General features: G+C 39.7%; 1 protein-coding gene across 4 annotated transcripts; it reads right to left on the bottom strand.

Annotated features, from left to right (window-relative positions):
- Positions 1 to 31,168: 31,168 nt before the first annotated feature.
- Positions 31,169 to 143,926, bottom strand: Chrdl1 (chordin like 1). Of its 4 annotated transcripts, none has more exons than XM_075957475.1 (12): positions 143,641 to 143,864; positions 139,863 to 140,011; positions 115,984 to 116,096; positions 113,544 to 113,637; positions 72,720 to 72,862; positions 70,732 to 70,825; positions 54,719 to 54,786; positions 49,751 to 49,919; positions 46,522 to 46,731; positions 40,788 to 40,955; positions 38,732 to 38,821; positions 31,169 to 35,669 (listed from the first exon to the last, which is right to left on the bottom strand). In XM_075957475.1, exons 1-12 carry the CDS (start codon positions 143,790 to 143,792, stop codon positions 35,539 to 35,541), a joined length of 1,581 nt encoding a protein of 526 aa, XP_075813590.1. In that variant the 5' UTR covers positions 143,793 to 143,864; the 3' UTR covers positions 31,169 to 35,538. The 4 variants fall into 4 exon arrangements, with proteins under 4 accessions (XP_075813590.1, XP_075813593.1, XP_075813591.1 ...); XM_075957478.1 differs by having other exon boundaries at positions 33,279 to 35,669; positions 72,720 to 72,865; positions 143,641 to 143,926; XM_075957476.1 differs by having other exon boundaries at positions 35,415 to 35,669; positions 46,537 to 46,731; positions 72,720 to 72,865.
- Between the last annotated feature and the right edge of the window lie 253 nt (positions 143,927 to 144,179).

The following is a 144,179-nucleotide window of genomic DNA, read 5'->3' as shown; positions in this document are numbered from 1 at the left end:
GGAGATGCACAAGCATAGTGAAAAACAGAAAATCGTGGATAATATTCCAAGAAAAAAAAGTCCACGTTAATAGCCAAACTGTCACTTTTTTTGATGACTTATAATATGAGCTCTCCTTCCATTGCAAGCTCCTTCCACAGCTTTACAAAAGTAAACTCCTTGAGAACACCTTGGAAAACCAGGGACTGGCTAGCTGATCAGCCCTTTTGCCATTTACCTGCAAGGTAGCTTGACTTTCACCACATTAGGTGGAGGTCTCTTGTTGTATATGGCATTTGATATAACGATAATTGCAACCTGAGTCTAAGTGACTACTTGAATTTCACTCCATCACTGTTGGATAAAGATCCACTAAGAAAGACAGGGAAAGTCTGTGGCCAAGAACATATTTTTATTTGACATTTAGGGACTAAGAGGATCAAGAAAAGATAAACTCCATTTTGACAGTCCAGATTTTCCTGGTTTCATTCTTTTGGTTTGAGTAAAATTTTAAAAGAAATCTTCGTCCAGCCAGAATAAGATATGAATTTTGAAGACCATTTGGTATTTTAGATGCGAAGAGAAGAGTTTGTCTTATTGCATGTGCCACTTTTCTATGGAGTATGACTTCCATAAGCATGGCTCAAGGATATCAGCAAAAATAGTAATGTTCAACTTCACAGGTTTGACAGTCTAATGTTCCTTAAAGTGTTTTGAAACAGTGTAAAGGTTAAGTGAGTCTAAAAAACCATCAATGGGAAAATGAATTTGAAAAGTGAGGTACCTTTTTAGACTGGAAGGCTTTGAAGTACAGGTATGGTCCAATTCACAAACATATTTAATATTTTATTATTTATACAAAGGGTAAGAACATGTCAAACAACACTGTATAATGTTCAGGGGTACATAAATAAGGGAAAAGAATTCAAAAGGATTTGACTGTACTTATTTTTTATTTATTAAGCTAGAGAGCACATAAATGTGTAATATATTTTTCTCTGTATATTTTCAACGTATCTAACATTTCTCATAAATTAAAATCACATCAAATTTATTCAGTAGGACAGCCTATAACGAATAATCTTGGTTGTCAGGCTGATGGCATTTAGAATTGCCATGGAAACAAACCTCTGGGTGTGTCTGTAAGGAAGTTAGAGTGTACATGTATCACACAATTTAGTTGCTATGCAAGGTCTATGCTTTCGTGGGCAGTGCATCTCAGAGTTAAGCCGCTTCCTATATCCTTACTACAAACAGTTCTCTGCAGTTATTCTAGAGTTCTAACAATTCAGTTTTTCTCCATGGGTTTTTTTTTTTTTTTGGATTATTCGAGACAGGGTTTCTCCGTAGCCTTTTGGTTCCTGTCCTGGAACTAGCTCTTGTAGACCAGGCTGGCCTCGAACTCACAGAGATCCGCCTGCCTCTGCCTCCCAAGTGCTGGGATTAAAGGCGTCCGCCACCACCGCCCGGCCAGTTTTTCTCCATGAACCATCCAATGTTCCATGCATTGTTTTCCTGTGCCTCCAGATCAAGGCAAATGTAAAGACATGACCTACCCAACCCTGATGCCTTTCTCCTCCTCTCAAATTTGCTTCTCTATCTACCATTACAATCTTTGATGTCAATCATTTGATTCTGCTAATTCCTTAGGTAAGAAGTCTCAAAATTATTCTTACCCTCTAGTTTTCTAAGTTAAATTTTTTAAGATTTATTTTTATTCTTAATTGTGTATGGGAAAGTACACATATGTCAGATATCCCCAATGTGGAGTTACAGGTTGCTCTGAATCACCATGAAGGTGCTGGAAATTGAGTTCAAGTCCTCTGTAGTGCATGATTTTTTTTGTTTGTTTTCTTTTTCAAGATAGGGTTTCTCTGTGTAGCTCTGGCAGTCCTGAAACTTATTTTGTAGACCAGGCTGACCTTAAACTCATAGAAATCCGCCTTCCTCTGCTTCCCGAGTTAGATGAAAGGGGTGTGCTACCACCACCCAGTGCTGAGCTATCTCTCCAGCCCCTAATTTAAATCTTAATTACAGCAGCTGGGCGTGGTGGCAAAGAGCTTTATTCCCAGCACTCAGGAGGCAGAGGCAGGTGGATCTCTGTGAGTTCAAAGTCAGCCTGGAACAGAGTGAGTTCCAGGACAGTCTCCAAAGCCACACAGAGAAACCCTGTCTTAATAAATAAACAAAAAAACTTAATTATAAATTGAGAAATTATAGCTATGTATGTATATGATCAAATAACATTGTTATTTAGCAATACAATGTGAAGTAAACCAAATTAATTGAAATGCACACCTCTTCAAATACTTTCATAGTGAAAACATTTGCTTTCTTCATGATTTTGAAAAGCAAAACCTATTATTTACTTCATCCACAAAGCTGTGCTGTACAATGTCTCAAAAGGAAAATTAATCCTTATTCATCTTGTCTAATTGAGATTTTTTAACCCTTTAAATATTATCTAATATCCAAAATATAAAAGCAAACTAACTGTCCAGCCAACAGACAAATGGATAAAGAAACTACAGTGTATATAAGAATATTCTCTTATCCATAAAAGGATGAAGTTCTGCTGTCTGTGACAATGTGGATAGAACTGGAGATTTTTATTCTAAGTGAAATTAAACAGATACAGAAAGACAAATCTTGCATGTTCTTGTATGTGAAATCTAAATTCAATCTCATAGTAACAAGAGGCTGAGAGGATGGAGGAAGGGTAGGGAAAGGAGGGCTGATCAAAAAGACAAGGTTAGACATGAATACAAAGGTTTAGTGCTCTGTTGACTTTGGACTTATTTTTAACATTATATACAGTCAACATATTAATATGGCAGTTTGGGTATCAGAATTCTATCACTGCACATCTCTGTACGATGAATTCCCTGGCACAAACAATCACACTGTCATGCTTAGATTACCAGAACTCCCTCCTGCACTTCTGTTTCCATGCTTCTCCAAGTAGCAGCAAGAATATATACATAACAGTAATAATTGAAGAAGAAGAGGTCACAAGATTACGAAGGATCTGGGACATGAGAGGAGTCAGGAAGGAGAAAGTGTCTAATAGAAATGATGTAAATAAAGTATTCACGTATGAAACTCTCAAAAAGTAAATATTTAAAAACCTAAATGCCACTATGTAAGCCTGTAGATAAACCTTCCAATAGCTTTCTACCTCACTCCTAATAAATATCAAACCCTCAGTTTCTTAGGCACTATGTGATGTGGTCCTCTTCAAGGTCAACTCCTTCTTCCTCACTCCATCCATTATATCATTTCTACCACACAGCTCTCTGGTAGTTGTTTACCATGAGTTTCTGTATCATGTCATCTCCCTTCTGACTGAAACCCACTTCTCATGACTGACTGATTGCGTGACCGCTTCCCTTCATATTGTCAGCTCTGTGCTAAAATATCACTATTCGTGTGACCTCTCCCATGACCTACAGACACATCATAAGCCCTTCCACTTAGATTTGAAATTCTCCAGGAATAGACACTGATGTAGTTACTAGGCTTTTTCACAACATAACTGCTTGCTCTACAGGCTTTTAAATGGAACAGTCAAAAAAAATTCCAAGATTTTAGCATTCAGGGCCTAAGTGCTAGTGTTTTCTGACATTGAATATCACGGCTCAAACTTCATCATTGATTTTCCTTTGCTTCTGCAGTGGTCAGCTTTCTCCTAGAGGGGCTCTGTCTTTCTACTTTTCTACTCTCCTTCAATTAATCAGCAAGGTTTGGGTTCGGTGGATTTACTTGGTACATTTTACCTTGGTCAGAGCAGCAGGCAGAGCTCCTTTATTTATTTTTTCTTGATTCCATATAAGCACAATGCATCTAGTGAGCTGACTAAAAACAGCTCGCTGTGGTGGTAGTGGCGGTGATGGCAGCATGGGCCGCTCATTATGTTCAGCAAACCCTCTCCCCTGAAACTCTATCTTTCAGGCCGGGACTTCCCTTCCGTGAAAGGAGCCATCTATCTTTTGTTCACCACAAGCCAGTTGGTTGAGGTAAAATAATCTGTGTCAGCTCGAAGTTGAGGCCAGTGCTGAGGGATGGAGCAGGCTTAAAATAACTCCACGAGGCCATAAACTCTTAATGATTCAATCCTTCAGCAGCCTTGGGCTGCTGGAGTAAATCCAGCTCAAAGCCCCTTCTCTCTGGTTGCCAATTCCATGGAGACAGTGGTCTCTTTGTTCTTCTTATCAGCCAGAGTAATTATGGTACAGTAAGTGGGTTTTTCACCAGTTCTTTTCTTTAAAAGGCTCCTAGGAGAATGAGTAGGCACAAAGAGTCTGCCTGCTCATTTCTCTCTTAGAGCTGGCCTTATCCTTTGGACATGGTCTATTTTGAATACAGACTATGTTCATAAGATGTCCCACAGGCACTGAGTCCCCTTGACTCCCTCTGAGGTTGTCTTAGTTTCCTTTTTCTTTTCTGTTGCTGGAGTGAGAATTTATTCTTCTTCCCAGCTCAATGGTTTAGTCTACCATAGCCAGGAAGTCAGGATAGTAGAAGCGTGAGGAAGCTGGTCACATTGCACCCACATTTACGAAGCACAAAGTGCATGAATGCAGGTTGCTGCTCAATTCCCCTTTTCCACCTGCACTGCCTAGGATCCCAGCCAGGGATTGATGCCATCTGTTGTTGCCGGGTCTTCCCAGCTCAATTAGTGTAATTAAGATAATCCCTCACAGACATGCCCAGGGGCCCATCTCCTTGGTGATTCTAGAGTCCATTAAATTAACAATTAGGACTAATGGAGGTCTTCTTATGACAAACTCATCACCTTCATTTGCTGTGGAGATTGTTAGGGAAACTCTTTCATGTCTTAGAACCTTGGGTACTTGGAAGTACATCAAATTAACATTTTGGCCATTCTTCTGATTTCAGATTAGAAAATGTTTAGATGAGTAACAATTTCTGTTATTCAGCATTATTAAGAAGTATGATAAAAATGTTATATATATTTATGAGGTGTCATAACAAAATCCATTTATCCATGCAATTAATATAAACTAATAAAATAGTAACAAAATATTATGATAGTGATTGTATAAGCTGTTCTAGCTCTGTGTTGAGAATTAAAGTTTCTCCAAGAACAACATTTGAAACCCATTAGAAATGTTTGAAGGTTCACTGCCGAAGTCCATATAAGGTAAACTTCAAGCACATACACATTTCAATAAAAGGTTTGAACAATTACCTCTGCTGCATAACAATCATTTAACAGAGTCAAAGAGCCCTGGGCACTTCTTTATGTATATTTTTACTTTAGTGAAGATTTGGAACATAGTTTTCATGGCAACATTTTCTTTGAATTTTTCATTCATAGATTCAGTCAATGAATATTTATTGAACTGCATGTCAGGAATTTTGCTAAGTAGTAAGTATTCAATGATGCATACAAAAGACTCGATTCTTTAACTGTGCTATTTGCTAAGCAACATAGATGTTCATCAAGCATACCCAAATTATAAATTTACTGTAGTGAAAAGTGAAAGAGAGGTGTGGAGAAAGTAATTTTTGTGGGCAGACAGAGGCCCTCGGGTAGGCCCCACTACAGTGAGCAAGTATGTAGTAGAGAGATGGGAGAGAAAGAGAGGTGCAGAAATTCGTGTGCTATAAGAAGAGGTGAAACTGGAGACACAGGGGTGATGAGGGGCAACCTGATGTAGGTTGCCATCAGAAGCCATGGTGATGTCTGACTTGTGCTTCCACCAAGAGCCATGTCTGGGTCCATTGCCTTACCACTTGGGTCTGTCTTGATGTCTGTAGTCATGTTACTACCAAAGGCTGTGCTGATGCCCATGGTCTTGGGCTCCTGCCTTAAGCCGTGTTGATTTCATAGGGCTGAGCTGAACTGGTCCCATCCCTCCCTGGCTGCTGCAAGCTGGAAAGCTGGCCCCCATTCTCAGAGCTGGCCCTGACCCTCAACTGTGGAAGAGCCTGATGGCATGGGCACTGGAGAGTTGGAGGCCTGAGAAACTCATCTGCCACCCAGGCCCAGAAACAGTGCTTTGAGTTGACCTATCCCAACATCTACTCCATCTATGACCTGCTGGAGAGTGTGTGATGGGGCCACCCTGTGGATTGACCCATAGTTGCAGGATCCCCATGACTCATGGCATTAGCAGGATATCTGAGAGGAGTCTTGGTAAGGTCTAGTACTGATGGTGTAGCAGAAGGCAGAGACCTTGAACCAGACCAATGACTTATTGCAATTAACATTACAAGTAAAGTGGATTGGGCAAAGGGATACACTATGTGATACATGACAGCTCCCAACACCACTAAGATGATCACTGGAGAGGTTGGAAAGAGTGGAGCAGAATGGTTCATGCACAGTAGAACTAAAGACGTGATGGGTGTGAGAGAAGGCTGTGGTGGATAGAGGAGCCGGTCATCCAGAGGGGCCCGTGAGATGCTATTTATTTACTTATATTTTTTAGTCTTTGAAATTTTAATTTTATTCTGTGGGTACAAGGGTAAAGGGCAAATATGGAAATACTGAGAAATGAGTGGGTTTTGGATGCATGTTGTGAAATTCCCAAAAATCGAGAAAAAATTACTTTAAAAACTGGAGTATATAGAAACTAACCTTTTAGTTAGGTTAGGAAATCTAAATTTCTGTAATGATATTTAAGTTTTAAAGGAATGATTTCTCTATATTTTGTTTAAATCCTTTCCAAATGTATCCGTAGCAGCAGAAGAGTGTCTTTAAAAATGTGATTCTAAAAATCTCCATGTTCAAGGCTTAGTAATATAATTATTACCTATGCAAAGAAAGCATAAAGATCATTAAAATGAAGCTTCATAAAGACAAGAGTGGTGCTGAATAATGCAATGATATGTTCTTAAAGGATTTATAGCCTCACATTTTAAGTTATCTCATTGCATTTTGGAATAGCTTGAATTTTCATGAGAGTTTATGACTTTACGTCTCACAGGAATCTTCCATACTCTATGTTGAAATGTAATAAAATCAAGTCTTCTCATTTTCAAACACATGACATTTCAAATAATTAAGATAACTCCTTATTTATACCCCTTATTTTTGTAAAATATGAATAAAATATTCTTGTAAAGTCTATAAAAAGAAAATAATTCTTACCAGGAAGTGGTTGGACATGTTTTTAATCCCAGCATTCAGGAGGCAGAGGCAGGAGGATCTCTGTGAGTTCAAGTCCAGCCTCGTCTACAGAGTGAGGTCCAGAATATCCAAGGCTACACAAAAAACCTTGTCTTGAAAAACCAAAACTAAAACAAAATAACAACATAAAGAACAAAACAAAAAAACACAAGAAAAACCAGAACAAAGCAAAAATAAAAAAGAAAGGATTTCTTTTGATGAATTTTAAAAGTTATGCAGATGTTACCGTGAGAGAATAGAAAGAGGGGGGCTTGTGACAGCAGGAAGAATGGCAAGCCCAAGATACTAGGTAAAGATCCTGTCTGGAGTCTATGGGACTAATAGAGCCTTAGATGAGGCTGGAGAGACATAGGACTGTGAAGGGGTCTATAATAAATTCTGTAGTAATCCTCTGGTATATGTATCTAAAAAATGAAATGCCTTTTTTGCTTATTGTAATCTAAAGCACATTAGAGGTATACCAAATAATCCTACAGGTCAGGAAGTTATAGAAAGGTCAAATCATACTATAAAGTATATGCTGAACAAACAGAAAGGGATGGAAAATCCCCCAGAAATAGATTGCATAATGCTTTATTAACCTTGAATTTTCTTAACACTAATGAGAAAGGAACAACAGCAGCAGAGAGACATTGGATAATGCAAAAAACTTTTGAATTAAATCAACCAGTATATTTCAAGGATATGTTGACCTAACAATGGAAACCAGGAGATGTACTATGTTGGGGAAGGGGTTTTGCTCTTGTTTCCACAGGAGAAGAAAAATTATGGATACCATCAAAATTAATAAAGATTCACTTTGAAAAGGAGAAACCTATTGGAAAGGAGAAATGACAGCTTATTCACAATGGTGATAACCATACAGGTGGTAAGAAAAGCGTATAGGGTGGGGGCAGGGTTCTGTTTTGTCTTTGCAGGACAACCCTCATCTTCAAAAAGTTCAAGAGACCCTGGATGTTTGAATGCTGACAAAAGAAAAAATAACTATCCACTAAGGAGCATCTAGAAAACAGAATACGGTTTATGAATCCAGGTATGGGTTACACTCAAATTTACACACACACACACACACACACACACACACACACACACACACACACACACATTCAGAGGTTCTATCTCATATTGGAACCATCTGGTATGGGACAGAAGAAAGACTTTAGGAAAAATTTTACTTTATCCATGCCTTTTTTGTCTATATCATATTCTTCATTGAATGTATGTTAGTTTATATGAATGTTTAAGTTTTTCATGATGAACACAGATTTTCCTACAGATCCATTTCCTGCAGTAATCTTTGAAGTTTCCAGGAAGAAGATGGGGCCCCACAGCAACAACTCTACCTAGTTGAGATGACATCGTGATGCAGACAGCACTACTATAAGACCGCTTCTCTTTTACCTCCACCTTTTAGGATTTGAACCAGAGTATTGAATTGTATTTGACTATAGGCTGGAGTTATATTAACTCAAACGCTGTGGTGAAGGCATAAGAACAGACACACAAAGAAGTGGAGTATATTAGAGAACCTGGAAATAAGCCTTTGCAAAGATGACTAAAATTGCTTTAACAAGGATACTTAGGATCATTCATTGGGAGAAAAGATAGTTTTTTTTTCAGGAAATAGTCCTGGGAAAACTAGATGTCCTCATGCAAAGAATGAAGACAAATCCTTACTCTAAAGCACAATTAAAATAAACTTAAAATAGATCAGGGATAAACTATACAATTCTCAGAAGAAACCATAAAGGAAAAATCTCATGATTTTGGACTTGCCAAAGATATTTAGATATAACACCAAAATTACAATTAGCAAAAGATAATATGGAATTCATGAACAAACTTGAAACTTGTATATCAAAGGATCTATCAACAGAATAAGAAAGCAAATGACTGAAAGAGAGAAAGTATTTTCAAATCATATAGCTTAAAAATGGCTAGTGATGAGACTATATAAAGAACTGTAATTCAATCAAAGTGATCACTGATAAACCTGTCACAAATTGTACAGCTGTCTTGGAAAAGAGTGAATCCTTAAAAGAGTTACACATAGAATTTTCAAGTGAATAAAATCCATACCTTCTAGATAGACAAAGAATTGAAAGTTGAGACTTGAACAGATATTCATACCTTGCTTTTCCTAGGGATCGTCAGGGTTTGCCATGGGGAAGTAGGGGGTTATTATTTGGTGGGATGAATATTTATTTCAGTTTGTGGCAATAAAAATGATCTGAATATGTGGATAGAGGTGATAATCACACAGAAATACACTTGCACTTAATGCCACTGAACTTAAATACCCCTTAACTCAAATAGTTAAAATGGTACATAATATACTGTACACAATTTGCTACAATAAAAAAATCTTTAAAAAAATACTTTCTGTCTGCAAAAATCTTTCCCAGCCTGCCACATTTGCATTGGCCTCATCCTAATTTCCCACTGCCTTAGATTAAGCAACTTCCAACCAATTCTCTCAGCCTCTGCCCCAGTCAGCTAAATCACCATGACACTGAGCCAGTGGAAGGAATTCCTTTGTAGGAACAAATTTCCCAGAGATTGGAATGTTGCAGTGATGTCACCAAGAATCTGAGTGGAGTGATCTCCCTGCCAGCCGAGTAATTCCTGAATGTTCCTTGGAAAATCTCCCTTCCTCTTCACATCCGTGTCTCTGCCCGTGAAACCAGTCAGTGCTAGTAGCGTTTCCCTCCTGTACAGCCTGTTACATTTCACACACTGTCTCCTCATATAAACTTTTACATCTCACATGCTCAACAATATTTTATTTTGTCATTCCATTTTACAGATGAGGAAAGTAAGGTTCCACTTTACAAAGTAACTTGGCCAAGTTTTTATAAGCACTAAGTGATATGATAGAGCTGTTTTTTTAAACCTAGATCTCTGAGATCTGTTCTCGGCTATCTTGGGTACAGATGGAAATCTATATATTCAAATCCTTGCTCATTAAGCCTTTTCTTAACTGACTTCTTGTGTTACCCATCTTTGTCTTTCTAAATGACACCGGCCTTCTGTTCAGAGTAGAAACCTTGGGGTTATCATGATGCCTTGTTCTCCCTCAATCTTCATACCTAATCTCTTCCCATGTGTATGAAATAGAGCTTCTAAGATTTAAAATAGTGTCCACTCTCCATCCCTACTGCTACTCCCAGGCCAATCCAACATCCCTTTTCATGTAGACCCTGCAGTAATTTCCCAAGTGATCTCCTGGCCCCTTTAAGGTCCATTTTCATAGGATATCCTGAAAAACTTTCTATAATCAACTCTGACTATGCTTCATCTGAGGTTTTCAATCACTTGTGTAACCAGCAGGGACGTTTTATAAAAGAAGTTATTTTAAATAAGCAAGTGTGTGCACATGTGTGTGTGTTACATAAATACAGCAGTGTTCTCATTTGAAGTGATGTTCTGAGGCATTCATCCTTGAGTGTCTGTTTTTCACATTCCATGAGGGACCAGGGGGTCTGCAGAACACAGGCTAAAGAAAGAAAACACAGCAGCGCAGCAGCAGCAACAGCAGCAACAACCCACTAATCCTACTTGATAAAGCCTTTATGCATGACCAAGGAAAGTAGTGATCATGAAGCTCTGACTGATCTGCCTCCCCAAACCCAATTTCTCAGTTATTCTTCAGCTCCTTTTCTTTTCTTCAGTACTTGGGATTTGCTAGGTTATGCTGTAACAACAAACAAAAATCATCGTAGTATAAAATAACAATTTGTGTTTTGCTTACGACCTTGTCTATTCCTAGCCAGAAAGCTCTACTATCATGCCTGCATTCTGGTAAAAAAAAAAAAAAGAGTAATGGGGACTTCACTCTTTGAAGCATTGCTTCCGACCATGTCAGAAAGAATCAAAGAATACTGACTCATGTGTCACGCTCTGGAAAAAGTGCTCACACTGGAGATGGAAGGCATTATTTCTGCTCACAATCCATTTGCCATTCTTTTATATAAAAGATATCAGAAAATGCTACTATCTTAACAGGTTAAAATTAAAAGATGCCAAAATGGTCCAAAACACTAATGACGATGACACCTTTTTACTCTCATTTTAAGTCACAGTGAATTTCCTGCTTTTTGGAAGATGTATGTTGATATTATGCTGCCAATCACCTTCAGTCTTTGTGACAAACTGCTATTTGGTCAAACAATATGCTTGTTAGGAAACTGCTCCCCATCTCCTGGATTCTTACCTTCTATTGTACACTCCAGCATGGTATGGCTCTAGTCACAGCATAAATCTTGTCACGTCTCTTAATATAATTATTTATAGCATGGGCCTCTTTAGCCCAAGTTTGTAAGTTGTTCTCCAAGGACTGTATCTTCACTGTCTAGAATATTTTCTGACTCCTTTTAAAATTTTATTTAAATGATACTTTTATATTTATTTTACATATCAACCGCAGTTTCTCCTCCCTACTCTCCTCCCATTCCCCGCTCCCCCAACTTTCTATCTACCCCTCGTTTTCCACTCCTCCTCTGTCTCCATTCAGAAAGGGGAAGGCCTCCCATGGTGCATCAAGTTGAGGCAGGAAAGTTTCTCATTAAAGTGAGGACAGTTTGGAGGTTTATACAGTTTGCATGTTTTGGCACACCCGCATGCCTAGACCAAAGATGATGGTGATAAGGCCTGGTCCTCTGTGTGGGCTAAGAGAGTTATGTAAAATATGTAGAAATGGAGAAGAAACATTTAAAGCCTCCTCTTAGTTGCGAACCAATTCTGTGTAGCACGAATTCTAATTGTTTTTAATAAAAACCTGGAATCAAATATTGGGGGTGAAGGCTGAGAGATCAGAGAAGCAGAGCAGTCAGCCACTAGACAGACCTTTTATCTCTACCAAATCCTCAGACAAAGGAGCGATTCTGTCCTCAGATTGCTTCCTCAGACTGTGTTCTCTGACTGATTGCTTCTGGCTGCACCTGAGACTGCATCCTCAGACTGCAATGAATTCCTGTCTCCTCCTGCCTTATATTCTTTTCTCCACCCAGCCTTATTAATCCTGTCTCCACTTCCCTAGTGCTGTGATTAAAGGTGTGTGATCCCAAGTGCTGGGATCACCATTGTGTGAGCTCTGTTTCTTTTTTAGACAGATTCAATCTCATGTAGCCCAGGGTGGCCTTGATCTAGCAGAGATCTCTCTGCCTCTGCCTCCCTAGTCCTGGGATTAAAGGTTTGTGCCACTACTGCCTGGCCTCTAGTGGCTTAGCTCTGCACTTTGGTTGTCAGGCAAACTTTATTTGTTAAAACACAATCAAAGTAACACTACAGTTCTGTCCTATGTACTACCTTGAGTTTCCTACGTGGGGTCAGGGAAGATCAGATGGTGACTGAGGCAGTTTTATGCCATAGAAAGTAGACTTCTTTATCAAGCTCAGTTAATGAGTTCCTAGCAGCAGAATGATCTGGGCAGTAGAATTGAAACTCATACTCTAAACCAGTGGTTCTCAACCTTCCGAATGCTGCGACCCTTTAATACAGTTCCTCATTGTTATGGAGACTCCCAGCCACAAAATCATTTTGTTCCTACTTTATAACCATAATTTTGATATTGTTATGAATTGTAATGAAAATATGTGATATACAGGCTATCTGATATGTGACCAGTGTGGGAGTCAAGACCCACAGGTTGAGAACCACTGCTTTAAACTTGGTATCAAAATTTGTTTTCATTTTAGACCCTGAACAACTCTGATGGTGACCAGTTTTAGCTAGAGATGAGTGTATAACTCAAGGCATCTGCTTGAATATTTCACTAGTACTTTCCTGGAATTTTAGTAATGAAGATCTCACTTCAAGAGTACAGTTTGAAAAAAGAAAAGCAAAATTTATAAAGATATGCTTAAACTCACTTATTAACTAGAACAATATATGCTTAAGCATATCACATAGGCAAAGCTTAATAAGCGGATAGTGTCAAGTGTTGTCGAGGATATGGGACGTTAATACATATATGTTCTGTATAGAGTTGACTGCTTCGGTGATTCCAAAGGAAAACTTACTTCTCCATTTACACAATGACTATTTATTGAACAAGCCATTCAGTAAGCTCTGTTTTAGGTGCTTGGGATATAAAGAGTGAACAAAACAGATAAAACTCCCTGCTGATGCAGCTTACATGGGACTAAAGAAGACAGGATAAACACGAGGCAATAACTATAATAAATTCAATGTACATTTTATCAGTTAGAAAAACAGAGCAGAGAAAGTAAAGCAGAAAATTAGGGTTTGAAATATTGGGAGGGGTTTAAAAATTGAATGAGCAAGAAAAGTCCCACTGTGTTTAGGGTAACATAATTGACTTTAATCACATGTATGTTTGTATGTATGTGTGTATGTATGTATATCACCTGATATAGGTATGAGTAATTTGCATTGGTGTGGATTTTAAGGTCAATTTTGTTATATGTATATGTATTTCTGATATTGATTAAGGTATTGTGATTGTGTAGTTCTTTTAAAATGTAATGTATAATAGGAAATAGAGGTTGCTAATGGATAATCATCAATGATAGTAAAGCTTGTAGTCATGCTAGTTAGATTTTCTAGATATATAGAGATATATTTCAGTTAGATAGGCATTATTCATATCTTTCAAAGACTGCAGAATGTGGCATTTAATGTTTTAATAACTAAGGACTTTTCATGACAATGAAACACGTCTGCTCCTGGCAGCACCAGTCTACTTCGAGAGGAAGATGGGCATCAAAGAGGATCCTTATGGAGTTTGATAGCCATTTGGGCAAGAAACTGCTCTTGCCTGGACTGTTGCATAAACTGGACAAAGAGAACCCACAGAGAGAGGACTGCTGAACTTGCCTAAAGGTGAGATGGTCTTTCGGGGTTCCTGACTCATGAAAGAGTCTGCGAGACATTCTGCAGGACACAGCAGAAAATGACTAAACTGTCTTTGGAATTTCCTGCTTGATGAAAATGTCTGCTGGATACTTTGGGCCTGAAGGCTGAAGATGGATGCCCCAACGGTACAAAAGAACTTTGGGTGACTGTCCAGGCAGCGAGATGTCTCTGTCATTTCTAGAGTTTGGGACTTCTTGTTTACTTAGGTAGTATTATATCCTTCTGGAGTCTTTGATGGAGTTGAAGAATGAATAGATAGTTATAGTTTTCCTTAGTTATGATAAAAGATAAATAGATATAAATATTGTAACTGTAATTCTTGCTTGATAACTGTTTTGCTATATGTAATTTTGCTATGTTAAAGTTAAAGCCTTCCTTTTTTTTTGTTTAAACAGAAAAAGGGGAAGTGATGTGGGAGTGTCATATATCAATCTGTTGATTTCATTGGTTAATCAATAAAGAAACTGCTTGGTCCTCATAGGTTAAAATATAGGTGGGAGGAGTAAACAGAACAGAATTCTGGGAGAAAGAAGCTGAGTCAGGAGTCGCCATGATTTTCCCACTCCAGAGAGACGCAGGTTAAGATCATTCCTGGTAAGCCAGCTCGTGGGCTACAGCAGATTATTAGAAATGGGCTAGTCCAGGTGCGAGAGCTAGCCTAGAAGAGGCTAGATAGAAATGGGCCAAGTGGTGTTTAAAAGAATACAGTTTCCGTGTAATTATTTTGGGTAAAGCTAGCCATGCGGGCGGCGGGGTGCTGGGGACGCAGCCCCGCCACACCTATTTCAACATCCACCTACCCCCAGAATACCAAAATAAGACATATATGAAAATATTTATGGACATGCTATTTATGGTGGTAGAAAATACAGAATTCCAATGGAAATCCTTGCCTGAAATGTTGAATAGGTAATATGTGGTAGATGAATGCAGTATCTAGACATAACAAATTAAATATAAGCATATCATTATATACTAATGCAAACATAAATATGAATGAACAGACCAAGAAACAGAAAGAGACATGTATGTTATTCACGTAGATTAAGAATCCATCCACATGCTCACCTTCCTAGACCTGGATGGAGGGGGGAGGATCTTGGACTGCCCACAGGGCAGGGAACCCTAACTGCTCTTTGGATTGGAGAGGGAGGGGTAGGGGAGTGGGCGTGGGGAGTGGGGGGAGGGGGAGGGAAAAGGGAGGCAGGGAGGAGGCGGAAATTTTTAATGAAAAAAATTTAATAATAAAATAAAAAATCCATCCACAAAAAACAACAAATACAATTTTAAAGAAGCACATTAAAATACACAGTAAGTAGATTCGGAAGACTGTATTGATGGGAAGAGGGAGACTAATGGGTGTAGACCGCCTTGGGTGGGTTATTTAGTCTAGGGGTTGTAACCTACCCTGCAGTCAGTTATTCCAGGGTCACGGAGAGGCACTATCTGGAAGATAATGGGCTAAGAGAGACGAAGGAGGCCAAGCGGGGGTTCCTGTCAAAGCCTCCGTTTATTAGAGACAGGGCTACAGCTTATATAGGATGAGGAGTTTGGCTTGGGATGGGGGCGGGGGCATGGAATCTTGCCGCGTGGTCCATGGTCACGTAGGCCAGGAGTTCACAGGTTGACACACCTAGTTCTCGAGATAGTTTGGAATGTGAGGTAGGTTCCGCTAACAGATAGCAATCTATTAACAGCTAATTGGGTGTGAGGTAGGCTCTGTCAATAGAACGATTGTCAATACAATTGGGGGGTGGGGTTCTCTGCAGGCTCCCCAGGGCGATGGTTCCTGTAATAATTTTAGGAGGAAATGGCTCCTGACAAATGGGAATGGATTATAGACTGAAAAAAATAAGTTGCATACACGAGATGTTAGAAAATGTATATTTCCACAAATTTACAATTAAGTGTCTTTAACATAGTCCAACAATGTAGACTTATCTAATCTGGGCTTTAGTTTCCTCAGCTACAGTAAGTGAATAGCATACATAGTCCAGTGACACCCCAAGTCCATCTTTGGGGTCCTGACATGAATTTAACATATAAGTGAATAACAAGAGGTACATTTAATTAAACAGTCCTGGTCATGGTATGGTTCACCTGTCATTAACTTACTACTGACACTAGCCTGTCTCACGGTCCTCCCTATAGGCTTTGCACAGTTGGTCAACTCCTTTCCCAGGAAGACAAATGATTCTTCTGGCTGGCAGAAAAGCCCCATCCTTTGCCTTGGTCAGCATGAGACTCTTGTGGAAATTCTAATCCCTTGGATCTATTGTGTCAATAGATCAACAGCCAGAAGGGAGATGCACAAGTTGGAAGAAGTACCTCTGTTTAGAATACCTTTGCTCCTAACAGGGTAGTGCCGATTAGACAGAACTGCATGGAGTAGACATTTCCTGTTTGCCTTTCCCTCAGGCGTTTCCACTTTATCTCTTCCCAGGAATCCTGACTCTTCTGGGGAAGACAGCTAATCCTGTGATCCATAGACTGATGGGCCCCGCATATGAAAATGAACCAGGCACTCATGTCATTCTTTGGATGAGGTTATTAACTTAAAGTGGCCATATGACTCAAGCTGTTCCACTGGATTCAGTCTCAAAACTGGTTTGGAAGGCTGGAGGAAAAAAAAAAACCTTTTTTCTCTCTCTCTTTTTTTTAAATGTAAGTGAGAATGGTATTGTAGCCTTGAAAGGAGCAGTTAAATGTGCATTTGTGGAAAGAGTGAGAGTCTACCTAAGAATGCAGCCCTCGTCAAGGAAGTGAAGCTGAAGCTGACAAGTACAAAAGAGAGACAGAGGTTGGGGAAGAAGAATAAAACTTAAGTCTCCTCAGTATGAGATGTATGATAATATTGCTTGTTAAATTCTTGGGTGTGTGGCAAGGATGGCAAATGTTGAATTATATACTAACTGATGCATTGTTAATTTTTACTTTGTCTCATACAAATCAGTAGACACCACTTAAAATTATAGAAGCCAGCCAGCAAAATGGGTGAGACTTGAGGGTGGATTGGTAGACATCTCTACATGGAATGGAAACATCCCTCAGAAAGCGCCTTGAAATGGATTGTTCAAGGTTTTCAGCAGTTTCATTCTGCAAACGCTGCCAGCTGCTGCTACTTTGAAAAAGGAAAAAAGATATCCGCTTTCATACATTTTTTCCCCCTGATCTGTAGTTGACAAGAGAAAGAACCCTGGAAATAAAATCATTGCAGGTGGCTGATGATTACGATCCATTCGCCACATGTGATGAAATAGAGACCTTGGTTTGTAAAGAATGCCCCTCCAGAGGATCGTGGGTTTCAAAACTGAACACCATGAGGAAGCCCAGGGAGCCTCAGCCCACGGTGTCCTCTTCTCAGCACAGTTCTCTCAATTCCCAAGGCTGAGTCTGCGGAGCGAATGCTTTTGACATGATACAGCAGCCAGAATCTTAACAAAGAGAGTTACATTCATCATCGAAACTGCTGCTTCTCTTCAGTGGCCTTTCCTTCTGCACAGAAGAGTTTAGCACCCCCAAATATTCTTTGAACAGTGTATGAAGGCTTCCCCATATATGAGGCAGTCTGGCAGGAGGAGAATAGGCCTTCAGAAGAGATTTTTGCTACAAATATCACCAGCCTTGTCCTTGACACCTATATGGGTTATCTCCATACTTAGCAGGCATAATGAGGAATACAGAAGTTTGAGACTTAGGCCATGCCCTTGCTAAACAGAGTGCTAAGTTAGCAAGACAGGAAGCAAGCTGTCATTCATTATGGTCCTTGTCAAAATATGTATTTTGCCTAATACATTCCTTACTATCATTAGCTTGAATATCACTTTCTTAGGGATGTCGTCCCTGGTCAAATTCTTACAAAATAAACATTCCAGGCACCATATCAATCAATCAAGCACTGACCATTGTTTCATTTTACATTTGCTTGTGTTTATTATATTACATGTTATATTATTATTAAATTAACTTTTCCCATTCTGAGTTTATTGAAGGAATAGATGGTCTAAGTATTTAGTAGTAACCATCTATTTTTACTATGTCAAGCAATCTCTCATTTGCAAATACTAATTCAAGTGTTTCTAATAGGCACTCTATATAATATGATTGTTACACACATGGAGGAATTTGAGGCTAGAAGGGAAAAAGACTGAGCCAGAACTCAAACTCAGAGGATCTTGTTTCAGCATCCATTCTCTCAACCTTTGTGCTATGTGCTTTAACCTACCATTTTATTTCATCCCAAGTACCTAGCACAGTTTCTCACATGTATGCATTCCAGCAAACATTTAGTCACTGAATCAGTGGTTCAACCCCTTTATAACAGCCTAAAAATAACCTTACAATCACGTATGGGCTGCTAACTCCATTTCATCAACCTTATTTCAGATGTTACTGTAGTTCTAGCTTCCCAGGTATTTTTCTTTCTTGAATCAAAATCTGTTTCTTCTTTTTTAATTTTTAAATTTATTTTAGAGATCATAATACAATTACAAAATTTCTTTCTTCCCTTTTCTCCCTCCAAACACTCCTATATACCCCTCCTTGGCTCTTTCAAATTCACGAATACCCTTTTCATTGTTATTGCACACATATTTGTATATGTATATACATATATGTTCCTAACTACAACTTTCTTGGTCTATATAATGTACATTGTAAATATGATTTTAGAGCTGACCTCTTGGCAATGGACAGTCCATTGTTGTTCTCTTTTTTTCCTGAGGAAGACCACCACTCCCACTCCAAATTTTTCTTGATTGTTGATGGGTTTTTTGAAAAGGGAAGATGACACAAAATTGGATGGATAGGGAAGGGGGAATAAATTTGGAATGATGTGGGTGATGGGCTAATATGATAAAAATACATTGGGCAAAATGTTTCAAAGGAGTAATACAAATTGTAAGAAATGATTGTCAGAATACATAAAAAAAACCTAGAAGTTATCTATATAAACTATACCTGTCTTAGTCAATGTTCCATTGCTGTGAAGAGACACCATAACCATGTCAACTCTTATAAAGAAAAGTATTTAACTGGGGGTTTGTTTACAGTTTCAGAGGTTTAAACCATTATCATCATGGTGGGAAGCATGGCAGTGTGCAGGCAGACATGTGCTGAAGAGGTAGTCAAGAGTTCTATAGCTGGGTCTTCAGACAAACAAGTAAAGAGAGAGCCACTGGGCTTGCCTTGAGCATTTGAAACTTCAAAGTCCATCCCCTAGTGACACAATTTCTCCAACAAGGCCACATCTAATCCAACAAGCCACATCTCCTAATAGGGTCACTCCCTGGTGACCAAGCCTATGGGGGGCATTCATATTCAAAGCACCACATTACCTATATAAAATCCACTTTAAACATAAAGACACAGAAATTGTAAAAAGTAAAAGAATGAAAACTTATATGCTATGAGAATGCTGATCAAAAACAGTTGGAATAACTATATTGCTATAAGCTGGAATCATGTTAGAACAAGAAATAATATCAGAGTTACTGAAATATTCTATATTTATAAACAGATCAATTCTCTATAAAAGTACAATTTTAAACATGCATACATTAAACAAGAGATGTAAAAACTTAGGTGAAATTGATGTTAAAATAAAAACAAATAGCTAAGTTTACAATTATTATTGAGACGTTAATATTCATTTGTCAATGACTAATGGGACAAGAATATAAGAAATTTATGCTAAATATAGAAGATCAGAACAACATGAATAAGGTGACTTAAGCACTATTTCTGAAACACTTTACTCAAACAAAAGGAAAACACACACTCTTTCCAAGCTTGTGCGTAACATATCAATATAGTATATATTCTGAGCCACAAAACCACCTTTACGTAACTTAAAATAATAGGAATGGTTAGCCAGTTATGTTGATGCATTCCTGTAGTTCCATGTCTCAAGAGTCTGAGTTGGAAAGATCTTAAGTTCTGGACCATCCTGAGTTATATAGCAAGATTATGTCTCAAAGCATACACACATGCTTACAAACACACACACACTCATAAAGAAGTAGCATTCATGTAAAGAACTTAACAGAATCAAAACGGTTAATTACAAAAAGACATTAAGCATATCCAAATATTCACTAACAAAAGTATACATTTTTACATAATCTATAGATCAGAGAGTCAAGTATCCAGGAATGTTGAAAAAATATTTTGCACTGAGTGAAGGTTAAAAATAGAACACAGCACACCTGGGGAATGCAATTTAAGCAACATTTAAAAGGTATGTTTTTCTCCTACTTTGTATGGTTTTAATTTTTTCTAAGTAACACGTTGATGTTGCATACCATGCAATATTCAAAAAATGGACTCATGATTTTTATTTTTACTTTAGTTATGCATTAATTGATTGCTAATATAATAATTGTATAAATGATAGGGCTTAACTGTGACATTACCACGCATATGTGTATTGTGCATTGGTTATCTCTACCCTTTCTTTTTTTCTCTCCTCTTTTCTATGGTTTCCTTCTCTTCTAAAGGGAAATTCATAATATTTAACACATATATTCAAAATAAAACCTCAAATTATTATTCTAAGAATCTACTTTGAGAAACATGGGGAAAAACTAATTGAAGTCAAAGTAAGGGGGAATATAAAATAATAAAGACTAAAATTAATAGAAGTAAAACCAGAAGTGTAAAACAAAATCAGTGAAGCACAAAGCTAGTTCTTAGAAAAGATCAATATAACTGACAAACCTCTGGTTTATTGGATCTATACAGAAAAAAGAATGATACAAATCATCCAATGTCAGCAGGCAATCGGGAGCTATTATTATAGACTCTACACATAGGAAAAAGAAAGTAAAAGAATACCACAAGTAACTCCATGCCCACGATTTCACAACTTGATTAGTTTTACATGTACTATGCCAATCAATTATATGCTTCAAAGTAGTTAGGAAAATGTATTAGAAAGAAGGACACTACAGAAGTAGTTATAATGAAGAATTCTACTCTTTATACATCACTGAAGAACTGTAAACTTGATAAGTAGATTTCTGGACATATAAGCAATATACAATATATAATAAACATATAACACAGTACTTATATACATGCACACAAGGTTTATTTATTTGTTTATTTTGTATGTGTATGAGCATTGTATCTGTATGTATATCTGCAAACTACATGCATACAGTGTCTTCTAAGTTCAGAAGAGGACATCAGATTCCCTGAGACTGGAGTTACAGATGGCTGTGAGCCTCTCTGTGGGTTCTTAGAATCAAACCTGGGTCCTCTGGAAGAGCAGCCAGTGCTCTTAACCACTGCCATGTCTCCAGCCATGGCCTAATATTTTGTGTTGGTGAAAGTAGTGTGATATTTTTATGATTAATGTTAGAAATGGATTCTTGTTTTAAAATTACAGGTAGTCAATATAAGATTAGTGAAAGCAAATGGACTACTACTACATTTGTGACAGTAAGGCATAAGAACTAATTGAGATCTTTACCTTGAACTCAGTAGGGTGAAAAGAGTGGGTTTATCCTGAAAGGGTCCCATTTTCCAACAAGATTTGCGACTTCACAACAAAAAGACATGTGCCAGTGATATCTTTCATAATATGTACTGAGAGTAATTTTCAAAGGTAGAAATCTAAGGCTTTAAGAAGTCATAAAATATGTTTCATGACAGCCTACTTTGCTAATAAGTAAAAAAAAATTCTGCCTTAAAGGCAGAATTTTCTTTAAGACCCTTTCTTACGGTAATCCAGTAGGGAGAGTAAAGCAGAGGAGTGGGACCCCTCTACCTCTAATTCCTTTGCCAGCTATCATTATTTACTAAACAATAGTTTTATATTATCAAACAGCTTTAGGTTTGAATTTGAATCCCCTTGGTATTATGCTAAACGTTTTGCGGCCCATCAATTCATCATTCTTCAAAGCAATGTCAGGAGGCAGGAACAAAGAATACCATATAACAAGGCTCACACAGTAAGATGAAATGGCCTACCCATTTCACACAGCAAGGACAGGGACTCAGGCAGTCTGATTTCAGAACTGGAGTTTTAATCACTCTGTTCATCCTGGATACTGTGCTCACCACTGTTTTGTTTTAGACTTTGCAATAAACACATGACATCATTAGGAAGCAGTGGTCTGTGGATCTGGGGAAAGTCTGAAGTTACAGGTTCCGGATACTGGGAACCTAACATGACAACTGTATTGAGCTTGATGCAACTGATGACATTCTTTCAAAGCAATTTTATTGTGTTAAAATTCATGCGCCATAAAATTCACCCCATAAAATGTATAATTAAGTAGGTTTTACCATTTGTTACAGATGAGAAACTTTGATGAGTATCCTATTGCTTGGCAATGGCTGCTAACAAAAGTCACACATCATAAGTATCCTACACTATTTCTGAGTGGCACACATAAGCATTTTGGGAGGATTCCCAAAACATGTGTATCTCTCCATTTTTCTTTTCTTAGCTCCTACTAGCTCTACCCAGACCTCCTACAAAAAAATGCACCTATGAGGTACATGCCAGGGGCTCTAGATGACCTTGCTCTCAAAGAAGTATCTTTAGCACAAAACTCTCAAAGAGATGAAACTCATTGTTTCAGTCATTTCTTGATAATGGTTCTTAATGCAGAGCCACAGCTCTCTGGGCAAATCAGAGAGTTACCATAAACAATCTGAAAATCTGCCTCTGAATAAAGTGGTGCTTTGACTTTGAATAAACATATTCCACATATATAGTTACTAAAATTTCTCAAAAATACATGGGTGCTGCTATGACAAATAAATCATAAACCTTCTAAACAGAGACTAGAAGTACAGTTACTGTTGGGAGATAATCAGAGGAAATTTTGATTTCTATAAGAAAACATGTGAATAGAAGACATTAAATTAAAAAAAATCCAGGATATGAACTTCTCATTTTGTAAATCATCAGCTTATCAGGAGTCATCAACATATTTGGTTGAGTGAACTAATTTTATTCAGGGTAAGGCATTAATTCCATCCTAAAATCAGTGGGATCCGAAGTGTCCTCACATTGTCTACTGTGGATGTTAAAGTTCTTGTTTGCAGTACTATACAATCATGGAGACACTGATTATTTTGCATTTATGATATTTGAACTTCCATGTATGGATTATTGTTTGATTGATTCCACCTCAAATATATAACACCTCGATATGTACATAGAATGTGTTTATTCAAGTCAAACCACAAGTGTTTTCTAGCTTTCACCAGTGTCAGAAAATTCTCAAAGGGAAGCAAAGGGGTACTGAAATACAGGGATGGGGGAAAAAGGGCATGAGGAGGGACTATCAGAGAGTCAGGACAAAAGCATGCCGAATTTGTTGAGAGAATAAAGAGAAAGAAATGTCTGCGAAAACCTTTAGCAGACTGGCATGATTTCATTTGGAGGGTTTCCCTTCTTAAGTTCCCCTTCTATTCTTTCAGAGAAGCTCCCACTCTTATACTCGCTTACATACCCTCCTTATCTTATCCTCCAAGAGTCCCATTTTTGATCCAAAGCAATCCAATCAATCCACATTGTCTGCGTTTTCCTGGAGGAGTGCCTTTTCCAAAGTTGCCAAAAAGTCTCAATATTCTCAGAACTTTTACTTAGTTTCTGAAACTTCAGGGCACCCCATAGACAGTAGTTCTTACTTCAAGTGCAAAGCGACTTTGTTGCTTTTCCCTGAAATCCCTTCTCCTTCTGTATTACATTGTATCAGAGCCCTCTAAAGCCTGTAAATCTTGCTTCAGACATCCCCCTGACTGAGGCATAGGGCTAATATCTTTTACTTTCTGATCCCACCTCGTGTGATTATGCCTTTGTTTCAGATTTGGGAGACCAATCATACTCAGACTGGGTCATCACTAGCTACAGCAAAGTGACATTTGAGGAAATAATCAGCCAGTCCTTGTACAAGCGAGCTTTCAGTTGCTTGACAACCAGCTGATGGCCTTGATTCTTCCTTCAGCCCGGTATGACCTCAAGACCATAAGTGGCTACTTTCCTCCGAACTGTAAGAGGCCATATCCTAAGAGGTCATTTCAAAAGAGGTACTCCAGACAGTTGATTTTGTTAGAATTGGAGAGAAAAGGTTCCTGAAAAACAGGTTAAAAACTTTCTTTTTCTCCAACCTCTGTCTGACTGCCACCTAGTGGCATATGGGGGTGGGGGAGGAAGGGCTCCAACTAGGTGCAGCCAATAAATAGGTGCATCAGAGTACTACTCAGCAGTAAAAAACAATGACTTCTTGAACTTTGCATGCAAACGGATGGAAATAGAAAACACTATCCTGAGTGAGGAAAGCCAGACCCAAAAAGAGGAACATGGGATGTACTCACTCATATTTGGTAATTCGTGATCCTAGAGAAGCTAAATAAGAAGGTGAACCCAAAGACAAACATATAGGCATCCTCCTGGATATTAACCTTCATCAGGTGATGAAAGGAGACAGAGACAGAGACCCACATTGGAGCACCGGACTGAAATCCCTAGGTCCAAATCAGGAGCAGAAGGAGAGAGAGCATGAGCAAGGAACTCAGGACTGCGAGGGGTGCACCCACACACTGAGACAATGGGGATGTTCTATCGGGAACTCACAAAGGCCAGCTGGCCTGGGTCTGAAAAAGCATGGGAGAAAACCGGACTCGCTGAACATAGCGGACAATGAGGACTACTGAGAACTCAAGAACAATGGCAATGGGTTTTGATCCTACTGCACATACTGGCTTTGTGGGAGCCTAGGCAGTTTGGATGCTCAACTTACTAGACCTGGATGGAGGTGGGGGGTCCTTGGACTTCCCACAGGGCAGGGAACCCTGATTGCTTTTTGGGCTGACGAGGGAAGGAGAGGTGATTGGGGGAGGGGGAGGGAAATGGGAGGCGGTGGCGGGGAGGATGTAGAAATCTTTAATAAATAAATTAATTAATTAATTTAAAAAATTCCAAAACCATATAGAAACCAGCCTAAATCAATTAGACTTTTTATCATTACCAACAATTTTAGATAAAACAATGACAAAATGCTTCTCACTTTGGTACACCATTGCCCCCAACTGATATCCAAAGGATTCTCTCTTTAAGATTTGTTATCTTTAAGCCTAACATTTATATAACAGTTCAAATTTTTTCCCATGTATGTTTTTCCAACAAATGTTTCTGTACAGGCTTGATTCCTGCAATGTGGCAGTGTTCAGAGATTTGGTCTTTCTGAGGTGAGCAGATCATGAAGGCTCTGAGTTCATGGACAGATCGATCCAATAATGGACTGATATATTAGTGAGTTTGGAGGAAGGACTTCTATGAAGTGGAAAGTTTGCCACACTATGTCCTTCCACAGTGATGTAATGCCTTGCACTCAGACATAAAAGCAACAAGGCCAAGCAAGCAAGAATGAGACCTCTGAAACCAGGAGCCGATATAAAACATCACCCCTTAAAGATTTCTTCTCTCAGATATTTTTCATAGGGATGGCAAGTATCTTAATTACTTTTCTATTGTTGTGATAAAATGCCGTGACTAAGGCAACTTATAGAAAAGCATTCAATTGGGCTTACCAGAGAGTTAGAATTGTGACAGTGGAGCAGAAGCACAGAAGCAATGACTGAGACTTACATCTCAAATCCCAAGCAAGAAAAAGGACTTTCTTAAAATGGCTTGAGTCTTTTGGAACCCTAAAGCTTGTCCCCAACGATGTACCTCCTCCAACAAGGCCACACCTTCTCACCCTTCCCACACATGAGTCCATGGCAATCATTCTCACTTAAACCTTACAGAAAGCTATGCCCCCATCCCATCAAAACTTCCCTGTGCTGTTTCTATCTCCTTAGGCCTTTGCTCTTTATTTTCCTTGGTGTAATTTCTTTCTAGGGATTGTTGATAGTGTGAATGGGGGTTTCCATACTAGTGGCACCTGCATTGTAACAGGAGTCATTTGAAGAATCAGTGTTTTAGTTCAATAGCTACTCAACCCCTTTAAAGGAGCAGTCTTGTCAAACAAAATAAAATGTGAAACTCCAACTTCCAAACTTTAAGTCTCACCTTTAATGCCATTCCTTTGGAAAAAAAAAAGTCATGCTCCTCCACGATAAATATAAATCTCTATTATCTTCCATTGTCATAAGGTCCTAGACTTATTCTTTTGCATTTCCTTTCACATTGCAATTGCTTCTTCAGTGTCTTGTTTTCCGTGGTAGGAAGACTATTGTAGTATGATCTGCGGGCTGCATTCCTGCCGCCCTGCTCCCAGCCGCCTGGCTAGCTTATGCCCTGATATAACAATACACAAACTGTATTCAGTTAAACACTGCCTGGCCCATTTCTATTAATGTGTGTAGCACCGAGGTGCACTTACCGGGAAGATTCTAGCCTACGTCCATCCTGGGTCAGAGCTTCATTGCATCTGCCCCAGAGAGGAGAGCTATCAAGTCTGAGATCACTTCCTCTTCCTCCCAGCATTCTGTTCTGTTTACTCCACCCACCTAAAGGCTGGCCTATCAAATGGGCCGAGGCAGTTTCTTTATTAGCCAATGACCTTTCTCCATCAGACTACCACTTCTGTATGTTCACCATTGGAGTCCTGGTGTCTGACTCACATAGCTGATCAATGAAAAATCCCTTTTGTTGCTACAAGTCTAAAAGCAAAGGAACATTGGGCACATGTTTTCAGATCATGGATGGTTGGCCCCAGTGTTGTGGGCATTTCTGGACATCATGGTGTAGAGCAGGTGGTTGTGTATTTATTCTGAGTTAAGAAATATCAGGTTTGATCAAGGAAGACCACCTGAGAAATCTCTGGTAGAAACAGATGGCCCAGAGGTCAGAGTTCTACATCTAGAACGGATCCAAGTTGATGCCTGAGATGATCAAGGCTCACAGGATATTCCAGTCAGGAATTGATCATAATTCTAAATTTCTTTAGGTCCCCATAAGATTATCAGTGCTCTCAACCAGTAGGAAGTAGCCTGGAATACTATGCCCACATTCCCAAAATTGGACTATGGATATTTTCCTTTGTTTAAAAAAAAGAAGGGGAAATGGTGTGGGATAATTCTGTATTCTGCCAATTATGTTTAAATAAACACTGATTGGCCAGTAGCCAGGCAGGAAGTATAGGTGGGACAACCCTATAGGAAGTAGAGGCAGGTCAATGAGAACAGGAGTATTCTAGGAAGAAGGAAGCTCTTCCTGCAGTCCTGTCCAGACACCGAAAAAGCAGGATGTGACCTTGTGACTTGTCCCACTGAAAAAGGTACTGAGGCTTATAACAAAACACTGAAATGCCTGATTCAGAACTCAAAAAATCTACATGTAAGTCCCATATTTATCAGTTGTTTTGCCTGGGACCTTAGAACAAGTTATTTTTCAAAGCTAACCAGTTCTTTGACATTTGTATTTATTAACCCACACTTTATTGGCTTTTCATAGAGTTGGCTACAGGGTAAATATCATGGAGGACTTCATTTTTATAAGTTCCCTGAGGAGCTATTTTTTCCAAATGTAGAAAGAATTTCATCAGATGGACTCTACTTGGCAACTATTTGCTGAATGTCTGGAAATGATGGGCATTGGGTCCCCATCTTCTCAGAGTTCCTCAATCTAATTAGGAAGGCTGTGGCTAAGCAAATACTTCACATTTTTACATACACTGTCATGTGTTGCTGAATGATTTGAGTATATTCTGAGAAATTTGTAGTTAGGTGATTCCATGGTTGTACAAACATGGAGCATGCTGGCATAAGCTTATATAGTGTAACTTATTTCACATCTAAACTACATATGCTCCTAGACTGCATGACATTCTACTGACTACTCTAGGCAACTGGATTGTGATGGTGAACACTTCTGTATCTAAATCAATCCAAACATAGAAAATACACTCTCAAAATATGGTATTAAAGATTAAAAAATGAACTTGTCAAAGTGTTTAAAATAAATGACTGTTGAGAACACAGCAATAAATCAAATATCTGCACCAATGGCCACAAAGTTGAAGGAACACTGTGAATGGAGGGGTAGAAAGAATGAAGGATGAAGATGATGGTGGAGGAGTGCTGGGACAGGCTTTCTTCTGGCCATAACATGGCTATTTAAATCTCAAATTTACTACAGCAATGGTTATCTGCAATAGACTGGCACACAATCAAGACAAAAAGATCAGTTATTCTAATGGCCGGCACTGATTGGACTCAGTGGGTTATGGGGTAAATGGGGGAAAGAGGACACAAAATGGGAAGGGACCATGTCTAAGTCTGTCAGACTGGAATGGGAGGGAGGGTTTGGGGTGCATATGACCAAGATACATTGTGTACAGGTATGAAATTGTCAAGGAGTAAATGAGAAAACAAAATGTTCTAAAATGTGGTTCACTTGTATGGCACTTACTATGGCCAGAGCTTGGAGGTGTGGAAATTGCCCCAACTGAGACAGTCGAAGATCTTTATTTAGCTTTACACCTTTCCTAACTATTGGCTTTTTTGTAATAACTCTTAGAATACAAGCACGATGCCTTTACTCTAGAGGCGTTTTATATTTTTAACATTTATAATTCCACTTTTTAGACTATGTTTAAATATGCGAAAGAAAAAAGCATATCTAACAAATGGTGCTGGCATAACTGGATATCAACATACAGAAGAATGAAAATAGACCCATATCTATCACCATGCACAAAACTCAAGTCCAAATGAATCAAAGATCTCAACATAAAGCCTGCCACACTGAACCTTATGGAAGAGAAAGTGGGAAGTACAATTGAATGCATTGACCACTTCCTAAATATAACCCTGGAAGCACAGACAGTGAAAGAAACAATTAATAAATGGAACCTCCTGAAACTGAAAAGCTTCTGTAAAGCAAAGGAAAGGTCAACAAGAGAAAAAGACAGCTTACAGAATGAGAAAATATCTTCACCAACTCCACATCAGACTGAGGTCTGATTTCTAAAATATACAAAGAACTCAAGAAATTGGTCATCAAAAGAACAAATAATCCAATAAAAAATGGAGTACAGACCTAAACAGAGAACTCTCAACAGAGGAGTCCAAAATGGCTGAAAGACACTTAAGAAAATGTTCAACATCCCTAGTCATCAGAGAAATGCAAATCAAAACAACTCTGAGGTTTCATCTTACACCTGTAAGAATGGCCAAGATCAAAAACACTGATGACAACTTATGTTGGAGAGGTTGTGGGGAAAAGGGAACACTTCTGCATTGCTGGTGGGAATGCAAGCTGGTACAGCCCCTTTGGATGTCAGTGTGGCGATTTCTCAGAAAATTAGGAAACAACCTTCCTCAGGACCCAGCAATACCACTTTTGGGTATATATCCAAAGGATGCTCAATCATGGCACAAGGACATGTGCTCAATTGTGTTAATAGCAGCATTGTTTGCCATAGCCAGAACCTGGAAACAACCTAAATGCCCCTTGATCGAAGAATGGGTAAGGAAAAAGTGGTACATTTACACAGCAGAAAAAAATAATGACATCTTGAATTTTGCAGGAAAAAGGATGGAGCTAGAAGACATTATTTTGAGTGATGTAACCCAGACACAGAAAGACAATTATCACATGTATTCACTCATAGGTGGTTTTTAAACATAAAGCAAAGGAAACCAGCCTACAAACCACAATCCCAGAGAACCTAGACAATAATTAGCACACTAACAGAGACTTACATAGATCTAAACTACATGGGAAATAGAAAAAGACAAGAACTCCTGAGTAAATTGGGAGCATAGGGACCTTGGGGGAGGGTTTAAAGGGGAGGGGAGAGGCAGTGATGGGAGCAGAGAAAAATGTAGACCTCAATAAAAATCAATAAAAAATGCTATGATGTGGCATATGGTTTTAATGGCATATAAAAGGGAAATGCTTCCAATGTTCTTCTCACCTCTAAAATTGGGTCAACAATGGTACCTACAAGAGCTATGGGAGCGTTAAATGAACAAGCACGCATGTCGACTGATTACTCTAGTGGCTCTTCCAGGGTATGTATGTTGGTTGTTATTTCCTGTGTACATAGAGGAGGGAGCACTAACTGTGCCTGTGACAACGTCTCAAGATGAGTACTCTGGGAGTCTTGAAAGATAGATTCATTAAACAGAGGCACTAGAGATTGGCATTATAGGTTAAAGAATAGAAACACTAAAAATATGCTAAGTTCTAGTAATATAGAATAGCATCTCGTAGGATACAATTTTTAGGGAGAATGGGAAAATAGTGGGAAACTATTAGAGAAGCAATCATTGTTCCACAGAATGGAGATGAATATACTGGGCTCCAGTGGTTGGTCCACCCACTGAGACAGTGTGCCTGAGCTAATGGGAGCTCACCAAATCTTTGAATGGTATTATTTATAAAGTAATAAAAAATAAAAAAGAATAAGTATAGTCTCATGCTATGCAAAGGAGATGGAAGAACATTCTAGTAATGGAAAGAGCATATACAAAGATAAATTAAAAATGCATATGGAATGTTGGGAAACTATGTGCTGTGACTCATTCCCTAATTCTAGGAGCTCCTCTCCTATTTGGAAGTCTCAAAAATGTCTGCCTACATTTGGTAGGTTGTAGGGTAGATTCTTGAAGTCAGTTTGAAAGAGGGTTTTACAGGGAGGTAAAAACAGTACATGTGATGTGTAGGGGATTGTAGCACAGAGACTTTCACTCAGTACAGACTCTGCACATTTACAATTGAGGTCTGAAAACTGGTTTGAAAAATAGAACATAAAACACCTTTTTCCATGAAGACCTCTATGACACTCTAAGGCACAAGAAAATCCATGTTGGTGCACACAGTAACAAACACTTATGAATAATTTGTTTGCTTCAATGTAAGGTGACAAAGTAGCATCACAGGTACAAAGGAAGGGGGAGTTCTCTCTCTATATTCAAGGGAAAAAATGCAGCTGAGGAAGACAGTGAATTCTGAGTACTATCATGGTGGTGCTAACTGTGTGCACGCAGAAGTCCCACCAGCAATACAGAGCCAAAAGCAGTGATGGTTGTGAAGACATTTGTGACAGAGAGATGATGGACATTTTTTTCTAGCAATGCTATCATAGAGAAATGTTGGAGAAGAAACACTATTTCTTTGCCTTTTTAGCTCCCATGACTGTGAACCTATGAATTAAATCAATAAAATGCAATAACACTAGAAAAGGCACACAAATTTTATTAATATGTATATACACAGAAGTTCACAGAAAGAAAATGAAACTCTAAAATATGGTTAGATTCAGGGGGCTTATTTACTATCTTAATATAGGAAGGAGAGCTTGAACTTAAATGGATGATAAATTCTGGGGGGAGAGAGATTAGGAAATGAATGAGGGAGGGAGAAAGGAATGGATGCTGCAGACTACTTTAGCATGAATTTTCGTTTGATCTTGGTGTTGATTTCCTACCCTAAGGGATGACTCACTCTCTGTCCTTGAAATGGAGGAGAGGTTACCTTCCTCAAAGGAAAATCTTTGTCCAATTTTCAGGCAATTATAAGGAGAATAGAAAAAATTTTCTGTTGCTATTGATTCTTAATTGTTATTAGCTCAAAAATAATCCTTGTGACAAAATGGCAGAGTTTTGAGAAGCATATTCTGAGCTTCTTTGAGCGTCAAAGCAAAGGGCAGGAAAGATGACTTAGCTCTTCTAGCGGACCTGGGTTTGTTTCCCAACATCCACATGGAGGCCCACAATCATCTGCAACTCCAGATTCAGGATATCCGACACTTTTTCTGAATTTCGCAGGCATCAGGCATGTACATGGCATGCAGACATACATACAGGGCAAATACTCATGTGCATAAAACAAATATAAAAAAGTCCTTTTAAAAAGAATTAAAAGCAGGAAAGGTATAAAGAGGCAGAAAATGTGTGGGAGGAGGCAGGTCTTCTCTGTAAGCCCATATGAGGTAGCCCTTACTGCTTTCTGGGAGTCATGGTGGAAGGAGTAAAAGAAGTAAAAGTCCTTCAAGAGGAATTGACAGAAAAAGTCTACAAACATTGCCTACATATAGAACCACAAACTTGAAGGGCTGGTAGATATTTGGGTGTGAGTCATTATAGAAAGGGGATAATGCAAGATGAAGCCACAGAAGTCTAGTTTGACTTATTTGCATTTTCCTCAATGCAGGTAGACTGATATTTTGATTCACAGTGTCATTCTAAAAGAAAGGAAGCTGAGTGGAAGGGGTGTGAGATAATAGAGATCTGATGGAACTAGGTAGATCTTGCTAAATATGGTGTAAAAATGGTCTGCATCCAAAGCTGAATTCACTGAGGTTGTGGGTCAAGAGTTGTGAGTCCTGAGAGCAACCTGGGATATGACTTCACTGCCCTGCATGAAACAGACTAACTCCCTTATTACCCATCTTTAATCTTGTCCTTCCTACAGTCTCTCTGCCCGCTGTGCTATGATATGGACAAATAGCTCCCCTATGCAAGATGAAATGGCTTTGACCCCATTTCTTTCTGCAGATGCTATCTTCATTGTTTTTTTTCACTCCACTAGAAAGTTTCTCCAGTGAGTTCTCTTGAGCTTCTAGCCCTACTTCCTCACAGCGTCCTTCCACTTACCTCTGACAATCCCTTGCTCCAGTAACTTCAACTCTTCTCTTCTTCCATGTTATCACCATCATTACAGAGTTTCTGCCATGTCACTGAACATCTCAGCAGTGACTGACAATTTGCATTTCTCTCTTAAAATCCTCTCATATCCTGACTTCTGAATACCCGGTATTTCGCTAGCATTGAGGATTTGAGGGAATTTATTCTGGGTCAACACATAACAAAATCCTTACACTGATAACTAAAACAAGCTTTGCATAAAAGTGTTGTGAACAGCAGGTCAAAATTGAAGTCCTCTTGAAACCTAAGTAAGTGGTCCAAGAGGAAGTTAAACATCAATGGTTGCTCTAAATGCCTTTCCCACCTTGAATATCAATGGTCATCAATGCATATTCAATAGACACTAGACTAATTATTTTATATGTACTGATTACATTAAACCTTACTGCAAGATTTCAGGCAAAGGACAATGGTATCATTATCATCCCATTTTCTAATTGAGAATACTGACAAATATAGAAATCATAGAGCTAGCTTAAGAATCTAGGCAGCCTTACTGCTAAGTTGACACTGCTAGCTACTTGAGAGTAGTATAACAAGAATGCCAAGCTGACTGTGAAAACACTAGGCCCCACCCATCATCTTTTACCCAGTCAAATGACAATCTTGACTGGAGTGTCAATCATATGATTTTCCTGTCATAACCTTTTTAAATTAAAATTTTATTAATTTAAAAATCCAGAAACACAGTGACTCCATAAATAAGTACCATACCTGGGTACATGTCCTGTGAGAAAAGTGAAAGGGTAACACTGTTACGTTACTCAGACTTGTTTACATGGGCTAACTAGAAAATGGATAAAATGGTGCCTCTGGTCTTTGCTGTCCCAAGTGTTTATGATACAAATAAATACCAAAAAAAAGAACCATATCCATTCTTCCCTACTCACTACAGGCAGTTTGATCTCTCTCCGCATACCCTACACTCTACCCAACATCAAAACCCGGAGGGTTTCTACATCGAAATCCCCAGTTCCTGCTTCCCACAGCACTTTAGAAAGGTGTGTCGCTGCACCTGGAGGCAGGAGTCTATCTAGGGGAGCTCTTTAGGTGTTCCCTTGAGGCTAAGATTTCAGAGAACACCTGGGTGGGAAGGCTTTGGGGTGAATCATCGAGCAGGGGGAATCACCCCTTTCCTTCAGGATCTGGTTACAGATCTCCACACTCTGGAAATATGGTTCCCCCTCCCCTCCTCCCGAGAGGGAGGCAGCTGTGGATTGATACTTCTCCCATCACATTTTCAATGATGTTCTGCGGCTTTGTAGCCCAGGAAGCTTATGTCCCACTTATGAGGAGAATGTGTATGACCGGCTGGCAAGAAATTTGTCTCATGAAGCCCTGGCCCCAAAGCCTGGTGTCTTTTTTTGTGTGTGAAAACTGCCCCTTCTCTGCCAGGTTCCCATAAAGACCAGACCATTTGCACATTTTTTCTTATCATGTTCTCTTGCCTAGTGTGGGAAATGCAGGGTTTCTAGGTCCTCGTATTGCTTAGTACTCATTTGAGCTCATTCATGCTCCTGCAAGAGGACAGATCCAGAAGTCAGCCCTATGCTCCTTGTTAGGAATTATTTATAGTTTCTCCACAAAGAGGGTTTCTAAAGCCAAGCCTCAGAAAGCATAATTTATGCTATGGCATTCGGCTGCAAATAAACATTTCAGGAGCAGCCTTGTCAAAAATCCCAGATACAACTTATGCTTGTGGATAAGACAAGGCTAGTAGGAAGGTTTAGGAGAAAGGTCTGTGTCAGAATTCTCAGTTCCCTGAATGAACAGTAACTCTCTCTTGACAGAAGAACCAATGTTCAGAAGTTCACAAGGACTGAGTCTCTTGATAAAGTCAAATTTCAACTCCTGTAGTCAGAGAAATCAGAGAGCCCTTAAAAACAGCTTTTAGAATAATTCAAAGTAAAGTGTCTGTCTGGGTGACTATGGCCACAAGAAAATTAGCGAGCATTAGTTTATACGCTAGTTGAGTATTATAGCTGTGTAAACAACAAAAAAAAGATGGACTACTTTGTTTTTATCAGGTGTATTCTTCTACAGCTATGAATCTTCTACAGTTATGCGATGTTTGGTATGAACTTAGTTTCTGACAGTTTCACCAAGTTCTACCTTCCTAAGGGAGGTTCAGGTCAAGAAAGAGAAGTGGTATTATCCGACATAGTGAATTTGGCACTTCAAAGTGAACAAGACCCTTAACTGGCATTCTTCACCCTTAAAGTCTTGAGGGCAGTATTCTACATACATTTTGAATCTGTTTTCCTGGGTGCCAACAGCCCCAACAGTATTTAGGAGCCAGAAACAAGGGCAGCTTCATGTGCAGTCTGGGTGTCTTTTCGTACGTGCGTATATGAGATATGAGGATGATTTTTTTTCAGTATTGAAAGTAGAGCCCAAGGCTCCATGTGTTAGGTGTGTGCTCTACAACTGACTGACCTGTAGTTCCACCCACTGAATAAGTTCGTTTATTTAAAGAATGGAAGACACGTGAGCATTCGAAAGGCATTTCATACAAATGATTGCTCTATGTGACCCAACTTATACTGAGCAATTTTCTTCTCTTCCTTTCACGTGACTAACTTTCTACACAGAATCCCTAAAAGTGTTTTCTTTTAACCTTCAAATAAAAGTGATTCTCAGAGAAACTAAAGCTGCATCAGAATGCTCTATCCCTTCTCCCTCCAGAAACCATTAAAGACTCCTCTATTCTCTTTAGAGGAGATGTTTGAGGGCTGGCACACCACTGCACATAGAGGAACAAGGTATGTTGTGGCTGGCGTGGATAATTTGACTGCGTCTGACTTTGGGGTTTTAGAGCCCTGTTGACTTAAGCAAAGGAAGCCAGCAGTCCAGCTGCAGCTTGGGTTTCCTTAATTGATACTATCCAATCCTGACTGTTTTGTCTAACAGTGGCCCTTTTCAGGTCTCTCCAGGTACAAAACCTGGATCAAATCTTCCAGTTCTGTTCTGCACACCCGACTTGAACACATCTGGCTGAGCCGAGCTTCTCCTTCAGTGAAGATCTTCCACTGGTCTAAAAGGAAAACACAGAATGGTCAGGAGTGTATAAGATCAGAGCTGAAGTAATTAGGAATACAACCAATATGGTTCATTCTTTTCCACATCCTTGTAGACCCCTGAGGGTATTTAAAATATGAATGGCAGGTGGCTTCAGCACAGAAGCACCCACTCAAACACATAAATACTTTTCTGAAGGTGGAGACAGAAAACAGAACACGGAGTTTTTACTTCAATACATCACATTTGAAAGATTCTCCAAATGAGACACAATTGTTCTCCCACAAGTAAGTCTTACGTGCTTAGAAGTTTAGAAAACTTCCATTAAAGGAATTATTTGATTTTAAATGATGTGTTTGGGGAAATATATACACGTGAGTGCAGGTACCCACAGAGGTCGGCAGTATCAGGTCCTCCTGGAGCTGAAGTTCCAAGAAGTTGTGAACTACCCTGATGTGGGTACTGGGAACTGAACTCGAATCTTCTGGAAGAGTGGTATGCATTCTCAAGCACTGAACCAGTAATATTCACTCTCAACCACCGAACTCCATCACCAGGGTTTAGAATTTTTATACTGTATTCAACATTTGCAAAATATTCCACAGTCTGCTTGCTTGCTCTTCTTGCGGCTCACTTGGCACCAATTTAAAAAATACCCATCGACAGCAGTATATACCGCATCACTGGACCACAGCTTGCTCTCTTAGCGCCCCATGTAATCAAATTTGGGATACTTGATTGCTTATCATTATTTGCTCTATTCCTTGTTTCCTTTGTCTACAACTGCTCACATTAATTTTTCCGCATGCTGTCCTTATGCATCAATGGCACCCTGAAATGCCATCCTATGGCTCTTTATAGTGCTCCATTCTCACACTGGTTCACAGCCCTTTCCACTCTTAACTGGACTGAATCACTTCCATTGCCTATTGACTCCCAATAGCCCCTCACATTTCTCTTTATTCCTATGTTCATGACAGTGAAGTCTGGGGAGCTCTGGGCACAAGGTCAGGAAAATCCTTTTCACCCTAAACCTCCTTTGAACCCTTTTGGTTTCCCTACATACTGCCCTCCCCTTTAGACCTGATCTCCCTGCTTCTTTCTGCCTTAAATTCCTCATTTTCCTCTATTCTTTATGCCTCAGTATAAGGGTAGAAAAAAGGTGGGGGAAGGTAACGTTTACCAAAGCCTTATGGTGTGCCAGGCTATTGAGACACATTATGTGAAGGGGTTGGGCTTATTTCATTGTCCCCGTGTTACTCCACTGGATCATTTCACTACCCACTTCCTTCAGCCGTACAATGTTTGGGGCACATGATACCTAATTCCATTACTCGTCCCCAGTCCTAGCTAGTATGGGCACAGCATTGAAGTCCTCTAGAGCCTAGTACACTGTCTTGATACAAGATGAACTAAACTGTGTTCTGTGGTGAATTAGTAATTTCAAAAGTCATACCATTGATCCCTGGACCCTAGTCTCTGTCTCTTTTATTCCTGACTCTCTTGGAGGGATCCCCCAACTCCTGCATTCAGATTCTTATGCTGAATTCATTTACTTTCTATTATTCTTTCAAAAGACATAAAAAATACCTTACCAACACCATTTCTAGCTGGTTCTCAGGCATCCTGACCAAAGTACATTCCAAGCAGACATCCTTTTGCATCAGCATCTGCTTAGCCTTGAGCTCTTCATTGACAAATGGCATTACTATTCATCCAATATACAAAGTTATTAATCCTGGAGTCACTCTAGACTAAGCCCCTCCACACACACTTCTATCTGTTGACTTAGCCTTAGGAATGTCTCTCATGGTGTCCTAAACTCTTTTGTCTTGCAGACAGTATAGTGTGGGAACTTCCTAATTCAGATTCTCACCAGCTCTGCCAGTAATGGTGCACCGCACTCCTCACAGCAAGGCCCTCTTTCTAAAAGCCAGATGTGAATACACTGTTTACCTGCTTGCTTACCTCCGCTGTTGTGGTTTAGCCATAGTCTGGATTCATCAAGGTGAGTGCTTACTATAAGAAAGCCCAGATCGCTACACTGCTATTACAGTGCTGCTTGTATTGTGGAGCACCTCCCAATGTTGCTAGCTTTGCATGTGTATTTTTTCACTGGCTTCTTCTAAGCCTTCCGACTGCTTCATAGCAACCCTTTTCATCTTCATTGTGCCCTATGTGGCCTTGATGATCATTCCTCACCCCCACCCACATTTCTTGTTTGCTCCTGCCTGGATCTTCTCTTAGGCTGCACCCTCGCCCTGGACTGATTTCTTGACCTGTTGCCCAGTCACACCCTTTTCTTTTAAAAAGCGCCTCCTCCCCGAAGCCTTCCTCGACTAAGCCCACCTGGCTCTCAATTTATTGTTCTCTGCAGATTCCCCTGAGCGCTTAGGCATTTAACTCCTCACAGCTCTTCTCATTCATGGTGAAGGCCCATTCATGTTCTGTCTCGCCCATTAGAAATTCTCTGGGGATAGAATTCGGGTGCCTTTTATTCCATTAGAAGTGCTCCCCACCCAGCCCCACCCTGGTGCCCTGCAGTATCTAGTCCCTAAGCTCCATCTAGTGTGGAAAGTAGGAGAGTTGCAAGTCTGAGTAGATGCCTGGATGCTTTTAAAGAAACATGAGCACCTAGTGGTAGTTTAAAAAGAGTCAGAGCGCTCTGCTATAATGCAGGATTGATATGCAGTCCATATTCCTGTCCTCTTCTTCATCCCCAGAGGGCATAGCCATACAGATATGAAGACTTCACAATTATACCAGACTTGAAATCTTGGTACCCTTCCTTCAACTGCCTCGTGACTTGGGTTATCAGTTTCATAAGGGGCATTTAAGAAACCTTGACCTGAAATGGCTTGTATGTGGACTATGTATTCAGCTTGTATTCATTATGCCCGGGCTTTTCTAGTTTGTATTCAGACACCCTCCTTGTCCTTAGTCTTCCAAAAGAGAAAGAGCACATCCCCTAATGTTGAAACTGAGAGTCCTTTATGTTCACTGAGAATACAGAAGAACTTCAAGTGTGGCAATACTACATTTGAAAGCTAGAGGCTATTTCCAGCGAAGAGCGCTTACTTAAGGTGGTCCGAGTCACCAGCTTGAAATGATGGAGCTCCCCAAACATCCTCTTGGATATCTTCTCAATGTGGAAGTGCTGGAGAATGCCTAGGGCCAAGCGCAAAGTGGAACAGGTGATGAGACATTTTCTAGCTCTTCGTGGAACCATGTCCCCCTTTTCTGCCCAGGCTAAACATATAATCTCATTACTGGGGCTTAGAGGTATGGAGCTGGGCTGTGAAATGTACTTAACCAGGAACTTGGATGGCTCAAAGATTTTAATTGTCTCCATTTGTATTCTTGGCTCACTGGCTTCCCTTTAGCTTCTCCAGGGACTGGAGATAAGGGAGGTAGTACTTCTGACCATGGGCTCTCCTTAGAAAAGCGTTAAGTACTGGTTGGAGCTTCTGTAGCCAGAGGCAGTATTAGAAATTCTGCCTTTGGCCATAATTTTGATAGACTAATTCTTGCCAAACCACTAGGCTGCCCTCCTGGCTAAACAATGAAAACCAGTAGTCGGATTGCAGGCATATTATATGTGCAAATAGAGAGGCTACCCCTATTCCTTAATTCACACAGAAGTGCAACGTTTCCTTTGGGAAATAGTCAGAATTCTTGCAGTTTCTCTTAAAAACAAAACAAACAAGGGGGCTGGGGTTTTTATGCATTGGCCCACAGTTTCCACCTCGCCTAAACAGTTCTTATTAGAGGCAGGTAAATAACTGAATACTGTCAAGCAGTTAAGGGGCAACATGTTACCAACTCACTTAAACCAGAGGTCAACGAGGAAGAAAGGAGATGAAGGCTGGATTTTGCTGTGTCCAGGAAGCATAAACCCCGCTAAAAGCTTTATTGCATATAGAAGGTTGTTGATATATACTAGCAAACTGCAAGCTGTCCATGTACTTTAGTGGGGAGGGGTGAAGGATGTGTGGCTGGGTTCACTGCTTAAGAAACCAACATGCCAGTTCCTAGTCTGAGGTATGGAGTTAAAGACAGATAACTGACATGCTTAGATATAAAACCAAAATAAACATGGTTGAAAAGCATATCTGCAACCTAGCATATTTCCTAGCTGTGGGGGGGGGCATTCTTTGGTAAAAGTAAAATTGTTGGGGAAACGAAGTGAGAAAAGATACAGTAAACAACTATAGCAGAATGTCTGAAACTGTGATCCAAATATTACTTGCATTAGCATCACGAGGTTATGCCTTATTCATGAAATGCTTATAATGTCAAGGCCTACTGAATGCTCATCTCTGGGGTAGGACTAGCTAGCAGCACATTAGTACAGCTATGTGCATGATGCTGAAGCATATACATGTTTGAACACTGGTTATTATTGTTGCTATTTTGAGACAGGAACTCCCTGTGTAGCCCTATCTGGCTGAGAACTTACTGAGTGTGTATAGGCACTTGGGTACCACAGTACATATTTGAGGGTTAGAGGACAATTTACTAGGGATTGTGGGATTCAGTTCTCTGCTTCCACCATATGGGTCCCAGGGATTGAACTGAGATCATCAGGCTTGTCACCAAACTCCTTTACCTAGTGAGTCATCTCCTTGGCTCAAGCCCATAATCTTCTTAAAAGTAGGATGTTTAAAATTTATCATAATCCAGAGTACATGGTATAATTCCAGAGACATAGCTTCACACTGAAGGAAGGGATTTTCCTGTTTTTTGAGCTTTCTATTGGGAAGGGAGACTGCAGCTTATTGGTTTACAACATAGACCATAGATTTAGAACCATTTGGAGGATTTAAGGAAACATGCTGATTGGTTCACATGCCTGGCTCAGACCAACAAATTAGACTCTGGTGGTAGGGCTCAGGTGTTTGAAATAAAAATCAAACCAAACCAAAACAAAAGGCAAGATCTCAAGAGTTAATATTTGATCTTTATCATGGACTGTGGTAAATTTGCAAACATCATCTCTGTACTAGCAGCCTGCTGTTTCTCAGCAGAGGGATCGCTTTCGACCCAAGCACAGGAACCTGCTGATGCAAAATTAAGGTGAGTCGTCCCTTCTCTGTCTGACTTACAAATGCAAATTTAACGCTCTTTTGCTCACCCTTTCGAATGGTCCAAACGTGGACCTCTACCTGAGGTGGTCTCTCCGTCTCCAGTGCTATTTTTCTGGTAGTCTCTCCATCCTCCATGAACACCGACTCATAAACAGGCATGGTTTCTTCTCCACAAAAGTAACCTTTGCTGTCAAAGTTTTGGCTTGGAGGTTCTTCTGGAACCAGGAAGCAAGTAGAGTTTTGGCATATTTTTTTTTAAACTAGAAGTAAACTTCTGCATTTAGCCATCTCACTGTTCAGAACTGCTGGCACTAAGCAGACGCAGACAATCAACCGGAACATGATTTAGAGAGACACCGTTTCCAGACGTACCGTACTAGCAGCCACCAGAGCACCCAGACACATCTAAGCTCTCACGAGTCCACATGATCACAGAGTCATTGGCTCTGTAGGGCACACCCCAAACTGAACTAAGTCTCCCTACAACAGCCCCTGAGAAATGAACTTTGATGAAAACAAAGATGAGTATAGCCAGGTTAAATCTCTTAGGTACTTAAGGACACACTGACTTTTCCATACTAGGGCAGAATCATGTTCTGTTCAGCTCAATGGTGCTAAGAGAGGCCCAGGATATGGGCTGACAGAGGGCTTTGGTTAGCTTTTCTGACATCATTTCAGTCTACTTAGAAAACACTCATGACACTCATCTATGTGCATATACTTGCCCAATGGATCCATCCAAATTGGCTTGACATTTCTGAATGCTCTTTGATTTGTTTGTAAAAGGAATGATAATACCGGATCAACACCAGTGCCAAAATCTAGATGTCAGATTAGTCATGTGTATGCTATGCCAAACGAATGGTTGGGAGACACACACACACACACACACACAAATTGGTTAGATCCACTGTCTGTGGATCATTTACTATGTATAGCAGGCTGTTGGATTTCAGCTCCCAGGAATAAAGGTTCCAGCCCCATGATACTTGGCATTTCATACCACACTCCCTTTGCCCAGGCCCCATATCAAAAAATGAGTGAGTTGTTCCTTTGATAGCTTTATAATCAGCCCCCCCTTGAGGTGTGTATTCAAAGTATATAACTCAAAGAAAAAATACTGAAGAGAATCTTTACACAGCCTGAAAAAATGTTTGAGACTATGCAGAAGTAATCTACAAGAATATCTAAACCATGATGGACAAATCCACAGAGGGCTGAATGTTGTGGAATCTGTGCTTCATACTGACGAGAGTCACTGCTGTCCAATCAAACATATTGGACTGGACACTGTAATCAAATTGCTATTGTATGTCTATTTTGGACCTGATTATGTTTCCTCTCTACCTCTGCCTCCCACCATTTGGCTCTGCGAGGACAAAACCACCATTGTCTCTTGACAGTTCCAAGTTGGATCACTCATTTTGTGGATTATCCTAGAATCAAGCTTCTTTTCTCCCTTTGCCTTTCATTTTAGACATCTGATTACTTGGCAGGCCAGCCTTTTTTTTTTATGATGTTAGGCAATTAAGGGCTGTGTGCTCACAGTTTTCACATGAGAAGAAGGAGGTCATGAAGCGTACAGGGACTTCTATGAATTCAATTGTCACCTCTACAAGGAGAGCTGAGTTTCTCACTAACCTAATGTTGGCTCTGAATGTAACTGACATATGAAACCCAACCGTTGATAGCACTAGAAGTACCTGTCATAGGCTCATAGTTCTCCCAGCATCCTAAAGAGTCATTCAGAAGCTCCTAAGTCATCTTAAGATCTGGACTTACACAACTGAAGAAATCCACAAACAAAACCCCATTAGTGACTCAGCCCTAGTTGAAACTGAAAGACACTAAAAAAAATTGTCCTTAAAAGGGTGTGCTCACTACCATCTTTCATGTTCCATCTCAAGGCACTTCACTGCCATGCCCACCTAGTCCCATTTCCTTTCGGGGACCCATGCCACAAGGGAAATCATTTGGGGCCATGTCCACTCCCCATAAGAAACTTATCCTGTGACCTCTAGAACTAAGAAACTTAGACACCATTACTGTGGGAGGTGGTGATGACAGATAAAGATGTGTTATCTCATCACAGGAAGTTTTTAAAAGTCATAACAGGGGTATTTAATGACCAAATCCAAAAGAAGTGTGTAAGGAATTCCAGGTATTAGGGAAGTATCGGGGTATGAGAGATGAGTTGGGGAATCTGTAGATCTGTGTCTTAGCTAATTCCTTGGTGGGTGATGACATGTAAAGTAAGTTTGGCCTCTAGCAGAGCAATGAGCAGAGAAACGGGGAATCTGCATCCTTTATCTCAGCCTGCGTTTGTTATTGATGGAGCCTGCTCTTATTTGTTGTGATGAAACTTTTGGCTTGGTCAAAATAATTAATATTACTGTTCTATTGTCTTCCTTTGCTTTGTCCATTTTCCTCTAGGCTATGCACCATTATTTTAAGAGGCCACTGATGGTCTGACATTCCTATCTGTGGACCCTTTCAAGTCATCCAGGAGTCTATTCAAACATCGCATTTCACTGGCTACTGCTTTGAAAGTGTTTCATACACTGTTCACCATCTCTTGATCATGCTCTTTTTGCTGTCACAGTCTCCATCACATGCTAAAATTAAATTCTTAATTTGAATTCACTGTACTTTGTCTTCACTACAATGCAAGCACCAGGCAGTAGCCTTTGGCCATCTTGTTTATCTCTCGTTCTTCTGTGCCAGTGTTTTCATAAAGTAGGTACTTAACATTCATCTTTAGGTTGATTGCAGGACACACTTACTGCTGTGCAGGTGCTGAATATATGGAGCAGGACCCCCTGGGTCATGCAGACAGTGACTCTCGGGCAATATAACCCCTAAGAGTGATTTAAAATGCACACACCCAGGTCTGGCTCAGAGAGAGAAAAGTACATAGAATGAGATTGGAATGGTTTCTTTCCATGATGCCCAATGGATATACTATCTCAGCATATCTGATCAGGATGGAAAACAGTAAAAATAGCTCCTCCGGGGAAACTGGTTCAGTCAGTCAGATTCTTCAATATATTGACAATTGGGATTCTGGAGGATGGTTTTAAAAACAACAATTTTTATTATGTTTTCAAATGATGAAAGTAATACATGTTTACTACTTAAAATTTAGAAAACACAAGTGAAAGCAGAAAATGGGAATATTTGGTAAGTCAGCTATCCAAAGATGATCTCTATAAACATTCTGTCATAGTCCCTTCCAGGCTTTCAAATATTTAAGCACACACAAACTTTCTCTTAACACAAGAAATTAAGTACGACACACATATTTTGGCAGCTTGCTCTTTTAAGTTAATATTTAAATGTTAGCAGTCTTGGTCTACGATGGTTTTAATGGCTACATAATATTCCACAGTGCAGCTATACCATAATTTAGCCATCCCTTATTAGTGAGTGGTCTGATTGTTGTCAATTTTTCACCATTACAAATAACACTGCACCAAAAAAGGCCTAGCTTCTATACTTTTATGTGTCTCCATTTACTTTCTCAGGGTAAGCCCACAGGTGGAGTTGCTTATCTGGATGCTCACAAAACACCGTCAACCTGAGAAGGAAATTCTTCTTAAAGGCAAAAAATTCTCTGTATCCCATTTTCTCCTTTTATTTGAAATCACTGGTGTGAGAAAATCCTAAGCACAGTGTGAAATGAGATTCTGTCTGAAAATCAAATCAAATCAGAAAACCTGATCTTCAGTATTTAGGTAACTATTAATTTTTGCCTAAGATTATCTTGTATTACTGGGAAAGTGTAAATGTTAGACCTTTAGCCAAAAAGAAACACGTGTTGGGAGATTGCAACTGACATTAAGATTTGTGGATCAAATGAGACCCCAGCTTTGGAAGGGACTGTAAGTCACCATGTTTGGGTGGCCCTTATGTCTACATCCTTCTAGAACATGCTCCCTGCCTACCCCTAATAGTATTTCCTCCTGCACTTTAGTGTTCTGATGTCTACTCTTGGGTAGCTCTTGTCCTTTGTATCCACATCCTGTCTCTTTCACCATGGAAGATGAAGGGCATTATAGTTATCTTAAATTATTACTTCTTAAGCTTCAGTAGAATCACTTGAGAATCTTAACTGCAGAGTTGGTCTCGGCAGGCGGAGGCCTGGGAGTCAGCATTTATAATTAGCTCCTAGGTGCTGCTGGTAAGCAATCACATTTTAAAGGACAATACTATGAACCACTGTGAGCATGCATCAAATATTCTCAAACGTTTTTGCATATCAAAGGAGTCTGAGGCACTTATGAGTCCTAAGCCCAGGCCACAATCAAATCAATTAAATCATTATCTCTGGATATGGGACACAGGTACTTTTGGGAACGCACTGGGGATTCCATTGTGCAGACAATTTCAGGAATCACAGACTCATTTAAAGATTCTCCTATACTTACACTGAATGCATGTTTCCCTGCAAGGCAGGAGCAACTATTCAATGGAAGGGATAAATGTTGTATCCATCTCCATTTAAAAATGTGTTTTTATTTCCACTTGTGTTTACATTTTTTCAGAAGGCCTAAGAAATGAAGAATTAATGTACCTGGGTATGGCTAATTCATTCATAGTGAAATACTGGGTTTGGAGGGTGGTGGTGATGGCTGTAGGAAGTCACTTACTGTAACCATATAATTTTGAATAAAAAGAAATAGAGGCTCAAAAAGTTGAAGGGGCTTGCTGTAGATCATACATGAAAACTGAAGCAGACCAAAGTTACAATGACAACATTATAGATGAGATATATTTTTTGATCTAGTTCATGTCTTAAAAATTGTCATTTGAACAATCTGCCATTTCAAAAATGATCAGCACCGTTTTCAAGTAGAAAAGACAGTGGGCTGGAAGTAACCTGGTTTGAAGGCCTTGACTGTATTATCCATTAGTTTCATGACTCTGAGAAAGCCAGTTTCTACACTTCACTGTTCTTGTCTTTAAAAGAGAAATAATATAATTATAGGATTTTAGTGTTGGAAGGTAGTGAAGGAGAGACAGAATTGGATAATAGATGCTAAAACACTATTAGAATGAATTATTTCTATTTTTCTATAGCACAGTAGGGTTACCATAGTGAAACCAACTATGAGAAATTTCAAAGTGACTAGAAGAATCTGGGATAAACATGAGAGGACATGGGATGATAATTACCCTGATTTGGTACTCATACCTTGTAATATATGTCTTGAACTATCCTTCTGTACCCCACAAATATACACAGACACTATGTCTCAAAAATTAAAACATAAAATGCAAATAAAAATACAAAAATGCTTTAATTTTTCACACGGGGCTGATGAGGCCCAGATATATATGGATCCAGTATATTTACAAAGTCATACATATAATGACCTTAGATTTGAGCCAGAACCCAATCTCCCTGCACTGTAACTCACGCATCTCTCATCTGGAAAGAGTACTGGATTATGGCTAGAAGTGAATTAGTGATTTAAAAAATGAAGGTGTGGCTGTTTTCCTAAAACCGTGCTAACTTAGGAAAGCAAGAACAAGGTAAGTAATTTGGCACGTGTGTGAAGTTGTAGACACAAGAAACTCCCCAGAATAGGTCCAAGTAGTTAACTCCTTCAAAGCAACCATCACTCTCTCAGAAGAGGAAAGAATGAAATTCATTCTTGCTAGAACTATTATCGTAAGACTTATAGGACAGGCCATTTGTGTTTCTGATGCACAAAGAAAATTGAATAGGACTCTGTGTGGATCTCATTCAACCAAAGGCAGGGCCTCCAGCCAACGCACCTTTTGCCTTTTTACCTGGACACACCTTGCAGCACTTTCCATCTATTTTTTGAGGATACTTGCAGGGGTACCGATTGGGGCAGTGGATTTTCTTACATTCTTGCTTGGTGACATTGCAAGTGCAGAGCACACATTCCACAATGCCAAAGGCCCGTAGATTTGGGTGCCAGGACTCTCCATGAGAATAGGTCTTTCCATTGGAAACACACACTGAAAGAGAACACAGAGGCAGAGTGAAGACGGATTACTAGGCCCCATGAATTCTTTAAAATAGCAAACATCCTTTGTTCTGTCATGGCAAGGACACGCATTTGCAGAGGCTGTCTTTGCTGAAGGCTGTCACTGTTTAAGGTATCACTGTTTCAGTGATAACAACCTTCAACAGTTATCCACATGCCTTAGCAACAGCCTTGGGATTCTAACAAAGAGTCTGAGAAAGAGTGGGCAATCTGCAAACAGTTTTTCAGTTGGGTGATGAGTGGATTCATGAAAGTGGGGCTCTATTTGTCTTGAACATCTGATGATCTCTAGGGGAGTGTAGTACTTTCAGTATCTTAAGTGGCACAGCGTGGTCTAAGTAGTTATCCTTCTGGGTATAACAATTTTCAAAAGAGATTTGTTATCTAGGAGAGTTAGATGTAAAACTAATTCTCTTTCCAAAGGACCAGTTTCATCTATGTTCTGAATCACATCCATTCAGAATAGCAAATGTTACAAGAGTCTGACCTACCGATATAGATAGAGAGCCATTGCCTCTATGTTTTCTGAGAATTCTCGAAAGAGCTTATATTGGGACTGCAGGTAGAGGAAACCTGCGAAGGAAAAGGGATACAGAACATCCTTCCAGATATGTCAACCTTAAGCTAATTAGGCTACTACTCTACAGCATGGAGTTAGGTTAGAGGTAGTGCTGTGGATGGAGAGGCCTAAGAGGAATGTTCTCCATTTCTGAAAGGCTAAGATTGTGGATATTTCAAGCCATAAATGGGCCTGGGTGTGGCTTTCATGATTTCTACCACTTCATCATACCCAAGAAGACCTGTCGGCATCTTAATCAATGTTATCTCTAGGGTAGGGTGTATCTCTTTGGGCAGGGCTTGGGGGAGACATATTCCCACTTGGGGCGTTTCTAGGAATTGACTGATTTGGCTGCAGCACAGACTCGGGATGAATCATTAGGCTATTTCTTTCTCATCAAGTCCACCGGGTCACATTAAAGAATATGAAAGATGTTGGCTGTCTTTTATTGTCTTTTGCAAGAACTGCTTGAGTACTGGGCCCTCTAACAGGTCAGTCTGTGTAAAGATTTCCAAGAAACTAACCTGGAGAAGATCCCAGTGCACAGAGAGTTTCAGTAGATACCTAAAGCGTGAGGCTTGGGGGCTATGAACAGAACCACAGAAATCAGGCAGAATGTGTTTCTCTTTTGCCTACCCTTTCTCTCTTCCCAACACAGTAACACTGTTTTTCTAGACTGTTTGAACAAGTGGGTACAGAGTTGGCTTCAAGAACATTTTGACAGGATTCACGTTTAAAATGTAGGGTGTCTTGTTGCTTTTCTTCTGTGATTTTTAACAAAGATATGAGTGTATATACCAGAGGGGACCCTGTCACTATGAAGAGAACTTGGGAGAAGGGTGATTCATACTCAGGGAAAACAAGGCAAAGCTAAGCTTCGTCTTCCTTCTGAACATTTGGACTATGGGTACAGTCCAGACTAAGCAGTGGAATAAAATGTAGCTTTTAGAAGGGAAGACAGCCTCCTCCCACCAACAAAATTCCAAAAGATGATTTTGAATCATCCAGCTGGGGTTTGGGCATTAAGGTGAAGACAAGAGATTCTTCAGTGAACTCTAAAAGAAAGGTCAAAAGAGAAGGGATGTATCCAGATAAACATGGCAGATGAAGAACTATGAAGTAGCCAAGTATTTTCTAAGGCACTGAGGCAGCAGTGGGATGAGCCTCTGCTGTGAAAAATGAACAGTTCTCAGGGAAATTATGGTATTAGGGCTTTTGAAGTCTATTTTTGTCCTCAATCATTTTTTAGGGCTTTGTAATTCTTCCACAGCAAATGGAATCTATTGGGGGTAATTTAGGACTGAGAAATCCAACTGTATCTTTACCTAACTCTTCTTTCTTGAAGTTGTATCAGAAAGCTTGGGAACTTAAAAGCCATAAATTTCAAATCAAACGCAGATCAATAATACATATTTCTAACGATTTTAATAAGCATAGTTTTATTAAATTGCATTTAGAGTTTTCTCTTGAGCCTGTAGATTTTTAAAAGTGATGTTTTTATGTATAATCTGAAATTTACATGTAATTAGTAACAGATGTGATGAACTAGCTTTGGCTTGACCAGCTCTGTGGAGATTTATCCTAGGAGTTCTTTGTAATGGGGATTGTTTTTCACCAGTGTTATTCATTCATTTGGTTTAATAATTTACTTTTATCCTGTTCAAAGAATTGCCTTTTGATTTATTTTCTCTCTAAAGGAAACAAAACATGCTTGTGGTTATATAAAAAGAAACCAGTTGAGCTTTTATTCCAAAGAACTGATTGACAGGATACCCAACAAACGAAGCACCAGTCAATATTGTGCTTTTCTCCTCCTTCCATCTCTGCTACTGGAGTTGGAGCAGTGGAGACCAGAGAAGAGAAAACTGGACCAATGAACGTATACGGCTGCTTATGCCACCAGACTCATGGTGGACTGTACTACCTGCTCAGTGGTTCTGGTTCTCAGCCAGGTGATGTCTGGATCTGTTGATGGCTCACACAAATGGAAGGATGATCTCCTCATTTACTACATACTGAATCCAAATCTCTAAGATTGGAGTCAGGAATATTTAACAAGAGTCCCAGGAGAAAGCCTTTTTTAATACTTACCTACTGAGAAGATCTTTAGAAGTGTTTAACACCAAATACCTTTGAATGTTGGGTGCCCTGCTTATTAAAGATAAGTGGATTTTCCCAAATGACCTCCAACTCCTACAGGTAACAGAGAAAGTGCTGAGGTTGCTTCCTAAGCACAAAGGGTACCTGTGTATACTTTTCTGGGTGCAATTGTGGAAAGTCCTACAAGTCTTCTCTAGTCACTTGTTCATAGCCCCTTTGAAGACTTCACATTCAGTGGCCTACATGTGAGTATTCACAATTTCTGGGAAAAAGGGTCCTCTCTCAGGTTCGGTCTCTAAAGATCAGGCATGCTGAGGATGATGGCCTTTACCTTGTCCATGTTTGTGCTTGTTATTGATGACAATCTGCACGATGGTCCCTGATGCTTGCTGGGAATCCATAAGAGTTCCCCGGTGACTTCTTCCCCCAGGAAAGCGAGGAGAACCTCCAGCTTGTCTGCTTGGTGAAGGATCATAGGGAGAACGGAGATAAGAATGTCTCTGTAAATAACAAGAAAAAAAATCAGTCCAAAACAAATATCGACAATAAGAAGGCAGGACTTGAGTTATATACATCTGCAGCTTTTTAGTGACGAACTCCATTCTTAACTGTATGACTTCCTAAATCAACAAAGGTAAGGCTGTGATGGCAAGAAAGCAGCACTGGCAATTTGCTGAGCTTTCACTCTCTCCTTGTAGACTCGACTAGATTTGCAGAGAAACTCGCAAGGCAGAAAACAGCACCAAAGGCTAAAGCGCCTTCTTGCTAAGAGACGCATATTTCCCAGTTTAAGAGTTAGTCTGCAACATAAGGCAAAAGGTAACAGGTCATAGGAAAAGTCCAAAGCGGTGTTTGAATTACGAGGAGAGCTGCTTGTTTGGGGGGGGGGGATTGTGACCTGGGTCATGAACAGTGGGTAGACTTTTTTCTTTTTAATAGGCAGTTTGTGGGGAATATTCCAGGCAGAAGTTTCCAAATTGAGAAGGTGTAGCAGAGAACATAGAGTCCTTAAAAGGGAAGAGTTGAAGGATAACATTCCAAAAGGGGGTTGGAGCCAGATCATGGAGGACTTTAAATGACAAGCTAAGGGGTAAGTACTTTATTTGGTAAATGATAGAGGTGGGAGTATGGAAGCCTTTGAGGGATTTTTTTTTTTTAGAGAAGTGGCTTAATCAAGAGTTTGTTTCAAAGCACTAAACCCTGTTAATGTGTTAGTGAATTGGAGAAGAGGAAAAGGTGGAGGACAGGCAGGGTCCAGAGAATGTATACTGAGAGTGTAAACACAGGCCGTGAAAGAAGACCACACAGCAGAGCACCTCACTGATGCACGACAGTGGCGTGATGCAAGTTCTACCGAGTCGAAGGCTTGTTTTGTTCACTGCTTTATCTTCAGTGCCTAGACCAATGTGCAATACCTATACTGTACTCACCCCTAACTGTTGAGTGAAATAAAGTAGTTTCCCACTTTTATGGTGCTAACAAAGAAACCAGCGTTGTTTCCTCAAGAGATTGGGGCAATGACAAGCTCAACTCTTCTTCTCCTTCCCTGAAGCTGAGGTAGAGTGCAGGTAGAAAGGGATGGCGTGAATAAGAATGAAACCTTAGGGATTAGAGCATTAACATGCACTGATTTAGGGACACTGGTTACGGGTAAAGAAGGGAAAGCCCAAGGAAAGATTTCACAGGCAGTTAAAAAGGAAGATCTTTAATCTCACTGATGGAGATAACAGACAGACTGAGATAGGGTATCCTTGATGCAACTTACCATAAGACAAATTTATATTGCTATGTGTCATAAGCACATCTTTTGAAAAAAAAATGCTTTGGGAGAAGGGGAAAGTGAACAGAAACTGGAATAAAAGAACTTTTTTTGACTTCTGACATAAAACATTATTCTCTGTATCTAAGAGCACCACTCTGGCACATGGCCATAACAATTCATAAAAACAAGAATTTGCTCCAATTTGTTATCATGCACATGGATGGGATTCCCAGGACAAATACTTCTCATTCCCATAATGGTCAATATGTCTCTTTCTGAAATAATTGGTCGCATTCCACAAAGGCCATTACAGGCTGTTCTTTCCTGCCTGTTGTTGGACAACACTTTGCCAAAGCAACACGGAAAAGAAAGTGCCTGGTGGGTGTCCTGCTGCTGCTGAAAGAAAGGTGTTCAACTGCAATACAATTAAAGAGGGTCAGTGACCTTGGAAAAGTTGCAACTACATTATGTTCTCTGATTCACAATGGGGAGCACAAAATGCAAAACTCTGCTGTAGCACTGAGGGGGTCTTATGGGCAGTGGTTTCAAACCAAGAACAAAAACAGAAGCATCAGAGATTTTGAGCAGAGGATCTTTTGTAGACTGCTTGGCCCCACTCATTCTTCTTAAGTCTGATATGTCCCCACTGTCTTGTCTGTTTGAATACTTGGCCCTTGGCTGGTGCTATAGGCTATGGAACCTTTGAGATGTGAAATCTATCTGGTCGAGATGGGTCACTGGACGTGGACCTCTGAGACTTACCCACGCCCCCGCCCCCGTTCCAGTCTGGTTCTCTACATCTTGGTCCAGCCACATCATGTGAGGAGCTCCAATGATTGCTCCTGAGACTAAAATTCATCCATTCCTGCCACTGTGCCTCCTCTGCCACAATGGACTAATACCTCCTGAAACTGTGTGTCAAATAATCTTTCTTCCTAAGTAGCTTCTGTCAGCTCTTTGTCACAGCGTAAAGAGTAGACACTAATACATCATGTCAGATTTTGGCTTTGCAGGTAGAGAAGCTGAGAACAGAGAGGAAAGGGAACATATTCATTTGAGGCAGGAACTGATGAGGCCATGGAGGGGAGCTGCTTACTGGCTTCCTCCTCATGACTTACTCAGCCTGCTTTCTCAAAGAACCCAGGACCACCAGGCCAGGAAATGTACCACCCACAATGGGGCTTCCCCTCCTTGGACCACTAATTAAGAAAATGCCCTATGGGCTTGCCTATAGCCCAGTGATAAATGATCAATCCACCTTAGAACAAAAAAAAGATATTTATAATAAAGTGGAACCATCTGGCCATCGTCTACCAGTCCCAAACGTTCGCTCTTCTTGCTACAATCCTTGATTAAGTCATCCCTTATGGACGTTAGGAGGAATAATGAGGCTGAAAGGCAAGATATGGGGCTTCTGAGGAGCATAAATGGAAGAAAAGAAGGAAAGCAAATGGATACCATTCACCAGCAAGCCTAGTGAAGTGGTTTTGGAGTTTACTGCGGAAGCTTAACAGCAGAACGTGACTGGAGCTGACGGTCTGAATGACATCTTAGCTGACAGCAACTAATGCAATTGTTCTCAAATTCTTACATAAACAAAAAAACCGGGTTGAAGGAAAGAGGCATCTCCCAACACGGAAAACTGAGACTGCTACCATGCCTTGTTAGGATCTTTATATAATCTCACTCTAGATTAGACAGAGTGGAAAGGGAAAAGTCTTTCTTTAATTGTGGGAATTCAATCTCTCTGGTGGAGTAAACGTTGCTTTTGTTAGATGCCCAAAGTGTTGCTTTCCACCTTGTCCACAATTCTACACTAGTTCCAAAGGAGCAGTGTTAAGAAAGCAATACTGTCAAGTAGAAAAGCAAACGGGCACTATGTACTACCACTGCTGAAGCTTTGGTATGGTGTTGGCAAAATGGAGTGTGCAAGTCAAAACTAGTCACCGTGATGACAGTGAATGCCAGCCCAAGTGACACGATGATGTTTGCATCTGTCATTCAATAGCAAAGTCTGTTAACTCTGTCATCATGCCCTCTCTATTTATGAAAACAGCTGCTCTATAATTACCCACTCTCCTGATTTATTTACAGTTTGTAAGGTCTGATAAAATCACCTAATTTTATTTATTATTAAACTAACATGGAAAAACATGAAATAGCACAGAAGATTAAGTAAGGAGGGCAAAGTCTACTTTTCCTCATGTTTACTTCTGTCCGTCTCTTACTATTCTTATCATGCTGACATATGACTTTTAAGATAGTTTTTATTTATACATTTGTAAAAGCACATATACATTTTATATTTGTTTTATTATATTTTGAGTTTTTCTGTTTTGCTACATTTAGTACAATTTTACTTTTAAAAATTACTTTATTTGTTCTGTGTGTGTGTGTGTGTGTGTGTGTGTGTGTGTGTGTGTGTGTGTGTTTGAGAGAGAGAGAGAGAGAGAGAGAGAGAGAGAGAGAGAACATGTGCAGCGGTATGGATGCTTGTGTGTGAAGGTCAGAGGAAATCTTGAGTTGGTCCTCTCCATTCACCATGTGGGTCCTTGATATAGAACCCAAGCTTGATGGCCAAGTGCCCACTGAGCCATCTTGTCAACCATGTTATATTCTTATTAATAACTTTCACAGTATTCTAATGATTGGGTATATATAGCCAAGCCTATATTTATACATATTTATGTTAATTTGTTAAACATATATGAAAACAATGCTACAGTGACATTTCAAAAATAGTTCAGCAGGTACATTGAACACCTGTTTGTGTGTGATGACAAGCACCTTGGAACTTGTAAACACTTTTATAAGTCCCTTGATGTGACCTGGAACTTGCTCTGTAGAGGAGGCTGGCCTTGAACTCACAGAGATCCACCTGCCTCTGCCTTCTGAGTGCTGGAATTAAAGGTGTGGGCCACTGTCACCCGGCTTTCTTTTCAAATTTTTAGAAGTTTGAAGAATATCTCTTCTTAGGCGTTCATTCTTAGAGATGTTCTGTTTTGTTAATTGATTAAATGCACACACCCACACATACACATATTCCTACTTGTCAGGCTTTTTCTAAGATTTGTGCTAACAACAGAAATAAGGGTAATGGTAGGAGACTCTGGCCCACAATCTTTGTTTTTCTTTCAACTGTTTGACCAAGAACCCTCAGGTTTATAAGGAATCTGACCAAAAGGATGAAGTGGACTATATTAAAATCTCATAGAAATCATCCACTCTTGAGAATATGGGTGGTGACTGTCTTCCTTAGAGAGAACATACAGAATTGTCAGTCATCTGAAGAGAGCATCTACTTCTGATCTAGACAAAATCCTATGGATGCTCTTTGTTCATGTTCTTGCCCTAATTACAGATGATAAATGTTTAGAGGTCAATGAAGACATCATTTAATATTTTTTTGAGGAAGGAGAAGAAAGTGATGTTAGAAATGGGTCCATTTTTTGGATTTGATGGAGACTTTTTTCCATGGGGGAAAAAGCTTGGCTTGCTTCTGTAGAGTGTGGAAATATTGGAGCTCTTCACACTTACTGCTTCTCTGTTGGCAGGTTGCCGGAAGATATCACCATCAGAATGTTCCCACGACAATTCTCCATCCCCTGTTTATTAAAAAGAAATAAGAAAGAATCAAACATACATATAAGGGAAAACTATCACCCTTTTGACCCAGCCACATTTTTGAAATTATGTTTCTAAAGTTCTCAAGGCATTTTAGCTCTTGTGGCTACCCTTCAAGAAACAGCACTGAACGGTTTCTCTGGGTGGGTCTCATGATTTAAAACAACTCAAAGTAAAGTTATCATTTTTTAAAATAGATCAACTGGTAACATTATCCAGAATTTGGAGTATAAAAGGGAAAATAATTGATTTTCTCCTTAATATAGCCATCATCATCACTTTCATTTATTTTATTAGTGACAGTTAAGTATTTTACAGATCATATTTAACATGTGTTTATACTACTCTTAAACAATGAATTTTGAAGTTTTCATTGGTCAAGTCTTAAGTTAGCCATTATGTCTATGAGAAGTCATGAACTGATATAAAAGTAAAAGTTAAACTTGCCATGATTATAGTATTTATGCAAGAAATATCCAAGATGCTGTCTTTTTATTTTTCTTTTATTGTTTTATAAATTCACCTAAGTTTTCTATTTTCAATGATTGGTTCCACTCCTCCTTTCCCCTCTAATTTTTCTCATGTCCCTCCTAATTCACTCTCAAATTCACAAACTCTTCTTTAGTTATTATTATACACACACACAGGTATATAGACAGGGAAAAATCTAAAATTCATATGGAAGCCAAAGCAACCTTAAATAAAAAGAATAATGCTTAAGGGGATTACCATGACACAATTCAACTTATATTACAGAACTATAATAATAAAACAGCACAGTACCTTAATTTTCAAAAGTCTTTAATTTTGATCGGACACATCTTTCTCTAGATCAGTAGTTTCCAAGTTGTGGGTCTTCACCCCTTTGGGGGTTGAATAACTCCTTCACAAAAGTTGCTTACGACCATTAAATATTTGCATTATTATTCATAACAGTAGCAAAGTTACAGTTATGAAGTAGCAACAAAAATCATTTTGTGGTTGGGAGCCATCACAAGATGAACTGTTTTAAAAGTTGCAGCATTAGGCAGGTTGGGAACCACTGCTCTAGGTCTATATGATCCATTATTTGGACAGTAAAACACCTATTACTGAAGTCTTCCAGAACAGCTGCTGAGGCGGAAGTAGGCCTGAGTCAGAGACCTCTGGGGACCAGGCATAAGTCAGCAACTTCTGAGGTAGTAGGCCTGAGCCAGCAACCTCTGCCAGAGCAGGCCTGAACCAGCAATCTCTACCAGAACAGGCCTGAGGCAGCAACCCCCACAGGATCAGGTACAAGGGAGCAACCACTGAGTGAGCAGGCTCAAACCAGAGACCTCTGTGGGTCCAGGCACAATTCAGGGTCCTCCAAGGAAGCAGGACTGTGCTAGAGAATTCTGCAGGACAGAGCCCATCAGGGACCTCTGCAGGAGCAGGCCCAGGTCAGGACATCTACAGAAACAGGCCAGAGCCAGCCACCTCCACCAGAGCAGGCCTGAGCCAGCAACATCCACTGGAGCAGGCCCAAGTCAGCGACCTCCACTGCAGCAGGCCTGAGCCAGTGACCTCTACCAGAGCAGGTCCAAGGCAATGACCTCAGTAGAAGCAAGCCCAAGCAAGCAACCTCCATGGGAACAGGCCCGAATGACCGCCAGTATTGCAGAGTGACCCCAGGGAGTGCTGAGCAAGCTCCAGGAACACCAAATAACCTCCAGGGTGACTGGAAGTGTGGCCCTGACTGCATCATGAGGAGCAACTATCTGAGCCTTGGATCCACTGACACCTGGAAGACTGATCACCAGAGACACAGCTCCAACTACACCAATCAGGAAAAGATGGGTAGACAAGGTAAGAACACACTCAACACCACAAAGAGAAACCCAACACCAATAAAAACTAGTGGCTTTACGATAGCAAGACATGAACAATCAAATATAGATGAAGAAGAAGAGAATGACCTAAAAAATAACTATAGGAGAATATTTGAGGCCCAAAGAGGAAATGAAAAATTCCCTCAAAGAAACGAAGGAAAAGATAAATAAAAAATTGGAAGAAATCAACAAATCCCTTGAAACCAAGAAAAAGTAATCAAACAGGTGAAAGAAACCATTAAAGACTTGAAAACCAAAACAGAGACAATAAAGAAAACACAAACCGAGGGAGTTATAGAAATGGAAATTATGAGAAAACAATCAGGAACAGCAGAATACAAGAGATGGAAGACAGAATAGCTGCTGCTTCGTTCTAAGACAGGGTCTTGCTATATAGTTGTGGCTAACCTGAGACTCACTATGTAGCCCATGTTGTTCTGGAGCTCATGCTCCTTCCTTCTGAATTAAGTTGGCATTACAGCTCTGCATCACCAAACCCAACTCAGAGTAACTGATTCTTAGAGAAGGATTTTATGTCAAGGTTTTGGGAGGCTTAAGCATATAAAAGATGAGGGTATTCATAAGGTGATTGAAAACAAAAACAAACTGGGTAATTTTCAAGAAGCTTTGGTTACCTATGACTATATGAGGATATATGTAGGTGTGTGAGGTGTGTGTGTGCAGTATATATATAACTAGATATTGAGTGGGCTAACACAGAACATGGAATAATAGAAAAAAATTTTGTTATAATTTGTATCCCAAGTTTCAAAAACCTAGAAACTAAATAGTAACATTTTAACTGTTTCAAATATATATGTTAGTACTGTTGGGGAAATTTATGTAATTTTTTAGAACTTGCAAAAGCTTGAAAGTTAGTTTGATAGCCTACTGGCTTAGCCTCACACTTCTAGGATTATAGGCTGGAGCTACAGTGCCTAGCTCAATTACTTAGTTCTGATTGCCTAAAGGACTTAGTATTCTACACTGTTTGAAATGCAGAGAACTTGAGACATAATTTTGTCCAAGTGTTACATGGAACAGATGGGAAACCAAAGCTCAGAAAGTAGAAGCTATTCATAGTTAAACAATGTTCATAGAAATTAACACCCAAATTGCAGGCCCCTAGATTCCTGAATCATTATGTTAATCTTTTAAGAGCATGGTTTACTCTTTGTTATTTGTGACTGCATTGCCATCAAATAATGGAACCGGGAAACCTCTGACAACCCTGGTATTTCTTTTCCTCTCTTTTTCCCTAAGTACCTACAAGTGCGTTGTATTTTTAATATTTTGTTCTTTTTCTGTTTTCTACCATTATAATTCCACCATGAAAATCAAGATTTTTATCTATCCTGGTTTTTGATGTAATAATACCACTGACAATAGCAATTGGCACATAGTATTTATTCAGCATTGCTACACAAGTGAATAACAAAGCATTATAAATATTTTCCACTGCTAAATGTTTCTTGGTCCTTTGTGGACAAACTGTAAATTTCTTAAAATGAGAGGTTATTCCTTACACTATCTTTATTTCTTCTTGGTCACTACTTTCCAAAGTGTGGTCCTTGTCATAATCTGGGAATTTGTTAGACACCAAAAAGTTTGGATCCTACCCCAGACCTACTGAATCAGAAACTATGGGATAAGCGCCAATAATTTAGGTTTTGATGAGCTCTTCGATGGAGTTGGATGCATACAGAAATTTAAAAATAGCTGGGCTGAAACAGCTGGTATATTTCTGGGTACATATCAGTGGCTTAATATGTGACTGAACTAAACTGCGGTAAAAAAAAAAAACAAATTAAGAGTGTGGCTGGAAGAACAGTTTTCTTTCTGTGTGGGTGCAGATGATAGGCAAAGACTAAATGAAGACCCATGTGGAAACTCTGGCTACAGTGAGAGTTGGATGTGACAGAAAATAATGCTGAAGAGTCAAATAACAAGCCTTGAATACTGCATAAGTGGAAAGATTGATGCTATGACAAGTGAGACAAATTATGCTGGGCCCTTGCTCTCAAGATGCTCACATTCAATTTGGAAGTGACTGAACATCAGTTTAAGATGTAGTTTAAAAACATATGAAGGTCAGAAGCTGGAAAAAACAAATGGAATATATATATATATATATATATATATATATATATATATATATATACGCTTAGGCCATATTGAGTTGGGAAGATGGACAAGTCAGATGGAATCATGGGAAAAGCATTGAAATGAACAATGATCTATTTTTTTAAGAGGTAGATGCAGAAGTGTTTTCAGGGACATTGCTGGTGTGGACAGAGCACCTCAGCTGAAATGAACATTTGCAAAGCAGTAGCACTTTGGAAATAGCAAGGCACACTACAGTAAGCAGGAAGAAATCAGTTTGAATAGAAATTTGAGATTGGGAAAATATGGAGCTGGTAACTGATTGGAGAGCAGTGGGAGAAGGGGGGGAAGGTGGGAGTGGGGTGATGTGGAGGTTAAAGAGGGGATTTAAATAATTTGGGACATCAAAAGCAGGTTGAAAAATTCAGATTTCATCCTGCTATTAATTTTAAGGTAGAGGGTCCTATAGTACAAATGGAACCCGAGGAGGTGTCTTCTGGCAGCAGAGTGGGGATCACTAAAACCTTGGAGTCCAAGCAGGAGGCAGCTATAGTAACAGGTGACAGGCCATGCTGCACAGCAAAAGAATACTGAGAGTAGATGTGATCAGAGAGGAAGAAAACAGAATAAGGTGATTGTCAGCTTGAGAAGCTAAAGAGGTGTTCAGTGTCCTTGACAGTGACAGAGTAGGGATAAATGAGATTTACGTGCCCTGTTTTAGTTGGCAATGGTGGGTCTGAACCAAATGAAAGTAGACGAGAGAGATGATTAGAAACTAGAGAGGGATTTACCAGCAAATGGTAAAATGAAATGTAATAAAGCCACATGATATGGCTCCAAGCCAGATCTGAGCAGCTGAAGAGAGAAATGAAATTACAAAGCAAGAATCACAGGGCAGCACTCTTCAATACATTCATTTTTAAAGATGTCTTGATTGATATTAGCAAATGAGTGGTTTCTTAGCCTAGCCATCACAGAAGTTCAATTTATTATTTGTAGGTACTGGAGTTTTAAAAGAGTTTCTCATTAAAGAGCCTTAAAGTACTTTGAGTCCAGTCAAACGGCAGAAGCATTACAGAAGCATGCAGTCACTAATAGGCAGAAACTTAAGACGGCAACGCAGATGAGATAAGACAGTGTCAAGCATGCAGCAGAAGATTAATATCCTGCAACACAAGAGTAGATGAATGTGCCGCAGCCCTGTCTTTGCAAATCTGAGGACTTGTGGACAGATACATATGTGTAAAATGAAGTATCTTGCCAACTTAAAAATTATTGGAGCTATTATTTCTGAGTATACACAGAGAGATTTTGTTTACTTATGCACTCTACACAATGTATTATTAATATATATAAAATAAAATGACATAAAATGCATAAATTATCTATACTACATATAGTAGGAACATCTAGTATTTCTGTCACCTCTGAGATTTGAAAGTCATTAAAATGATATTACCCAAGTTTGAACATTTTAGTAAATGGCTGCTAAAGGTTTCCACACTTCAGTTAACCTCTTTAATTGAAGTCATCACCAACATACTGAAATGATCATTTTAGATGCTCATACTCTGTATGTTTAAAAGTAGCTTTCTAGGCCTGGGTAGTGTCTGTTTGAATAGCTAAAAATAGATACTGCATATCCGTTTATAATCTTAGCTATTAGATTGTGGAGAAAATAGGCACCAATACCCTAGAAAACTGTTTCATTTTCCTTACTCATTGGACAATTTGTCTTGAGTGATATGGAACTTTTTTCTTTCAACCATGGCTTTGAAAAAAAGAACTGTGATTCTAATGGAGACAGATGGATTCTAGTTAATTCTGAAAAGCAACAAGATGTAATTTTAACCAATTTTTTAGACCAAAATGAAAAACAACTCTAGTGTACTGTATGTCAAACAATATTCATTTAACCTTAAAAGCCACATGTGTTGTTCATTCAAATCTCAATTATACTCTGAGTGGTACCCTATGGGGCTTGAATTGCTTGGCTTGCTGGTAATGGGAGAAATGGAGAACAAGTATTTGAAAAATGGTCAAAAGCTAGGCTGAATTTCAAACTGTTTATAACTTCCACAACTTCCATTAATCTCTGGTTTGCTTGAATAGGTCAAAGAAGCAAATTCTGCTGTCTCAAAAAGACTATGTGTATAACGAGATTCTGATATACCCATGAAGATAGGTCCCCAGCAAAAAAAAAAAGTATGCCAATATGTAATCACTTCTGAGCCACAAAGAAGAACAGAAATACGGTGGCAATAAGGCCCAATTTAGCTAGGCTAACCTAATTTTATTGTCTCTCTCTTTTTATCTGTCAGGCACAATTACTGTGACTTCATCTCTTGATTTCTGAAATGTCTGGTTAAATGGGGTAAAATTCTGTAGTCACTCTAATCATTTAAAAAAGACATGAATCATTAGGGTGGGGGTTGGTATCCCCATATTTTTAGAGTGACTTGAATCCAGCAGAACCGTGGCAAACAGAAAAAGAGCTTTAGAGGGAAAATGGAAGATCAAGCACAGAGAAAGCCAACATGAGATCTCCACCTGCTACATGCAAGGCAATTACCCAGAAAAAATGAATAATACTTTTATAAAACTACATTGTGTGCATGAACCCATTTGAGGCTGAGCTCCAGGAGGCACAGGGTACAGAAACCAGTAAGTGCCTGGTGTGCATATCAACACTCTAGACTTTCAATGGTGATGTGGCTAGACAGATCTGAATCCATTGTTAAAAATGGGGCCATGGCTTCCAAGAGTCCCATACTAGCCCATAGAAACAGGGGCATCACAGAGCCTGTATTTTCCAGTAGCCTCTCTGATAATAAGTTCTCAAAGTTGTTCCATTTCCCCAAGTTGAAAGGCAACATAGATTAAATGGGTAAGAGAGCAGAGAAGAACTGCAGAGTCCGGCTGCAAATCCTAGCTTGTCTTTCTGCGTGTGTGGCTGTGGACAAATCCATCAACCTCATTGTGAGTCATTTTCCTTATTATTAAAACAGATACAATAATGTCTACCTTATAGGCTTTTGAAGGATAAATGGGTTAGTGTGTGTAGAAAATGCTTGGAACGGTGCCTAGCACATGGAAAATATCATACAGGCATTGTCTATTGCCCTTCCTCCATCCTTTCTCTCTATTTCTTTTTCCTCCTTCCCCTCAAAAAGAGCTAGGAAAAACCATAGTGGGAAAAACCAAGTCTCGGTAACTCCTACAAATGTGTATTATTTAACAGAAGAAAAAGTTTAGATTAGATAAGCATGCAGAAACTAGTAAGGAGATAATTTGTGCCCTCACATAAAAAGCAACAATTTGTTTCTGAATCATCAGATGTCAAGATTCTGGATATGAACATATATACACAGAGATATACCAACATACACACACACATGCAGGGAAGTTCGTATTTTCTAAGCTTGCTTATGTTCTTTTATATTTATGACAGATCTTTATTTTTATGTTTTTAGGGCATAAGCTTTTGTATATTACTTAAAACCCCTTATCTCATTTAACTAAAACAAAACTCCAGAGGGTTAGTATCTGCTTCATTGGGAAGCAGTTCAATTTTCATAGCTATAGTATAGTGTTCAAATTCCATGTGTCCAAACAGAAGTTTGTACTATCATAACAGAATGTTTTTTTAAAAAGTAAGCAAGATAGAGAAGAGAAGCTACTTGGTCTACCAATGTTGATGCCTTGGTCACCCTGGAATGAAAAGGAGTAAGGTCTTTTTTCTTTCTCTCCATGGACAGTCTTTGGCTTTGGTTTATCTGAAGAAGAGTGGCATCTTTGATAGAAATAGGGGGCATGCATCTGCTTTTAGCAGCCAAAAGAAAAAAGAAAGTGAATGTAGTCCTGCTAGCTGTGAGAAAGAACAGATGATTATTACACTGTCCATGTAACCTCTGCTGTGGAGAGAGCACATTGTAAAGTCTTATGGTTAGAATCTGGGTAATTGTCAAATACTATGCCTCTTCTTGGCTTTACTTTTCTTTCTCATGGGCCCTTACCATTTCCTTACATTGGCAATCAAGAATTAAGATTAAATCCTATAAAAGATTAAGTCTAGGCTCATAAAAATTATTCTAATGTGAGCAATGTGCACATCCAATGGTGAGCCTCTGGACAGCCAGAAGATTCCTAGAAGTAAAGAGAGAGGGGGGATGGGGCCTTAACCACCAATAAAGAAATAATTGCTGTGAAATACTGCCCTGGGAATTCTTTATTTTTATAACCAGACTCACACAATCACACAAAAACTACAACTCCACAAAAGGATGGGATGTTATTGATCCTGACGGGATATCTCAGATGGCCAATTAGGACACTTGACTACTAATTTAAATTCTATAGGAAAGTCAGTGCTGTCCCATCCACTGTCTAAAGGAAGAAATAGCTTAGAAATAAGATACATTCCAAAAAAGAACATGATGTCCAACGAGTGGGGGTCCTGAGATAGTTCACCATCATCTAGAAATAAATATTGAGAGCAAACAATGGGGAGAAAACCAAAACAACTCAGGAAGTTTCCATGGAAGAAGAATGGTTTTAGTTGGGGGAAAAAAGCAGGCATCATTTGAAACATCTCTAAGATGGTTCTGTATTCCTGACCACAAGTGATTCACTTTATAAAAGATAATACTAACGGTAGTCAGACCTTTGTGTAGCTTTGAAAATCTGGTATTTCAATATGTTTTCAAGTATAGATAGATGAGAACATACTAAATTAAAAAGTATTTTACTTTAGTATAAATATTGAAGATGTACTATGAAGGTGTAAATCACAAACAATCCCACACCAGTTTGGAATTATGATTAATAGGATGGTATTTATTTAAAGGGGAAAAAACTTATAGATCACCATCCCAGACAACAGCCCTCTGCACAATCAGGAAGGGAGTCTAGTCCCCGGAAGCGGAGCAGGAAGTAAGAGAGAGAGAGAAGAGGGAAGTGGCCACTCTTTTAAAGGGAGAGAGACCACACCCCAATGGGCTGGTATCTCAGTGGCTATTGGCTGAAGGAGCGGAAGGAGCTCCTGCAACAGTACTATTCCCTTTTAAATCTGTATAAGTGACTGTTACTAACTATAGATATAATTGTTAATGGATCTCTATAATCTATTCATTTTTGAAGGAGAAACAGAAAGCTGTTAGTGAAGAACATACATAAAGGTTCAGTTGCACAACATGGACAGTAGCTTAAAAAATGACAGTGATGGAGACAGACTTTAGAGATGCCCACATACCAGGCAAGTACTCAATCACTGAGCTACAGCTAAAGCCCAAATCTTGCTTTTCAAGTCATGTTTCCCATCAGCAACATTTTCCTCCTGATCAGGAGTAGATACTAGTGTTTCTGCCAAATATGTGGGCCAAATTGGAAACAAGCCAAGCCTTCTTTGTGAGGTTCTATATTTGGATATACTGTTTTCATCTCATCATTTTCCTCATTTCTTTTGTTTTGGGTTTTTGAGACAGGGTCTCACTATGTAGTCTTGGCTGTCCTAGAACTCACTACATATACCAGATTGGCCTCAAACTCAGAGATCTGCCTGTTTCTGCCTCTCAAGTACTGGGATTAAAGGCATATACGACCACACCTGGTTTTTCTTTCATTTCTAAAACTGAAAAACTTTCTAGATTTTATAGTGTTTTAAAAAATGAAATATCTTTCCTTCCCACACACACACTACTTCCCCGATGATCCCTAGATATAGCCAAGGTCACTTCTGAGCTGCTATTTTGCTGCTTCCAGGAAAAACAAATCAAGAGTCTTAAGTAAGGGGCTTCAGGGATGGCTCAATATTTAAGTTTACTAGCTGCTCTTCCAGCAAATCTGGGTTTGATTTCCAGCACCCACATGGTAGCTCACAACCATCTATAATTACAGTTCTGGGGAATCTGATGCCCTTTTCTGGCCTCTATGACTACTAGACACACACATGGTGTCCAAACCTACTTGGAAACAAAATATTTATATACATAAAATAAATAATTATTTTAAAACGAATATACAGATTTGGTTGTTATAGTATTGGAAGGTTGGTGTTAGAATGGTGAGCATCTTTCTTTAGAGACTGGGTCACTTGTGAGGGTGGGATAAAACATCTCAGCTTTTTGTGTACTCTTCCTTGCTCCTGAAACTATCAGTTTTCTATACCACTTTTTGTCATGGATGGAGTACCATGTGACTCTCAACTAGCAGACAGGGTAGCCCAATTTTGAACTTCCAACCTCTAGAACTCTGAGATAGAACTCTTTACTTTACAAATGACCTAGTCTCAGATATTGTGTTACATCAACACAAGACAGACCAAAGCATGTATGATGCAGCCTAAGACCTACAATTAGTTAAAGAAGGAAGTCAATAAGCTAGATATATTGGTTGGAACAACTAGAAGTGGAGTTTCATTAATGGCTGATAATTCCTCAGTAGGAGGTAGGGAGAGAGAATTGTAGGGAAGAAGGGTTTCAGGAAGAGTGTGGATGGGATAAGAGAGGGAAATAAGGGGTGAATAGAAACAACATTTATTATATACATGTATGAAACTGTTAAGCAATAAATTACAAACTATTTGTAAAAACTTCAGTCTCAGCTGTGCTCCTGAAAAATGGATTGCATTCTAATAGGCAATAGGGAGGTGTCACTTAAAGCTTGTGGTGGAAAACATTGAAGATAGGTATATAACACAAGGGAAATGGTTTATGCTGGTCTACAGGGTCTGGTTATATGTTCATGCAAAAGAACTGATGAGTTGCAGGAAAGGGAAGGGACAGATTGTTTTCAAGCTCTTTAAAACAAGCCAAGCTCTTCAAAGAGCTAGGTGTGGTGGCATAAACCTATAATCCTAGCATTGGGGAAGCTGAGGCAAGAGGATCGCAAATGTGAGGCAAACTTGGGATATACAGGGACTTTCTGTTTCAAGTTAAAACAAAACAACCCTGTCCACTCACTTATCCAAACAAATAACAAAAGATTAAAGTATTAGGGACCACATACAATGTAGAACAAACAGTACAAATAGCATGCACAGGAGTGCTAGATCGATGGTACCATCAGGAATTCAGACTATAGGACTGTCACCAGTTTTATTATAGCAGTTGATGGAGGGGAGATGCTCCAGGAATTTATGTTCTACTCTCCAGATTAGGATCCCCCCTCCTTTCAGTTACTGAATTTTATGACACCTGTCCTTGGTGGCATATGGCATGCTTGTAAGTTAAAGGATTTGTGAGAGAATTCATGGGAATAAGGGGCAAAAACAAATAGATAGATAGATAGATAGATAGATAGATAGATAGATAGATAGATAGACAGACAGACAGACAGACAGATAATAAAGGAACCCCGTGATTTTGCCTCCGGAGTCCCAAATTGCTTCACTAACTGTTGAGGCATATTTGCAGTACTGTGCAAGACAGTAAAGGGGAAAAAGGAACACGGCATTGGCAAAGACTAACTTGTACCACTCCTCCTTCTCTGGAAGGCCCCAGCCTACTCACTCACAAGTGGAGGGGAACCTTCTCATTCTACCCTCCTCTCTCTTCATACTCAAAAAGTATTGGGTGTAGATAATTATTTCCATTCATGAAACAGTTGCTAAGTAATGACTAAGTACCTGGTCCTGTTTAGTGCTAGAGATAAAATGATGGACAAAAATGGTCTTGGAACTTGCCCCCAAGACACCTTATTTTTCTGGAAAATAGAAGTATTGAGCATTTAATGAGGCAAGGAAATTTAAAAGTATCCCAATAGTTAAGGTGGTAATTACTAATTTGGAACTTTGGAATCAGAATGACTAGGCTCAACTTTTGATTCTGCCTGCCTCTTTTACTCTGTCTGGGACAGATCACTTAGAGTCTCTGTCTCCACTTCCTAGCTTTGGAATAGGAATGAAAATAGCTCCCACTATTGTTGTGAAGATCAAGTGAGTTACTCCACACATAAGCATTTACGTGTTGGCGGGTGTATACTTAAGTGTGACATATCCACACGATCTATAAAATACATGATTGGCTTTGAATACATTCAGCAGCTTACCCCAAATTCTTCTCCCTTGTTCATAGTCCAAGTACATAGCCTTCCCCCTTTGACTTGGCAACATAGGCGGGAGACGAGAAGCCCAAATGATAAATGGTGGGGGGAGTGCTGGGTGTGGGTTTAGTTTGAGGTCTGTCTGCCCCATATATGGCAGTAGTACAATCTCTGAAGAGATGTTTTCTTCTGATAAAGTTTCCCTTACTGTTCTAGCGGCTGCTTGCACTATGCTTTCAGTCCAGATGAGGTTTGCTGAAGTGCCAGCAATGACACGTATCCTGCCAACACTCTCCTGACTGTCCCAGCCTCACAGACATGTCTAAACAACTGAGGCCGAGGCTGAGATTCAATCTGAGTCTAGGATTGCTCTCTGACCCAGGGAGAAAGGCGAGAATTAGTGTTTGGTGACAGTGCGGACAGGCTGTTTCAATAGGCCCCTTTATATGAAGGTTTGCAAGTTCAGCACTCAAAAGATTGTTGTTTTTTTTTCTTCAGTATTTGGCCTGCAGTTAGGGTGGTCAGCATAGGGAAGAAGTGTCTGGGCTCCCTGCTGTGTGAGTAATATGCTTCGGCAAGATACACCTTTGTACAAACATCATTTCAACAGAAAAAATAACTAGGTGCTTCATAAATGGGAACTTCAAAGACATTTCAAGCACATTACATACAACTCAAAGATGTAAAGAAATTGAAGGCATAGAAAAAACAATTTTTATAAAAGTTGGGGATTTAGTCTTTATAAAGAAAGATGAAAGAAAGTGGCGCGTTACGGCTGGGGATGCCAACGGAAGAATGTAGCAAACTGTCAAGCTACGAAGGGACAATGCACCATCAGTAGTAATGAGCTTTCATCTGCTGCTTCTGAGGACTCGCTAAAAGGGAGCATTTTAATCGTGACAAGTGAATTGAAGACACTCAGTACCAGGATCTGTTCCCACAAGAAGGACTCGAAATAAAGCTCTGTCTGTGGAGATTAAATAAATAAAAGGCAAATCTATCAGACACGGGAAGGCTCCGTTCTACTTAACTTCAGGATAATTGCCACTTCTTAAGCAGTCACTCTGTATGAGGCCTTCTCCCAGCACTCCATGCTCACAGTTAATCTTCACAACCACTGTGGGTGGTGGATACCATCACATCCTTCATTGTTACAGCGGAGAGATCCCAGGCTCTGGGTGGTTAAGTGGCTTGTCTAACGGACAGTGTAGACGGTGGTCTGCAATGTCAAATCCATATCCTCCTGTCTTGAGAGCCTGTTTTCGGTTGCACATAGCTTCTTTGATGTAATAATACTTCATCTCACTATGTCCTTTTTTATTAATTGTTCTCCAGTTTATATTTCTCATATCCCCCTATCCAAATGAAATAATCTTACCCTAATGACTGGATTAGAATGCTCAACTGATTATATTAGCAACTCATGCATATCTCAATGCAAAATGGATTTTTGGACTTTGGACCATCTTAAAATTAATCTGGAGAGGGACATGTTATCTCAATTTCTATTATTCTGACAAATGTAATAACAGCACCTCAGCAGCACACACACGCACAGCGAGAAACAGGTAGGGAAAGATGCATGTCCTTATTGAAACAAAAATCTAATTAGGCTGTAATCGAATCCATATTGACGTATAAAGTCTGGGCGAGTAGAATATTAAACGGAATGAGAGTATACACGGGTAGCAGAACAATTAGATGACCAACAAATCAGAGATCGAAGTTGATTACATTTATGTCCATTTATCTCAGTTTCAGACTTTCAGCAAGCTCAGTTTCATTGCACAATGCAGATAGCAAACCATCACTGATGACTGTCCTCAGGGATCTTTGGAGTGTTTTGTCTAAGTGCTGGTCCACACAGCACCGATTTACTGCAGAAAGAATGATAATTCATTTTACATACTGACTATTGGGCCCTACTCCAAGGTCACTGAAGGTGTGGTCCAGATAGGTATCAACAGGATCCTTACGAGACAAAAACACTGAGAGGAGAGGGTAAACATGCAAAGGCAAGAGAACCCAGGAATGGTGCTTAGAATTATGTCTGCAATATTTTTAAGTATGATATATGTGAAGATAAAGATTTCATTCATTCATTCATTCGTTTGTTTGTTTGTTTGTTTGTTTTGCATGCAACCAGTTTCCCCTCCTTCTTAACCTCCTATTCCCTTCCCCATCCCCCACTTCCCTTTTACCCCTTCCCCCATTCACTCCTCCTCCGTCTCCATTCAAAAGGGGTAAGGGAGAATAAGGACTTCTGAACAGAGATGTAGCATAGATAAGGGCATCCTTTTCAAAGTGTAAGATGGAAATAATAAATAGGGTTCATCCATCTGACTTCCACAAGGAAATATCAGACAATTTTCTTCTGATTCAGTGCTCTTTAACTGTGGCTACCAATTAGGATCACTTTCTTCTGGTCTGGCAGTAAGTCCACCATGACAGTTCCTATGTACATCATGGTTGAAAAGCAATGATAGCTACATATCACATTTGTCTACTTTTCATGATCGATTCCTGAGGCTATCCTAGACTGTCCTAGCTCCTTTCTTGTGTTATCCCCCTTAAAGCTCAAAACCGTTTTCTTTACTGCAGAGACTGTTAGACAGGTTTATAGTGGTTACTGAGCTAGAAAACAGCCAGGGTGGGGCTAAAATTGAAGCATCATAATCCCACAGGCTGCACTCAGGACAATTTCTATGCAATGTGATCCCAAGAGCGAGTCCCATTCTCCCATGCTGGAGAGGTAACTCAATCAACCTCTCTGGGCCTCTCCTCTTATATTATTGGCTTCCTTCAGTAAAACCTGGATGAAAGAACCAGTGAGCCCTTTTCAATGGCACCCTGCAGCACTCTTGCTCACAAATTTCCACTGCTTTCCCAGCGCATGTAAAACTGATATCCAAATTCCTTTTCCACAGCCTCCACAGCCTTGCATGTTCTAACTTCTGCTCATCCCTTCAGCCTCATCTCATCTCTTGCCAGTCTCAACCACAGTCACCTGATTCCAGCCACACTGCCCCTCAGACTCTTGGAATGCTTCAAGCACTTCCTTTCCTGGGCCTTAGAACTATTTTTTATCTCCGTCTGGAATTCTCTTCCCCAGGCTCTTTGCATGGATGACTCTTACTCATTTTTCAGATTTGAATTTCAAGATGCTCAAGCCAATGCCTTCCTCACAACTCAAGCTTAAACTTCTGATTTAAAAATAATATTTTCATTTATTATTTTAATAATATTTATATTGTCTATATTTAGATATTTGCTTGCTTAATTATTTTTGTCTTCTCTGGTGAAATGTGAGTTCTAGAAGGGCAAAGAACATTATCTCTGCTATGACTGTGTAGGTTGGGTCCTGCTCAAGTGTGTCACAGCTAGAGGTATAAAGACATAGGGACTTTCTGGAAAATGACAGTAGAGTATCCTAAGTATGGGGTTCCTTTTTGTACTTCACATAAAGATGATAAACAGTCTAGCAATGCCCTTGATGCAGATATTCTCTACATGGCTTTGAGCATGGTTTAGTTTTAGTTTAAAGTACAGGAGATTCTTGATGCTGTCATAGATTATATGTAGCCAAAGAAAAAATATTAATATTGCCAATGGGAAGGACTAGAAAAGACTGCTAATAGATTTGGTAATTTGAGAAGGCACAAGCAAGGCCAAGTTAAAGGTGATTAAGTACGAGCCCAGGAGGCTAGAAAGAAAGTCTGGTACCAGTATAAAACCAAAATAGAAGCTCAAGCAGAAACGGCGGGTTTGAGGGGGTGACAAGTCCATTTAGTATATAATTTGAGTACATTTTTATACACAAAGACAACCACAACTAATTCCTTTTCTTCAGAGATGGGGCAGGTATTTTGTTCTTTTCTAAATTCTTCTACTTGGGATGGCAATCCTCTGATTTTTGGGATATAGAGCACTTACCTCTGCATACCCTGCAGCAAGAATCTGGAACAGAGACTGGGAATGCACAGGTCAGTTTAGGGCAAGTCTTGAGACCACAGTACACATTCCCCTCCTGCCAAGGAAAGCCAGAATCAATTCCAGGCTAATCTGAGAAAAGGGATCATCAGGCATTACCTCAGTACCTGGGGTACATCCGGGACCAAAACATAGTACCGCTTCTCTTCCAGCTAGCTTTAGGTTCTTCTTCCATCCCATGATGCATGCTTTCAGTTCCCATTTCCTATTTCCTCATGAGAGAGATGAACTCCCCAAAGAGTTAGCAATCTTTGTCAGATATCCGGGCCCAAGAAAACAGGCAGTATTCTGGGAGGACTGCCGCTGGCCTCCAAACCCTGTGCCCCTCTCTTATTTTTACTGGTATCCTTTGGTCTTTATCATAACCTAGCTGTCTGTTGGGAGTGGATGAAAATGAGAATTTGGGTCATAGTCACTATTTATAACACTCAATACAGTCTTTTTTTCAAAACCAAAAGACAGGCTCTCTTTTGGGGAAGTAGAAATTATACAAAGTGATTTTAATACATCAGCTCAGTCCCCTGTGAGGCAAGGGAGAGAAGTCACTTTGGGAGTTGCATCTGTTACTCAAATAATTTCAATTTCCTAGAATTCTACCTTTTAAATGTTATCTCTTAAGCCCTGTGCTTTGTTCTTGGATACACATCCTAGTAAGGCTTGAAAGGCCATTAGAGAAATAACATCACAATAAAATTCTCCCAGGTTACTGAGATACTTAAAAATCCCAACTGGAAGAGATTCTATCTATTCTATCACCCTTGGTAATCCACTGTTTATTTCCCTGCTCAGTTAGTAAAGATGTTTCCAAGTTCCTTCTAGTTTTATTTTTTTTTCATCTTTTTGTGGTTTGTTTTGTAATTTTTGAGGCACGGATTTGCTGTGTAATTCTGCTTGTTCTCAAGCTTGTAACAGTTCTCTAGCCTCACCCTCTCATGCTTCATCTTCTTAAAACATAATATTTTTCTAATTCTTTGAGGATTTCATGCAAGCATGCAATGCATTTTGATCACACTCTTCCCTCACTCCTCCCTTAAGGCCTCCCGGATTGACCCTCATCACCCTCCCAAGGTCTTGTCTGTTTTGTTTGTAAGCCACTGAGTTTATTTGTACCACTCATGTACCCTTGGACATGAGGGGACATACACAGGAGAATGAGCCACTTACCAGGAGTCACACCCTTAAAGAAAACTGATGCCTCTCTCACCGAAGAAGCCACTACTTGACTTTCTCTAAGAAACCAGTGATCGCTCCTCTCATGCTTTATTCTAAATATCTATTTTACCATATTTTATTGTTCTGTCTAATAGTCTCTGGACTACACATTGAGACAAGGATAAAGTTAGCAGACTTTATAAAGTATATACAATGACAAATAGTGTCATGGGAATCATTGCGATCAGGCATTAACTTCACTTTCTCATTGTAGGAAATTGGGGATTGACAACCTATTAGTAACAAGATGAAAGGAATAGGGATGTGGTCCAGTAATCAAGTGCCTAGAAATAGGACAGGGACAAATATATAACCCGTTTTTCCCTTGTGTTGTTTTTTCAAGTTTGATCACGTAGCTCTAGAACAGTGCTAAGTGTTCTACCTATAGCATTACCAAGACATCAATAACTATGACTCCTCAGGTTAAGGGTTAAGTTGTATAACTATTTAGGAAATGTAGGTGATGATTAAGTCAAACAGCTCATCTTTGCCTATTTGAACCCTCTTAGGCTACAACTGACTTTTAGCTCTTTAACAATTGCTCTCAAACTTGATGAAAATCAGGTAGTTTGGACAGGTGGGGAGGCTTGAGATGTAAACACATCTTATCTTACTTCAAACACCTTGTAGCATCTGCTTCACTGAATACATAAGGACAGAGATGGCTACTTTCCCATCTTGGTAGTGACCAGCAGGAACATTAAGATGCAGGGTCTTACCGAGCAGCTACACTGGGTGCACTGGTTGGGTTGCCGGTTCTGAAAAAGCCCTTCAGCCATGAAGAGTTCTCCATGTTGGTAGGTAGTTCCATTATACTCACACGACTTGCTGGTCACCTTATTGTTCACAGGTGGTAAGGCATCTTCTGGAACAGAGTGGAGGAGAAAAATACAAACCACATCATGTATTGGCATACTTTCAAAGAATTTCATGATTCTCAACAGCAGATGGGGCTGTCCTACATAGAGGGAGCTAAAACACAATCCTTGCTCCAGAGGTTAATAATTGTGGGTAGTAGTATTAAAACAGCCACAGAAGAGCTACAGCTGATCCATCTTTTCTTAAGAATTAATTGAGCAGTACCTATGTGCCTGGCAATATCATAAGCATTAGAGAAATGAGGACAAGGACTTTCCTTGATTGAGATTATCCTTGGTCCAGCATGAATAAGATAATGACTTACCAAAAAGGGAGTCCACACTACCACCATTTAGTCTTCTCTGAGACCTTCAGAAAAACCATCTACTGTCTATTGTAACTACCTTGGAAACATTATCCCTTATCATGTTGTATATAACTTGTCATACATTTGTACATAGATATTTTTATATAGCTTATTATGTGATTCCTTTGGTCTCTGGTTGTTACTTATTGTTAATTCCTCTACCAAGACAGCCTTCTTCTTTCATGCTCTTCTACATGTTGAAGACTTTGACTATAAAGGTTCAACTCTCGTCTCCTTTTCTCCACAAAGCATTGTGCAATAATTCTAGCCAATCTTCTGGACCTCTCGAGGTACCTGATATTGAAAGAACAAAATCTGGAACTTGAATATCACCAGAATGTGTGTCTGTATGCTATGGCCACCCAGCACACTGTTTACAAAAGAGTTGCATATATATTAGCAAGAGTGATGCTCATAACTATATATCAGTCAAGTGAGATAGATTCTCCCCTTCATTTTTTTATTGGAGAGAAACAAATCACAGGACTGACTTTCCTGAAATAACAGAACTAGTTAATGATGAAAAGGAGAACCTAAACCTGATGTCCTGAAATTAAATTTCACCTTCTATTACCTTATTTACACCTGTGTATAAATTATTTTTTGAAATTGAGTCTCTTTCATGTATTTCTACTTCACAGAATCTAGCAGACAGTTGCCGTAGAGAAGAAAAGTTAATTCACCCTGTGAATTTAAGAGAATGATCTCTGGAACTTTTTCCACTGGGTTTTCTTTAGTATATTCTGTATTGCATGAGTATGCATACTCTTAGTCTTGTCTGTCTCTCTGTGTCTTCTGTTTCTGTCTTTGATTTTCTCTCTCATACACACATGCACTGACACACATGTGCACACAAAATAGTGCACACAAAAATAGTAATGATTATACTTCAAGGTTGACCTACTCATTGATGTGTGGAAAGTGCTTTGCCACAGGATAGTGGAAGAGTGGTGAAATCAGAGGAGCCATGGGTTTCTTTAGGAAGATGCTTAGGGAGCAGGGCAATTTTTTAGTAAATATATAATAAGAGTCCATATTATATGGATAAATTATGCGGCACTAAAGCTGATAAAAAACAAACTGACATTGTTCATGAGATGCATTAAAAATTATAAAGGCTAATAATAACAATATATGTCATCATAATATAACAATGGTTAACATTTATTGAGTTCTAAGTGTACACTATGCACATAGTGATTTTAAGTACATTATTTCATTGTCTTTCACCAAGAACATTCTGTTGTATATATGATCATGCCAATTTTATCAAAGAAGAAATCAAGAATTAAGAAATGTAAAGCCCTGAGCATAGGTCAGTGGTAGAAAGCTTGTCTCCAAGTTCGATGTGCAGCACCACAAAATTAATTTATCTCTCCAAGGTCACGTAACTTGTAATTGGGAGCACTAGGACATTGAATGATATCTGAGTCTGAAATTCCTTCCTATCCACTATCAAGAAAAGCGCATATAATTACAAATCTGTAGCAAGCAAAGCGTCATTTAATTATAACCAAAGCCCAAAGCAACAGATCATGAGAGCGATGTTGTCTTACTAAAATTCCATGTTTGAAAATACCTAGAAAACTGCACTTTTCATCAAATTCAATGATGTGGCTAAAACTTTGGTTTTCTACCTTTCTGTATAAGTTTATCTAACCACGACTGTTCTTCCCTTAGATGTTAACTACTTATCCATGAAAGTATAGCCTGTAAGAATAGTTCCCGAGTTTTGGCTTACAAAGAAGAACCCTTTAAGACATATTTCATTTCATACTAATTCACTCTCTGTCTAGGCCTTGAGTCCCCAGCCCTGCCATGTCTACATGCAAGCAGACAAGTGCAGCTGGCACAAACGAGTGGAACTCTTCAGGGAAAGGACAGGAGCAGGGCCATTTGCCCCCAGGGCTCTAATTATTCCAAATCTCAGCATTTTGTGGTAAAGGAAATGTACAATGACCTACAAAACAACATTTGCTGTGGCTCTCACAGAAGCTGGCAGGTCTTTAGAGCACACACAAAAACTTTGGAAATATTTAGTTTCAAAAGAATGTAGATTGGTTCTTCAACTGGGCCTTCCACTAAGACATCAATGGCAGGGCAACTGCAGGGAGAGGTTTTCCACTGGACATATGAGCTTCAGAGTCTTCAGAGTACTGTGAGTCTACTAATCTACTCAACAGAATATGGGGAGAAAGCAGAAGACAGAGGTAAATAGGAATCAAAAAAAAATGAGAGAAATTATTGTCAACCTTCCACCACTTCTTATGTAAATGTCTCGGTATCTTCATTCATTTTACACTAACATTTGTAATGGTTTAGGGGAAAACTTATGAAAATGAAGCCACAGATAACCTGAAAGAATTTGACCCATGTTACAAAGCTGCTCAGAAGAAGAGTAGACCCTGAAACAGTTTTTCTGTCTTCCAGTGTGTGTTATTTTTACAAATGGTGCTAAAAGTTTGGAATAGTATCTATGAATCATTATGGTAGCCCCAGTATCAACTCCCTTTCACTTTGCACAGGCCACTTTCTCTTGTTTGTGTTTAATTTTTCTATCTAAGAATGGGGCACATGTCTCAGTTCACCCTGAATCTTTATAGGGCCAACACAGCATGCTTCCCAACCACATGCGCAAGAAAAGCCACCCCAGTCTCTATCCTCTCCCTTCCCAGATTTTCTGAGGTGGCTGGGCTTTGAACCAACTATCCTTGGAACATATTCAGTGCGCCTAGCTGAAAACTGGCAGGAAATCAGTGTAAACCCAAGCTGGCTCCAGGACCCCTCAGGAGAATACTGTAACAAAAGTATCCAGGCTGCATAGCTTCTAGTCTCCCCATGTCCCATGTTTCTATTTAAATTCCCACAAAATACTATGAAAAGTACTGGAAGAGAAACACCATGAAGAAATCTGAACAGCATTAAGACATATCGTTACAGATGGACCGGAAAAAGAAGCTATCTCCATCTCTTTATATGAGGAATGACCTTATAAATAAACAGAACTATGATTTCTGACGTGCTTAGAGAACACTTCCGTACCCTAAATATTTATTACTTCTTTTGCTCTTTCCAAAGTCTAAAATACGGCAATTAGAGATTCATCCTGTTGCCTAAATGATTGTCAGTTTGCAATTAAATTTTGCAGTCCAACAGACTTTCTTTGGAAACAAATACCTCCTCCAGAAGGAGGTAAAACTCAGGAGGTTGTCACATGTCTGGGAAGGCTGACACTTAAAAAAATTCTGTAAGCCTCTGCTCCCCCAATTATTTACGTTATTCTTACTTTTGTATATGGTTGTATCTGTGCGCATTTGTGTAGGTACTCCCTACAGATGTACCTACACAAGGTACTTGTGTAAAAGATGCTGGATTTCCTGATGCTGAAGCTACAGGCAGCTGTGAGCCACCTGACTGGGAACTGAACTTGGGTCCTCTGGAAAGGCAACCAGTGCTCATAACCCACTCTTGGTGCAATGTGACCAGCTGCCTCAAACTCCTGCTGCCATGATAGACTGTATCCTCAAACTGTGAGCCAGAATTAAACCCTTCACCCTTAAGAAGCTAATCAATGCGCCACTCTTCTATGAGCCAATAGACTTCAATAATACATGTCCACATGGCCCCTCAGACAGCCTGGATCTAACAGATCCAAACTTCATGCAACTAAGTTATACAGTTGCTGCTACCCAAAGTGCCTTCCACTCAGCCCACTTGGGGGATATCTGCTTTGCCTTCCAGAATTTGTGGGCAGAGCCTTCTCAGCTGAAATCTCCCTTGGGCAGAATGCTACCCAAAGTGAAAATAGAGATTGCCCTCTTTCCCCATCAACAGGCGACACTCTCTGACTCACCGGAAAGGTTTGTTTTAGTCTCCAAATAAATCAATGTTTGCTGGGAGAGTGAGTGCATAGACCTGCACAGAATTCTGTTGTTTTTTTTAAAGCTCCTCAAACACAGCACCACTTAAATAATAATAATAATAATAAAGTAAGCAACTGCTCCACAAAGAGGCTCTAGCTAGATAGTGGCAGAGAAGGGATTCTTGGTCCTATACAGGTGACTGTGATTTGTGCAGAGAGCTCTAAGAATGTGGCTTTAATGAGCTGTCACCTGCCTGGTGCTATCCTTCTCCGAACACTCTGGAAACAAAAGCTTTTGTGGTGGTTTCTCTCTCCCCTCTTTTCTTCACCATCAGATTGTCATTCTCTGAGTGGAGAAATTCTTGGCTATTTAGAAACAGCTTTGTAGGGCTTCTGAGGGCTAGATGCTTATCTCAAGAATCAGCGCACCCTTTGTGTTGCCATTGCTCTCATTCTACTTTATTTTCATGGCTGAGCTTGAATGTAACTTCTTTCTGCTATTGTGGCATTTCACTGATACAGTGGTAGAAAATCTTCAGGCCACTTCAGAGGGCAAGAGGTCAGAATGGAGGGAGAATATGGAAATGATATACAGACTTGACAAAAGCGATTATAAAAAGCGAGGCATAAGCAGCTATGAACTTCATATTATATTTTATGTACTATAGACTATACTTTAAACAGTATATAGTCATATTCACTTGTATTTTCCTTAAGAAAACATGGAAAACTACACAAGAAAGTCATAATAGCTATGAAAAAATTATATGTTGGGATAGAAATAGTTTTATGTGGAATAGCCTGATTTAGACATTTTAATGGGTATGATTAAATATACATTGATATATAATCCTATATGCATGGACTTTCACATTAATTTAAGTTCTTAAATGATATAAATCTATTTTTCACTCAAAGATTATTTTGAAGACCATGTTTCTAAAAATTCTATTTGAAGGCTGTGGGTTAGATAAGATGGCCATTTGGGTATCTTCCAAGTGTTCAAATTCCAGCCTACAATGCTGGTCATTTGTAGCCTAGCTGTATTCCTACTAGTGGGACAGATCCTAAGTAGGACTTATTCAGTCTTATTTCAATGACTGGGTTTTTCTCCCACCCACATCAATTCAGCATCCTTTGGAAAAGTGTGCACGAGGGCTATCCCATTGATTTCCAAGCAGCTTTTTATTTCATTGTGTAAATCTGAGAAAGCCTTTTAAATCTTCCTCTAAGTAGAAAGAAAGCACACATGAAAGGGTGCTCATAGTAAATCACCTGTGACCCTGGAACTGTAGTGAGATGAGGAACAGAAGGATGTATGCTGTGGTTAGGCTAAGTGAGAATAAGTATCATATAGAATGATTTTATCTCCTACAATGAGATTCTGTTGTATCCCTGAACAATCAGTGTTCAGGGTCCCTGAGTTCAGATCATTTGGGATTTCCAGTGAGATCAATGGGTCTACCATATGAACTGGTGTTGTATACTATTTAAGTTCTTCCTTCCATAGCTCCAAGTCTAGAACTGCTTGGATTTATGGCTTAACTATATCTGGTGCGGAAGAATTGTCTGTATTCTGTCAATCATGTTTTAAATAAATGCTGATTGGCCAGGCAGAAAGTATAGGAGGAAAAACCAAAGAGGACAGGAGTATTCTGGGAAGAAGGAAGCTCCTCCCATTCCAGCCCAGACTACCTAGAAGCAAGATGTAACCTGCCTGGCTGAAAGGTACCAAGCCACGTGGCTAACATAGATAAGAATAATAGGTTAATATAAGCTACAAGAGCTAATAAGAAGACTGAGCTAATGGGCTAATCAGTTTATAATCTTATGGAGATCTCTTTGTGATTTTCTTTGGGGCTAAACAGTTGTGGGAACCTGGCAGGACAGAATGCCCCAACAAGCAGGCCCTGATCCTGTTACAAGATCTGCTTCCTTGAGGGTGTAGATTATTATGATTTTCAGATCTTCATCAAACTCTGTCCCCCATAAAACTTCATTCGTCTGTAGGGCATTATAGTAAGGTCCTATCAGTGGTCCTTAGTACTAATCTCATTAACTAAGTTCATACTAGGTGCCAATGGAACACAATGTTTCAATTTTTTTTTTGAGACAGGGTTTCTTTATGTAGCAGCTCTAGCTGTCCTGGAACTCGCTATGTAGACGAGACTGGCCTCACAGAATTCCACCTACCTCTCCCTCTTGAGTTCTGGCATGCACCACAATGCCCGGATGAACACAATGTTTCAAAGTAGCTTTTTGTTGTTGTTAATTACACTGTAACATGGACCTTTGATGCTTTATCCATAAGGCTTCAGAATACAGAGCAAAGATGTAGCCACTAGAATCTGTCATGAATGGAAGAAAATGCCCAACTTCAGAATATCCTATTTGAGTTTAACATTCAGCTCCATTATACTGAGTTCTTGCTTATCAGCTGAGTGGACTACTTGTTTCTTTACCTCAGTTCTCTCATATGTGAATGAGGACGCTAACAATGACAGCCTCATGAGTTGTAAGAAGTAAACAAGACATCTAATGTTTTCAATGTAATACTGCTTACATATTATTGCTGAATATGTAAAATTATTGTTATATCATTACTTGCTTGAAATTATGAGGTCTCCTGAAGGCAGAAAGTATTTTTACAAAGGAATAGTTGGGGATGGTGCATAGTTCTTAGGCTGGGCATATCTTACAGTGTCAGATCCCACCTCTGTATTCACCAGCCTCCAAAGAAGAAGCAAAAACTTCAGCCACTAGTATGTACTGTGTTAGAAATTATCCACCTTCAACACAGTGACGATGTTTATTTTTGCCTTCATGAAGTAAAGCTTGCTGTGGGAGTTCGATTCATTCAGCCAATGGCATTGGGAGAGACTGGCCTATGCGTGGTTTTCTCTTGATACCAGACCAAATAAAACTGAGGAGAGGGATTACGTGTTCTCTCTTGGGGAGAAGGAGCAAGACTTGCAGTTGCCAGCAGCACTGTCTACCGTGTTCTGTATTTGTGAGTCTGTTTTCCCATTGCAACCCTTAATAAATTATTGACCAGACTTTGTGAGTTCGCTCTTCATCTGATGGTGCTTGAACCTGTGATTTTGAGACTAAGAATCTCATGATATACTGACAGAGCTAGACAAAATATACTCCTTATCTCTTATAGAATTTCTAAAACATTACCAGATCCTGGATGGTGGCTAGACTCACTCCTAAGCCTTTATATTCATAATACATGCTGGACCATCATATTATGCCCAGGTTCTCAGTGGACACAATCTACCCTATTTTCTCCATGTTGGTGATAAGCAAGTTTGGGCCAGCACTTGTCTCTCTGTTTTGAATGTGCTTTATGTATGTTTACATTTGTGTATGTGGGATGCACAACTGTGTGGAGGGATGGAGACTGGAAGAACATATGCTGTATCATTCTCCACCTTACTCCCTTTCATTGATCCTGGAACTAGGCTGGCAGGCATCAGTCCTCTACTTTTATCTTGACTCTGGCCACAACAGCACTGAGATTAGAAGTGTTTGTGACCACAAATGGCTTTCTAGACTTCAACTCAGATTCTCATGTTTGTGTAGTAAGTGTTCTTACTTGATGAGCCATCTTCCTAAGTCTACAGTTGATATTTCTTGAGCCCAGCATTTGTTTTCTGGCCAGAATTACTTCCCACAACCACATAGTAGATTCTGCTTCGGATCACTAGAATGTTCAGACAGGAGGATTTGAGGATCAGCATAGTCACAAATGTATTTTGTGTTTGTGGGTGGTTTCCAAAGCCAAGGAAAAGAAAGAAAAGTTGAGCCTCTTTAGGCACTCTGTCAATGTATGTCAGATATCATTTTCAAACAAAGATGAGTCCTGTCTATGCTGTTTTCCAGAAAGGCTTGCATAAAGAATTTCCATTTAGGGTTCCGCTCTATTGACCCATTCACCTATCATCTTTTTTCCCTCCATTCATGGTCAAACTCTAGTTTCAAAGAAGTCTCAGCTAATCACTCTTCACTTGATGTTCACTGAGATGATTGGAATTAGAAGCCAGCAGAATAGATTGTCACTAGTGTTTCTAAATGGTAACCAATTGCTTTATGACTGGCTTTAATACCTGATGAAGAAGGAGTCCATATCTAGTGTTGTCAACCTGATCAAAGCCCTTGGTTAAGGAGGTCATAAGTCCTAGTGCATTGGAACCTACTACCGTTGTTTTGCTAAATGGACACACTGCCAAACTGCCTTCCAAATATTTATTTTATACCCATAGATAGTCCTATTTTCAATTTTGGTCAGAGAAAGCTTTTGTTTTGTTTCAGTTTTGTGTAGTAGGAGGGAGGCTGCTTGTTCGTACTGGCCACCTGACTATCTTAGACCTGAGATAATCACACAGAAACTATATTAATTGAATAACTGCTTGGCCCATTAGCTCTAGTTTCTTATTGGCTAACTCTTACATATGAATTTAACCCATTCCTATTAATCTGTGTATTTCCACATGGCAGTGGCTTATGGGCAAAGTTTTGGCATGTCTGACTCTGACAACTCCATGGCATCTGTCTCTCCCGGCCTTCCTTCTCCCAGCATTCAGTTCAGTTTTATCTGCCTACCTAAGTTCTGCCCTATCAACAGGCCAAAGAAGTTTCTTTATTCATTAACCAATAAAAGCAACACATAGACAGAAGGACCTCCCACACGTTTTGTAGTGACATAACTGATAAGTGACTACTGAGTGCTCAGCTTTAAATGGGACATCTATATCAACTACCCTCAAAGACCCAGGAAACACCACGGAAGATGGAAAAGAGGGAATGTAAGAGTCAGACAATGAGCAACAGTGTTGTGTACAGCTATTTTCTACACATGATACACGTGAAATCATAAACTCAAAGTAGCTATGGTAACCTACAAGAGCTTTGCACCAAATCAAGTTGGTCAAATCTCCAGTATGAATTAGGGAGGAGCTTACATCCTAAGAGAACAGAGGTTCTCCACCAGTGGGTTGTAACCCATTTGGTAAACCTCTATTTCCCACTGTGGGACAATGGTCTGTACCCTGTCAATTGTATTTTAATAAAACGCTGATTGGCCAGTAGCCAGACAGGAAGTATAGGCAGAGCAACCAGGTAGGAAGTATAGGTAGGGCGAAGAGAACAGAAGAATTCTGAGAAGAGAAATCCTCAGTCTGCAGTCATCACCCAGACTAAGAGGAAGCAAGATGAGAATGCCTCACTGATCAAAGTTACCAAGTCACATGGCTAACACAGACAAGAATTATGGGCTAATTTATGATGTAAGAATTAATTAATAAGAAAGCCTGAGCTAATAGGCCAACCAGTTTATGATTAATGTAGACCTCTGTGTGTTTATTTGGGACTAAATGGCTGTGGGACCTGGTGGGACAGAAACATCAGTCAACAATCTCCAAAATTATTTACAATTTATAAAAGTAGCAAAATTACAGTTATGAAGTAGCAGTGAAAATAATTTTATGGTTGGGGGTCATCACAACATGAGGAACTGTATTAAAGGGTCGCAGCATTAGGAGGGTTGAAAAGCACTGGTTTAGGAGATCTTTTTCAGGGATGGTTATTAAGGAAATAGATGTCTTTTTTCCTAAATAATGCGACTACTGATGGGTGATCTCACAACCATAAGCATGTGGGCAACCCTAAGTGGATTAAGTGGGGCAAAAAAGAAGAGGATGTCAAGGTGGGATGGAGCTGTATTGAAAATATCTCCAGGAAGTTAGAGTGAGGAGTTGGGGGTGGTTATGATCAAGAGATATCATATAGAAATATAAATTGACAAATAGACAAAAGTATTCTTTAACAAAGTATGACAAATAAACTGGATATTAATTCTAGCATTCAAGGGTCTGAGGAAAGAGGATTGCTAAACATTTGAGGTCAGCTGGGTCTACATAGTGAGTTCAAAAACAGTCTGATTTGCAGCATTAAATCTGTTCCAAACCCAGACAATAATAACAATAACAAGTATACTAAATGTATGATTTCCTTTCTATGAAATGGATTGAAAAGATCAATCTGAAGAGCCAGAAATTAGACTAGTGGATGCCAAGACCTGGGAATAAGGGTCAGAGTAGAGAGTGATTGCTAATATGTTAGGTATGAGATAACTGTGTTTGTTGTGCATATGCCAAAACTCATTAGATTGTATACTTCACAAGGGTGAATTTTATAGTCTGTGAAAATGTCTACTAAAAGTGGTACAGAAAAAGACTGAAGTGCTGTACATCCTGCAATGAAGGCATATGAGTGACAAATGGGGCACACATAGACATACGAAAGGTATATTGTGCCCTAGTGACAGGCAGGAAGGTGAAATATGAAAGCATATTAAAGTAAATGGAGAACTAGCCAAGGAGAGTGCATGGTCAATCCTGTGCCACCGTTTTACCTAGCGCCCCCAGTATTCACCTTGGGAAATGGAGTCCAACTGATACACTGCTGATTTAAACAAAGGGACTGATGCAGGGAAGATATTCCCGCATGGAAAGTTAAAAAAAAAAAAAAAAAAACTCGATGCGCACACCTTCAGCAAGACAAAGTGGCCTCTCAGCTCCCACCCCAGGCCCAGCCCCCAGTGGGGGTCCCAGGCCAGGAAATTCTTGTAGCAGATTCGACAGATCACTCTTCAGCTGAACAGACAGACACAACACTGTCCCAAGAAAGAAGGTGCCGAGTGAGCGGAAACAGTCCTCTGCGGCTGCAGCTGGAGAGAACAGCGTGGAAGAGGGCGCTGAAAGCTCACACCCTGGTTAAATCCCAGTTCTCCCCTCCTCATCCGGACCCCATCTGCATGCTGTTTTTCATCCCATTTCTGTCCGTGTTTCAGCTGCTGTCAGGCAGTAGCTGACCCTGCCTGATATGCCCCTCTTGTCAGGCAGAAGGCTGGGAAGGATGGAAGCAAGAGGTGTTTTCAGATTGGGCACAGATTTGGGCTTTGGCAGCATTTTGTCTGTTCTTAGTCTGGTTTTGGGACCGGCTTGTTGAGTGATGAGGCTGCTGTAGCTTTGCATTTCTGGGTTCTGCTTCTAAATATTTTTCTGTAACTGTATATGTGCATTTATTGTGAGAAGTTGTTTTTACTTGCTTCTACATTGCAGGATTTATACTATGCATAAAGACTGACTATCTACCTTCCTACCTACCTATCTTCCTACCTACTTATCTATCTGTCTGTCTGTCTGTCTATCTATCATCTATCTATCTATTTATTTTTAAAAGTCCTGGGGTGAAACAAACTACATGAAACAGCCTATTGACTATGACTCCCTTTACTTTTCAGATGGCACGCCATCTAATAAGGTAGAAAGATTTGAGCCCCAGTCTGTTCTAGCAGGCTAGATAGACTTAAGAGCTTAATATGTTCTATGCAAGTTCTGTCAGTTCAGCAAGGGCCCTCTGCTGGTGATTTGCTGCCTTTTGGGCATTAGTGCCAGCCTTACTTTGCTATTCATCAATTGGCCTGTGGGCAAACACCCCAAACCAAAGCTATGCAGATGGAGGAGCATCACAGCATGACCCAGCCAGGGGCATGACACATAACTCAACTGTCCTTCCTCTGAGGATATGTCATAGAGCTGAAGAATGCTCCCTGGTAGGTCCCTGCTTCCTTATACTCCTTGCCAATTCTGTCCTGACTCATGCTAGAACCAACCACCCCCACAGACTACCCTTTGCTTATTCATATCCTCTTGAGGCCTTATGGTTTGTGAAATGCATTCTGATATTTGCAGAAACTCTAGTGATCTGTCTCTTCATAATGCATAGCACCCAATATCAAGTATATTGGGGGTAGGGGCATGTCTGGGGATGGAATTCAGGTAGGTAAGCTTCTCAGCATGTCCCTCTAAATGTGATCTCATGGGTCCCAGCTGTACTATTTTCTAAGTAATCAATAACTACAAAGTAAACAAAACTCATGTCTTCTTCTTTCTCCATCTCCTGATGGTTTCAGAACTGTAACAAGGAACAATGTGAGGGAACAAACATAGTTTTGTGTGAATGTTTAGAGGCTGTTATTAATTCTACTAAGATGTAAAACATATACATCTAGGGGCCAAATGACTCTATTTAAAGCTCAGATTGATGGGGTGAATCATGACTTCCAAAAGTGATCATGAAGTGAGTTACAAAATTTTGAGGGTACGAGGGCACATATCCTTGCGGAAAAATGCTCAACGGGTTTTGCGAGATCTGGATTAGGCCATGATGCAAAAGAGACGTCCTCACTGCTGAAAAAGAAAGCTTGGGGGCTTCAGTGCTTACCCATCTCTGCACAAAACATGGTCTACGTTCTCTGCATCCACAGCTTTAGAACAGCTTTCTGGGGGCTGAGGGCACTTCTTTGTGGAGTCTCCTCCTAGTCCAGTCTTCAGTGCAGAGGAAACCTGTACACTCTTCCCTGCCCAGATTTCTTCCACTTTCATCCAACAGCTTCCTCAGCTGCATTATTCAGCTCATGAGTTGTTCTAATCTCATTACGCAAATCTCCTAGGATTTCCTCCAAGAGGGAACCGGAAATCCCTTTTTCTTTGACACGTGGAAACAAGGCCCCAAGATGCGAAGGGGACACTGATCTTTAGGGCCAAAACAAGGATGCAAAGTCAGGACTTTCATTTTTACCTAGCACCACAAATCATGAGAACTGGAGAAGTCTTCCGAAGCTCAGTCCAACAACTGAAGCAGAAATTTGTTTTCAGAGGCCAATTCTTCAATCTCAAACGTCCCATCTGCACTTATAATATGTAGGCTAAAACACAAAACCCTTCCACTGTGGATCTGATAGTTGTGGAGTATTCCTTTGCTTCCAAGCTATGGGATTTTATGTTTTCTAATTCTCCAGAGGTATCTTAACTGGATTAGCAGTAGCAACGAAAATGTTAAAACTGTTATGCATGATTTGTAATTGTTAATGACAGGCTTGTGGTAACATGTGTCGCTCTCTGCCTTTCTCCTTCCCCTGAATAAATTCCCTAAATGAGTTCTACTATTACTCCGTTAGTTCTAATCCGTTGGGAGCTGGGATTTTTGAAGGCCGATGCCCCTTTGAAACGGACAAATTAGTCACTACACTCAAGCAGCACTTACAGAAACAATGTGCGGCATCTGGATGAGGCAATGGGGAGTTTGGTCAGGCATTGCTTTGGATTGCCTACAGCAGCATTTCCCAAGTCTGCTCTGAAGAGCACTATTGGTTCACAAGATGCTCCGTGAAAACAGGTTTCTGGCTATCAAATAAAGTTGGGGAAAGGGTTATCGTGTAGGTACCCCATGTCTCTCTCCACATGTTGAAGGATCTCAGGAGTGCCACAGTTAAGGAACATGCGTGACTGCAACTGAGCATTTTCTCTGAACTCCTGGGCTCACTCAGAGCATTCAAGGAACAGCCTGTGTATCACATCTAACACCTACACATCAAGAGAATCTTAATACTTGTCATCACCTGTATACTATTAACTAGAGAACTTAAGATCCCACTTCTCATGCTTAGTTACCTGTTTCAGATAAGATCCAACATGGGCTTCTAGCAGCTTCTGTGTCTTTTCCCTTCCCTGACATTTTTATTTCTACTATAAAACCATCCAAAACAAGAGAAAAGTCCCCCCACCTATGCAATACTGTGGAGTGTTGATGATTGAAACCACAGTTTGGTACTTGCAATGATAATGCAATGACATTAGGCACCTGGAGATACTAAGATGTCAAGTCCTGCAGTCTACAGTTTTTGTGTATATAACAGGAAGGCAGTGAAATGTTTTAAGCAGTGACGTGATCCAGTGAGATTTTGTATTGTTGCAAAAGTGTTCTGGAATGACTGGAGGATAGAAAATGAAGTTGGAAGCAGGACCTTTCTAAAGATGGTTGAAAGAACTTATTCCTAGCCTATTATCAACTAGAAAATAAATAAATAAATAAATAAATAAATAAATAAATAAATAAATAAATGCAGGCAGCACAGTACTTGAGAATTAATTGAGAAAATTTATCCCTAAACAAGCATTTTGTTGTGTTTGGTAAACTGCAAACATCAGCCCTCAGAAAGCAGCCCCTGCAGGCCTTTGGCAGAGTTTGCAGAGAAAGAGGTGGCAGCAAAGGCAAAAGCTGCAGGCTCCAGGACGCTGGAGCAAGGAGAACACTGTTAGAAAAATGCAGCGTTTCACCTTCTAGACACAAAAAAGGAGGCTCATTTCCCATGTACTAGAAATCTCAGCATAAAAGAGAAACTGTTATGGTTTTCCTCCTACAAAATTCCTTAAGGATGGAAGCCAAAGTCAGAACTACAGGGAGAGTAATTTAAGAGAAGGAAAAAGAACGATGTTAGGAAATCCTAGATGCAAAAGAACTCCGCTACAAAAAAAAAACAACAACAACAAAAAAAAAAAAAAAAAAAAACACCTCCACTACTGACTGCCATGGAATAGTGTCTTTTCTTTGGAAAACAGAGATATCAAGGGTAAAACCAACCAAATAACAAACAAAAAGATAAACAAACATTCCCACTTTAAAAGTCGGAGTTATATTTGGAAGCCAGATGCTACTATGCTGTCCCATATCCTCATGCCAACATGAAGTTATTGGAAGGCAAGGTTACTGCAGGGGTCAGATCTTAATTAACCAAACAGGCTGTGTGGCTACCATTGGATTTGCCCAGCTGGAAAAGCAATAATGTTTGGTCTTTGTTTTATATCAGTAATTCCTAAAAAGAGAGCAAGAGGAAGAGTTATCTGGGCAGAATGAGTTCAAACTCCGCAATCACGTTATGCTTGATTAAAAATCACTTCAAATAGCGAATCAATGTTGGGAGTGCAACGTACGCAAATAGCATAGGCACAGAAAAGAGTTGGAAGTTTGAGATTGTGATAATTATAATAATCACATCTGTGCTCAAAACTAAAATTTACAGACTAATGATGGTGATGGACAGATCTGTGTTTGGGACTTCAAACTGATATTCATTAGATCCGTTGTCCCTACATATATCCACCCACTCAGGTAGGTACTGTTGTTATCTCTTGCTGAGATAAAACTAGGAATTGGTCAACTCAGAGATCAAAGCAAGGTCTGTGAGGTGAAGATCTGTGAGCTTTAGAGATGGAGGTTGCATTATCGGAAAGTAAAGCCAGGATAAAAGAACAGCCACTCTAGTGATTTTGAAGGTTCTTCTCACTGGCTGCTCTGGAAAGAAAACTGCTATCTCTTCCAGGCAGACATATAGGTGGTCTTAAAATCAAAAGGTTCAGGACTAGAGATGGTAGAGTGCATGCCTCAAATGAATAAGGCCCTGGGTTTGGTCTCCAGCGCTGCATAAACTGGACATGATGATGCATACCTGTAACCTGAGCATTTGGAAAGTAAAGGAAGAAGGATCAGAAGTTCAAGGTCATTCTCATCTAAATAGTGAGTTTGAGGTCAATGATATGATACTGTATGTATGTATGTATGTATGTATGTATGTATGTATGTATATGCTTATCACTAAGCTCTTACCATCCAGTACCTTTAGCTCTAACTTAAAACGTGGGAAAAATGCACTGAATTCCAGAGTAGGGTCCTGAGGTAGGGCTATTTCTCAGCTTCATCCTCTGCTATAGAGATATTATCAAATTATGGCTGCTGAGGGAGGGGGAATCACTTTTCTTCAGGAATGTGGCCATTGGCGGGTTTCCCATGCTCAGGTGAACAGACCCACACCTATGCACATGCAGGCAGCACAAACTGGATTCAGTGGATTATTAAAGACAAACAATGGATATGAAGGTGGGTGAAGTTTTTGAATGTCCCAGACAGAGTGAGAGGGAGGATTTGGTTTAATATGATCAAGACACATGGCATACATGCATGAAATTGTGGAAGAATAAAAAAACGACATTCTAAAAAATGAAAATAATTTTCAAAAAGCAAGCAAACATGAATCCCCTTGCACTAGAGCAGTAGTTCTCAGCTACTATAAGATACCCACTGTTTCATATGAAGGTTCTCCTAGGAAGGGTAGTTCCTGAGGGGTTATGCAGCAATGGATGGAGATAGTTTTGATGGCCATGGGTGGGGAAGGTGTTGCTTCCATTCCACAGGCAGAAGCTAAGGGAAGTGGTAAAGTATCTACAAAAAAAGGCACTGCCCCAAACAATAGACAATTATCTGTCCTCAAAGTGGATGAGGACACCTTGACTAAAATAAGTCATTGCTATGTTTGTACCAAATCTTTAAATATGCAAAGTACAGAAGGGGACGTCCTTATTTTAACAGCCCTACATTGACACCAAAGCCATAGCTACTCTTAATGGCACGAGACACTTCTTTACATGTTTCTCACAGACAGTTCTCTAAAGCTACATCATGTGAAAGCAACTGCCCTGGAAGTCATAGCAAACGCAGAACGTCTTTTATCTAAATGCCAGTCTTCAAACCTAACATTACGTGAAACAGCAAGAAGTTACACCTATATTTTTTCCTTTCTGCAACAAATAGTATTTACCATGAAAAGTAATTAAGCATAAAAATAGAAAACAAAACCTTAAGCCAAAAAGTAACTAGCAAAAATACCCATCAAGAGGGCAAGTGAAATTGTAGTATGTGTCACAGGACTCTCAGTTTCCTGGTAGCCAGGACAAGGAAGAATACAACACCATTTTAATGGCTGTTGTTTACTTAAGAAGTGATGTATTTTATTACTTATGCATGCATGCATTTCTGTGTGGGTATGTGCACTTGTGTGCATAGAGACCAAAGGAGAGCATCACATCTCCTGGAGCCGGAGTTACAGGCAGTTGTGAGCAGCTCAGCACGGGTGCTGGGAAACGATCTCAGGTCTTCTGGAAGAACATGCCGTCTCTCTAGCCCCAACCCCTTATTTTGTAAGAGTGATTTTTGAATGGTTCAGTATTCAGAATAAGTGCCTGGGATTACTGATTCTCATTTCCCTGAATGCCATCTTCACATTTCTCTCCCTAGGAGTCACATCTCAAGTCTCTATGTCCAGGAGAATGTAGGTACCTTTAAAAGGTGGGTCCAGAGGTCACATGAAGGACAGAGAAAAATGGGAGATATGATGAATATGAATATATGAATATGATATATGTCACATTTCTTCATCTTCAAAAGCTTCCAAAGGCAGGAGTAGTTTCCTACGTCACCAAGTAGTACTCCGAGTGGCAAACATTTCAATATTGACATTGTTGTTCAAGGCTTCAGTCGAAGACTCAGTCAGTGTGAACTCCTCCTATAAAGAACCCCCCTTATGCCAGACATCCCATGCTCATCAAATTCATTTGGAGACCCAGTTACAAACACTACATTTCATAGACTTCCTTTGCAGCTAGGCGCCTTGTGAACGTTGTCAACAAAATTTGGTAGAGAATGACCCAAGCGCCTCAGAAGAGTGACCTGACAGATGCCATGTATAATTTTCCTTTTCTCTCTCCCACACTGAAGGCCACAGGCAAAAGACACAACAGAGGACTCTGAGATCTCAGAAGGGTGAGAGGGATAAAGACAAGGACTCAGGCTCCAGAGATAATGGCATGGAGCCGAATCTGAGCTGCATGGCTGCCCTTGTATGTAGAGTCATGGAGCATTTGCATTGAAGACCGGTAGAGCAATTAGCTTGCCCCGCCTATTTTTGTGTTTTCTTGTGTAGTCTCCTCCGCCAAAGCCATCACTTCAGTTCCTCATACACCTATGCTGTCTTTTACTTTCCGTACCTCTTCCATCTTGACAACTGTTCTCCATGGCAGTAAAAGAAAGAACTGCCTAGAGTCGTTGCACTCAGAATTCCCTCTCTGATTCAAATTTCCACTAAAAGTAAATAAAAGTGAAATCAAAACCAGAGACATGGGAGGTCTAATTGTTCTCAGGCTTGCTGCCCAATGGCAATCAATGCTTGGATCCAAAGGCATGTAGGACCTGGATCAGCGGCCTGACTTCATATTCATGGCTGGACTACACAAGCTTTTAAGTAATGCTTAGTGTACCAATATTTGAGTCCCTCGGCTGTGTTCTCAAGTATTGATTTCAATGGCTATTATGAATGAGGGAAGCCAGGTAGGGTTTAGGTGAAAAGACAAGTAGGCCAACCAAAAAGGTAGGCAAGAAAAGGCATCAGGAAAAATATCAGGAAGTAGTTCTTGAAAGCAGATGTTTGTTAGGGGCACTGAACAGCACTTCCTTGCCCAGGAATATGATAGTCATGTATTTCCCTGTCCCCGAGAAACAGGTCCCGAGAATAGGTGACTTCCTCCTACCAGTGACATATGAGCAAAAGTCAATTTTAATTCCAAGGCAAAACCACTTAAGATCCAGGACACTAGTTACTACCTTACTCTGTTCCCCTCTCAGAACACTGGAACTAGAGCCTATATGGCAAAGCTGCCAGCCAGGGCCCAAAGTAAGGATAAAAAGAAGAATTCACCTAAGATGGACACCTTTATGTGTTTTAAATTCTAAAATTTGCATGTTAATGTATCCTTCTTTAGTCAATCCTAGTCATTACAATGTGTCTACCACCTTTGAGAAATGGATTTAATAGTCCAAATGGGAAGAAACTTCCTACAATGCCTGTCGCCTTCCCAAAAGGAAAATGAAAGCACTTCAATCTTCAAGATGGTCCTCACAGATTCTAGCATGGGAAACTAGGTTTCACCTGCCAATTCAGGTTATTTTGTGTCTAGAAAGGAGGTGTGAGCTAAATGGACTCAGGGCTTGTCTTTGTGAATAAAGTTTTATTGGAAGGCAGCAACAGCCATCATTTCCATGCTGTCTATGGCAGCTTTCACACTGCAAAGGAAGTGTTGTAGCAAGAGGTGCCTGCAAAATGCTAAAATATTTACAGGAAAAAGAAAATGCCAGCCCTGGCCTAGAAGAAGGCAAATGAAAACAGATCCATGGAGGATCTGGAAAACAAATTGAATATGCAGCAGCACTCAAAGTGAAGAGGACATATTCTCGGTAGTTATGTTGCCAAAAGCACACACAGACCAAGAGTTGGTACTGGTAAGATTTTAATTTGTGCTTCAAGCATTTTTTTGAGAGGGGCAGACAATGGAAGTCTTAATACAAATGATTTCCAGCAAGCACATTGTTAAAGTTCTGCTGTTTATATCGAGGCCCCAGTATCAGCATGGGGACAGAATCTGAACAAAGGATATACACAGTATATGTCAGGATTAGTGAACCTGACAGTCCTCAGGATGACTCAGTGGAAAGATGCTTAAGCGCTTATTCAAAATGATTCACTGCCCAGAGAGTCCATGGGAAGTCAGTCTCTTAGGCTAAACTGGGTGTTACAATTTGTCCACCTCCCTGAACTCAGCACAAGGCAAACCGGCAGGCCATTAGCGAGGAAGCAAGCTGTTGGAGGGTCTGCTGTGGGTCTCAGCGTGCTGGATGTGGGCTCTGCTGTGGCCACTGGCTGCCCTCCGGGGGTGGGGGTGGATATGGTGTGGCTGGAATGCAAGGAATCCTGGGCTGGCTTAGCAGGCACTCCAATTGGCTTGGTGTTCTACACGCTCCGGAGACTTTCTCCAGTGTCCTTGGCATCCGATGCCTATACTTAGGCTTCAGAATTTTAGGACTGGGTGGGTCTCTGGAAGCCTTCTATCTCAGGACCAGATCACTTCTTCATTAGGTGGTACCAAGAAATGAGCAGACCATGTGCTACAGATGGGGCACAACGATTTGCCTCCTTGTTTGGGCCTGGCTCTTGGCAGGACTGCCTGGCTGCAGCAACTTGACCTTTGGTGGCTGGTAACAGGTTTTGCTTCAGTTCAGCCAGGGCTGAGTTACCACTGGTTGGCTCGGGGTTAAAGGCAAAGGGCTGGGGTGGGAAGCAGAGAGGACAGGGATTAGAAGAGGATACTTTATTTACTTCCACCTATACCCTGAATTCTCCTCATTTTTACCATTGGATTCTGGGCTTAGTTTAAACTCAGGACTTTGTATCACTTTCTAGAGTGATCAGAAAGATAAATGCCTCCAAATTCTACCCTGGACACATTTAATTCTAGGTGATTTTAGAAAGGTAGAAAAGAGAGGAAGTTGTGACATGTCCCTGATTAACAGAAAGTGACAATTAGTTTAGCAAATCAAGACAATTCAGAATGTGAAGGGTCTAGGAGCCCAAAGTACTCTAGCCTTTCTGCCAGTCTGCCAGCCAGCTTCCCAATGTTCGCTCATCTGTACCCAAACACCTACGTGGGCCATGGGCACAGGCAAAGATTCCATGTCTCCCTGGGCTGAGACAGCATGGGCTCTGGCCAACTCAAAGCACTGCAAAACAATCAGTTTCCTGCAAAATCTAGTACAAAAGATGACAGGTCACACGACGGCCTTAGAGAATTAACTTACTCTACGAACCTTTGTCCAGGGTCTACTTTCTGTCTTAGCACATGAGGAGGTAAAGGTAGACCTGAACTCCAATATATTTCCAAATGATAAGGGGTGAATCTCAGTTGTGAGCTGTGAAGACGATGGAGGTGAAGAGAGCATTCATTTTTTAAAACCTCATCTGAAAGGAAGACATGGTTGAAGCACCATCCAGGAAGCCGGCAGACTGGGGTTTCAGGCTCCTTGAATGTGCCTACAGAGCAATGTGACTTAGGGTAGGTTACAGTCTTCCTTAAGTAAATTACTGGATTGTTAAGTGTGGAGAGAGAGAGAGCTGAAGAAAACATCACTCTAAGGTATGATTTTCTGTGCTCATAGAATAGATAGTGCCTGCTCTTAAGATAGCTGTAAAGAACTAAATAAACGGGTAGAAGGTGTAAAATTAAACCCAATGCAGGATAAAAGCACCCAAGGAATGAGATAAAGCAGTGCCATGCAGGGCAGCAGTCACCAGTCATTTGGATCAGTTTACAGTTAAACTAATTACCATTAAACACAATTTAAATGCAGCTTCTTAGTCTCACAGTAGCCTCAAAGCATATCAAGTGTCCAGAGGCCACATGTGTTTGTGGCTGCTCTAATGGGAGTTGTCCACTGCTGCACAGAGTTCCACTGGGCAGTACAGGCAGCGCTGTTGCCAGAGTTATCCAGAGGACACAGACCTTCCCTATTGTGCTTCCCAGGCGTAGGTGATGGCTCAGCTGTGACCAGGGCTGATTGTCTGAGACGGTGGTTGGCTCTGTGTGTCTGGTCTCGATTATTGCCTTGTTCAGGGAGCTGAGCAGTTCCACACTGTCCCCTTTGTCTCTCTGTTCTTTTGATCTTTCCCCACGGGCCTTTAGGAAAGCCAGGGCCATCCAGTCCTCTCATGAAAAATTCCCTTTTAAGTAGACCTATGAATAATCTAGATAATCCAGGAATTCATAAATCTTTTAGAAGCTGCCTGGGCTATTTGCTCAAGAGGCATTGTATGCAAAGTCCACAAAGACGGGTTTGACTGATCAATAGAATCAGCATTATATTTCCTAGTTTAGAGAAATAAGCATGACCAGGACTAAGAAGAAAGGCCTTACATGCTCCCTCCCCAGCACAACTAATAGAATAGGAGAAATACCCAGTGTCATCCTGAAAACGGATTTCAAATCAAAACAAGTCAAACAAAGGAAAGCAAATCAAGCACATGGGCTCCCCAGGGTCCCTAGAGCTTGAGGGATGTGGGGGTTGGGTGGGGTGGGGGAGAGTGAATGTGTACATGTTCCTGAATAGATATGAGAATCACATATGCGGGTGTGGGGTGGGGGTGGGCAGAGTTGAAGGTATTTGGGGGTTAGGGCTAGGCAAAAGCGGCACTGTCTTTGAGGAGTCTCTGTGTCCTTCCGTGTGGAGAGGAGATTTTAACTTTTGTCAAACACTCTCCAGCCCAGATTCTGTAAAGGGGGGCAGGGAGGACAGTGTCATAACACAGAGAGTGTTAATGGCTGCTATTTTAACAATCTAAACTTACTGCCCCAGGGCGCCAGGAGAAGCTAAACAGTCTTACTGCAAAGGATGCAATTTTTTAAAAAAAATCAAACAAATAGCTCAAAGGCACACTCATGTTGAACTTGTGCCCAATGCAGTGTCAATCAACGAGTTTCCATTGAAGGCTGGGCAAGCCAACCCCTCTTCAAAGAGAACACAGAAAACATTGTAAGTTCAGTTTGGGGGCAGCTGGATGATCTTATGTATCCTGGCATTCCCAGGGTTCACCCCCCACCTCCCTCTGATCCTGCTCTTCCCTACCTAGGGTTCAGACTTTTGCTCCTTTATCCAGCCCCTCCTAATTGAATGTCTTTTTAATGCATACTTGGCTCTGAGCTGACTGTTGTGGGCCTTCTGTTTTGTATTCCCATACAGCAAGGGCAGATCTTCAACACAGATTGGCACTTTAAAAATATTTACCTGTGTATGGATTTATGTATTTCTTGTGGTGCTGGAGACAAAACTCCGAGCTCTTCACATGGTAGACAAGCATTCTATTACTAGGTTGTGTCTTCAGCACTATTTTTTTTGACACAAGGTCTACCTATGTAGCTCAAGTTAACTTTGAACTTGTAATTGTGGCACAGGCTGACCTAATACTTTTGATTCTCCTTCCTCAGTTTCCTGAGTGTTGGAATTGCAGAGATGAGTTATTGTGTCCAAATCCAGTTTAGAAGAAAAAAGCTTCCTGCCTGTCTTGTGTGCTAAAATCAAACAGAATACCCAAATACAATGCATTGCAAAGCAATGCTGTGGTCCTACATGAGAACATCTACATTCTGACAGCAAAATGGTAAAAATTCCACTGTCCAAGAGATCAGATGCCTAGGCGCATATTTGAAATTAACTAGACACAGTCAATAACTCTTAGCACACAATCCTCTCTTTGGCCAGAACATGCTTTCACTTCTCCATACTGAACTCTAGCCCAACGGCCTGAACAACAACAGCAGCAACAACAACAACAACATGATACTTAATTTTATTGAAGGCATACTATTGTCCTGTGCTAAGTCACTTATAAATTACTTAAGGCAATCTTCACAACAGTCTCTGAGGTAGGAACGATTATGGCATATCTCTCTCTCTTTCTGTCTCTCTATCTCCTCTCTTTTTCCTCATCCTCCACCTCTTTTTCTTCCTCTTCTCCCTCTCTCTCTTATGTAAAGGCCATAAGGGAAGGAGAGACTGATTCTCCTTGACTTGGAAGTACCACTGGAACAAAAGCTCTTTTTAAGGAGCTCTGAGACAGTCCCTGAAGACTCAGTCTATGCTATTGGAAGAAATGCTAGTGACGGGCTCCAGCCAGAGTAGGAATTAGCGAAAAGGGAGGTAGCAAAGCAGTCCTAGTAAGCAGGCAGAAATTATGGTAGCCTAATCAGCACACAAGAGCTCAGAGCAAAGAATGCTTTCATTTTAGTGAGCTAGTTAGAGAAGGAGTCCAGCCTAGCCAAATTAAAGCACTCTCCTCATTTATGATTTCAAGGAAGTACAGAGATTTTCCACCTTGTCTCTGAATGTGCTGTCAGTATCACCCCAGGAGTCTGCGAAATTGCTGTCTAGGTTTGCGAAGTCAGCATTATGGGGAGGTACACTCACTGAAGGTACCTAACAGAACCTAATCAGAAGAAAGGCCAGACACTGGGATGCCACTGACTACTGTGCCTTCTTCAAGGCTGCCATGAAACCTATCACGCATCTCCGTGCAACCACACACATCATTCTCCTGGAGTTGGAAGTATATGGTCAGTGTCTGTTACCAGTGCCGCTAGCATCAGCATCTAGGATATCAAGTACCAAACGTCAAGGCTCTCATTTTACCATGTGGAGACATGTTCATATGCAGTATTGGGTCCCAGGGTTTAAACTCCTTTCCCCCTCAGGGATGTAATGTTATCTTGCTTATATGTGCTTGTTATGCTTTGAGTCTGAAAGGTCTTCCCTAGACCCATACTTTTGAAAATTTAGTGTCCAGTCAGTGCTATTTTGGGAGGCTGCAGAACCTTTGGGACACAGGGCCTAGAGGAACTGGATTTTGAAGGTATTATCTACTTCAGGCTTTGATATGGCTCTCTGTCCCATTGTCTATGCCATAAAATAAAGAGCCACTCTAGGCTCCTACCTTCACAATGACCCATACCTTCCTATCACTCTGCATGTCTAAACCTTTGTCTTCAGTGGTCCATGCCATCTCTGAAACTGAGAGCCATGATGAATGTTCCCTCCCTAAAGTTGCTTGGCAGATATTTTGTTTCAGTGACAGAAAAGTAACAAATGGACTAGTGCTACTAGCATTTATCAAAATAATGTCTCAATCATCTTCCCTTTTTTCTTGTCAATACAAGTCTCAATTGTAGCAAGAATTGTCACACATTTTACAATTTGATCAAATGTGTGCAAAATGGCTAACCTTCTCAGTAAAACCCTCGGAGTGAACTGTGGAGAGCCAGGTCTAGATGCTTGCCTTTTATCCCCCTATAACAACACAATCTAGCTTTACGTGAGGGGGAGAGCCTGATCCTTATTAGAACTCAACTTCCCTCTCTTCTAAAAGGGGTCTTGCTCAACTTGACTTTCTGAAAGCCAAAAGACTCCCTCTGAATCACTGACCTAGGCCTTGAACTAGATGCCTTCACCCAGATATCAACATACTGTGCTCCTCTGCACCATGGAAGTCATGCTTCCAATTGCAGCCCAATGCCTTCTTATGAATTCAAAAGCCCTCTTAGAAAACAAAACTTTCTGTGGATCTGTAGACTTCAGACCTTCTTCGCTTTAACTTTTGGCAAAGGAAGGAAAAGAGACTAAGAGGAAAAAAATCAAGAGAAGGATGGAGAATCAAGAGGTAGGAGAAGAAGAGGATAAGGATCTAGCAAATTAAATACCAAGAAGAACAAAGTCATAGAAACTGGGACACAGAAAAGGATATGCACACGTGCACTATGCTGGGTTCCCAGATGGCAGTATCCTAAGATCACCTCTGCCTCCAGTCACACTATTTCAAATACATGAAAGCTCCATGTTATTGAGATATGTAATCCTGAGAAATGTGACATGTACAGCGAAAGGGCAATGCATGGATGATTTTACACCAGTTTGCCAGATCATCAGCAGGCAGATGCAGTAAGTGCCACGTCAGCCCCAGTCAGTGCTTTCTCTATATACTGGGGGTTCTTACCATACTAACTGTTGTGACACATATGCACATCTCGCTTATAGTCAATATAAAGACCGAACTGCATGCAATATACTGACTTGTGTCTGCTTCTCTCCTCAAGCCTGGGAGTACCTCCCAGGGACTTTCTCTTGCCGAAGTTCATTTCTGTTTATGTTCCCCTTTTGGAGACAGAAGGCAAAAGTCATTAATCTTTCTGAAGCTGTTGAAGTCCCCTTGGTATTTCTTTCAGCAAGCTCAGTAATTACAGTTTTCCTTCAACATTGTCTCATTGGCTTGATAATCTAATCCTTTAATTATCTTTTTATAATAAAAATCATATTGAATGGTTCCAGACATGATTTCCCTAAGAAAGCTATGGCAGAAAAAGTGCCTTCAGAAATTTATTCCCCTGAATGAAGCGAAACAAGGGCACGTTTCTGGGACTGTGAATTTCCCCAGAGCAGACAACAAGCTTCTGTTAATCAGTTTCTAATAGAAGTCTCCCTGACAGTCCCTCAGAGGTGGAAATATGGAATTTTGTGCTTTGTAAAATTCAGCATTTCACAGCCATTAGTGCTAGCTGCCACCTGCCATGGTTGTCTTTGTCATGGTCGCTGTTGTTTTGTGGACTCTTCTTCATCCCACAGGGCACGTGCTCTGAAAAACCAACATTTGCTAGATTCCTCCAAGAGTCCTTGGTTACCTCATGAATTCTTTTTCTGTGTTTTGTTACCTACTCTTCACAGCACCCCTTCTCAATTAAAAATGGGTATAGTTTGTCAGACTACTTAGTATATACATCCAGACTCTGAATTCTAACTCCAAGTGCCAGAAAGAAAGGAGAAAGAAAGGAATAGAGGGGGTAAGAGAGGAGAGAAGAGAGTGGGAGGAGGGGGAGGGGTCAGAAGAGAAGAGTGAGGGGAGGAAAGGAGAAAGGAGAGGGGAAGAGAAGAGAAAAAAGGTTTGGAGAGAAGAGGAGATGGGTGGGGAAGGGAGGAGAGGAGAAGAGAAGAGAGGAGAGGAGAGGAGAGGAGAGGAGAGGAGAGGAGAGGAGAGGAGAGGAGAGGCTAGTCATCATGGATGAATTTTGAAGACTGTTACATGAAATAGATCAATGACAAAAGATCAAATAAATGTCTAATTCCACATATGTGAGATACTTAAAATATTAAAATTCACAGAGATAGACCATTGTTAGACATTTGTCAGAAGCTGAGCAAAGATGAAGTGGGGGATCCAAGTTTAATGTATGCAGAGTTTCAGTCTGGGAAAAGGAAAATATTCTGGATAAACATAATGCTGATGATGCTTATATAACAAGGTCAATGTTCTTGAATGACACAGAACTGTAAACATAAAATGGCCTGATTAATTGTATGCCATGTATATTTTACATAATAGAAGAGAAAGGAATGAAGTGAACAAAATTTAAAAATAAAAAGAGAATAAACAGGAAGGAAGTTGGGTAAGAAGGAAGTAGAACATTTTCCTTATCTTTGCTTTTTAAATGTCATTTCCCTTCCACTGATGTGAAAATAAAAGATAGGCATGGTGGCATAGACCTGCAATCCCAGCATTCCAGATGTGGAGGTGGCACACAATTCCTGTGGACAACCTGGATAGAGAGGTTTTCCTTAGAAGATGTGTATAGATCCTTTATATTCTCTGCTCAATTCTGAGAGAAGACAACTTCTCCAAATACATCGTAAGCAGTGGTGCAGGAGAATTGTCTGAATTCTGTCAATCATGTTTTAAATAAACACTGATTGGCCAGGCAGGAAAACCAGACAGGAAGTAGAAATGATGCAAGGAGAACAGTTGATTCCTCCCAGTCCTGCGGAGACCACCGAGGAACCAGGATGTGACCTGCCAGCTGAAAAAGGTATTGAGCCATATGGCTAAAATAGATCAGAATAATGGGTTAATATAAGTCATAAGATCTAATAAGAAACCTGAGCTAATGGGCCAATCAGCTTATAACTTATGGAGATCTCTGTGTGATTTTTTTGGGGGGCTTGCTGGCTGTGGGGAACTGGGCAGGACAGAAACCCCACAAGCAGGCCCCGTTTGTGTTACAAGCAGACATACAGATATGGCTGAATCCCTTCTCATCCTCCGGGCCTTAGTGTGCATGTGGCAAAGACAAGGGACAATAAACACATCAAGAAGACATTTACAAAATAGAATACTTAGATGGCCAAATACAGAGAGGAGGTGTATTTTGGAACAGATTTCAATCTTTGACACCCAATGTCTGCCAGTTGAGAAAGTTCCTTTTAGGGAATAGCTGACAGTATAAAAAAAAAAGCCCTAAATACAAAAATCATAAAAAATCATTCTAATAAAGACTGTTATTTACTTTAGTGACTACGAATAATCTGGCAATCCTTTTAGGTTATTGTTATTTTGTATCCAAAACCCTGAACTGAACCTCTTTGGCTCTAGGCAACAGATAGCAAGGATATTTGGTTACTTTGAGAACATATTGGTTTTAAAATAACCCCAAAGTAAAGGTTGAGAGCTGGCAACATGTCCTAGAAGCTGGTATGTCCTCTGCCATGAATAGAGAACTCCCCGTTGTTAAGCAGAGGCCTGGTGCTCTGTAGCACTGGCTCCTGGGTAAAGGGAGAGCCTGACTCATTAAGGCTCCTTCAATCCCAAAAGGAAGATGGGCAGTGGTGGAGGACGACACCTGACATTAACCTCTGGCCTACACACACAAATATGCATGTACACACATGCATACATGCCCCCATGCAATACTCATATGAACACATACATGACAAATGAATGAACATATCAGAAATCTAGGTTTATACAAGAAGAATGACACTGAAATGATGACAACCTTAGGTGTCTGAACTTGGCAGGGAAATGGGGATGCATGAGGCTTGTATGCTGGCTTAACAGGACTTGGGTGCACAGATCACAAGAAATCGATGTACTAACCACCTCTTCTGCATACTGCAGTAGGGGACAGGCCCTGGCTGAAGAATGAGGCCTGCTACTAGGATAAAAACCCACTAAAGGACATTTCACTAATCCATTCCTTAAAATACCCTAGATGTGACTCTTATTGAAAACCAAGTTGAAAACAGACTAAGTTGAAAACACTGATTTTATTTCAAACTATGTTGATTGCTTTTCCCTTTGAGAGTTACATTTGTTTATCAGCAGAAATTCCTGGGCTAATTCCGAGAAATGCCATTCATTTCTGGCCAACAACAAGTCATGAACAATGGGTGGGGTAGAAGGGGGAGCTCCCCACGGAGGGTCTTGCTTTCTGGACATGACCGCCAGGGCCTCTGAAGTGCATGATGGCAGAAGTCTTTGGGTGGGAGTGCTGGGAAAACAGGGGAAGGCAGGCCAGATGGCACACTGTATGCATGCCACTGCAGTCGTAGGGATTGCTACATGGGCAAAATGTTCTCATCAGGCCCACAGCCTTAGGAAGACTTGCAGGGTCCTCTCTCTAGTGTAGTCGTACTGAGGACTGCTGGTCTCTTAGTTCTCCTGAGCTCCTTTCTGAGAGTCTCCCTTGGAAGCCATTACTTTACTGCCTTTTCCAAACCCAAGCAACGACATTAATAGAGTATCTGGGTTAAATGTATGAAACTAACAGCCCAACTGGATCAGAATTTTCAGTGTGGGACCTGACAATTAACATTTTATCATATCCCCCAAGGTTGACCTTCAACATGTTAAACTATTATAGTATTCATTCAATGACTTTTGGACAAATAGCCTGTTATGCAAAGGAACACTTCCACACCAAGATACTATATATAAAATTGACTGTGGTTGCTTATCCATTTGAACTAAGTACATAGGTGGCGAAGGCAGAGAACTGCCATGAGTTTGAAGCCAACTGGCTACATAGTGAATCCCAGGGTACAGAAATAGGGTACAGGAATGAAGCCTTATCACAAGCAAACAAACAAAAAGGATCTACTATTTCTTTCAAATAGTGTCTCATGTATAAGGCTAGCCTCACAGTTTCTTTGTGGCTAAGGAAAACCTTGAGCTTCCTTCCAATCCTCCTGCCTCTGCTGAGATTACAAGCATGAGGTACCTCACCCAGTTGTATGTTATGCTGGAGATGAAATTCAGTGCTCTATGCAGGTTAGGCAAACAGTGTAAAACTCGAACTGCCTCCTCAGCACACCCAACAGGTTATTGCTGCAATATGCATGCTTTCAGTAACTGAGTGACATGGTTTAACACTTTCTAAAATACATATCTAAGAACACTAATCCTACAAAGGACTTTACCAAAAGTCCTATGGCTTGCCAAGTTTGGGAAACATTGCATCCAACGCATGTCTCTGATGTATAATGCATGCTAATATACTAATGGTTCTACAAAGTCCTGCTTTGAAAGTAGCCCATTGAAGTGTAATCCTGAAAATCCTAAATATGCTTGACCATACAAATATTTTCCCTAATAAATTCTATTACCAACCCATAAAGTCATCTTTAGAGGAAACTTTGTAAAACATCATCCAGAAACATCATTAAAATAATGAAGGCTTTTTTTTAAAAAAAATATTTTATTAGTTTTTAATCGTGTATGTGTGTGCTGTTTTTACATGTGGTTATGGGCATGTTAGTACAGGAGTCCATGGAGGCCAAAGGAATTGGATCTCCTGGAGCTAGAGTTACAGAGAGCTGTGCTCTGCCTTACAGGAGTACTAGGGACTGAACTCAGCTCCTTGGGACAAGCAGCAAGTGCTCTCAACTACTAAGCCTCTCCAAACCCCAAAACGAGGTTTTGTGAATATGTTAAACAAGCGGAAAAATTACTGTGAAGTAGCTGCTGCCTTTTCTGCCTTTGTGAAGATCTCTGTGTTCTGTCATTGCAGAAGACCAGCAGAAGACCATACTGTTCCTAAAAACCTTCTTCTTATACGGGAAATCAAACTATTGGTGAAAGGCAAGTCACATGCCTAATCTGAAGCAAAGTGATAAGTGACACTTCCTTGAAAAAAGATTTAACACTGCATATTTTAGAAAGTCTCCAAAGATCAGGAATATGAGAAAAGTTACGGAAATAAAGAACATGAATAATTAAAGGAGTCTAAGAGCGCTGTCAGCATACACAGAGGGTCTAGTGATCAGCAGTAGACATGGCCTTTGACAACCTCTACCAATCTGCATAGGAGCAATAAAATTTATATTAATGATAGAATAATGGTGATAAAATGAAATAAACTATTAACCAGAGGCCAATAGTATTGAATCTTTATACTTCCGGGTAGCTTTGCATCCCAAACAAATCATTTTGGGTTTTATTTATTTCTTTGTTTTTATGAGAGGGAGCTGCACTATGTAGCTCCTGATGGCCTGGAACTCACTATGCAAACCAGGATGGCCTCTAGCTCAGAGATCCACCTGCCTTTGCCTCTGTGGTGATTTGAAATGAAATGGCCCCCAGAGGCTCTTAGGGAGTGGCATATTGGGAGGTGTGGCCATGTTGGAGTAGATGTGGCCTTGTTGGAGGAAATGCATCACTAGGGGTGGGCTTTGAGTTATTGGATGATCAAGTCAGGCCCAGTGTGCCTCAGTCTCTCTTCCTGCTGCCCAAGGATCCAGATGTAGAATTTTTAACTCCTTTTCCAGCACCATGTCTGCCTGCATGCCACGATGCTTCCTGCCGTGATGATAATGGACTAACCCTCTGATCTGTAATCCAGCCCACATTAAATGTTTTCCTTTATTAGAGTTCTCATGGTCATGGTGTCTCTTCACATCAATAGAAACCCTAACTAAGACACCCTCCCAAGTTCTAAGACTGAAGGTGTGTGCCGCTGTGCCTTTCAAAATGTCCCTGACTTTTGAAGATGCAAAGGAATTAACTTTAGAACAGTTTTGTTTGTTGGCACAGGGACCCATTATATGCCCCAAGTTGGCCATGAGCTCACCATCTTCCTATCTCAGTTTCCCAAGTGCTGATATTATGAAAATAAGTTACCAGGTCTAGCAACAATTTTGCTTTGTTTTAATATGTGAACCATTTAAAAAATTAATTGTATTCTTTGACAATTTCATGAATGTATGCCAAATGCATTTTAATTATACTCCACCCTTTTTCTCTCCATCCTACCTTGTCAACCTCTCCTCCTCATAACATGCTAACTTTCTGCAGAAACTACACCCATAGAGTCTGACCAACATGTTTGCCCCACTTGATCCGAACAAGAAGGACACCAATGAAAATGCCAAACTGCACAGGAGGAAAATCCCACAAAGCCTCAACCATCACAAAGAACTACAGGTAACTGAATAAAGCTGGGAGCATGAGAGGTAGTCCTCCCAAGGGAGGGGCATATCAATTGGTTTTCCAGTACCAAATGGTCAGCCTTGTAAAAATGCAAGTAAGAGTGTATGGATTCAGCAGGTTATATTTTGGAATACAGATGTATATACAAATACATATATGCATGCAATACCAACTAAAGAAAAGAGAGTCCATGAATTTGAAAAAGAGTGGGGAGTAGTATATGGGAGGGTTTGAAAGGAGGAAATTGAAGGGAGAAATTTTGTAATTAAAATACAATTTCAGAAACAAGGAAAGAAAGAAAGAGAGAGAGCGAGAGAGAGAGAGAGCAAGCGAGAGAGAGAGAGAGAGAGAGAGAGAGAGAGAGAGAAGGAAAGAAAAGGAAAGAAAGAAGGGGAAGGAAAAGGAATTGAAGGAAAGGGTAGATGGAAGAAAGAAATTTCCCTGGGTTGATTATGTTTCATACCACAGTTATAGTAGCTATCAACTAGAGAAAAAGAATAAAAGTTAATTGGCTGTTTAAAGGTCATCAACATTTTCAATGAAATACAAAAGGTAGGTGAATAAAGAATCCAAAAAGTAGTGCAGGAAGTGAGGAGAAAGGAATGATGAACAGAAATAGATAATGGCAAGAATAACAAAGCAGAGATGGAGGGAGGGAGTTGCTGATGAGGTAGCTCAGTGGGTAAAGTGCTTGCCACACAAACATGAAGACTTCAGATCCTCACAATTCATATAACAAGGCAGGTAGGGATGCTGGCCCAGCTGTAATCCCAGAACAGAACAAGAGAAAGGGGATACCAAGAGCAAGCTGGCTAGCCAGAAGTGTCAAACTGGTGATCCTACTTCAATACCTATGGTGGAGAGTGGTCAAGGAAATCATTCAACTTCAGCCTTGAGCCATTATTTACAAACACAAATATCTGCACACATACTCTCTCACTCATGAAAACATGCATACAAATACATACCACACACAACATAGTTAAGATACACAAATCAAAATAAAAAACAAAGCAGTCTAAAAATTTTTAAGAGATTCTAGAATGATTTAGGAATGATCTAGAAATTCCACTCCTAGTTATCTACCCAAAAGAACTAAAAACACTGCCACACAAAATCTTGTAGCCAAATATTAATAGCAGAATGGTTCCCAACTGCCAAATAGTGAAATCAACCAAAATGAATACCAACTGATTAACTGATAAGAAAACTGCTGTGGTGGACTGAATCAGAATGGCCCTCATGGGCTCATATATTTGTATACTTAGTCCCTAGTTAGTGAAGTGTTTGGAACGACTAGGAGGTGTGTCCTTGTTGGAGGGGGTATGCTACTGGGGGTGGACTTAGAGGTGTCAAAAGTTCATGATAGCCCAGTGTCTCTTTGTTGCTCCCTCTTCCAGACCTCGCCCTCTGCGTGCTGATCAGGATCAAGTTCTCAGCGACTACTCCAGCCCTATGTGAGCCACCATGCTCCCCTCTGAATTGGTAAGCAAGTCATTAATTAAATGCTTTCCTTTAGAGCTGGCTTGGCTGTGCTGTCTCTTTATAGCGATTTAACAGTGACTGAAGCAAGTAGTATGACCATACCGTGGATGTTATTCATCCATAAAAAGGAATGCAACATTGGCACGTGCTATAACATGGATGAGAGCCTTGAAAGCATTTTTTCAAGGCTAAGAGAAAGAAGCCACAAGTCAAACTCCACCTACTGAATGAATTCATTCCTGAGAACTCATGAATAGTCAAATCCACAGATTCAGAAAGTAGATTAGTTCTTCATAGGAGCGGAGGGTAAGGGGAATGAGAACTAACTATGCAGTGTATGTTTAGGGTAAAGAAATAGTTTGAGTTTTTTAGCCAACACATCAATGACAACAAGAAAGGGTTTACCAACAAAGGCAAGTCTAAGCTGAAGCTGACTGGGGAAAATAAATCTGCACGTGAGTGCTCATGTGCCACTTTTAAAGAGTCACTGAAAATTCAAGGAAAATGAGTTGGTTATTAGAAACTGGAAAAGAGATTTTTGTGGCTATGTAGCTGCTTCTAGTGTAAGCAAGATTGGAGAAAACAACTCTTGACTTATAAAATCTATAACTGGAATACTTACAAAACAGTATATTAATAAAATACTAGTGGAACTAAAGGGGCTTCTTACATTTGCAATAAAAGAATATTACAAAAATAGAGGCTCCACCTTGAAGGACAGAAGAGTAAGGAGAGGGTGGTCCAACCAAAACCATGTGTGAAAATGACACAAAGAAAACTGTTACTTTATATGTTAAAGTTAAAAATAAAATTATATAAAATTTGTATTTATCAATAGAAAGACAAGGGGAGAGAGAATGAGGTTGAACATGATCTATAAGAAAGTAGAAGAGGAACCATTGAGGAAAAGGAAGGGGATGAGTAGTGGGGAACAGGATAGATGAATGAGGGTCAGAATTACGCAAGTACATACTAGCACATGAATCAAAATGCCCTTCTGAAAGTTATCACATTGTACAGTGAACATGCCCTATAAAATTGCATATACTAAGAAAAAAAGTGAAGATAGACATTTGTTAAAAGTAGCTCTTTCTGGCATTACAATTACTCGTGATTTAGTTTTTAAAATATATTTTTCAACTTTCAATTTTTTCTACAAGGGACAAAATACTGATTATTATTATCATTTTAACTCCCTACCCAGAAACATTACTTAAAATGCATTTTAAAAGCTGCAGCATCCAATTTTCATCTATTGTACTTTGTCCTCTTAGGATTAAATGTCATGTTCATCAAGAACTGTCCTTCAAGGAAAACAAAACTCTCAAACTACTTCTTTTCAAATTATTGTTTTTATTTTATTTGCAACAGTATTATTTCTACCTAATTTCCCTTGTCAAAATCCATACACTCAGTTACATTATGAACTAAGCTGGCCTTTGTGGACTAGCCTGGGAGCCTAATCACTATGTATAAGGCTGTTTCTATGGGGAAATGCACTGTAGGTTCCAAATAATTAACTTAAAAAGGAACTTTTGGAACACATCCTGTGCATGAGCTGGGGGCTGTCTTCATAAAAATGAAAATTGCTGCCCTCTGCCTTGCTAATGAGACACAAATACAGTTGTAGCCAACACAACAATGACAACAAGAAAGGGTTTACCAGCAAAGGCAAGTCTCAGCTGAAGCTGACTGGGGAAAGTAAATCTGCACGTGAGTGCTCATGTGCCACTTTTAAAGAGTCACTGAAAATTCAAGGAAAATGAGTTGGTTATTAGAAACTGGACAAGAGAATTTTGTGGCTACTTAGCTGCTTCTAGTGTAAGCAAGAAAGAATGGGATCATCTCTGTGATCTCTTCCCTCATACCCTGACCTCACAACTTTCAACAGCTATTCTCCTAGGTTCTACCAATGCAGCATTTAGCTATGGCTTTCACAGTCCTCTACTTCCTTCTATCACCATTATCTTTGCTTAGGATCAGAACTATTCTCAGACAGCTTTAATACTGTCCTAATTAATTTTCCTTATTTGGACCTTTTTGTTCTTAATCCCACTCCCTTTAAGAATTCTATCTCTCCCCATTTTAAGTAATGTTTCCAGGTAGAAATTCACCTATTACCTTAGAGCAGAAATGCCTGTGTTTGCAAGTTTACTCCCAACTCACATAAGAGAGAACTGAAAGAGGATTTCCAGTCTTTCCCTTATAAGAATACAGTGTATCACTGGGAAAGACGTTTTCTTACCACACCAGGAATAAAAAAGACTGGGATATAAGAGGCAAAACCACAATGTCCCTATCACTAATAAAATCATGTCAAAGAGCCAAATGTCTTCACACCTAGCAGAAAGAAAACATTGTGGATTAGGTCGCTGGTAACCAGATCAAATCAGCTATTTTGGCCATTTTATAACAACCCTTTAATAACCGAGGAATGCTGGAACACCTCCAAAGGAACACAAATTTATTAATTCTGAATAGCAAACTCTCATGCAATAAACATTAAGAATCTTATGTAAAAATTATGGTTTAGGATCTTGGTCAGTAGGAAATTCTCTGGGTGGCAAAAATGTATATAAAAGCAAAAAGAAAGAAATTTCATTTTTTTCCTGTTCTTTCTTTACTACTTCTTCACCCTAATATTTCGTTGTTATAGACTTCTCCAGAACCACAATACAGTCCTGGCTAGAGGTCATCCATGACTCCTGGTAGTTTAGATTCTCCCTAGAATGTTCTAGCCTCTGGGAAATGCCAGCTTCTTCAGGCACAGCAGAGGCTGGTGGTATGGGACCAAAGGAAGAAAACACTCCTCGTTTGTTCTTCATGGAAGTCAGTGTGTATTTTCTGCTGGCAGTTCTGAAAAAGCAGTCTGCATATGCAGATTTCTGTACTTTACAGGAGCTGCAGGGTACAACCTCAAACATAAGTAAGACCCTTGGGAAATTTGAGAGTAAAGCCTTTACAAAGAAAGTTATGGGAAGAAAAAGAAAAAAAAAACCAAGTGGGAATATATAGCCTATCTTCTCTAAGCATGATACTTAGAACCCTTCCACTAAGCGTGTCATGAGTCCTCCCTTGTCACAGTGCTCTTGGCCACTATGGAGATCACTGTTTTCACTCTATGGATCATGTTCAACCTCATTCTCTCTCTCGCCCCTGTCTTCCTATTGATAACTACAGATTTTATATAATTTTATTTTTAACTTTAATATATAAAGTAACAGTTTTCCTCGTGTCATTTTCACACATGGCTTTGGTTGGACCACCCCTCCTTACTCCTCTCTATGATCTCTGTTTCTCTCCCTGCTTGCATCCTTTCTCCCAGGAGGATTTCTCCTTCTCTTCTCATATCACAGGTGTTGGACTACCTTGCCCATTGCTCTCCCTAAAAGCTTCTTTTTCCTCTTTCATGGGGTCATTTCTAGTTTTCCTTTATCTGTGTTCACTCATGCAGATATGCATATACAAGTATTAGAAGCTAGGATATACATAAGAAACAGAAAATAGTACATTTAGCTTTCTGAGTCTGGGTTACTTCGCAGTTCCATTGAGTGCCCTGTATACCCTATAATTTTGTTTTCCTTTATGGCTGAATAAAATTCCATTATAGGTATGTACTACTTTTTCATTGGCTTTTCATCTGCGAGCAATTGTCTAGGCTGACTCCATTTTCTAGAAGCAGTGAATAGAACAACAGTGAACACGAATGTGTATAAACCTCTGTTCTAGGAGATAAGTGCTGGCTAATATGATAGTTCTAATTCTAGTGCCTATTCTTTGATCAAAAATTTCTGTGTCCCTGAAGGCATGCGTTTCTTCATTCCTAATAAACACTGGAGTGGAAAGAGTATAGAAGTGTTATCAAATTTACTGTCCTGTCTCAAAACAGGATTATGACACTCTATCTCACATGAGTAGGCACTGTTTATTTATAGAAATATTCAGTAAAGAGAATAAGAACCTCCATATAGTAGAATAGAGATAAAAACTGCATAGCAAATTTCTTCTTTTTATCAAATCCCCTCTTGTCCACTATGATTTAAATCGTATGCTCTTGTTGTCTTTTATTAGAACGACAAAGGCAACTGCTTGCACTCTGGTTCAATATGGCAAAGAGAACACGTGAAAAACCTCACGGTTCATTTCCAAATGAAGAACTATGATGATACAAAACTTAAAAAAAAAAGAATGGAAATTTAAAGGAAAAGAACCCATATAAATAAAGTGAAATATTTTGTGGAATCAGATGTAGTGGAGTTCAGTAATGACTGAAATCTAACGGTCAGCTTGCAGCTGGGACAACATACAGATAGGTGGAGCTACACAGCTAAGGTGCAATTAGAGTCTGTGTATGATTTCTCTGTGATGCTGGTGTTAGGCTTCGGATCTTTATTGTCCCTGAAAGGCCTAATGTTGAAGTCTTCAGTGCTAATATGTTTGCACTACTAAGATGGAGCAGAACCTTTAGAGTCTGAGGCCTACTGGAAAGACGTTAGATCCTGGCAGGGGGGCATTTCCTTGAAGGAAATATTGAAGTTCTGATCTCTCTTTCATCTTTGCCCTGCCTGATGCCTGCCTGAGGCTGCATAAGCAACTTCTTTCACTAAATGCTTCCCATCATGCTAGCCTTCCCAAATCCAAAAGCGACACAGCCAAATGACTCTGGGCTGAAACCTCTGAAAATGTGAGCTGAAATAACCCTTTTACTTTTCAGTTAATTTGGGATTTCTCACATTTATTGTCATAACAATAACAATGTGACTAACATGGTTTGGGGACCAAAGTCACTTGTCTCACATCTAAAAGGCTCCAACATAATTCTGCCCACACTGTGTTGTTCTCCAAAATACACTGGGTTGGCAGGTGTAGTTGAGGTCCCACTTCAAGGACATTATGACAGAATAGTACCTCACATTAAAACAAAAGTAGAAACAAAATATCAAGGCAGGAAAAATCTAGTCTGAGACAAGCAAACTCCAAGTTTAGAACTAAAAGTGTCTGTCAAAAGGCCTAATACAATCATTTGTGAAGGAATAAAGGGCTCATTCTAGATTTAAAAAAATCTCATAGAGAATAAGCTTTTAAACAACAACTAGGAAAACAAGAAAAATTCAGAACTAAGACAGGAAACTTCAAAAGCAAATGAGACATTAGGAGACACAGAGGACAGATTAAATGAGGTGAAAAAATACATGAAAGACACTTTTAAAGCACTGGGAAGGTTGAGGTAGGATTACCAGGAAGGCCAGTGTGGGAGACATGGAAGCTTTTCTCAAAAAATTAAATGGGGGGGGGGATTTTCAGCCTTTGAGTTTTGACACTCACAAGGCTCACATATCAGATAATTAGATATCCTGAATGTCATATATTTATATTGTAATTCATAACAGTAGCAAAATTACAGTTATGAAGTAGCAATGTAATAATTGTATGGCTGGGAATCACCACAACAAGAGGAATTGCATTAAAGGATCATAACATTAGGGAGGTTAAGAATCACTGATAGAAGAGAAATTATTATTTTTATAAAAATGACAACTAACAAATAGATTTCTAAGTACTTTGACTGAAAAACAACCATACCACCAGGCATGCTAGGGCACACCTTTAATCTCAGTACTTGGGAGACAAAGACAGGTAGATCTCTGTGAGTTCGAGGCCAACTTGATCTACATAGTGAGTTGTAGGACAGCCAGGACTTATGTAGAGAGATGCTGTTTCAAAAAAAATCAAACAAATTAAAAAAAAACAGCAAAAAGCAATCATACCAAACAGACTAAAGGAACATAAGTTATACATAAACACATTTTAGTATGCTCATCATAGTAAAAGAGGAAATAGTTCTAGATAAAAAAGGCCTAAAACAGAACTAAAATTAAATAGTTCATTTTTTATCAATAAAAAAGAAGACAGGAAGCCATTTAGAAATAAGTTCAAAGTGCTGAGGGAAAATGAGTATGTACCTAAAATTTTATACCCAGTTAAACTATCACTCAAGGATGGCATCAGACATTTTGTGTGTAAGGGTTAGAGAACATTGGCACTACTACTCATAGAAAGAGATTGCACAATGAAGAAATATTAACTTTCTCAGAAGCAAACTGCAAGAGCAAGGCAAGAAAAAACAAAGCTTGTTTCTGTGCACTCTAACACTAGCTTTTAAGTCATTTTATTTTACATTTCCCTCTGGGTATTTACAATCTCAACTCTCTTAACACGTTCCTTTTTCTGTTACAATAGCTGCTAGCCTCTACATTCCATTTTTAGTCAATAATTGTTTTCTACTGATAATCCATGATTTACAAAGTTGTGGTTTAGATAAGATCCTATTAACATTAGGCCAATTTGTGAGACTTCTTAGAGAGGTTTTATAGTGATTTAGTAGGTTAGTTATCTGGCAGACTAAAGAAAAGATCTCCAGAGTAGCCATTTACTCAGAAATACTACTCTCTCATTTGCCAGAGCCTCATGAAATTCAGTTTAAGCAGAAGCAAATGAACACATTTAAAAAACAGCAAGAACATGTAGGAATTTACTCTGAAAGGTAACTTTCAGATTGGTCAGTTCCTTGTGTCTAGATGCATGTACTATCATCAACAAAGATTCAAAAAATGATAGATCTGTGTGTGATATTTTGTCACCTTTGAAAAAAATGCCTGTTTGTTGGAATGTATTTACTAGGAGATAAAAGTATAGTTTATAAAGTAGTATCAATAAAGTAGTACACAGTAAATTGAAAGCATTCTAATAATTTCTAAGAGTTCTCTGACTCCCTAAAGTCCACTCAGGAGCCTTCATCTTGATAATTCTGTTCTATGGCATAATGAATAAACCTAGAAGATCGAAGGGCCTTGATTTGCAGATCTTAAGACTGTTAGATAGCTTTTCCTTGGGATGCCATTGGACTGGCAGACATTCTCTGAATTTCTCCATGGTTCCAGGCCTTCAGTGCAGGAACCAGGCAGCAGTCATTTCAGAATAAAGTGTAATTGAGGGGGCAAAATACCTCAGAAAAGTTCTCTAAGCACACACTGTGAAAGCAGCCTTCTGAACGACCATGTGAAAAAGCTTCTAGCTGGCTCTCCCCAGTTCTGCTCTTAACAGTGTGTACCTAATAACTGTGCAGTGTGGAGGAGGTGACTGTCCAGCAGGCAGGAAGCTTTATGCTGCCATAAACCTTACTGGTTCAGTTCCTTTGATTTATGAACAGCTTCTCATCATTTTGAAGCTATGCTTGGATGCAATTCCAGCACTAATTGTATAGGATACGTGCCACAATGATACAACCCCCCTGTTACCCACTGCCCAGGGCAGGAAGAGGCTGTTTATAGCTATAATTCCTTTTTCCCTTTTCATTCCCTTTCAAATGATTAAAAGCCCAATGAAAATCTGTTACTAGGTACCCAATAATATATTAGAACCCAGAATGTGTCCCATTTGGGCTATAAAGTGTATTTAGGGGGCCAGCTTAAGTTGTCTAAAAGTGTTCTATTGTTATTTCTGACTGGAAGTTTCCCTTCTAGGGGAGTTTAGGAAGATTAGCCGGGTTAGGTGAAGAGGAAAAGCAGAGACACACAGTTTGAGGAAAGAGAGGCACACTGGATTACCTGGGCAACGGGGGCAACACAGATGAGGGATATGCACGGGTGAGAGGCAATGGAGACTTGGACATCTGACTCGGCTGCAAAGCACATTCCCGTTCTGAAAGAGAAAAGGCAGAATAAGAGAGAGAGAAAAAATGTCTTTCAAAGGTCACTGGGATTCTGCCAGTTTGGGAAACAGTCATGCAGGGACTCACCCAGACAGTGAATAATGCATTTCCCAAGAATCTGAATGTAATCATCCTTCTTAAAAAAAAATAACTAAAAAACCAAACTCCTTTGCTCACTCTTAGCACCTCTGCTGGATTGGTTGGAAGCATATCAGCATACTTTGTCAAAGGCTGGGTTCAACAGTCCCAGTTTTCAAAGCTTCCTATTAAATATGGGAGGCTTCCTCTGGCCTGGCTCTGGGATAGTTCTACCCTTCCCAGTTCTAGCGGCATGACTTTTCCAAGAGCCTATTCTGATTTCATAACCACCTGCCTGATGCCATGGAAGAGAAGGGGTGGTGAGTAATAGGTCCCCCGGGAGCTGCTTCCCAGCCTTGTGCACAGAGACATCCCTAGCATGCGAGTCCTTGCACTCTACAAGAACCAACTCTGCCTTGATTCAGTAGGCTGCGTGACTCCTCTCCTCATTTCTTTTTTCAGCCAACATTTGCTTCTGAGAACAAGCTAGGACTAGAATTTGAGCTGATCAACTATTATGTCTGGATGAGGCAACCTGGTCCCTGTATGACTTAGAGATACATGAACCCAACTCTGACAGCTCTCAGTCATTGCCAGAACAAAGCAAGCTTTGGGAATACATTTTACATTTACATTTCCCATCCATAATTCATCTGAAGGAAGGGTGACTTTCATCTGTTAGGCTGTTACAGGGTGGCGGGTGGTGAAGTCCACAGAGAGAGTATGCTAGTGTGTGATTTGCTGGCATCAGGATCATGTTAACATTTTCACTGCCTTGGGGACTTCAAAGCCTCGGCCTCCAAGGGCTAGCTGTCCATCTCCAATGTACTGAGTCCAGAATCTGACAAAATAATGCCATACCAGGCAGTTAATCAGCTCCCAGATGCTCTGTTTAATACAGGCCTTAGTCATTTAAAGAGGCAGGCTTCTTTTATCCTGAGTGGAGTCACCTTACTATACCTCTTTCCTCTCCTTGTGTGCCTTCTAGAATAAAGTTTTGTAATATTGCATCTGGAAACAGCAGACAGGCTCTTAATGTACAACACTCCTCAGACTCAGTTGTTCGCAAATTAAGATGAGCTCAGAAACACATCACAAAGCATTGTTCCTGGTAGACAAGAAACCTCAACTTTTAATGTTGTATACTAAACTCTGTTCTAGATACCAGAGATTAATAAAAGTACTGATAACCCTACTGATAATGATGACAATGGTAATTAGCATTTCTTACTAATTGTTTTATATGAATTAGTGAATTTAATCCTTACTATGATATATGAAATAGGTAATAACATTATGTCTTTATTTTTGAGATAAGTGGACTCAAGCTGATTATCCTTATGACTCAACTTCCGGAGTGCTGGGATTCACAGGTATGCTCCAACATGCTAGACATTGTTGCCCTGTGTTAAAGAGGAAGCTGAAGGAATCTAAGAGAAGCTATAGGTAAATTACCCTACATACCATGCATCATAGGTGACCTATGTTAGAGTCTAGAAATTAGTCTACGTCAAAGCTAAACTTCACAAACCCTGAATACCACCTGATATTATAATACCTAAAGAGGGCAAAATTTTGAAAAGCCAGAAGTTCTTTTCAAATGGCGAAAAGAATAGGCCCTGTGAGTGACTGGGCCTGGGCACATAACAGGAGTTACTTACATGAAGCCCTTACAATAGTTCATTCTATGCATTCAGAATTCTCAGTTTTTAAAGATTATATTGAGACTTTCCTTCCCAAATGGCTTAATGCTGTGGTTTTCATCAAGGCAACTAAACATGTCTGAAGACATTATTTGTTGCCACAATTGGGCTTGCCTCTACTGTCATCTAGAGGGTAGACTCATTTTCTTGCTATCTGATTCTTCTACCTTCTCCTACTATGTCTTATACAGGTTGTCTAAAAGGCTACAGCAATCTATTTAAAGTAAATATTTAGATATTTTAAGAAAAACAAACCAAACTTTAACAGGAAGAACATCAGGAGAGATATTCCTTGCAATCTTGTCCCCATCCCTTTCCCCAGCTCCCTCTAAGGCGGGTCTCAAATATGCTGTGTAGCCAAGAATGTTCCTTCTATTTATTCTCCTCCCTGAACCTTGTCTGTGCTGAGATAATGGATGTGATCCATGACACTTGGGGGTTTACTAATATCTTTCATGCTTTTAATCCTCTAGTCTCCCTGGAAAATTGAGCACTGATAACCTCCCTGTGTGCCAAGGAATGTAGCAGGAAATCTTCCCTCATAAAGAATTATACCTCTGTGCAGATGCAGTTCACACAGTAAACCAGTCCGTAAGGTTCCAGGTAGGGATGCCATTTCTCACCCACTCTATACTTCTTGTCTTGAAACACACAATATGTTTCTGAATCTGTTCAAAAGAGGGAAGCAGGGAGAGCAAAGCTGTTAGAAAATATAGGCCAAATCACAAAATCTAAAGACAATCATGAGTTCCATGAGTTTTACTATGTACATCAAGGAAAGAGTCATTGCCTTTACAGAGTGCCTACTGCTGGCTCAATGTTTTCTGTATTTTGCTTACTGGATCTTTACAATAACTCATAAATTGATTATTACTATCAGTCTTATTTTATGAATAAAGGCAATCAAGAGACATATAATTAGCTAGTAGCTGAGATGACACTCAAACCCAAGTTGATCTGACGGTGGAATTAAAAAATCTCATGTAATGATCTGTTATAGTAGCAAGATAGGAAAACATATCACTGTCTTTTTGATTTCTTGAAAGGTTGTGTTCCCTTTCCATAGAAAACATGAACACTTTGTTTCCATTCTACATACAGATTTTCTTGAGCATGATCTGCCTTCAGTTAGCTCAGTTCATAACTTTTCTTTGTTAGAATCAATTTTTATGGGCCTGGAGATATACCTTATCAGTTAAGAACACTGTCTGTTCTTCTAGAGAACGCGGATTCAATTCACAGAACCAACATGGCAGCTCAAAACCATCTATAACTCTACTTCCAAGCAATCTGATGCTCTATATGAATAAAAGTCTTTGTTGTTTTTTATTTTATGTGTATTTGTGTTTTGTCTACATGCATGTCTGCTCACTACATGCATACCAGTACCCATGAAAGCCAGAAGACATTGAATCCCCTGGAACTGGGATTAGAGATGTTTGTGATCTACCATGTTGGGGCTGTGAACTAAATTTGAGCCCTCTACAATAACAAGAAGTGTTCTTAACCACTGAGTCATCTTTCCAGAGCCTAAAACTTCTTATCATTGAAATCTGCTTTACAATGAAAGGTATTTGAGAACATTCCATGTTACATGCCATGTTTTACATGTCTTAGTTATCAAAAAGTAGACAACATTTATTATTTATACTAAGTCTATCACATGAACTCCATATATACTAGTAAAGAAATGAAGCAACCACCACAAGATCCAGTTATATCACTCTTGGGCATATACCCAAAATATTGTACATCTCACTACAGAGATATTTGATGTTCTACGACCACTGTGTCTTTATTCATAATAGTCATGAGTAGGATACACCCTAGTTGTCCATAAGCTGAAGAATACAAAATGAAAATCTGGTGCATTGATACAATGCAGTATTATTCAGCTGTTAAGAAAAATGAAACTCTGAAATGTGCGGCTAAATGGATGGTGCTAGAGCCAAACATCCCTAATAAGGTAACCCAGACAACATTGCATACTTTCTCTTATATGTGGAAGTTAGCTTTTAAGCTTTAGATATGTGTATTTTATTTAGAATAATCAAAGTTGTTAGGTGGCTAGTAAGGACTTGGTTGGGGGAGGGGATCTTCCAAAAAAGATAAAATAAAATACAGTGTTTTAAAGGGAATAAAGGCAGAAATTTGAATAGATTAGGAGGACTAAATGGGGACAGTGAGAGGAAGGCACATTTAAGGAGGGAATATGGGAAGAGACAACTAATACTGGGGGACAATGCCCCAACTAGATATCTTATACTAACACTCAAAGCCTCCAACATCAGGAATAGGTTATAGACCCCTGCAAACATTACAGGCTATTTCCAAGGCTCCTGGTTACTCTCCACAACCTGAGAGTAAGGCCCTATTGCTGAAGACACCACACACTTATGTAATCCAACAAAGAAAAAGTAATAAAACTGATACTCAATTATAAGCATCACCCCTATTGACTAGTGTTCATGGTGCTGGAAGGTATTACTCATGCTACCAGAGGATACAAATAATCAGCAATATTACCAAGTTATGAATCCTACGACCTACATTATCAATCTACCTGCAAGATATACTGGTGCAAATTAAGTCTAATATGATATTGGAAGAATCGCAGTTTATGAGCAAATGGGGCTTGTGTTGGAAATTGAAGGCTAGTTCCTCATGCATTACAACATAACATCATGCATCACTGATGTAATTAAATATGTTTACACACCAAAGGGGGCATATCATTGTTGCTAAAGACTTAGGACCTGAATCTGACAAAATGTTACATTTAGCCATGGCAGAAACTCTTAGAAAACTAGGAAGATAACTTCCTCAATAACATCCATGGCATCTAAAACTTAAAGCAAAACCAAAAAACTGTGGCTGACATTATGCTTCTTTCATGGCAAAAAAATTGAATTATTTTTCCCTAGGACTGAGAATTATACGATGATGCCTGTTTTTCCAATGTTAGCCAGGAAAAGCAGTTCCAAAACGTTTTCAATATACAAAGCAAAAATTAAAGTATTTACAGATGTCATTTTCAATAAAAAATTCACTAATCTATTAAAATGTTGTTATGAATGGTAAGAGAATTTTGCAAGTCTGTAAGATTCAAGACTAACCATATTTACATGTTCTATAGTAATGAGAAATTGAAGTTTGACAGAGTATGGCAGCTCATGCCTCACACGTGTGGAATAAGGCAGAAGGATTGCAGGAAACTTCCAGCATGTACTACAAAGTGACACACTGTCTCAAAAGGAGATGAAGGCAAATGAACTACAATTAGTACATAAAATATTTACAATAACTTCTTCCAAACATGAACCTTCAGAGGTACACATCTAACAAAGCATACATAAGGTTCACACTAAGAGAACTATAATATGTTGCTGGAAGAAAAGCAATGATGGCCTAAAGTTTAGATAAATTTATAGTGTTTGTAGATTGGCAGATAAATATTTTTAAGGTCTCCATTCTCCCCAAAGTAAATAACAGATTGCATGCAGAGGCAGATGGATATCTGGCAGTTCAAGGTCAGCCTGGTCTACATAGTTAGTTCTATGCTAGCCAGGGCTACATAGCAAGACCCTGTCTCAAAAAAGTACCAACAGAATATTTTATTTTTAAAAAGGTAGGATTCTATCAATACATTTATATGAGAAGTGAAAGTAAATAAAAAAACCAAAATAATTTTGAAGAAGATGTAAAAGACTTAAAATAAAATTACAGTTTTCAGGATATAAAGTATCATCCAAAGGTTATATAAATAAGATATCAAAATACCTAAATATAGAACCACACATACATTATCAACTGAGTCAACCAAGGTACAAAGTCAATTCATTGAAGAAATAAGAGTGTTTTCAACAAATTCAGCAAATACTGTGAAATCATTTGAATAGCTGTGAACAATATTTAAAGCTAGATTATTTTCTATTTCTACTACCACAAATTTAAGTGAACAAAAAAGCAGGCATGGTGGATCATGTCTGTAATCCCAGCAGTTGGAAGGCTTAGACAGGATGATGCTGAATTTAAGGCCAGTATAGGCAATATAGCAAGACCCTGTTTCAAGAAAGACGGGTATGTATGAAGAGGAATTAGAGCAGGAGGAAATATGATCTCAATGTAGATCACAGCAAAGATGTCAAAAACACATACTAGAGAAAAGACTGCATCTTCAACAAATGGTGCTGGAAAATCTGGGTGTCCACATTCAGAAGAACAAAAGTAGACCCGTATCTAGAACCCTGCACAAATATTAACTAACAATGGTTGAAAAACCTTAATGTGGAATCTAAATGCTGTAGCTGTTAGAGGAAAACCTAGGCACTACCCTATATGATGTAGGTGTAGGAAAGAACTTTGCCATTAGGTCTCTATTTGCCCAAGAATTAAGGGCAACACTTGACTAGTGGGGCCTAATAAAATAAAAAAAAATGCTTACTTCTTTACAACAAAGGAGGCCATAAATTGAGTGAAGAGGAAACCCATAGAGTGAGAGAGTGAGAGAGGATCTTAGCCAGATACATATCTGATCGGGGATTAATATCCAGACTATATAAAGAATTTATAAAGTGAAGAGTTATTAGTCTAGAACCATAGTCTATATAACCAAAATCCTAATACCAGATATGAGAAACGTCCTTTGAATTATCTATTAGTAAGAAGAGTCCAAGAGACTTCCCCAAACCAAACAGCTACTGTCATTACCCTTGATTCCCCATCAGAATTTGACGGTTAAATCCATATTGCTGAAGACAACACATAATTCAAACACAGGACAGGGAGAAACTGGGCTGGAAATTGACCTGGAAGTCTCCTCCCTGAGGACTGGCACTCAAGCTACCAAGGGAGAAAAGCAATCAATATACTCTTACCCAGCTGGGATGCTTAGAAATCCCAACCATATTAGCATTTCTCTATTAGCAGTAACCAATGGCTGGCTGTCTAATTGGACTCAAGCCTGCTCAATGGGAAAGAATTAATGTCCAGTACTCTAAACCTAGCCAATTAACCATGAGTGGAGAACTCATGGAACCTAGAGGAGAACCTACTCTTGCCACTTTCTGAAACCAGCATACACTAACTGCATTCTAAGTACTTGATGCTTATACCCACTGAGATGCATAGCTCTTAGCTCTCATCAAAGAAGCTTCTTTTTACCCCCCAGAAGATGGAAACCATTACAGCGAGACATAACTGGTTAAAATGAAGAGAACCAATTGACCATGGGGTAACCATACCCTAAACTCAGGAAAAATTATAAAAAAGGCACCAGGAACATTATAAAAACTAGATGGAGAACCAGGATATGACAGAGAGGCTGCACCTATGACATCTTAACAAAATGGTTGCCAAAACAAGACTTATGCAATGACAACACAGATAGACCAGAAGCACTAATGCTGGAAATTTCACAGGACTCCATCCCTAAATGAAGGACTGTAAGGTAATTAATTATTTACTGCTAAGGAGGGGAAATCAGACTTCCTTAGGAATAAAGTCCTAAATCAGTAGTTTTCAGCCTCCCAATGCTGTGACCCTTTCATACAATTTATCATGCTATGGTGACCCCCAACCATTAAATTATTTTTGTTGATATTCCATATCTGTAATTTTCTACTGTAATAAATCATAATGTAAAGATCTATGTTTTCCGATGCTTTTAGATGACCCTTGTGTAAGGGTCATTTGACCCCCAAAGGTGTCACAACCCACAGTTTGAGAAATGCTGCCCTAAGTGGTTATACAATTTTGAGTGGTCAGCCCTAAAAATGTATGCATATGAGCAAGATATATGGACTCAGCTTGTTGTATTTATATGTGTGCATGTATATAAACATAAAACAATAATGAAAAAGACAAAAGCTAATATGTGAAAGTAGAAATAGGGCTTAGAGGTAGAGAAATAGGAAGAATAAAGGGAACAGATATGACAATAAGGGATTGAAAATGATCAAAGTATATTTTACATATGTATGAAAAGTAATTATGAAACCAATTAGTTTGCATAACTATTAAAAGCTACTAAAGCTGGGCGGTGGTGGCACACACCTTTAATCCCAGTACTCAGAAGGCAAAGGCAGGCGGATCTCTGTGAGTTTGGGGCCAGTTTGGTCTACAGAGTGAGTTCCAAAACAGCCCAGGCTACACAGAGAAGCCTTTTCTCAAAGAAACAAACAAAAAGAAGCTAATAAAAATGAAAGAAGGGTCATAGATTTGAATCTAAAATTTAATATATTGAAATTTTTAGAAGAATGCATAGATAAATATCTTTGTTATCTAGAAAAAGACTTGGTGATATGCAAGATATTCATCAGTATGGCTATAGGATAGGGCCATTTCAGGCTCCCTCTCCTCAGCTGCCCAAGGATCTAGCTAGGGACATCTCCATGAACACCTGGGGACACCTCTAGAGTCAAGTCTCTTGCCAACCCTAAAATGGCTCCCTTAATTAAGATATATACTTCCCTGCTCCCATATCCACCCTTCCTCCATCCCAACAGTCCAAGATCCAAATGAGGAGCAGAAGGAGGGAGAACATGAGCAAAGAAGTCAGGACCACAAGGGGTGCGCCCACCCACTGAGACAGCAGGGCTGATCTAATGGGAGCTCACCAAAGCAAGCTGGACTGGGACTGCTGGAGCATATGATCAAACAGGACTCTCTGAACGTGTCGGACAAGGAGGGCTGACTGAGAAGCCAAGGACAATGGCACTGGGTTTTGATCCTACTGCATGTACTGGCTTTGTGGGGGGCCTAGTCTGTTTGGATGCTCACCTTCCTAGACCTGGATGGAGGGGGGAGGACCTTGGACTTCCCACAGGGCAGGGAACCCTGACTGCTCTTTGGACTGGAGAGGAAGGGAGAGGAAGATAGGGGGAGGGGGAGGGAAATGGGAGGAGGGTAAGAGGTGGAAATATTTAGAGCTAGTTCCAGGACAGGCTCCAAAGCCACAGAGAAACCCTGTCTCGAACCCCCCCCCCCCAAAAAAAAAGAAAGAAAAGAAAAGAAAAAAAAAGACTTGTTTCAGACAGGCCAATCCCATAGTCCACACATGATATACCATAAAATAAGACTCAGTCAAAATTAAGAATTGCTAGGCTGGGGGACAGAGGCTCTGTGAGTTCAAGGCCAGGCAAAAAGGAAAGAAGGAAGGAAGGAAGGACAGAAGGAAGGAAGGAAGGAAGGAAGGAAGGAAGGAAGGAAGGAAGGAAGGAAGGACGGACCAACAGAACTTCTAGACTAGAGAGATGGCTCACCGATTAAGAACACCAGAACAAGTCCTTCTAGATCTCCTGAGCAAAGATCATATGAACACTCTGGGCCTGCATGGATCTGCAGATCCATTCCATATATATTATATCTTTCAGTTTAGTATTTTTATGGGACTCCCAAATGTGTGTGAGTCGTCTCTGTTTCTTATACCTTGAGCTCTTTTCTTTCTGTTTCGTTTGCCTTGCCCAACTTGGATATGATAATTTTTGTTTTAGATTATTATATTTTCTTTTCTTACGTTCTGTTATTATCTCTTAGAAGCCTGCTTTTGCTTAATAAGAGTCAGAAATGGAGTGGACCCTGATGGGAAGGGCGATGGGAAAGAACTGGGAAGAATAGAGGGAGAGGAAACTGCAATCAGAACGGTCAGGAAAAAAAAAATCCATTTTAAATCAAAGGTTAAAAGAAACCAAGAAATTATCACACACACACATACACACACACACACACAAAACAACAAAAAGGCTGAAGAATAAGTTGTGAAGATTAAGAGACCCCCACCACAGAGGAAAAATATTTACTTCAATGGGAAAATTTATTGTGGTAAACTGGGACTGAGAAATAATTGTGAGTAAGACCCAGCATCATTGAGGAGACATCTTCTGATAGGATTTTTTTTTCTTGTTCGTCAGCACACTGGAGCTGTGGTACAGGCTTGTCAAGTCTGCATCTCATGCTGGCAGCTAGACTTAATAATGTCTAAGAGTCACACAGGAGGTACTGGTTTTGAAGGCACTAATGGGTCATAGAAACAACCAAGGCTTGGCACTGGCAGGGACAGAGTCCCTGAATAGAGGTTTGAAGAGACTGATGGAGAAGGAGTCTCAGTGGCAGTGGGGACTCTTGCAAAGTGTAGGTGTCAGTACAATGGGACAACTTCCAAGCAGAGCTACAACTATGAAGTAGAGCTGGCCTGAGCATAGGAGATAAATTATGCATGCCACAGATGGTAGACCCGGAGAAGTGGAGAGTAGCAGGCCCTTTGGAGCTCAAAAGATTGTGAGTGGAACTTATAAAGCAAGAACTGAATTTGTTTACATGGTTGAAGTTTGGGTTTTCTTTGATCTGACTGTGACTGTGCCCTAGTTCTTCCACCTTATTGGGAAAAAAAAAAGGATGTAACTTGTGATTTTTCAGAAGCCCATACTTGAGAGTTAGAAATTTTAGAGAGACCTGGAATATTTTAAAAAAGAATTTCAGCCTTTAAGTATTGAGATATTTTAAGGAATATGGGGCTTTTAAAATGATTTATGTTTTATATTATGTTATTAAGATGGCATTTTGGGGATAAACAAGAAAGGAAAGTTTATAGCTTAATAGTGATGTGTTTGCATGTCAAGTTGAAAAGGAGTCAATTATGTTGGTTAGGTTTTATATAATTGGCACTAACTAGATTTGTCTGAGAAAAAGAAGCCTCAATTGAGAATATCCCCCCCAGTCAGATTGGGCTATAGGCAAATTGCTGGGGCATTCTGCTGACTAATGATTGAAGTCCAGCCCACTGTGGACAGTGTTCCTCCTCAGGTAGTCCTGGGTTGCATAAGAGAGAATGTTGATCAAGTCAGGAGAAAAAAGTCAGTAGGTAGCATTCATCTGTGGACTCTACTCTAGTGTCTCACTCCAGATTACTGCTCTGCTTTCTTTTCCTGGCTTCCTTTCTCGAAAGACGATAAGCTGTAAGGTAACATAATTCCCATCTTCCCCAAGTTGCTTTTGGTCATGATGTCTTATTACAGCCACAGAAATGAATTTAGAATATCCATCAATGAAAGAGTTTCTGTTGCTCCATATTCCAACCAGCACTTGTTATCCTCAGTGTTTGGCAATTATAATAAGCACATAGCACTGTCTTTAAAAAAATCAATATAACATATAGGGTGTAATGATGTATCCCTATGTTCTATATAGATTATGTTGGCCTTAAATTTATAAAAATCTGCCTGCCTATGCCTCCCAAGTTCTGGTATTAAAGAGAATAAGACACCTTGTCCAGTCATGGTCCCTTCTTTTGTTCTTCCTTAGTGGCATATAATTTGAACATCTCTTCATTTGTCACCTGCATGTTTTTCTTAGTCAACTGTTTTTTTGGATATTTTATCCTTTTATCAATTGAATTGTTTTGTTCATATTTTTCTTGACAACTTTCAGAGTTCGCTCAATACTGTAAAACACAGATATTGACCCATCATTCCATTCTAATATTTTCTTCAGAGCGGAATGTTGTACTTTAAAACCAGTCCAACTTGTTAATTCTTTCTCTTAGAATATGCTTTAGAGATAGTATCACAAGGCCCAATAGCAAATATAATTTCTCCCAGATTTTATGTTACCTTCTAGAAGTTTCATGGTAGATGCATTTTATTTTGCAAAAGGGTAGCCTTTATTCTTATGAAGTTTCTCTATTTCTTTAGTGAAAAAATATTCAGCCATCTACATATGTTCTGGTCTATTTATTGTCTCTGTACTATGTTATATTCACCTATTTCTCTATTCTGTCACCAAGCCACACTATATTCATTACTACAGTTTTACATCAGTATTGAAGTTGTATAGGGTCAGAACTCTGATGCTATTTATTCTCCTCCCTCAAAAGTGTTAGCTATTCAGGGTATTTTACCTTTCATTTAAATTTTAGAATGAGGTAAGAACTGATACCTGACAACTATGTTTTTTTCTACCCATTTTCTGTTTAGCTCATTTATTTCATCAGTGTTTGTAGCTTTCCTCACAGAGATCTTGCACACATTTTGTTATATTGATGCCCGTGCATTTACTTCATTTGGTACTAATGTAAATGGCAATGAGGTTTTAAAGTTTAATTTTATGTGTTCATTGATGATAATATTTAGAAAATAATTGAAATTTGTATACTAAATTTTTATCTTTCAATCTTGTTGAGTGTTGTTGCAGAAGCTTTTGCACCATTGTTATTTCTTTGGGTTTTAAAAGAACACTTATTTTATTTAAATTTGTGTGTGTGTGTGTGTAAAAGTATTTGAAGAGGCCATAAAAGGGCATTAGACCTCCTGCAGTTAGAGTTAATAGGCAGTTCTAAGCCACCTGGCGTGGGTGCTGGGAATAAAGTTTGGGTTTCCTGCAAGAACAGTAAGTATTCTTAATCACTGTATCATCCCTCCAGAACTTTGGGGATTTTATATGAATAATTACATCATCTGTAAAAGAAGGTAGTTTTACTTCTTTCAGTCTGTATACATGATTTATTCATTATCTACGACCTTTAGTAAAAGGTTAAAAAAGTCTGAGTGCATATTATTCCTTATTTCTGATCTTAGGGGGAAAGCATCCCGTGTCACAGCATTAAGTGTGATGCTGACTGTTCTTTGTCAAGATGAGTAAGTTCTCCTTCATACAACAAAAGTATATGCTCAACTATGTTCATGGCAGCATTGTTTGTAATAGCCAGAACCTGGAAACAACCTAGATGCCCTTCAATGGAAGAATGGATGAAGAAAGTATGGAATATATACATAGTAGAGTATTACTCAGCAGTAAAAAACAAGGACTTCTTGAATTTTGCATACAAATGGATGGAAATAGAAAACACTATCCTGAGTGAGGTAAGCCAGACCCAAAAAGAGGAACATGGGATGTACTCACTCATATTTGGTTTCTAGCCATAAATAAAGGACATTGAGCTTATAATTCATGTTCCTAGAGAATATTCAATTTTATTAAATTATTTCTTTCCATTTTTTTGATAAAATCATGTTTATTTTCTTCAATCTGTTGATATGATAGAATACCTTAACTTATTTTTAAATGTTGGATCTCACATATCTGCAATAAACCCCACTTGTTTGTATCAAATCATTATTTCCACACATTGTTGGAGTCAATGTATTAATTATTTTCATGACCGTGTTTGTGCTCGTGCATGGGGTGTACACATATGGGTACTCGCAGAGGCCAAATGAGAGAGCCAAGTCCCATGGACCTGGAATTACAGATAGTTTTACCGTACCCTTATGGGTTAGGAACTCCTGTTCTCTGAAAAAGCTTTTAACCATTGATTCATCTCTCCAGTTCCTGAATTAACTAAAAGTTTCAAGGATTCTTGAACTTATATTCACAGGAGTTGTTGGTTTACTATTTTCTTGCAGTGTTCTGTCTACTCTTTGGAGTCACAGAAATATGGCAATCAGGAAATGAGTTAGTCAGCACTCCTTCTGCTTTTATCTTCTGGAACACACCATAGAGAACTCATGTAATTTTATCCTTAAATGTTTGGTGCAGTTACTCAGAGCGCCCTCCTGGGATGGTGCTTTCCATTTTAGAATGTACTATTTGCTGATTCTATGTCTTTTATAAAAGCAAAAATCTTTAATTCTAACAAAGTGTAGTGTATCAATTCTTTCATGAATTGCGCCTTTGATGTTTTATTTAAAATATCATTGCCAAAGCCACACAGCCACCTAGACTTTGTTCAGTGATACATGCTGAGGCTTTGTAAGTAAGTAAGTAAGAACTATGGCTCAATTCATTAATTTGTTTACTTGGGGATATAGGTGTTTAGCTGTTCAAGCACCATCTATTGAAAAGACTACTTATTCCCCTCCCCCTTTTCATTTACAACTTTCCTTCTTTGTTGAAAGTTTCCTGACAATGTTTATACTTGTCTATTTCTATGCTTCCTGTTGTGTTGTATTGATCTATTTATTTTTCCTTTGGCCAGCGTCACAGTCTTCATTGTTCCAGCTTATACAACAAGTTTTGAAGTTAAGTATTATTGGAGACTTTGTTATTGTTATTTCTCATTATTTTTTGCTGTTTTGTATCTTTCTCCTTTTCACACAAACTTGAGTCACTCTGTCAATACCCACAAAAACATCTGTTACAATTTTGACTGATATTGAACTACACATTAAATTATAAAAAAAACCCAACACTAACAATCTTTAACATTTCTACCCACAAACATGAATTATCTCTCCAATTATTTGTTCCTGTTTTTATTTCATCAGTCTTATAGTTTTCATTAGATGCACTGTTGATTTTACATATATGCATTTTATTTTTAAGAGTGGTAAGCTAAGTAATAATACATGTGTTTAGTTCAAATTCTTCTTGTTCATTGCTAATATATAGGAAAGCAATTGATTTTTATACATTAATCTTGATAGTTTGGAATTTTATGCATGCAAAGTCACGTGGTTTTCTTTCCTCCATTCCAATTTATATCTTCCATCTTACTGAATCTAAGAGGAATCATTAATCTTTAATTCATTTGGGTACTTTCTGACATAATAGAATTGAAAACTTTGGAGCCCTTTGCATATTAGGCAAGAAACTAGAAACTCCTAACATTTTATGCAAACCTCATGTATGTACAATTGCTGTTACAAAATGACATGCCATGATGAGAATATTGCTATTACATTAAATAGTCTCTCATACTCTGCGTCTAGGTACACTATTCTATATCAATATATAGTTTAACTTTAGCATTAGACAATTATCTATTTGGCCAATTATACTGTTGACATTTCTATTTTTAAAAGTCTCATGGCAAGCATTCCTACACTGGCTGTTTTCTTAAAACAAATTCTAAGAAGTAGATTTGTTGGGTCAAAAGTTGTGCATAGGGGACTGGAGAGATGGCTCAGAGGTTAAGAGCACTGACTGCTCTTCCTGAGGTCCTGAGTTCAATTCTCAGCAACCACATGGTGGCTCACAGCCATCTGTGATGAGATCTGGTGCCCTCTTCTGGCTTGCAGGCATACAGACAGACAGAATATTGTATACATAATAAATAAATAAATAAATAAATAAATAAATCTTTAAAAAAACCAAAAGTTGTGCATATTCTTAAATTCTTGATCTATATTGTCAAACATTCTCCCAGAAAAGCTATACTAACCTATGCTCCCATTATCAGAGGGTGAGAAAGACCTGCAATGAATATTTTAGTTGCTTTAAACATCAGAAATTCTATAGGGAATAATGAAACCAGTACTTTTTAAATTATCAGTAAGGCTTCATCTGTATTCATTTTCATTAATAATTTTTGTTTCAAATTTTACAGTATTGTCATTCTCCTTAATAATTTACATTAAGCTACTTTTTCTGAGTTAGAATGGGTATTCAGGACCACGTTAGCACTGAAAGAACATAGGAAACTAAGAAAATAGTTTTTACACAGAACATATGTGGTTTTCAGGCAAGTCTAGAAACACAGCTTCATTATACAGATAGAATTTAGAAATATCTCAGCAATCCCAAAATCTTTAGCTATTGAGCAATGATCATGAATTTCCCAACACCAATGTCTATATGAGGCATCTTTCCCTACCCTCTTGTTAGTGACAAGAAAGTGTATATTTTGTTAATAAATTTATATTCACTCTGACAAATAGTCACACGATTTGCATTCTACATATAAAACTTATATCAGTGTTTTAGAAACAACTGGTATACTTGAATACAAACTCACAAACACAACTCCTCCAAGTAGAACAATTAGTTTGGCATAGTCATATGTATCTAGGGCTACTATACTTGAATTGAAGGAACTTACAACCCATTTTGTGTATAAATCCATAGTGTACATAAAAATAGACTGTGCATACTATGTATTTTATTCTACTCTTGCATGGATTAGTTCACTCCATGGTTGCTATCAGATCTACCCATTTAAAATACTAAGTTGGATGAATTTTTGCTATCAGCTATGATCTGCATGTTTGGATGGTTTATCTTTGTGTTATTTAGTGAACAAATGGGATAATGGAAGATTTAGACTTCTGAAAGATTTTTGAAAGTCACTAAAATCAAACAACCTACCTAAACATGAGTTTCAAATGCCTTTACACATTCTAAGACTTATATTCATAACGGGTCAGTGGGCTGGCTCTGTGAGCAAAGGCACATGCTGCCAAGTCTAACGACCAGAGATCAGCCCACTGACCCACATGTTGGAAGATGCACAGAGGCTTCTGCAAGTTTGATTCTGACTTCCAGTCGCACCAAATCACCACACAAATGAAAGAAATAAATGAAAGAAGTAACATTCCAAATTATTAGATGGACAATGCTTAACTTGGACTTCTGGATCTGTATCAGTGACAAAACGTAAGGTTTAGAGTAGCTCTCTTGAGCAAAGGCAATATTGTTCGGAAGACAAAAGTTACTCGAAGTTAAAATACCCTTTCCTTCCTTGTAAACCTACAAATCTTTCCCCCATACGCTAACAACTTATTGAAGCCACATTACTATCCCATTGTCTTCCAAATTATACTATCAGAGACTGCAAAAACCTTACTCAAAACCCTACTGCTGATAGAAAATGAATTTTAATGCAAATACAATGGCCTTACATCACATACATTGGTCTTATGCCAATGATATGATATTTAGCTAATTATGCCCAAGAAATCCTTAATGAAGAAAAAGAAAGGGATCAGGGGAAGGCAAGGAGCTAAATAGTAATATTGTTGCTTTTAAATGATCCTCTGGCAATTACTGATAGTGATTTTTTCCAAGCATTTAATAAAATTAAACATGAGTCATTAAGTAATATTTTAACTTTACTCAAAATGGAGTGGTTTTCATAATCATAAACGTTTCTCCAAGAGAACACTGAACATTATCACTTTTCAAAAACTAGGATAAATCCACCTTCAACATATGCTTATGAGTTTGGACTTCAAAAACTTTTGACACCACCCAGGAAAGAATTTAATGAGCTACAATTTATATTCAACCACACCTAAAATGCCAGCCAGCACAAATGAGCTGATTTTGTTGAAACATGGATGCTACACTAATCTCTAGGAAAGATGAAGAAGAAAAGTCAGCAACCCATTGTCAATATCCGAGAGAGATCAGCTGCAGAAGGAATGACTTACTACTAACTGCTGGTATCTGAGAGTCCCAAAGGAATCCAACTAAGAAGTGAAATGGACCTTCAACCAGCATCCTTATAGCTAGTTTTCCAATAGCTCAGCTGGCCTTAATTAGAAGTGGAAATTCCTGCTACTTTGGTAGCCCCTGTTAACAGGAACAATACAAAACGTAAATAGCCACAGAAACGCACATCTGTGCCAACAGTGCTCTGCCCCTCTCCCCAGAGTAGGTCAAAGGGTCAAGAACTCTATCACTAGTCCAAAGCCAAGAAGACATTCCCATGAACTGTTTTTGATAACAGCTCTTACTGTTAGACACATCACTATGTCAGTATTACAATAATATTTATTCTACTATGACACATACAGTCAGTGGAAAGGGAAAAATGAATCTTTGCTATGAGTTATGTGAAGTAGACAGACCAAGTAAACAAATTCCTTTTTAATTATTAATTTCTTTAAAAAGCTCCTAGAAAACTGAGGGGGAAAAGAAACACATAAGTACTTTCCCCCTGCCCATTTATCAAAGTTGAATCACAATGTACAGTAGCTACATAATTTGTTTATTTCCCTAACATGAGGTTTTAGAGTTGAAGATTCTGTCCCTTTCCCTCAGGACTTCAAAAGAACCTTGTTTCCAGTTTTGAAAAAAAAAAAACAGTGAAAAAGGAAATCTAAGAAGTCAAATTCCTCATTTTGCTGTTATGACTTATTCCTTCATCCATTTCAATCATATTTGCTGGGTCATATGCCCTAAAATAATTCAATTTTACATACATACATACATACATACATACACACACACACACACAGAGAGAGAGAGAGAGAGAGAGAGAGAGAGAGAGAGAGAGAGAAAACAAAACAACTAAACAAAAATAAAACACCATACCCATGAGAGGTACCGTACACATATCATGTCCCCCTCTTTATTTACTTTGTGGCTACTTCAGTTTTCTACTAGTAGGAACTCAGACACAATGGGGATAAAAGAGTCTATAGTTCAAAGATGGTTAACACAGGAGGAAGTTAACACCATTGGCTAAAATGAGAACTGGCGATATGCCGTGAAATTTCAATTCATCGTGTCCTTCTATCTCTTATTAGCATGGATAACTGAGAGTGGATGGTATTCTCATTAGTCTTTCTAGAGGCCACCGGGAGATCCTTTTACAGAAAGGCTACTTGGCTGGTGAAACCTGACCTGAAATTTTTTCTGGCTAAAAAATCTGTTCCATGTCATATGGCGTAGGACTGTGGGCAAAAATCCAAGTTCTTGTTTTAAAAAAGAGTCCTTCCTATCAGCACCTCAGCTTCACAAGTTTTAGCAAAAGAGACCTTCTGTTTGACTAGGAATATTTTCTGTTTGATCAAGAGTACAAGTTGGGCTCTTGAACATTTCATAATAGAACCAACTTTTTCTCTTGGACAGCATGAGAATATATGTTCAGTGTTAGTACATTTTATAGATTACAACTGTGAATCGACATAAGAAACACTGATTCAAATTGGTTTAAAGAGTGTTTTATTTAATATATATGTATTTTGAGCTTAGAAAAAAGGACTCTATAAGTAGCTATAACAATCACCTATGATTATCTACAGATTTTAAGGTTATGATGTTTTCTCACATGTTTATATATTTTCTGAATCTTTATCAGTGAGCATCTATGCTAGAAAAACAACCATACTAATGTAAAGTTTCTTTCAATATCTACAGTTGTTATTAGTCTAATAGTCAATTAACTAATGTTACTAAATGTTAAATAAAATAGATGGACCACATTGTCTCATCATTTCTGAAAGATAGTTATTTCATTATTACTTAATTTCTGCCATATTCCTTTACAGATTGTGTGGTGGTTTAAAGAAAATGGCCCACAAAGGGAGTGGTACTATTAGGAGGTGTGGCCTTGCTGAAGTAGGTGTGTCACCATTGGGGCTGGCTTTTAGGCCTTTTTTGCTCAAGCTTCTCTCAGTGTAACAATCAATTGACTTCCTGTTGCCCATAAATTGTAGCATTCTCAGCTCCAGCACCACATCTACCTGCACACTGCCATGCTCCCCGCTGTGATGAGAAGGAACTGTACCTCTGAAGCTATAAGCATGCCATCTCAATTAAATGTTTCTCTTATAAGGGTTGCCATGATCATGGTGTCTCTTCACAGCAATGAAGCCAATACAGATGGATAATAAAGAAATACTAGCCAGGTGGTGGTGGTGCACACCTTTAATGCCAGCACTCGGGAGGCAGAGGCAGGCAGATCTCTGTAAGTTTGAAGCCAGCCTGGTCTACAAGAGCTAGTTCCAGGACAGCCCCAAAGCTACAGAGAAAGCCTGTCTCGAATCCCCCCACACACACAAAAAAGTAAACAAAGAATTCCTCTTTATATTATGTGGCACAGCTAACAGCTGTTCTCCTTGTACCACACCGAATATGCTTTATTTGAGCATCTCATGATCAATACAGCTTAAGTAGATGGGAGACAAGACTACTCTATAGATATTGCTGTTACTTTTCAACAAACCTGAAGTTGCTCTCTTTTTTACTGAGAAGGTGCAAGCCAAATTTCGAAAAAGGATGCTCTAATCTATCTAACGACATGCTAACTGTATCTACTCGTTCTTCTTTACATGGCCTAGATTTCATTTCATCTTTAAAAATCATTACGTTCTTCTATGTCGTCTTTCATCTCTAAACATATTCGATATTTTTGGAAGTAGTCAAGCTATAAATCTTAAATGAATAAAATTCTCTTCAGAGTGACTTTGTGATATGATTAAAAGTCCAGGTGGTTTGTGCAATATAAAATACACAAAACCAAAGTCATCCCCACAGAACCTACTCTCATGTTTTGTTCTCTGTCCAGAATGTAAGAATTCTACCCAGGAACATACTTTTAATCTTTCTTATTTAGGTTTCTGAATAATTTTCATCTGAGCCTGCCTTTTGAGAATTGAAATTTTATTTTTATTTGTGTCTATATCTTTATGTGTGTATGAATATATATGGCATATGTGTGTGATATACACATGTGATACAAATGTGTGCAGTGGGAAGTCTGGCCTCCTCCAACAATTGTGCACATGTATGTGTGCACAGGCATGCCTAGATCATGGAGGCCAGAGGAAGACACTGGGAGTCTTGTTCTATAACTCTCTGACATATTCTTTTGAGACACAGTCTTTCAGTGAATGTGGAGTTAGGTTGACAGCTCTCAAGTCACAGACTGCTACTATCCTTGTCCACACATTGCTGTTGTTACAGACACACATGACCACACCTGGGTTTTTACATGAGTTACTAAGGATTAAAACTCAAGGCATCATTCTTGTTCAGCCAACAGTCTTCCTCATCGTGTGAATCTCCAGCCCCGGCCTCAGTCTTTTTGTTGTTATTATTGCTGTAGTGGTATTGGAGATGAACTCAGAGCCTTGTACCTGCTGGGTGCTCACTTTACCTCTGAATTCTATCCTCAGCCTTTGGTTCAAGTCCCAAAGGGTACATGCCTCTCTTAAGGAAACATAGTTACAAAGGCCTTTATTCATTCACTTAGATCATCACTCATATATTAAGTTGCTGCCACATGTAAAAAGCTGGGCTTAATTTCAAGAAAATGAACTGGCTTATTCAAAGAATTTCCAGAGGCAAATTGGTATAGGGAAGAGAATATTGTCTTTGGAGATCTGGGCTTTAGTTCTGACTCTGGCTGGCATTCACAGCAACCTGTCTTTGCATCAAGTCAGTTGGTCCCATTTTGTTTCTATTTTTCATCTCAAGATTTAGTGGACCACGTAATTTGGCTTTTTAAAAATGCTTCTATAATGGCTATCATTTATTGAAAGTTAATCTTATCCCAGACAATATGGAAATGATTCTGCTGACTCTGATGCCTGATCTTGACCATCAACTTGATGGGGTTTAGAAATACTCTGAAAACAAATCTCTGGGATCCCTGTGATGGGCTTTTTGATGAGTTTAACCAGTGTGAGAAGAACTCTCCTAACTGAGGGCAGCACTATCCCATGGGCTCCAGGAGAAAGGGTGCTGAGTAGCAGCATTGGTCCCTCTCTGCTTCCTGAGCACAGACTCCGTGTGACCAGTTGCCTCGCATCCCTGCTGCCCTGTCCACCTTGCGGCGATGGACCATACTCTTGAGTCAAAGAAAGGCTTCCTTCCCTAACCTTGCTTCTTCTGTCAGGTATTTTATCACAGCAAGGGGGGGGGGAAGCAATCCAATGGGGATTACTCTTTCTTCCATTGCAGTGATAGGAAAATTGATGATCTAGAGGGTACCATTTCCCAAGTACAGAAGATAGCTGTAAATCAACAGGTTGAGTCTAGGCTAATCTCAAAGTCACCATGCTCCCATATCATAAAAAAATCCAAAATTTACTTTGAAAAATATTAAGCTGTCTGGGGATTAAGACAAGGCTCCTATCTCCTGAATAAGCTGGGAGTTGGGTTGGGGTAAAGAGCAGTGCATGGGGGATGGGAACATGAGGGATCAGGTTGGAAGGGTTGGGGGTGGTATGGAGAGGGAGAGCAATGAAAGAGATATCTTGATAGAGGGGATCAATCATTACGGGTTTAGGGAGAAACCTGGTGCCAGTGAAACTCCGAGGAATTCACAAGGATGACCCCCAGCTAAGACTCCTAGCAATAGCAGAGAGGGTACCTGACTGACAGGCTCTTTGCATGCGGGTGACAGTTGTGTGGCTTGGTGTGTTTGTGGGGTCTGTGTAAGTGGCACATGACCTGTCCCTGGCACATGAGCTAGTTTTTTGGTACCCACTCCCTATGGTGGGATGCCATGCTCAGTCTTAGTGCAGGGGGAGGAGCTTGATCCTGCTTCAATTTGATACCCAGGCTTTGTTGACTTCCCAGGGGAGGCCTTTTCCTTTCTGACCAATGGATGGGGTGGAGTAGAAAGGAGGTGGGGGAAGGGAATGGGAGGAGAGGAGGGAGCAGAAACTGTGGCTGACATGTAAAATAAATAAATTTTAAAATAAAATTAAAAGAAGAAAGTGCTCACTATGTCAGCCCAGGCTGACAGTAACTCACTTAAACTCAGTCTTTCTAGTGCTGAAATTACAGGCACATGTACCATGCCTGATAAAACGTACCTGATTTTATGGTCCCCTTTCTTCTTTCTCTTTCATCTACACAAACTTTGATAGGTATCACTCCCTTTATTGCTTCTTCTTAATTGCTAATAATCACGTGAAATGCTGGGGTGATCCTAGAAAACTTGTGCTTCTATTTCTGGCTTTCACCAGAGATACAGCATATGCCTGCAAGGCCACAAATTGCCTATGTCCAACTTGCTAATCCTCTTCCTTCTCTTTCTATGCTGGTGGCTTGCTTTTCCTTTCCTGAGAATTCTAAAGTCCCATTTTACTTAATCCAAGCATAAATGTTTGTAGGCTTTAGTTTGGAGGAGAGAAATGAGTGAGAATCTAGTCTCTCAGAGATCCAGTTTACTTTTACAGGGCAGGAATGGATCCATGTGCCACATTCTTGTCTCCAGAAACTCGGCCAGACTAGTCTGCTTCGTTAGAAACATATAATAAAAAATTCTTCACAACTCAGTTCTTCAAGTTCACTTTGATCAATACTTCATTACCTTAGTTAGAGCTGCCAAAGGGGGCAAACTTGTCAGCCCATTTGTCCCATATTTGCATGAATATTATGCTGTGAATGTTACGCTCCTTTGAACTTCAAAAGAGCTTCCTGGCCTCATTGACTACAACTTTAACAACAGAGCATAATGGAGTTATAGAAAGATCTGTTCCTGGCTAAAGACCTCAAACTTTGCTGATGCTGGACAGTAGCAAACTTTTGCATAAGCAACAAATGGCTCATTTAGCCACTCCAGTGCACTATCAGTATTTCCTGGTGTCCTTAGCCTGTCTTCCTGCTTGTGAAAGCGACGATAACTTTGGCTAATTAGCTAGCAGCAAGTGGCAACACAAGCCTTCAGCACGCCTTGTGAGAAAGGGTTTTCTGCATACAAAGCATTTTTCCTAAAATCCTTTGTGTTTCCACAGCAATTGCGGGAAGATCTCGGACCATCAGGGTACCTCACATGCATCCCACCCTGGCTGTTCCAGAAAGGAGAGCAAACAAGCTTCTGAACTTAAAAGATTCTATTCTAACCAGCACCTGAAAAATCAAAAACTGAGGCTTCCTCGAGTAAAAAGACAGACAGTATGAGCAGATGAAAAGCTTAACACTTCTATATTTGGACATTTTCTCCGCTCTATAAAATTTAAAAATAATCATCCTTTTCATGTACTCTTATGCCTTCCTTTCTGTACTAGACAGTAAAATGTAAAATATGTCTCTTTACCTTGAAGAACTTTTTCCCCTTTAAAAATACAGTAATTTCCACTCGTAGAAATTCTGGAATAGTTAATATAAAATGATCATAAACAGTTCTTACAGATCTACCATCCAGAGGCTTAAAAAGTAATTCTCAATTGCATCCCATAAATGAGTCTAAATTTCACATGGAACAGAGAAATATGGATAAACTCCAAAAGAAAATGCAATAATATATGGTGGGAGAGATCTTCCAGGAAATTCAGTAGCCACAGAGGAAAGGAATACAGCTCTGACGATGCAGAATTTTAAAATTCATATACAAATACAACTTGCACAAGCACTATTTGAAATGACAAAAATAATATTTTAGACATAAATAAGCTCAAATGAAAAACATAATTAAGAAGTTTAATTAATCCAAAATGTTATTGAAAAGATCACATAGGAATAGGAAAATATCAAGGCAAAATGAAATAGAATTGAGATGATCCTCCAATATAAAGATTAATAACACTTTGGTAAAAGAATTTTAATAAACATTCACCGATAGGTAGCAGCAACTTAATGAAGAGCAATTTGACAGCAGTTATCCAGATCAAAACAGAAAATACCCTTTAACTAAAAATTCTTCACAACTACATCCATTAGCATCTGAAGGGTTTCACTAATACCCTTAATTTGTAACGTCAAAAACTAAAAGCAACATATACACCACAAGTAGGAGGCTGGTTAGTTAAACAATGGAACATACATGCAGTTGAAAATGACGTAGGCATTAAAAAGATAAGACGTTGTTAAGAAATGTTTTGACATCTAGGCATTAAAAAGATAAGACATTGTTGTTAAGAAATGTTTTGACATGACCTGGATGGATAGCATGTATATACTTATCTTTCTGAGGTATAATTTAAAAAAAAATTATAGGGCTACCAATTTTTCACAGAGATGAATTTGTAATACAGTAATTGGATCATCTATGGAACATTTTCCATTGAATTGTTATTTCCACTGTTCCTAACTTGTTGTTAAAGCATCAATATAAATGTCTGTGCATGAACACTCACATGTGTGAATCATACATGAAGCATACACTACAAGATTTCCTCTTTTAGTAAAGATTATACTTCGCGTATTTTGGTTTGGGTGCAGCCAGGTGAAATGGCAGTAAAGAATGACCACTATGGTGGCCTCACCATCTAACTACAATCTGAAATATTAGATCAAAACCAGTGTCTTTACATAATTACTGTGACACCAACCAAATATTAAAAGGCTTGGGACCAAATAGACACAAGGAAACATTAGAGAGTATCGGTTCAGGGCTCATAAATCTTCTTTCTTTGCTTTGTCAACAAAGCTCCAAGTTTTATGGATAATATTCCTCAATACTTTGTAAGTATGGAAGACCTCCAAGAAGAGATGGTCTATTGAGAGTTACAATATCCCCCATGAGGCCATCAGCAACACAGGCTATAAGGGAAGTGTCTTTCTAAGAGGCCAGGAATTTTTATTCCCCACTGATTGTGAACGGATTTAAGAAGGAACAGACATTTCTATCACATGCACTTAAATAAGAGGAAATTATGCTGATAGGGACTACTCTGTGATGGCCGGGAAAGTGAGTAAGATGAGAAGTACAAGGGGAGAGGCTGATTCAAGTTTCCTTTCACAGCCTGCCCCCGAATTGTCTTCCATTTGTGCCTCAGTCATGCTAGATAGCACTACAGATCACTGATGATTAAGTTGCTTATCAAATGCACTTTTTCTCCTAGGAAGAAGAGTGCTGGCTGTATAAATCATTGCGGGCCAGAAACGCTCTTAATGATAATAGAGGCTTGGTTCTGCCCTCCACGCGAACAAGCCTTCTGCCTGCCATATTTAGTTCTACATATAGAAGAGATAAATGTTTAAGTGATGGGATTCAGATGCTGCTACAGCTCCTACCAAGAACATTTGCAGTTCTTTCTCATGAATAAGTTCAGTGGAGAACAGAATATGCCCCCGTTGGACCAATTCCACTTTGTCCTTCTTCTTCCTTCTTTTTTTCTATGTAGCTCTAAAAGGAATCAAAGCTCATTTCCCCCCTCAAATTTAGAGCTAGCATACACCTCAGAAATGGCTCTAAGTGGCCACAAGAAGTTGAGGTGTACATTGTTCAAATGCAGCAGAGAGCTTGTAATAAGAACAGATAAGTCGGTGACGGCAAGTATGTGTGTTTTGGGGAGATAATTACACTTCTCTCTCTCTCTCTCTCTCTCTCTCTCTCTCTCTCTCTCTCTCTCTCTCACACACACACACACACACACACACACAGAGAGAGAGAGAGAGAGAGAGAGAGAGAGAGAGAGAGAGAGAGAGAGAGAGAGCTCTTGCCACCTCTGTTTCCTCTAATGTGTTAGCCCATATGCATCGCTGATTTTCTAGAACTATTCCTTGGGTTTGTGTGGACATTCCTTTCAATAAATGACTTCTAATTTCCTAACAGTTCTTGGAAGCTAAATTTCATCACTGGGTTTGAACCCAGTTTTTACATTGATTTTCAGTATTAGGGATATGCAAGGCCTGCCTTTCTTTGCTTTTTTGTTTTGTTTTTGTTTTACTCTTTTCCATAAACTAAAACTTTCACTGAAGAGTTTGAAAATGGGAAAAAATCCAGATCATCTGTCAGATATTTTTAGAGTTACGTAAAATGGAATATTTGTACAGTTGAGAACAGGAAAGTGGAAATGTGTCATGTGTTTTTTGAGATGAAAACTATATGATAATCAGAAAAACAGCCTCAAGTTTAGTTGGCCTGATTCAAAGCTCTCATTATTTTATCAATTCATGCATAAATCAGTAACAGTTACTTTTTTCTCATAGAATAGCACCATGGCCACATTTGAGCTAGTCATAATCCCCACAGATTATGAGCACGGGTTCAAAGAGATGTGATGATTTGAGATATTTTTTAAATGCAAGACACTTACGTTTTACTTGCTCTGTTTTGCTTCCTTCTAGGAAAATAAAGAACAAAAACAAGGAGACTATATATTTCAAGCCTCCCATTTTCCACTTTTTTCTTCTTTGAACTACTGCAAAATGCAATTCAGAGACTCCGAGGAGTGATGGACTAAACCTGTTGAGAAGAAAGCAGAAAGAAGTAATAAAAATAGATCCCTTTGAATTGATGGCATGAGTGACACTTAGGTTTCTAACTTACTAGAAAAAAAAATGTTGTAGAATGTACCGGAGTGCAGGCATTGTTTGCAGAAGACAAAGGACTTGCCTCTTCTGTCTTGTAAAGATTATGGAAGGAAATTCACATGAGATGAGTACATATTCCTGTCCAACACTGAGGCTAAATCCTTACAAGCAAGTCATAGAAATAGAAAATTTGAAATCTTTTCTAAAGAAATTAAAATTGATTTCTCAGGACATTTTATTGTTGGTGGGTAGAGAGAGAGAACCGTGAAGCTATAGCTTATAAAAGGGCAGTTTCAGCAAACAATGTTCAAGTAGCGAGCATTCGCCTGCAATGATTTCTGAAATGCAAGCTTACTAGTCTTAGTTAGCTCCAGACTAATGTTATCATTAACACTTTAAGGGTCCTTCCTCGATCACTGTTTCTCTTGTATCTTCTAGGAGATCTAAAAGAATCTTCACTATGAGTGCTTATGTTGGAAAAGGTAGATGTAATTCAATAATGGATGCAATCCAACATCTGAGAAGTTTCATTGCTTAGAATAGTGCAGACATATTCCTTTCCATGAAGTCCATTGTGAAAGGAAATGTAAAATGGGTAATTTTAAAAGAAAATAAGCAAATTTCAACAATGATTCATTCAATTTGTCCCACCATGCAAGAGGCTGTTAAAACAACCACAATTCTTTAAAAATAGGCATTGGTGGGAAGGATTGAAATCTTCAGCTTTTGAAGACTTAAAACACAGAAATTTGCTCACATCCTGTCACGACTAGTTCCTTGGACTTTGGAGTTTACAAAATTCTTCCAACAAGCTATTGGAAAATATTTAAATCTTCTAGAAGCATTGCATTCAATTAGTGGTTAATCCTAAGTAGGAACTTAAACACCGTAGTGTTTTCAGAGAATCCAATGTAGATGTTCATTTTAGAGAACTGAATCTCTTTGGGCTCTAAAGTGGATGTCACAGCTTTTACTTTAAATGCTTATGAAACTGTCACGATCATTAAAAAATCCATTGTTTCGGCCCAGCCCAGCCTCGTGGTGCATGCTTACATTCCCAGTAGGCACGAGGATCACTCCAAGTTCAAGGCCAGTAGGGCTACACAGGGATAGTTTGTAAAAAAAAAATGCAGATTACGAATACATGCACACCTGAGAACAAACTGATCCTAGAGAATTATTTGTGCTGTTAGGCCTATTTGTAGCACCCATCTACTTTCTTTCTCAGCTCTCTTAGTATATTATGAAAGGTTCAAATTTTCCTCGAGCACATTCCCAGCCTTACTGAAGCCTCAATTTTAATGCTTTCGTCTGTTCTGTATGTTTCCAATCCACTTTCAGTCATTCAGAACATCACGTTGAGGGTTACTAGATCCCTCTGAAACAAAGCATTTTTATTAACACTTTTACACAGCCATCCACCTCAACAGAGTTTTTCCTGGACCTCCAAGCCTCCCAAAGACAAAGATTTTTAACTGTTGAAATCTAATTTATCACAATCATATATGGCTCTCAGGAGGTACTTCTGAAACCATGGCTTTTGAGTCTCCCCATGCAAGAATCAACGGGGTTGTTTTTCTTGTACAATGGTTGGGCGATTTGGTGAACAGTAGCATTGCTTCATAACTCAAGTTGGCAAGAAAATGGCCCTTAGAATTTTTGCTTTTTTTGGGTCTCAACTAATGTTATGAGCAAACAGGAAAGTTGGTGAGTAGAGAGCAATTAATCTCTTTTGGCATTCCTGTCATCTATGTGGCCTCCCAGGAGGTGATGGAGCACATCAGAAAAGGAATCGTTTCATAAATATTCACTTAAGATTTACAAGATCCTGAAGTCTTGCCTTTGTATTTTGTGCAGAAATATGAACTGAGAAGGGTTCCCTCTCCAGGGCTCTTCATTTATTCTATTTCTCTTTATTCCTTTACCTTTCAATTTGGGAGCAGGGGTTGTAGGAGACATTTGTTGGGACTACAGCAAGAAACATAAGCATCACTCAGGAATCACTGGATTCTTATTCCTGCAAAGAGCCCAAATGTCCCTAATTTTTCAAATTATACTTTGACCCAGTTAACTGGAGTTATTTCTGCGTTAACTCTCTGCTTCACGCAGACTGCTGTGCTATTGAACTTGCAATGGTTCTTTGACAGGTTACTTAGAATTGAACCACTGCCGGGTTAGGGTGGGGACAGAAGATCCAGGACCCAAGAAGAAAGGAACAAAGAAAGCAAAATCCTGCAAACAACCCTGGCGGCAAGGATGGGGTGGGGGGAGTGTGTGGGCTTTCCAAGAGATGGAGAAATGTGTCAGACACCCAGGGAACTGCATCTATTGAGGTGCCTCTAGGAAACGGGGGTTCACACTGTTCATCTGCTTCGAGCAAAGAGACCAATTGCTCTGTGCTCAGCTGTAACTGCAAGACCATCTGGGTCCGCTCCCAAAACAGATCTCCTGAGCAGAGCAGACTCAGAGGCATCCCTAAAGAAAAGTCAACCAATACATAGTTGTCAGGCAGCTCCTCACACCTGACAGTGTCTAAGGCTCAGGGCGAAGCTTGACCGACCTTGTAATTTCAGTCAATATCATCTGAGGGGTATCCCCTTGGGTAGCAAAGTTCTTTCTGACAAGCAATAAGAAAGACACTGGAGACTCCCGTCCTTGTCCATCTGCTGAAATCCTCTGGTCACACTACCACCCAAAAACAGAAGCTCAGTTAACTCCTGCTGGGTTACCCAACAGAGATGAGAGTGTGAGTCCAAGGTATCTCTTTTCAGAGTCAGGCCTTCATCACTGCTTACGACTAAGAACACCTTGGGTTTTGGCTTATAAAACGCCTTCCAATCTAGAATTGCATTTTATTCCATACAATTAAACCTTCAAACTCAGGGGGCTGCAGAGAGAGAGAGAGAAGGAAATCAGGGTTGAGTTAGTGGCAGGGCTGGAAGGTAGGCTTTCCAGGCCCTGAAATCAAGCAATTCTATTTTGTTTCCTGAGCCTAGTGCCTCAAACTCTGATCCCAGAGGTCTGGGTCTGGAGAGAAAAAAAACAAACGGTGTGTGTGTGTGTGTGTGTGTGTGTGTGTGTGTGTGTGTGTGTGTGTGTAGGATGCCCAGAAAAGACGGGAGCTTCTCCTTCACCCACCCTGTTTCTTTAACTTACTGTGAATCAGTTCACAGCACTTCACTAAAGGAGCAATACCCTCTTTCCTGCACACATGTAGTCATAAAGCAAAGTATAGACCCTGTAGGTACTTGGCACAGAGTGCCTGTACCGCCTTTGGAAGTCTAAGAAGTACCAGAGCAAGGAGAAATTCGGGCCAAACAGGGAGCAGCAAGTTGCAGGTTCAAATCCCCAGTCCCGAGTGTGTCTCATGGGGTATCTAGGGTTCTACCTTTATTCCATCAGCAAGACCATAGAACTGGTTGGGATGGCAAGTCACAGAGTTCAAGGTGCCCTGTGGGAACGTCTAGGGATAGTTCCAGCCAACAGAATGCACCCCACCTGTGAAAGGTTGGAAAGCAAGGCAAGGGTGGGGTGAAAGGCGGCAGGGCACTGCTTACTGACCTGGGCACTGGCTTCCTCCGTCTGCCACGCTTGCACACGCTCTGAGTTCCCTGGGGCGCTCCTCCGAGGTCTGGGGCTCGCAGGTTGTGGCGAGAGCTTGAGAGCGCGCGAGGGGGGAGGGGGGACTCAGAAGTGGGTGGGAGGAAAAACATCACCGCCCTCGCACCACGAGGGAGCAGAGGCTCGCTTGGCTCCAGGGGGCAGAGCCAAGGCGCGGGCGCGGCGGCCCGGGGCCACCTGCCCGCCCGCCTGTCCGCTCCCCACTTGGCCGGGCAGCCTGGCGCTGGCGGGAAGTCCTCCAGCGAGCAGCCCAGTCTCTGCTAGCACGCACTCCTTCTTGGGCCGGGCAAAGGGCTTTATTCCTACACCCCAGACCTGAAAGTTACAAAACGGGGAGAAAGTGTGAGGCTCAGCCGGCACTTTCCCATCACGCAGCGCCCCCACCACACACCCCTCCTTTGGCTAGTAGAGCGTTGGGGTCTTAAAGGGACCGCACATCTTCTGCAGCCCGTTCTCCTCCTCTGCATTGGATGCTCTGA

This window comes from Microtus pennsylvanicus, chromosome X, assembly GCF_037038515.1.
Source record: "Microtus pennsylvanicus isolate mMicPen1 chromosome X, mMicPen1.hap1, whole genome shotgun sequence".
In the NCBI taxonomy this organism is placed as follows: domain Eukaryota; kingdom Metazoa; phylum Chordata; class Mammalia; order Rodentia; family Cricetidae; genus Microtus; species Microtus pennsylvanicus.
The sequence above is the reverse complement of the archived record's forward strand: the minus strand, read 5'-3'. Positions and strand labels throughout refer to the sequence as shown.

Bases quoted from the DNA above. Each gene is read 5' to 3' on its own strand.
- Chrdl1 (XM_075957478.1), bottom strand. From the start codon at position 143,792: ATGTTTTTCCTCCCACCCACTTCTGAGTCCCCCCTCCCCCCTCGCGCG. The intron at 116,097-139,862 runs GTAAGTGTCTTG...TCTTTTGAACAG, and splicing joins CAAAACAGAGCAAGTAAAAC to ATTCAGAAACATATTGTGTG. The intron at 72,866-113,543 runs GTAATCCAGTGT...ACTCTGTTCCAG, and splicing joins GTGTTGCCCCCGTTGCCCAG to AAGATGCCTTACCACCTGTG.